The following is a 144,179-nucleotide window of genomic DNA, read 5'->3' as shown; positions in this document are numbered from 1 at the left end:
CTCAGTCCCACGTGTGAGTGAGCATCTTGGAGAGAATCCTGTGGCCCTATAAACTGTGGGATGACTACAGTCCTGGCCTGCAGCTGGAATCCAACCTAAGGGAAGACCTTGGCAAGATTGTGAAGCCAAGTCACTCCCAGATTCCAGATCCTTAGGAACTATGAAGAACAATAAAGGCTTGTTGGAATAAGTGGCTGATATTTCCAGTAATTTCTTTCATCCTGATAGATAAATAAAAGTCCCACATTAGGGAAATAGAATATGATCCAAAAATAATATATATTGTGACCCAGGAATAATACACTCAAATAAAATGTTATTCAAAAATAAAAATAAATATTTTCTTAGGTGAAAAATTTTAGGCGTGGCAAGATCCATTAACAAGACTGTTGAACTTGTTAAGGAAACCAGCCAATTAAGACATACACTAGTTTTTAAGGAGTGTTCATAAGGAGACTCGGTTACAAAAACTGACTCTTTTCAGTTGGAAAGAGAGCCCTAAGTTGCTATGCAAATTTTATTTATTTATTATTGGCTTTGTAAATTTTAATACAGAGAAAGAAAGAAGCATTAAAGGCCAGACAATGCATGAGTAATAATAATGTAAATAACAAAGTTAAGAATGCTGTAGGAGCGCTACGTCTCTACATTATTTTCTAGAAGGATTTTAATTTTTTTTCCAGCTAAGCTGTAAAGATCTCATTAGAAATTACACAAGAGAAGTTTTATTATTTACTGCTGATAGAAATTTGGACTGGTATAGCTAGTATGGAAACTAGCATGGAGGTGCCTCAAAAAAAAAAATCAGAATGTAGCAAACTTTCATATGACTCAGGTATCCTACTCTGGGCATAAATCCAAGGGACTCGCTGCCAGTATACTGATACAACTGACATCCGTGATAGATAGGAAATGGATTCAGTCTACTTGTACATCAAATGATAAATGAATGAAGACATGTGGCATATACAATGGAATCTTAAGAGTCATACATAAAAAATTAAATTGTGAGATTTGCAGGTAAATGAATATAACTAGAAATCATGTTAAGTGAAACAAAACAGATTAAGAAAGTGATACTACAACTGGGGAGATGACACTGTGCTATTTTTAATAATAGGAGCTAAAATTTTTTCACTTTAACTTAATACTTTCTTCTGTTCCATGCACACTTCTCTTAAGAAGCTCAGGGTTAGGGTAAACCTCGGGACTAAAGGGGCCACAACTTGGTGCTTCCTTGGATCCAGTCATTTGCTCCATAACGAATCCAGCTCATTCTTTCCAAATCATCCTGGGGAGAGTAAGAAACTTTTCCCATGACCAGTTTGATCTAGTTCACTTTTTCCTTTACATATGCATTTAATGTTTGCATAACAAGTGACCTTGAACAATTAGAGAGGGTGTTAAAAGCCCTAGGTTTGGGTTTTCTCTAAAAGGAAAATAGCAGTAAGTTCTGTGTAAAGTTAAAGAAAAAAAAACACGCATTATGTCTGCAGTGCCAATACAAAAGTGGAGGTCAGTGTAGGCCTGCTACACAACGGCTGCCTGTGTTATTCTAAAGCGCTGCATACACCTTACACATTCTCCATGAGTCCCTTGCAAATTGCTCTTGTCAGGAGTGCTGTAGACAGATTTATGGAGCTGCGGGTTATGATGGGTCTAAAGAGTGCTAAGGAAAATGACACAGCACAAAATGATGTGTGCTTTAGCAGAAGCCACTTCCTGTTGTTCATGCCCAACATGTGCCTCCTGAAGCTGTTATTTGGATTTGGCCCGGTCAACTTCCTTTTCAACCTTTACTATGATATTCACTTTGGAAAGAGGAGGACTGTCAGGATGTTTTTGGTAAATCACCCTCTGGAAATGTATTCGCAAGAAAGATCTGATTAATGAAGGCAAAGTTAGAATGGTTTAAAATTACACTGATAACCACATCATTATCTTGCGATGCTTTCCCTTTGGCATAGAAAAAAAAAAAAGGAAGCCAAAAGGATAAATAACTGGGTATCCTCATTGATGTTTAACACCTTGGACCACTCAGCCATGCTTCCGCCCTCACTGGTCTTCAGATCATTACTAACAAAGAGACTTAATTCATTGCAAGTGACATTATTTGTATCAAGTCATTGTCGCATCCTCACTCTGGCAAAAGCAGAATGTTGTTGCGATGGTTCCAATGAGAACAGTTGAAGGTCCTCATAAGCTCATCTACTTGATTGTGGATCCCAGTTAGTGGGACTGTTTGGGAAGGATTGGGAATTGTCAACTTATTGAAGAAGGTGTATCACTGGCTTTCAGGTTCAAAATAGTCATGCTAAGTCCAAGTCTCTCTCTCTCTCTCTCTCTCTCTCTCTCTCTCTCTCTCATCTCTTCCTCTCCTTCTCTCTCTTGCTCTCTCTCTCTTGCAGATCAGATGCAAACTCTTAGTTACTGCTCCAGTACTATGCCTGCCTGCTTCCACAGTCCTGGTCATTCTCTGGAATGAACATGGGGAAAAAAGAAAACTCTCAAAGCTTGTACCCTAGTCTCCATAGTAGCTCCATGGCACAGGTGCACTCATGCTTGTGCATGATACACACACACACACACACAAATAGATAAACAAACAAATAAATAACTTTTGACTGGTGACTCGGTCTTTTAATCACAACATTTGGGAAGCAGAGGCAGAGGCAGAGAGGGGCAGATCTCCAGAAGTTCAAGACCAGCATGTTCTTGTAGCAAGTCTCAGGCCAGCCAGGACTGTAGAGTAAGACTCTATTTCAAAAACTAAACAGTTACTTAAAAAAAAAATACATTAAAATAACTTAAATTCAGCACTTTCATCACTCAAGAATTCCCTGTATTCATGCTATGTGAGGGGAAGGGTTTGATCACCTGGCCTATATCTGATGTGGGCATTCCTGCCCACAGTCAAGGCAGGGCATTTTCTACTATTGGCAGCAGTGTGCCCTCGGGTCTTCACATTTGGTCACAGTACCTTTTTGTTTCCAGGAAATTGATCTTGAGAGCTATTCCCCAAAGTCTGATTGTTAGCCCCACGGTGAGAACAGGGGCATTTAAACTCACAGACCATTCTGTGCCAGTACACATTACAAAAACAAAGGTACCCCGTCTTTTACTATAGCTTTTGTTCTACGTGAAGCACAATGATGACTTCTTTTGTTCAGTTCTGTAAACAGAACTATGAGAAGTCACTGAATATAGCTCCAATTTTCAGTGCCTATATCCAGAGTAACTGTACAGAGATTGCTATTATTAGCGCTGTTGGCATCAATCTCTTTGAACTGTGAAGTAAGGATCAGTCAGAAGGGAACCACCAAGATTGCCTGCAAACCTATCAGCCCTGCGTGAAACCCAGGACTCACATGGTAGAGCTGATTCATGCAAGTTGTCTTCTGACCTCGACACAAGCACTGTGGGATAGAGGCACCCCCACACACAGAGACACACACACACAATAAATCAAATCTCAAAAACTGTTAATAAAATAAAATTTGAGGTAGATTTGTAAGTGCAGATTGTAGGAGGAGACTGCTTTTTTCACTTCCCAGCCACCCAGACCCAAATAATCACACAGAAACTTTATTAATTACAGTATTGCTTGGCCAATAACTTAGGCATATTTTTTTTTTATTATTCTGTGTATCGCCATGAGGCTGTGTCTTGCTCAGTAAGGTTCTGGCTTTGTCTGTCTCCTTCAGCAGCTATATGGTGTCTCCCTGAGTCCATTTTCTCTCTCTATCTCTGTTCTAATATCCTGCCTGGCTTTACTCTACTAAGCCAGTGGCCCAAACAGCTTTATTCATAAACCAAAAAAGCAACACATATACAGAAGGACATTCCCACATCAGGAGATATTTCCAGGTTAGCACTGTAGGGGTGTGACTCTCTTCTGGCTCTCCAGCCATTATTTCCTGAGTGCTGGGATTACAGCTATGACTCACCATGTTATTTTATAAAGTACTGTGGCTTGAACCCAGGGCAGCATTTTACCATCTAAGCTGTATCCCTGGCCCTATGCATTCTTTGGATTATTATTTTTTATTATTTTTGCAGTGTTGAGGATCAATGGCAAGCATTCTACCACTAAACTATAACACTAGCCACCCTCTGATTGTTAGTACTTTGTTTTTAATTCATTAATCCCTGTATTATGCTGCTATTAAATGAACTAACCAAATACGGTTTTTAAAACTGCCAACTAATTTTAGCAAAATTAGTTGCATCTCTGAATAGGTTAGTAAGTTCCCCTACTCCAAGCTCAGCAACATTTGCAATGTGAATGATGACTGGTTGTTGTGTTCTGGTGTGGATGGGGAGTGTTCCTCCCAAAGATTAATGTGTTGAAGATCTGGCTTACAGTTGGTGAAAAGTGATTGAATCATGTGGGTCTGACCTGATCAATGGATTACTACATTAATGGACCAAAATCTCTTGGCAGTTTTTGGAGATACTGAAAAACTTTTAGAGTGGGGTCTTACTGGCAAAGGTGAGTCTCGGGGTATATTATATTTTCTTGAGCTCTATATCTTTTCCTGGGTGCCTCACCACAGGTCTGTGGGAAAGGTTTTCATCCTGCCCGGTCCTGTAATAAACATGCAGAAACTATATTATTTGCAATACTGTTTGGCCAATAGCTTAAGCATATTTCTAGCTAGCTCTTATATCATTGGTTAGCACATATCTATTAATCTGTGTATTGCTACATGACTGTGGCTTACCAGCAAGATTCTGATGCATCTGTCCTGGGTGGCAGCTCCATGGCTTTTCTCTCACTCTGCCTTCTTTCTCCCAGAATTCAGTTTAGTTTTCCCTGCCTAGCTCTACTCTGCCCTATATCAGGTCAAGGAAGCTTATTTTTTTTATTAACCAATAAATACAATACATATATAGAAGAAACTCTCACACCATTTCTCCTTTCTGTTTAAATAAAAAGGAAGGTTTTAATTTTAACATAGTAAAATTACAAATAACAAAGTAGGTATCAAGCAAGAATTATAGTTACAATATTAATATCTACTTTATCTTTTATTATAACTAAGGAAAATTATAACTATCTATTTTTCAACTTTATCAAAGACTTCAGAAGGATATAATATTACCTAAGTAAATAGGAAGTACATTGTAAGTAACTTCCAAAACTCTAGAATTGACAGAGACATCTCACTGCCTGGACAGTCACCAAACTTTTTCTGTAACATTGGACCATTCATCTTTAGCCTACAGGCCCATAGTATCTGGGAGACTTTTCCATGAAGCAAAAAATTTCAAAGATAGTTCTGCCTTTATTGGCAGTTTGTCAGTCAGTTTCTTCTGTGTCTGGCAGTCTCTTTCATGAAGCAGAAACCCGAAAGGACTGTCTCACCTATTTTAGGCAACTTCAGCAGTCATTTTTCTTTGGATCCTGCATTTCCAGTTCATACAGCATGACATCAAACAGTTCAGGCATGAACAGTTTCTTGCCCGAATGGCTAATGCCATAAAAAGCCTCTTTGGTGCCCATTAGCCCCTTGAAGTAGATTGGTGCTGCCAGGAGAAGATGAGTCTCATTGTCATGTAAAGACCTAAGTTTTTAAAATATTTTAAATGCCATATTCTAAAGGTCTCTGAAAGATTTGAAGAATACCTATCTAACTGAAATATAGCTCTATATATCTAGAAAACCTAACTAAGCTTAACTATTATAGATGACTCTCTATTAACCTATATTTTTTAGTTATACATTATATTTTTAAATGAGCTGCACAAACACAATACCTTAATCAAGAGCAGAAATAGACATATAACAAAATTGACCTAAAATTTGTATCAATAGACCAAGATCCATACCAATGCAAAGTATTAATTTCTATATAATATCCCCTTTAAATGGAAACAAACATTTATAAACAGTCACTTAGGGAATTTGAGCATAGTTGTCTCCAAACTGCTTCCTGCTTTTTGTTAGGAAAAGTAATTTTTAGGTGTGTTCACAGCACCATTTCGAGGTGTGTTTCCATTAAACCTCATTAGCCTGGAAATAATCCACAGGTTCTCATCTTTTGTGGAAACAAAAGAAGAACCTCTTTTCCAAAATAACATATCCTTAAACCCAAATTCTGAAATCAAGATACCTTTCAAATATCCATGATGGTTTAGCTTAGCAGCCTGTACAATGAAATGTCTCTCTGTACTTAGCTCCTTCACAGTCAAAACCTTCAGAGAAAACACAACAATATACATAATACAGACCCTCTGTGTATATTCCATCTTTACATGACTTATTTTTATTTATTCCTTTTAATCTATGACTGTACTCTATCTCTTTAACGACTTCATTTTATTTTTAAATGATTTACTTCTTTTTATAACTCTCTATACTCTTTTTCTTCTCTTTCATAAGCCTACATACATTCATCTAACACTGTGACCCATTTAGAGATCTTTTTTTAAAATCTGAATCTATCTTTATTGTGTATCTGTAATTATTTTCTGACCAGAAGCACTCTTTTTTGTAAATGCTAAGCAGGCGTGGCTCAGGCCAACATGGCCCTGCCTGCTTGCTCCGCCCTGTCCAACATGGCAGAGGCATGTTTGCTGCCTCTGAGAGCCATGTACATTGGCCCATTTTTAGGCACACAGCGGGTCTATGTTGCCATTAAGCAAGTTGTAGCACTCTGCTCACAAACCCCTTTTAAATGCTCCATAGCTGGCCCTCCCGAAAGAGTTAGAGCTGTTTGTGCTAGTGGACCAGGAAACCACCCCACCTTTATTTTTAAGAAGCCTTGCAGTTTTTAACTGCACCTCCCTTGCGAACAGAGGCTATCTGAAAAAATACTGTTACCAAAAAGCTGTGTTTGGTGCCTGTTTTTGTGGATCTAGAAGCCTTTTTTTTTAAGGTCCACATTATTGAAGCCAGCCAACCATGGGCAAAGCCCCTGTCACTGTGAACCAGCCTAAATCTTTCAAATTGCTTTTTAGTACATGTTGTCACAAAGACAGAAAAGCTGATAATAAATCTCGCCTCTTCCCTATGTCTCAGATTCTCTGATTTATTAATAAAAAGAAAGGAGAATAAAGCCCATGGTGACTTAAAGCCATACAGAGGAGGACACACCAAACTAAATATACAAATCAGGTACTTTATCCAACAAATCCAGGAAGACTTAAAAAACTAACCAATTCATAGTAATTTCTCAAACCAGCAGTCTGCACTAAAAGCGTAAAAATGGAGGCAGGGAAACTGCTTTCTCCATATTACCTAAATGAACAGTTCACAAAACAAGTTTCCAGGGACAATGTAGCCATATTAACAATGGTAAAGGAACATCTATGGAACACTATGATTTCTATATATCTATATATCTCTCCACCAGCTCCTGGCATCTTAGACGCATGTAGACTGAACATTATATTGACATAGCCTAATTCATAGACATCAACTCTTATTTCTCCCTGTACTCCTCTTGTAGTAGATAATTAACCCTGGAATTGAAGTTATTAATCACAGAAACTGGACTCAGTTTAGTATAGTATCGTTTTTGATGTTTCTCACGGCCTTCTAGCTAAGGGCCACACATTATCACAACCCGGCCAATCACAAATGTTCTCTGATTATTGCCTTTTGCCATTTCTACAGTGGCTACCTCCCTGTACTGGAATACTGAGATCCCTGTAGTCAATGGTGTCTTGTAAAGGCTAATTTTGATTGTCAGCTTGATTGGATTAAGATCCTGGAGGATCAGGGAAGCACACTCCCGAGTATGTTTGTGATGGCAGCGCTGAATGGGTGACTGGATTCTCTGATGATGCTGAGTATGAAGGGATTATAGTGAAAGATAGGAGCTGTGAGTCTGTTGGAGGAAGTAGGCCACAGAGACCATGTTCTGATGACCCACTCTCCCTTTCTCTGTGTAGCTTTTGGTCCTGGAACTCATTCTGTAGACCAGGCTGGCCTCAAACTCACAGAGATCTGCCTATCTCTAACTCCCGAGTGCAGGGATTAAAGGCGTGCACCACCACCGCCTAGCTGATTCTATCTCCTTTTCATCAAAAAGTAAAGAACAACACACTCCACCACCCACTCCCACCACTCTGATGTTCCACCCAAGTGCAAAGCACGAGGCCATGGACTGAACCTTCTGAATACATGATCCAAAATAAATCTTTGAATCCCATGAATTCATGATCCAGGTCTTTGTTCACAATGAAAAGAATGTTGACTCAAATAAACCTCTTATGCTCCATCACTATTAAAAGGACCACTTGTCACCCTGGTAACCAAGAGTTCTTGGATAACTCTCTGAATTTCTCCTTTCTTTCCGATATCAAGGTATGCCAGGAATCCTAGGGCCCTGCTGTCTGCACTGCAGCCTAGCTCTTTTGTTTTTTTGTTTTTTTCTGGGGGAGGGGTGTCTTTTTTGTAATTTTGTTCTCATCCTGGAAGCTAGGGACTGAATCCAGGGACTTCTGCTTGCTAGGCAAGCACCACACTGCTGAGCTAAATGCCCAGCCCTTGCACTGCAGTCTAAAGCTCGTCCCAGTTCTCTTCCTTGCTCTCAGTTCACTCTTCCCTCTCTCTATTGTCCCTCACAAGCATTTCCCCCAAGAAAGTACTTTACCTATATTTTGAGTTAACATTACATTCTTTTCTATTTTTATTTTACTTTTTAATAAAATATATTTTAACTGGCACATAAAGACAGAAAATTATACATGGCCATGGGACAAAATGTAAACCTTTCATAGATGTATGCTGTGTATAACATTTCAAACATTAATGATTTATTTGTAGTGAAAACTTTCTAAATATCTGCTTCTGTCTTCTGGAAAAGTACAGTGGGTTATTGTTCTCTACAGTCACTTTATCCTGCAACAGGAAACCAGAACTTTGCCCTTTCTCACTGCAACTTAATAGCTACCCACTGATCAATACTGCTAACACACACACACACTCACTCACTCACTCCCTGGCCTCTGCTAACACACATCTACTCTCAACATCTAGGAGATCTCTCTCACACACACACACACACACTCCCTGGCTTTGGCTAACAACCTGCCTGTTCTCGAAATCTATGAGATCACACACAAATACACACACACTCCTTGGCCTCTGCTAACAACCCATTTGCTCTCAACATCTATGAGATCACACACACACACACACACACACACACACTCCATGGACTCTGCTAACAACCCATCTGCTCTCAACATCTATGAGATCACACACACACACACACACATACACACACTCACACACACACACACACACACAGAGTCCCTGGCTTCTGATAAACCAACCACCTATCTTCTCTCAACATCTATGAGATCCAGGTACCATCTATGAGTGAGATCATGATATATTTGTGCTTCTATGCCTGGCTTATCTCACCTAAAATAATGAATGATATCTAGATACATCCACACCGCCACAAATGAGAGATTTTCATTGATTTTCATAGTGGGATAAGATCCTGTTGTGTATATGTACCATATTTTCTTCATTTGTTTGTCGATGGATACTAGATTGTTTCCATGACATCAACTCCTTGAAAGATGTGAAATACCACACAGCCACACTATCTCTTGCCATTTCTGTGTACACATCTGTCCTCAAATGACTAAGGGCTAGTAGAGATAACAAATTTGCCACACACACACACACACACACGCACACACGCACACACGCACGTGCGCACACACACAATCTCTCTCTCTCTCTCTCTCTCACACACACACACACACACACACACACACACAATCTATATTCTAGGCCAAAGGCTAAAATACCAGGTCAGCTTTAAGGAGTTGGTGTTAGAACTTGTTGGAGAGGATCCACAAACACTGGCAACTTAGTAAGAACCAGTGTATAGAAAAATCTTCCTATTTATTCTTGTTTTTTTTTTCTTTGTCATAGTGTATTTTCTTGCTTAAGTGAATCATGAAGTAGGAATAATACCTATCATTTTCTAGTTCAGTGTTCTGAAATTCTCATACATTTCATGTCCAAAATTGTAACTTTGGCTCACTAATCCAAGTTTTTATTTCTTATTTTCCTATCTGGTAACTCAGGTACCATGTGAGAACCATATAGATCATATACTATACCATCAAAATTCTCCTTTGGTGCAGCAGGTCTGCTTCGGAAACAAAACCAGCATTCTTGCATCTTTAAGCCTTGTTTTTTGATAACTCCCCTGTCTCAAACTTGTAGAAGAGAAAGAGTCTATCTAGTTAGTGCTTCCTGCCCAGCCTGCCTGTGTATCTTTAAACTGAGCACTCTGTTAGTAAATCACTGAGTTCTCTACGTCACCATCTATATACAGAAGATATGCAGTTGATGCCTCTTCCATCACAAAGAAACCTATGCCAGTCATGTCATGTGCTGTCTGTGTTAATCCAGAAATCCAATTGGTAAACCAAAAAGTCTCCCGCTTCCTCAGGGTTCAGAGTGGTGACCTGTGTTTACTCATTTTATAATGTTATTTATTTTCAATGTCTTGGCAACATAGTAGCAATTATGGCTACAGTTTCAGTAGTTTCTTTTCCTAGAAACCCTTCTATTGCCCTCATCCATACAACCATGCTAGAAACTGAAAGCAGGAAGGAGGAAGTCTAGATGTCTAACAAGAATTAGGAGGACAAACAATTGTCAAATCATTTTGTATCTACTGAAGCTGAAATCATAGGATCATATTACCTACTTAACAAACAAAATGTAAAGTGAACTAGATTATCATGCTGTTCTTGTAGGAATATTAGGTGGTTTTACTATCATCAAATTGAAGTTCAAACTTCACCTAATTTAAGAACGACATTCTTGCCCCTAGGACTCTCCCCCTCCCTCCCTGCCTCCTTCCCTATTTTTTACAATGGTGTCTTGGTTATACTGTTAATGGAGAGAGGACTGGAAAATCACCCTTGTTTTAGATGAGACCCCTAAATTTGGGATTGCCACCCCTAGAACACCTTCCCAAAGGATGAAGTAGGACCAGGGGAAAAGATGAGAGAGCTTTTAAAAAACTGGAAGTAAAGAAAGGATCACACAGCAGGAAGAGTAGAGAAGCAGGTACCTCAAACATTTGCTAAGGTTCTTATTGACGTGGTGGTGAGCGCTACACTCTGCCCAGGATGTGAACCCCAGGCTTGAAAACCATGCTCCAGGCACCGTGGACCAGCCAAATAAGAAGTGACTGACCACATCCCATTGTAGATTTTTAGCCACAGCCATTTTACAAACTCCAGGTGGGTGCTTGAGATTGGAAACTGTTAACTGCATTTATTACCATGAGTTTTCTATTTAGTTTTTTTTTTTCTTTAGTTTTAGGCCAGGAAGGGTAACTGATTGCTCTTGCTGTAATCAGTTTACCCATTAGCTTTGGGGTCATTTTAGAACCTCCAAGCTGTTCCTTGTTTCACTTTACCCAAGCAATGAAAAGCAGTTTGAGGAGTACTTGCTATGACTCTGTGAAAATATGTCTCCTTCCCCAGTTCCTAACTCATGCTAGACCCTAACAACATTATCTGCCATCTTTGGCTTTCTCTGCTTCCTACAGCTGAGTCCTAGGAAGACTACTATCCTTGCTGCCATCCAGACCATGGTGGCTCCATATAACAATAAGATTCTGCCATTCACATCTCGTGGTCCTTTCTCCTAAGCCTGACCAAGCTGGTAACTTCCTAGCTGGCACCAACCACCCTATATTCATCTGACAATGCACTGAGATAAGGTATATATATATATATATATATATATATATATATATATATATATGGCCCTACTTCATATTTCAACTCTCTACCATCCATAGAACATTAGAGGTGGTGGTAGCTTAGAGAGAATTACATAACACATCCTTATAATTTAGCATTTTGTGCTCAGCACGGTTATGTAAAGATGTTCAGTTGCCTGTATTGGAGAGAAGAATGAACTGAATGATGAGTATTAAGTTCACCTGCCTTACAGTGGGTGCTTAAGTCTTTAACTGACCTTGTTTTATTCAAGGCCCTGACCTACTTTGGATAATTCATTGTTGTTTTCTGGGTGGTTTTGTTTGTCAGCCTTTCTTCTTTCTTGCTTCTGTGATCTCATTCTTCTTAAGATATTAATAGGAGCATTGGTTACTGTTAAAATGCCAGGCTCTGGAAACTGCATGCATGTAGTTTGACAGATGTTTTTTGCAGTTCTGTGGGCAAAACCTAATTATCCGTTTTGATTCAATATCTGAGTTTCTAAGAGAGTTGCCAATATTTGTCAATCTGACTTTTATCTTGTCCATTAAGCAATTTTACTGCATGGTAGAGCAGCTATACAAGAACAATTTCTGAACACCATCAACTATGTGTTGAGAGCAGTGTGAAATATCCCGGAGCTATTTGCCCAAGGTCCATTTCTGTCCTCAATCAAGCAAGTAAGAAAAGTGTACTATTATACTAAATAGTTTTTTTTTTTTTTTTTAAGATGTGGCTTACTGTGGTCTGGAAAATGCCTGTCACAGTAAGATTCCAGAATATGCCTGGAATGCACTGCCACTCACACGTCAGAATGTTTAATTTCTACTTGAATAAACACAAAAGTGCTGTATGCTTCAACCTCCTAAATATTTTTATTTAACGGAATTAACGTGTTAATTGTACTTTCTCCGTTTTTAAGAGTTTCTACTTTAACGTTGCCATTAGTTACTATTTCCACTTTCACCGCCCAAGACCTCCAGTCAAATCTGAAGTTTGATTCACCGACGCAACAGAATCTCTTCAGTGATACCCTAGACAATGCTTCCCCATTTCTAGGGAAATAGAAAAACTAGAAACCACAAAGGAGAAAAGCAACCAGTCTGATATGAGACAGTCACCGCCTCGCTAGTTCAGTCGGAAAAGCACGAGACCCTTAATCTCGGGGTAGATTACTACGTTGGGCACCAGGTAACGGAGGATGCCACTCTCGTCATGCTACAGTTTATTAAAAGCTACAGGCTCAGCTGCTACACTGCCACTGTCCCTGTCGCTGGCATCTCCTCATTCCCAAAGAGGAGTGGGAACTTCAGCTAAGCTGTGAGTGGTTGCTGCCAGTCCGTCCACCTTCCAAGAGACCATGTGCCTCCTCTCACTCAAATGTATCCAGTCACCTACCTCCAGAAAAGACCACACCTATGGGGCAAGCCTCCCCAATACCATTGGCTTATAGTATCAAATTCCCACAACAAACCATATTGGTTTTCTAAGCAATAATATTTACATAAAGGCTAGGCAGCCACTGAAGTGTCTTCTAGTGTTAAGAGATGTCTAAGTGTCTCTAATACTTTGTTTTAAATGGTTTTTTTTTTTTCTGAGGTGCTCCAGTTTGCCTTGAGCTTCCAAACACAAACCAACCTCCTGCTTCAGTGCCCTGGACAGCAATGGCCATATCCATGCACCAGTGCAGCTGGCTTCAAGGGCCTCTAAGTAAGCAATACTCAACTCACTGCTAAATATAGGAAGCACAGACAGGCAAGGTCACCTCTACAGAAAGTACACAGGGAAACAGGGTGGTGATTGCACAGGCCTTTAATCCCAGTACTCAGGAGGTAGAGACTGGCTACCTGTGAGTTCAAGGCCAGCCTCGTCTACAAGAGTTAGTTCCAGGATAGGCTCCAAAGCCACAGAGAAACAGTGTCTCGAAAAACAAAAACAAAAAACAAACAAACAAAAAACAAAAAAAAAAGAAAGAAAGAAAAGAAAAGACTGTATGGTAAGAGAGTTCCTTCTTCACCAGAAGCTTATGTGGTACCTAGTTCTTCAGAGATTGTTTTATGAATTGTTATTATTACTACCAACCCTAAATTAAACAAGCATTCTTATGAATGGCCATGGCAGCCAGAGAATCCCCTGGCTGTGTCCTAAGAAGAGCATTTTTTTTTTTGACTGACCCTAATAGGTTTTCTGTATCACGATAATACGTTCCTTCGCTGATAACTCAGTAAGTCAGATCAAGCCAAACTGAAAAAGTAAAAGAACAGGTTTATTTGAGCAAAGCAACTTCTGGGTGAGTCAGAGAATTCATGCCGTAAGTAAAGTAGAGAACTTACATAGCCTGTAGGTGAGGGCTGATGACATATCCACCACAAGCCCAAGTATGATTTAAAGCTGAGCACTTTAGGCAGGGACTTGGGCTGCTGGCAATTTTAGGGGAGGAGCCGCCCTCATGGCCAAGAATACAGAACTGAGCTTTTTGGAGCCAATTCTTTTGGAGATTGTCTGAGAGGGTGGTTTGGAAGGAGAGAAATGGGGCTTTCTGGATCATACAGGGTCCAAATGGAGGTTCCAGCCGAACAGACCCTAGTGCTCTGGTGCCTCTCTACTTCACCTCCTCTCTCATCTTTTTGCTGATTAGCATAACGCCTGGCTGACATCTTCCCGAACTCATGCTAAGGTCTCCAGAACTGCCTAGGGTGTGTGGTTCCTGTGCTTTCCCGACTTGCTCGTTCTCAGTCTTGCTGCTCACTCTTTTTTCACCGCCAAGGTCCTTTCCACCCCATCCCAGCAGCATCTGTTCACACCTCATCACTTTTCTCCTGAAATCCTTGTCCATTTCCCTTCGCCTTCGGAGCTGAAAATGGAGTCAGTTCTTTCTGAAACCCCAGGCAGTGCTAGTTCCACAGGACAAGATCTGCTCTGATGTTACTAAGAAGAGAAGAAAGAAGTGTATTTGCTACCAATTCTGCACTGGAGCAAGAAAAGTTGGCCTAGTTACTTCAAGTCCGCAGAGTAAATAAACGGTCTGATAAATGACACTTTATGATATTCTACCAGGAAAGATGGTAAAGCTAAGTAGAGTTTGTGGGCTTCCATGGGAAGGTAACCACATTTGCAGCATGGTTGTCATGGGATTTGTTGAGATTTACCACCAATACAAAATACAAACAAATTCCTCAAAGGCATGCAATCTAGGTTCCCAAACCTGGAGCTCCAGCCAGTCTGGCTCTCCTGGTATCTGCACTTGGATATCCCCCAGGCACTGAAAACCTAGCATTTGCACTCCATCAAACCGGCTCTTCTTGCTCCTCCCTTTCAGTTAACAGCACCTTTATCCACAAGTTGCCCAAACCTAGAAACCTGAGATAGCTCCCATTGTCCCCCCCCCCCCCCCCCCCGTTGTCTTCATTCAACTAGGCTCAAATTTTTCTAGCGCTTCCTCCGAAATAACCTCTCTAACCTCCATTCTCTGCCACAATCGCTCCAGCTTCTGCTGGGACCCTGGCAATAATTTCTTCATTGAGTTCTGTTCTTTGGCTCCTTCCCTCTCTCTTCAGGCTTCTTCCAGGCACTCTCTGAGATGATCTTTCCAAAACACAGACAAGATTATGATAGCCCCTGATCTAAAGGAAAGAAGCAGCAGCGCACACTGGGTGGTCCTTTCTACTAACCAGAAAAACTGACTTAAGAAGAAGAGGGGTTCTTGGCCATTCTGTATCTCTTGAGCAACCGGTATACCAAGGCTTTACAGACGACAACTGTCTGCAAGTCTCTTCGATGAGCCCCCCAGAGGGCAGACAGCTTTAATATATCTCTTAGGTGCCCCCAGGAAAAACTCCCGTGTGTCCCTTCTCCCTGGGAGACAGACCATGGATTCAATTGGTTTTCTGAGCCCCTCTCGGTTCATTACTTTACTAATTTGTCTCCGTTCATCTTGCTAGATTTTAAATGGTTTTAAATAAGTTGTTAAAGCATCTTATGTTTTTCTACTCAAATATATTAGAATAACAAGCTAGAATAATTATCATGTAGGTTATAGTTTTAAGTTGAAGTTCCAAGATTTAGACTCACATTTCCAAGAAATTCTGTGCTAAAATTCAAAATCGATTTTCTTAATCTTCTCTGTTTTGAGCCAACTAGACCCAAGCATTCAATTGACACAGTAGTAACAGAAATCAGACCTATTCCCTATACTCATGGGTCCGACAGTTGAGGGAGCTAGATATTAATCCATACTAAAGAATTAAATAATTTAGATATCCAGATATGAAGCTGTTTAACTGTTCAATGTGCTCTACAGGGAGTTCTCCAAACACTTCACACAAAGTTAAATCATCCCACTGAATCCTGGATTCTTTAGAACAACCTGCACTTCATTATCTACACTCTAGAAACTCTAATGGTGGAATCTGAATTAACCAGGATACTTGTCATTGTCCCTTTGAGAAGAAACAATGGATCCAAAATGTAAAAAGATGATGGCATCACTCGCACCCATAATGGTGGACAAGCTTGGAGACCTTTGAAGAGAAGGAAGATGTGCTTTTGGCTGCTGCAGAATTAAAGAAAGGGAACTTGCTGTGCACTCCATCTCTGACTCCTGAAATGCCTGGCCAGTACTTAGCGCCACCTCCATTTTCGTCCAGATAATGTAAAGAACAATGAGTCATAATTGTTGAGTTCTTTTAACTCCTTGGATGAAAGATGCTTTACTGTCTATAAACGTGAAGCATTGTTATTATCTATCAGACAGATGGCTGTCTCCAGCCAAAAAGAAACCAGTAAAACGTAGATGAGGGTGTGTATACTACTATCATATTTAAATTTATAGGCGGGTATAAATTAAATATGTTTAACGCTGAATAAGCAAAGAATCTTTGATCTGTTATGCTCAAAGCACTGGGCAAGCGTGAAATCATCGGGTCTCAAAATGCCCCAGGAATGTACGTGTCGCGCACTGGTCCCTCCACTGCAATTCTTTTCGTTCCTTTGTAAAGCTTGCTATCACGAAAATGAAAATGCTCACGTGGGCTGAGTAAGTGGCTAGTGATAGAGAACTGGCCTATCATGATATGATCATGACCAGCACTGGCCGTTTGTTTTCCTAATAGTCATCTTGATTCTGTGAGGTAAAATTTCAAGTTTTAAATTGCATTTAAAAGGCTAGAGATGTTTATAACTAGTTTTCTAACTATTTGTTAACCATTTTAATTGAAAAAAAATGTTTTTTATACAATATATTTTGATTATGGTTTCCCCTCCCTTCATTTCTTCCCAGATCCTCACCGCCTTCTGTTTTAGTTAGGGTTAATTGCTGTGATGAAACACCCTGACCAAAGGAATTTGGGAAGGAAAGGCTTTATTCAGCTTACACTTCCATATCACAAATCATCGTCAAAGGAATTCAGGACTGGAATTTAAACAGGACAGGAACCTGGAGGCCGGAGCTGATGCAGAGATCATGGAGGAGTGCTGCTTATTGTCGTGTTCCTCATGGCTTGCTCAGTGTACTTTCTTAAAGAACCCAACACCACCAGCCCAGGAATGACATTACCCACACTGCTATGGCCCCTCCCAAATCAATCACTAATTAAGAAAATGTCCTACAGTCTAGCCTACAACCCAATCATATAGAAGAGTTTTCTCAGTTGAAGATCTCTCCTCTCTGATGACTCCAGCTTGTGTCAAGGTGACATAAAACTAGCAAATATCCCTCCCTATTCATCCAACTTTATATTTTCTCTTTCAAAACAGACAAACACATCACACAAACAAAACACACATACATACAAAAAACTCTGAAGAAAATCCCATGAAAATGAAAATCAAAATAAGAAAAAAAACCCAATATGACAAAAAAGCCAAAACAAAACAAAGCAAAATGAAACAATAACTCTAAAAAATACTATTGAGATTGTTTTGTGCTGTCCATTTGTATTTCTTAAGGAGGGTCTGAGGTATAAGCACATTCATTGACGTTGTGTGTATGTGTGCACATGCACGTATGTTGTTTAATTTTTGAGCTTTCTATAGATTCTATTTGTTAATACCCTATTAGATAGTTAATCTTTATTGTCGACTTACTGGAATTTAGATTTAGCATGGAACCACACTTCAGGGCACACCTATGAGTGTTTCCATCCAATTTGGGTGAGCAGGAAAGGAAGACCCACCTTGAACCTCTTTCTTGGGCCACGCTGTGGGCTTGGGTCCCAGAGTGGATAGAAGGAGAGAGCGAGTTGAGCCCTAGCAGTCAACCCTCTCTGCTTCTTGACGATACAGTGTGGGCTGCTGTTTTGTGCTCCAAGCCTTGCCCCACTGTGGTGAACTGTGTCACTTCCTACTTGGGTCTGGGGAGGAAACCACATGACCCCATCCTTAGATGAGCACTATTGGTGGTTAATGCCTGCTGGGACAGGGATGGATGCCCCTGCTCCAGTGTATGGTCTCACGATCATGTGTTTGTAGGCAGCAGTACCTGACTGAGTGGGTTAAAAAAAAAAAGAGTATGAAGGTAGGAGGGGATGTCTTTAAGAAGAAGTAGAATGATGGACTTCAGGGCTGAAGTAAGGAAAGGGGCATTGTCTGTTTAGTAGGTACAGAATTTCAGTTTACCAAGTATTCAGATATTCCCATGGCACTGAATTGTATGCTTACAATAGTAAAATCTGTGTAGTACATATTTACCATCATTGAACAGAAAGGAAAATAAAACCACTTAAACCCTTTAAGTAATTCATACTAAGCACTCGGGAGGCAGAGGCAGGTGGAGCTCTGTGACTTCAAGGCTAGCCTGGTCTACAAGAGCTAGTTCCAGAAAAGGCTCCAAAGCTACACAGAGAAACCCTGTCTCAGGAAAAAAAAATCAGAGACCAATCATTCAATACCTGAAGTGAATATTTCAGACATAAATCATAACAGTAATTATCGTGGGGTCCTCCCTCAGACTTTGCTTTTCCCTCTATATCTTGGACTGGCCTGGGACTGACTTGCTGCTGTTGGAAATTCACCTGACTTAGTTTCCAGAGTGCTAATGTTTGTACAGAAGTGTGGCGCCATGCCTTCCTAGGTGATTTCAATACACTACTCTGCTTTATCTCTGAGCTGAAAAATATGAAATACCAGAAATTGGAGAAAGAGAACAATGGTATTAAATGCTGGAGATTTGAGGAAAGAAAAGTAAGCAATCAGAAGAAATAGATTCTTCCTGATTAAGGATATTTTAAAATTTTATCCATAAGTCCAGAGTTTTGGTTTCTATAAATCTTGTAGTTGTGCATCCATTTTTATTAGAAATCTAAAGAAATACTAAAATGGTTTATGTATAATTTATATAACACATACATATTTATATATGTGTGTTGCTTAGGGCATAAATAGGTAGCCTTTGTATGATATTTATGTATCAAGCCAATGTGCTGGTAATGTAAATACACTAGTGACTAACCTGTTAGGTTTTTCTTAAGACAAGCCTCTCTGCCGATGCAAATAATTCCAATCAGACCAAATTAAACCAAATTTTTTGGCCCATGTTTAAAGCAATGATCCCGTGTAGCCCTAGGAAAGCATGGAGAAGAAAAGAAAGAGAGAAGGGGAGACCATGCAAAACTCGAAGACCAGGTGTTCATTCCCTGGGGGGCAGTTTAAGTAGCCTGTGGGAATGGTCTTGACCTTCCCTGGGGAGGGGTTACCATTTGGTGGATTTTCTTGATCCTCCCTGGGAAGGGGTCACCGTTTGGCTGGCTTTCTCAGAGGTGGAGTTTGGACTAAGGCAACTCCCAGGGGAGGGGGCTTGAAATGGAGTTGGGATGAAGTCCCCAGGCAAACAATCCAGACTTTTTGTATAAAGGGGTGTTAGGGAACTGGGGTGATGCATTTAACCAAACACAACCTTGATTCCTAAGAGCAACATCAGCATTTTCCAGAAAACATGGGAGTCAGCAGTCATGTGTGACAGAAAGTATCTATTTAAGTCTGAAACAAAAGAGGTGGAAAATCATTAACTTCTGTGTAAGTTAATCCTGGTTGTACAATTTTCATCACCTGTGGGTGTGTGGACACATCATCACCACTGAGAAATCCATGCAAGGATAGATGGTTTATTAACCACAGAGTGGTTTATGTCTAATTGCTACCTTCTCTATGGGTCTCTATCATGTTTCTCCTGGCTTAGAGGCTATACAATACAGAGTTTCACTCAATGAAAGAGAAACCTATATAATGGTTGAGCATTATTTGCTTGTTTGGTTTGCGTATACCATACAAAGAGTAATTGCACATTCCAGAATTAATGAGATTGTTACACTACGGTTTCCAGGAGGCATTTTAAGCAGACAGGCAGAAAGGCATTTTAAGGTATCATTATCAGGTCTCAGTTACCTGCATAATCTTATTTAATACTTATGTGACAATGTAGTCACAATCCAGAGCCTAAGAGTGACTTCATAAAACTTTGTGAAGAACAATAATTCCCAAAGCAAGATAAACTGCTCCTTTCTTAATTCGAATTTTTAAAAAATGCCCTCAAAATTTGTATTCTGTACTATAAAGAAGCACACAATATTGATTTTGAAAAATCTATTTTGAGAGGAGGGCTTGGTTGAGACAGGGTCTCATGTAGTACAAGGGTGGCTTTGAACTTGGTATGTAGCTAAAGATGATTTTAAATTCTTGATTCTTCTGCCTCCACTTCCTATGTGCTGGGATTATACACCTGAACCTCCACATGGGTAAAATTTACATTTAAAAATTCTAGGGGCTGGCAAAATGGTTCAGCAGTTAAGAGCACTGGCTGTTTGTCCAATGGACCTAGTTCATTTCTCAGCACCCACATGGAGGCTCAAAACCATTAGTAACTCCAGTCTCAGGGGAGCAGACACTGGCTTCTGGTATCGGAGGATGCCAGGTTTATATGTGGTGCAGTATACATGCAGGCAAAACCACCATACATTCTCAAAGATATATCAAGGTGCAATGATTTGTCTGAATATGTAAATGATTTAACATTATATAGAAAAGGTTCTGTTTAAATGCTAGAGAACCTTCTATAGTCAGCTGATATCAATGTTAGAGATGAATAATGTGCCTTTCTTATGTTCTAAAAATATTCAGAGTAAGAGACATAACTAATAGATATGCAGATGCCCAACACAGTAGTTAAAACATGAGGACTATCAGAAAAAAGTGCCAGGAAAGAGTAAGTATCGCTTTGAATGAAATTCCAAGATCTACTCCAGTAAGAGAACAAAAGTGGCTTTAATTTCCACATGAGGAGATGGGCAAGACAACATTATAACAAAAATGTGCTTCTGTCTTAGTTAGGCTGAGAGTTGGTGTGATGGAACATAATGACCAAAGCAACTGGGGGAATAAAGGGCTTATTTTGCTTAAGCCTCCAAATCACTGTTCATCACTGAAGGAATAAAAGACCAGAACTCAAATGGGGCAGGAACCTGGAGGAAGGAGCTGATGAAGAGGCCACAGAGAAGTCTTGCTTACTGGCTTGCTCCCCATGACTTGCTCAGCCTGCTTTCTTATAGAACCCAGGGCCACTAGTCCAAGGATGGCACCACCCACAATGGCCTGGGTCAGCCCACATTAATCTCTGTCCTAAAAATGCCTCAGTGATGTGGGATTCTTCTCTGTATGCTATAAATACCACTGGTTAATAAAGAAACTGCTTTGGGCCTATTGCATTGCAGAATAGGGAAAGGTGGGAATTCCAAGCAGATAGATGTAGAGAGAGAGTAGGTAGAGTCAATGAGAAGCCATGTAGCTGCCACAGGAGACAGACACCAGATGCTGATGGAACCTTACCAGCTGGCCACAACCATGTGGCAATACACCGATTAATAGAAATAGTTTAAGATGTAAGAGCTTGCTAGAAATATGCTAGAGTTATTGGCCATGCAGTGTTGCAATTAATATATTTTAAGTGTGATTATTTTGGATCTGGGCTGCCAGGAAACGAATGAGTGGTATCTGCCAACACTACAGACTTACCTACAGCTCAGTCTTATGAAGGCATTGTCTCAGTTGGGGTTCCCTCCTTTCAGATGACTCTAGCCTGTATGAATTTAACATAAAATTAGCCAACATAGCTACCATAAAGGTCAATATGAAGAAAGGTTCCCACAGCTATGAAATGGATCCAAAGAACTTCAATATTACTCTTAGTGGCTTAATTTCATAAAATATAAGGTGTTGGTGAGTCGAAATTTTATATTCCAGTACTACATATCTGCAACTATATAGTAGAAGTCCTATTTCCTCAGTTAATAGGTGTTCTGTAGGTGTTATTCACACTGTCCCATCTCTACACTTAGACTCCTTTTAGGTAACTAGGATTCTTTTCAAATCAGGCAAAGTAAGAATTATTGTTGGCTTTGGAGAGACACAATTTTGGAACAACAATACTTTTCATGGGGAGATGGAACCCACAAATCTACTCACTCCAAATAGGGAATTGACAACAGATCAAAGTACAGAAGCCACCACAATCCCAGCACTCGGGAGGCAGAGGCAGGCGGATCTCTGTGAGTTCGAGACCAGCCTGGTCTACAGAGCTAGTTCCAGGACAGGCTCCAAAGCCGCAGAGAAACCCTGTCTCGAAAAACCAAAAAAAAAAAAAAAAAAAACAGAAGCCACCACAGTGCAGTTTGGTAAACCAAAGTGTATTATTAGGGTTACTTGTAGGAATATGGGTGAGGGGTTACTTACAGGAGCAGAAATGACTCAAAGACAACCACATCACTACGGCCTACCCCAGAGTGGGTGACAATTTACAAAGCTGGGAACCAGGAGCACACTGTTCAGTCTGCAGGCTGCTCAATGGGTTGGAGAGTATTCTTAAACCAGCTTGGGCTGGTTTCTGCTTCTTGCAGGCCAGGTCTAGCCTCAGAGTGTATAGCATTGCCCCTCTGAGAGTTTGCAGTTAAGCTTGGTTGAGCTTTCTTGGCAGCTTGGTGTAGTAGGAGCTGCGGGCCTCTTCCCACAGCCCGGCTCCTGGCTGCCTGGCTAGCTTATGCCTCAAAATAACAACACACAAATTGTATTCTTTTAAACACTGCTTGGCTCATTATATCTAGCCTCTTCTCGGCTAACTCTCGCACCTGGACTAGTCCATTTCTAATAATGTGGGTAGCATTCCAAGGTGCACTTACCAGGAAGATTCTAGCCTATGTCCATCCTGGGTGAGAGCTTCATCGCATCTGCCCGGGAGAGGGGAGCATGGCGTCTGAGCTCACTTCCTCTTCCTCCCAGCATTCTGTTCTGTCTACTCCGCCTACCTAATTTTCTGTCCTATCAGAGGCCAAGCAGTTTCTTTATTACTTAACCAATGAAACAGCAGATAGAAAGATGACCCTCCTCCATCAGCTTGGCCCATCAGAGAGACCTTTGGTAGCTCAGCTTTCTCTTCCTGCATACTCCGGCTGGGCGGGATTTAGTTATTCTGGTCAGTTTTAGAGATTTCCTCAGCTGTTCTCAGTTGTTTCCCCTCTTTAAATTCCTGCAGGATGAAAAGTTTTAATCTCAGAAGTCACTGTTACAGAACTCTCTCTCTCTCTTCCTCTCCTCTCTCTTTCCCTCCCTCTCTCCCTGTGAATACACTACATCTGGAACATAAATTACATTTGTATCTATGCAACCTCAGACTTTATTGAATAAGTTCGCAAGTTCCATCAGTTTTGTTGACCGCAATTTAGTACTGAATTCCCTTGCTACCTTGCTAGCCATTAGCAACCACAGGTTCTTTTAATCCAAAGTTAATTACTAACATTAACTGTGAGAGCACACATGGGTCTACACACACAGCGAGAGACACTCACACACACGCAGACACAGACATACACACACGCGCAGACACAGACATACACACACAGCGAGAGACACACTCACACACGCACAGACACAGACATACACACACATCAAATCACACCACACCTCTCCATTACATAACAATTACAAAAGGGTAAAAGAGGCCCAGAGTTCAGTAAGAACTACTGGAGGCAGAGGCAGAGAACTGCAGCAGGCTTGTCTGCAGCCCATTTTATGAAGGTGTTTTCTCAACTGAGGCTCCCTCCTCTTGGAAGACTCTAGAGTGTGTCAAGTTGACATAAAAGTAGCCAGCACAGCCACATTAAACAGCAGGACCATGGTGAGCTGAGACCAAGAGTTATGTGCTTGTCAGTTGCTTGGCACACATGCAGGCGGGTCAGTGAAATTGTCACCATCTTCATTTGTTGTCCTTGTTTTTACAGTGTCAAGCGAAAGTATTGCACCTTTAGTTGATCTTACATGTTTATTATGTTCTTAGGGCTTAGTTTTTTGCTTCATGATTTAATGAGCCGTCATGCCCAAATGTTTCCAGCTTTTCTCTGGGAACTTTGCAGGCAGCTTTGCAGGCAGCTTTGACTTGCATGCTTATGTTATTTGTCTGTCTGTGCCCCATTCTTAGTGTTAGACAGTGAAGTTGTCTACATGGAAAAACAAGACGTAAGATTTTTCAGCCTCTGTATTTGTACTCATAACAGAAGCAACTGCTTTGTAAAAGGTATCATCATGGGCAAGGCACAGCCCAAAAGTCAGTCTTTCACACGGCAGGGAGTTATGCTGCTGAGGGTACAACCTAAGTCACCTTCTCCCCTCCCTCCTTTTTGTGTTTTTGTTATTGTTTTGTTACTGTGTTTTGTTAAGTGAGAGCGCTGTAAAGAAGCCACCTAAGTGGCCACTCCATTAGGAGGGAATCTTTTATTGAAGAAGCAGACTGGACAAGGTCAGGACTAGGGCAGTGGGGGTGTGGAAAAGTCATGAGGGTTATAAGCTGGATGAGTAGCTAGGAGTGAGCCTGGGAACTGAAACAGCCTGGGAGTTTAGGGCAGAGGAGGAGGAGAGAAGGGCTAGAGTGGGCTTTGAGATTATAACAAGTAAGTGGGAATAGGGGCTGAAGGAGCCTGGAGGCCAGCATGGCCTTTGATATATTGATAGTCACCACAGGTATGTCTCTTAGAAAGCCATATATCTCTTCTGACAGAGGCATGAGTAATGACTGCTTTTAATGGACTGGAAGTCAGTTCACAAATTTCTGAGGAATGCTGACTTTTATCTATCTGCCAGAAACCCTTCTATAGTCAGCTTGAGCTGAGCCTAGACTCAATTTTGGATAAAGTGAGAGGGTCTGCCCATGAGAAGAAATGTGGTAGCCTTTTATCTTAGTTAGGGTTTTATTGCTGTGAAGAGACACCATGACCTTTGCAACTCTTATAATGGAAAACATTTCATTGGGGTGGCCTTACAGTTCATAGCTTATGAACTATATGGTTATGATCATAGTGGAAAGCATGGTGGCAGGCCAGTATGGTGTTAGTGAAGTAGCTGAGAGTTCTACATCTGGATCCACAGGCAGCAGGATGAGACAATGAGCCAAGTGGCCTGGCTTGAGTTTCTGAAAGCCTATGCCCTAGTGACATAATTTCTACTCCAACAAGGCCACATCTCCTAGAAGCACTGCTCCCTATAAGCCTGTAGGGGTCATTTTTGTTCAAACCACCACAGCTTTGGGCATGATTGTTGTTTGTTTTGTTTTTTGAGACAGGGTATTTCTGAGTAACCCTGTCTGAAGGGGTGCTTACTGGGTGTCCCAGGTCAGCTTTAAATTTGCAGCAATCTTCCTTGCTCTAACCTCTTGAATTTAGGATTATGGGGGTGAGCAAACCAATCCCTTAGCATTGGTACCAAGTTTTTAAAAAGTTATCCACATAATTTTTTCGATTTATTTATTTATCATATACACAGTGTTCTGCCAAAGGGGACACCAAATCTCATTACACATGGTTGTGAGTCACCATGTGGTTGCTGGGATTTGAACTCAGGATGTCTGAAAGAACAATGAGTGCTCTTTACCTCTGAGCCATTTTTCCAGCTCTTCTCCACATAATTTTAACAGGGAGTTGGCTTGAAATTCCCTGGAATGAACTGCTATTGGATAATTTTGGTCTTCCTGATAACTATTTGCTTTCCCTGTTAGATATATATAGAATGAATTTACACACACACACACACACACACACACACACACACACACAAAGGAGATTAATAGAATAACTTACAGGCTATGGTCTAGCTAGTCCAACAAAGACTACCAATAAAAGGTTTAAAAATCCAGTCGTTACTCAACTCTTGAGGTTGGATGTGTCAACTGGTCTTCAGTATTTGCTGGAATCCCTAAGAAGTAGGCTATCAAGCCAGTGAGGGGAAGCAGGCAAAGAGAGAACAAGTTTCTTTCTTCTGTGTCCTGTATTTAGGCTTCCAGCACAAGGTATGGCTCAGATCTTCCTCAAAAGATCTAGATTATAGGCATATGTTCCCTCTTCAAAGATCCGGATTAGAAGTGGGTCTTCTTTTTTGAACACTCAAATCTGTAAATATGGGGTGCCTCCATCAAATTCCTTCCATCAGAGCTCAGGGAATCCCAAAGAAGAGGAGGCAGAAAGAGTATAAGATCAGAGGGCGTGGATGACACCAGGATAAAAAGGCCCTTTAAATAAACCAAGCAAGGCTCATGTGAACTCACAGAGACTGAAACAGCATCAAGTCCTCTCTCTACAGTTTATAGATTTCAGTTTATCAGTATAGTTTTCAGGGTGTGAATGAGTGGGTCTCTGGTTCTTGTGCCTTCTCTTGGGTTCTTTCCCTTCTGTTGTTTTGTCTTCTCCAACTTCAATGCGATATTTTTTGTTTTATCTTATATTTTATTTTGTTTAAAAGAGTGTGTCTTCCTACTTCAAATTATTTAAGAAAAACATCCCTCATAGGTACGTCTAACCATTTGGGTTTTAGGTAATTCCCAATGTACTCAAGTTAACAACCAAGAATAGACATCACCAGTCCCCCTCCCCTTGTAAATTTAACACACAGTTCAATTATATCTCTTTATGTTATGCTTAATTTTCAAATGTAAACAATAACCATGTTACAATTGCACCTAACATGATATGACTTCACACATCTTTTTGGGTTTTTTTTGGCTTTCTCTGTAGCTTTGGAGCCTGTCCTGGAACTAATTCTTGTAGACCAGGCTGGCCTCAAACTCACAGAGATCCGCTGGCCTCTGCCTCCTGAGTGCTGGGATTAAAGGTGTATACCACCACCACCTGGCTGTATGCATTTTAAGTTTAGAAGCTGTGGCAATGTTCCTGAGAGACATTCTCTTAGCATCTCAAACATATCTGGTATCTCTTAGTTGACATCATTATTAAATGATAAATAAATCATGGAAAGAAAACACAAATATCTGTACAAACGCCTTCTGAGCAATATATGACAAAGCACCCATGTCAACTATAGTCCTTGCTTCTATCACTGGGTACCTTGACCTTGGCTGGTATTTATAACTAACTTCCTCTACTACCCATTCTTAACTTCCTCCATGGCACCTTTCCTGGAGGGGTGACCTATCCCTTCATTTCTGACAGAGGTTGTGCCCTTTGTCATCCTGCTTGGATTAGGTTGGTGTAGTTTTCCATTGACTTTAATCACGGGACATGGGAGCACCAAGAGACACCCTAAAGGATCTCCTACACTCCAGACAAATTCAGTTATACCTCTATTGTGGAAAAACAATCCAATTTCTCCTTGGTAATCTGGATCTATACCCCTCCTAACATTGTTATTTCTTTCTTAGCCTGTTGACTTAAGGGCATCAGAAGCCCAAAGTGACCTGGGAAGTCTGAACCTCAGTCCAGTGGAATGTTCAGAGGAAGTCTGAACTTGTAGTTTGATGGAATGTTTGCTGTGCTCCTGGCAGGGAACTCCCCACTCTGGAACCAAAAATTCTAGGCCATCTGAACTTAAGGTTATTGAAAGACAAAGCACAAATTTTTCTAGTGGGTCACTAGAGTGATAGTGAGTGGAACTATTCCATGTAATTATTATTATTGGAAAGGGAATGGGAAAAGGGGGAAGGGAGGAGGGAGACTGGCCTCTGGTGACGGGAGCAGCAGAAGAGAAGAGAGACGGTGTGTGTGTGGGGGGGTGTGACTAGCCAGCAACCTGGTGGCAGATGGACTATATCGGACCACTTCCTCTAAAGGCTTCCACATAGATTTCTCAACCATAACAGCCCTCATTCTATTGGTCAGGGAACCAATGTTGGAGTTCTGACTTCTAAGTATATTTATCCCACTTAAATATTCTGGGGCTGGGAGAACACCTGCAGGATGAGTTTGAGTACCTGCTGGACCTACTATGAGTAAGACCAGTCAAAACTCCATTAGTCACCTGCCCTTCCCAAACTGCTACTTTAATGGGAAGGCCACAGTGTTTTTGAGGGGAGGGGGGGATCTTTTGGTATCAGCATCAATTTAAAACCAGTATCCAATTGACCTCAGAAAGTCTGATTGTTTCCTTTCCCCCAGTGTACAGTTATTTTTGTAAAAGACCATATGTTCCTCTGGGGAAGGACTGTAGAAAGGCTAACAGTAAAACTTTTTAGTGTTTGGGGGAACCTGGCCATCCCTTCATTCAAGGGGTTTTGGGTCTGCAAACTAGCTCAAGACTGGAAATTGGCTCACTGGATTTTATTCCCTTTTGCTACAATCCATAATTTCCGTAGGCTTCTTACCTGTTCCGTGCCTGGAAACACCATGCTTAATAAGCCAGTTTCAAAGGTCCACGTGAGTCAGGCCACCATAAAATCCACTTTGCATGTGCTGATCATGACAGGTCAGGCCGTCTTGGACACTGCCTATGTATCCCATTACGCTACAATCACCTTGCCTTTGGACAGTCGGTGCTGCCAAAGGCACCTGCTTCTCGGGGGGCCTGCGTTTAACTCATCCAAATGAACAGCAGTGTCTTGACCCGGAGGTCTGGCACATGGAAAGGGGCAACACTAAAGCTACTAAATGTGCTGGCGTCTCTCTCATAGTTTTGCATCTTACAGGATGACTGAAAGGCCTATATTCTGAACCTTCCCATTGTGGAGGATCAGGCTTTACTCAGTTTACCTATTCTAGCATTGCAGTTTCCCTGAGCCTTAAAATCCCCTCTCACCACTCAGCCAAGGAGTACCAGGCATCTCCAACTCCTTTTCAGTAGGCCGGCTTTGGACAAACACTTCAGCCAACTGTTCAGACTTTTGACACCTTTGTTAACTGTGCAAGCTTCTGTATTAAACCGAGAATCCCCATGCAAGGGACCCATATCAATAAACTCAGCCTTATCCAGTTTTACGCTCCTTTTTACCATTATCTCACATCTTTAAAAATCCACTCCTAGAACATGAGCAAAGAAGTCGGGACCACGAGGGATGCACCCACCCACTGAGACAGTGGAGCTGATCTATTGAGAGCTCACCAAGACCGGCTGGACTGTGACTGAAAAAGCATGGGATAAAACTGGACTCTCTGAACATGGTGAACAATGAGGCCTGATGAGACGCAAAGGACAATGGCACGGGGGTTTGATCCTACGTAATGTGATGGCTTTGTGGGAGCCCAGCCAGTTTGGATGTTCACCTTCCTAGATATGGACAGAGGTGGGAGGTCCTAGGTCTTACCACAGGGCAGAAAACCCTGACTGCTCTTTGGACTGGAGAGGGAGGGGGAAAGGAGTGGGGGGAGGGGGAGAAGGGTGGGAGGAGGGGGAGAAGGGTGGGAGAAGGGGGAGAAGGGTGGGAGGAGGGGGAGGGAAATGGGAGGCTGGGAGGAGGTGGAAACTTGTTTTTTTTTTTTCTCCTTTTCTCAATAAAAAAAAAAATCCACTCCTACATATATTCCCCAGACTTCTGCTTGAATGAATTAGTAAACTCTTTGTGCTGTTTAGTTGGGTAGTGCATCACCTCCTCCTAGACTATACATTCCCCCCCCCCCCCCCCCCCCCCCGTAGTTGCTTCTTTAGACTGAAGTCTGGTGATGTTTCTATCTTAATCATTGTTCTATGACCAAGGTAACTCTTAGAAAAGAAAGCATTTAATTGGGGCCTTGCCTACAGTTTCAGAGGTTTAGTTTATTATCGTCACAGCAGGAAGCATGGCCACAGGAAGGTGTGATGCAGAAGTAGCTGGGAACTACATCCTGATCTATAAGGAGAGGGAGAGAGGAGGAAACAGGGATAGGAAAAGAGGGAGAGAGATAAAGAGGGATGGGGGAGGGAGGGATGGAGGGGAGAGAGAGAGAAAGAGAGAATATGAATATCTGGGATGGGATTTTTGAAACCTCAAAGCCAGCCCACCGGTGACAAACTTCCTCCAACAAGGTCATGCCTTCTCCAAGAGGCTTCAGCTCCAGTTCCTTCTAATCCTTTCAAATATTGCCACTCCCTGATGACTAAGCATTTAAATAAATATATGAGCCTATGGGGACCATTCTTTTTTTTTTTTTTTTTTTTTTTTGGATTTTTGAGACATGGTTTCTCCGTAGCTTTTGGTTCCTGTCCTGGAATTAGCTCCGTAGACCTGCTGGCCTCGAACTCACAGAGATCCGCCTGCCTCTGCCTCCCGAGTGCTGGAATTAAAGGCGTGCGCCACCACCGCCCGGCTTATGGGGACCATTCTTATTCAAACCTTCACACCTGCCTGCTTTTCTTTCTGGTTCAATAAACAATAAGCCATTTCCAATATTTCTTTATTAGTTGCTACTCGTTGAGCGCTTTTATGTGCTCTGTGGGGTGCCAAGCATTTTTCCATACATGATTTTGTCCTCTCTAGAAAATAACTTGTTCACCCAGACCCCCAGCTCTAGCCATTGAACTGGTTGCTTCTATTTTCTATCTCCAGATAGAAATTCCACATCTCTACAGTTAAAAAAAAATTATTTGGGAAGAGCAACCAAGAACAAGCAGCAAGGAAAGGCCTGAAGACAACAGCCTGGGAGAGCCACAGGGCAGGATTCCCCAAGAGCCACTCCCTTCACCCTACCTAAGGCTATTCCCTGCCAGTCCCACGTTTAAAGCTCGCTTGTCCTTGTGGGCTAATTTCGGGGCTTGGTTAGCTCATAAACGCAAGGAGGAGAAAAGCCCAAAATATTTGTTAAGCCTGGAGCCTCGTTTTATGGTTCGAATGTACACAGGAGCGGAAGAAAAGCCTCACCCTAGTCTTCTCCAGGAACCTATCCATTCAAAAAGAAGGCGACAGATTCGCGGAGCTGTCGGATCGCCCAAGGGCACACCACGGGTGGCAGGAGGCCAGCACCGAAGCCCACAAAGTCCCGCAGCTGTGGTCGGGTGGAGTGTAGGAGCCTAGCTCAGGGTCTAGGGAAAGCGAACAATTCTGGCCTGGAGCGGTCCCCGGGGGAGGGCGTGACAGACGGCAGTTTCAGCGGAGAGACTGGCAGGCTGGTTCCTAGTTGACAAAGCAGCGAGGGAAGAAGGCTTGCGGGAGCTGGAGGTGGATCCCAGTGCAAGCAGGTGCAGGGCGCAAGACTGCAGAAGCTGGACAATTCCCTGGAGGGGGACGCCCGCTGCGCCTAGTTTCCATGACAACGCCAGGGCGCCAACACTGTGGGTTCTTGCCAAGGGGCTCCGGACTGCTGCCGGAAGTGACGCGTTCACCTGCCGAGCTGGGGCGGGGCACAGAGGTGCCTTCGTTGCTGCCTCTGCTGGGAGCTAGTCGGGAGTGTACCAGGCTTTGGAAAACCAAGGTTCCCCAGCTAAGAGCGTTTACCTTCAAGCTGCGACCGGGCAGCCACCATGGCGCTCCTACTGTGCTTCGTGCTCCTGTACGGGGTTGCGGGTGAGTGGGGCATCCTTCTGTCCCCAATTCCTTGCGCTCGCAGCCCGCGGCCTCCCGGGAACAATGGGGCGTGGGGGGAGGGGGCGGCTCAATTTGGGGCGCTGCTGTGGTGGTGACGGGTGGGCACCCATGCACCAGGGTGATATGGCCCGGCCACGCGCACCAGCCTAGAGAATGCATCTGTACCAGGAGTCGCGCAGGGGGCGTGGGGCGGCAGCGGAGCGGGGACCGGATCGCACCGAAGCGGTGGTCGGGGCTCGTGGAGCGGCGTGCGGGGCGCGCCTCCAGGGCAGCTTACCCTGGGGGACCGCTTAGCTTTATCTGCCCTTGTCTCTTTCCCGCGTCTGCCTGGGTGTTGTGTTCGCCAGCATTCCCCGATTTCCAAGCTCCCGGCTGCGAGTGTTTAGGTATCGGGTAGTCCAGGCGGGGAGACTGAATTACAAACGCCATTATTGAGAGAAGACTGAGCCGTTCGGTGTCAGTCGTCCTGGCTACCTCTAGGAAAGGAGCACCCAAGCTGCGCTAGCCGGGTGGATTTGGATCTCCAAGAATAGGCTAGCTCGACCGAGCCACCCCTAGACTGGGTATTAGGGAGCCAGTGTTGGGGAGGAGTTACCAAGGGTTGGTAGTGAGTTGATTCATTTTTTTTAAAAACGACGTTCAGGTGGTGAGTTGTGCGGTGTTAGCAATCGCCTAGTATATCTTTCAGCGGCAGAACCTCTTTCCGGGAGAAGGAAAAAGGACATTTAAATAATGCCTGGATCCCAGGACGCACACACATTTTGACACTTACAAATTTATCTTTTCCTAAGAGTGTTTTAACTAGTTGATCTCCTTGACTATACTAAGCATTTGGCGGAATTTAAAAACCAAATGAGTCCTAAAAAGGATTCCCGTGTACAACTCTAGAAGGCACGCGCGCGCGCACACAGTGTAGTCGCCAAAGATGATTTTGGGGGAGGGTCCCGGGAGTTGGGAAGGAGGTTGGATCAGTGGCGGCTCTGTCTTGTTGGGATGACTCTCTGCTTCCTGTTGAAATGTTAATTCCATTGTTGGATGCCGCAGCTGTGAACATTGCTCATGGGATCAACATTCTATTAACCGGTCTAATCTGAGGCGATCGCTCCACCTCCCCTCTTTTTGATACAGATCTTTTAGTCTTTGGCTGAAGTTTGGAAAGTAAATCTTCTGGGAAACCTGAAGGGTCATTGAACCAGTCTACTGAGTGTATCCCACCTTTGTTTTGTAAAACAAACTCAAGTTGAGTACGTGAGGTTGTGTTCCCGGGAGGAAATATTGTTTAGACCACGTCCAAAGCAGAAAGTGTAGGAGACCAACCCCCCCCCCCCCCCCCCGCGCCACACACACCTTTTTTGTATTTATTTTTTGATGAAGGAATGAGTTTTTTTTTTTCTTTCTTCTGAAATACCCCATTGATAGCCACTCTTTCCATTAAAGCTATTGTAATATACTTAGCCGTTCATTTCACAGAGTGGGGGCTAGGGTATGGTGAACATATTAAAGGACAACTGTTTTCACTCCAGCTTTCCTTTTCTTTCTTTCTTTTTTTTTTTTTTTTTTTCGAGACAGGGTTTCTCAGAGGCTTTGAAACCTGTCCTGGAACTAGCTCTTGTAGACCAGGCTGGCTTTGAACTCAGAGATCCGCCTGCCTCTGCCTCCTGAGTGCTGGGATTAAGGTGTGCCCCACCACCGCCCAGCTCACTCCAGTTTTTCTGCTTTAGAATTCAGGAATTCCCCAGTCATCGTCCCCCCGCCCCCATACCATTCACCCAAACTCAAATCCCAGACACCTCAGAAACTAATTGATTTATGAGTCTAAGTATTGGCTCTTAGGTGTAGTAATGGTGAGAAGTCTAGTTCATTGCTAACACAATTGATTCATATTTGCAAAATAAGCTTTATTTATTGACATACTGCCATGCTGTAGACTTGCCTTTGCAAGTTTTAAAAAGTCATTTATTTTTATTGAATGTTTATTAGTGTTTTGCCTGTGTGTATGTCTGTGTGAGGGAATGGGAGTCAAGACAGGTGTGTGCTTCCATGTGGATGCTGGGAATTGAACCTAGGACCTCTAGAAGACCAAGCAATCAGTGATCTGAACCCCTGAGCCATCTCTCCAGCCCAGCCCTGGTCTTTGCAAATTTTGTGTTATGTCCTGGACGCTGATGGGACTCTACAGGTCTATTTACTGTCTATGTAGTCCAAAGTTATCTGATTAGGAGCAATAGTGGAGCTGGAGCTGTAGTACTAAGATTAAACCCTTGATTAAACAGTTATTAAGCATGCTGAGGATAACCTTGAACACTTGACCCTCCTGCCTTTTCCCAGTGCTTGGCTTAGGAACTCAGGGCTCCAAGCATTCTCCCGACTGAGCTACACACATTCCCAGCTGTAACTGCCACTTTTCTAATGGCTAGTGGTGTTTTTTAAGGGTTCAGGGCTTGTCTGGAACTCAACTGTGTAGACAGCAAATTTAGCAGCAGCCCTGCTTCAGCTACTACTTCCTACTTGCTGGATTTGCAGGAGCACACCCCCATACCTGACCTGTATATACATTCCTTTAATCCCTCAAGTGACCCTTGAGGGTACATATCACAACCATCTCTATTGTCTGAGTAGAGAAACTGAGGCATGGAGTAGGTGTGTAAATGCATGTGCCACAGTCATGGTTTTGCTGCTCATTCTCCTCCTGTCACCGAGAGATTACACCTTTAAAGCAGCCACTTTTCTCTTTGATTACCTCTAATTGATATCCTCAGTTCTAACGCTGGTCACCCTTCACTTATGAAGAACCTGGTGTTGGTTTGACCATGTGTCAAATATTGAAGGCTTTTATGACTAACCTTTTAATTTCATGGCCTTGGTTGAGTGCTTCTGAGTCACTGTGAGGAACCTAAGATTTTTCTGGGCTTAGGACACTGTTGGAAACTAATATGGCTGAATGTACCCCATGTACCGAACTAGTTTTGTTTTTAGAGTGTCTCATGTACCCCAGGCTGGCCTCTAACCAAGGATGGGCTTTGAACTCCCAGTTCTTCTTCCTCTACTTCCCAAGTAGTGAGATTACAGATGTGAACCCTGAACCTAGCCAGCACCAGAATTTTTCTTTTAAAAAACCATCTGGGTGTAATGGCACGCTCCTTTAATCCCAGCAATCTGGAGGCAGAGGCAAGTAAATCTCTGTGAGTTCAAGGACAACGCAGGATGTGTGGAGAGACAACATAAAACAATCAAAAAAAAAAAAACCCACTGAAACCCCAAACAGCTAATTCTTTGAGGGTTTCATTCATGTATATCATGCATTTTGACCTTATCAACCTCCCATTTGCTCTTCGATTCTTCCCTAATGACCCTCTTTCCCCCTGCCATGTTGTCCTCCCAACTTCATGTCCTTTTACAGTCCAGTGAGTCCATTCAGTGCTGTCCCTATGTCTGTGGATGTGGAGCCGTCCACTGGAGCAGGTCCACGTGTGCAGGGCTGTAGGACCGTGCACTGGAGCACGGACCGCTTACGGAAGTTCAACGCCGCAGGTGAGACTTCATGAGCTCCTGTCTGTGATGGAAACTTGACTGGTTTGGTCTTAGTGTCAGCAGTTCCGAAAGTTTGTTCCCTAACAGGGTGCTGCTGCTTTTCGCTCTACCAGGGAGTAAAGCTTAAAACACCCCAATTGCCGGTCACCTGCCAGCCGTTTGATGGTGGCTATGCCACAGTCCGAAGGACACCCCAGGTGCTTCGTGTGTGCAGAACCAATGTACTGAGGAAGGGGTTGGGAAGGTGGAGGCCAAAGGATGCATTATTTTCAGTGGATCAGAGGAGTCCGTTTAGGAGATGTATTTGAACGTGTTGTCCTTAGTTAATAACATAGTCTTGAAAATTGCTGAGTAGATTTTAACTGTTACCACAAAAAATAGGTATGAGGTAATTGTCTATTATGTGGCTAGATGCAGTCATTCCAGAGCACACTGGTGTGCTCCTCCCTTCCATGCTCCTTCCTCCCGCCTCTGCTCCCTCCTCCCATGCATCTCTGGCTCTCTCTCACTATGTCATTGTACTGTTTTGTAGCCAGGCTGTCTGGGCAGTCATCCTTTTGCCTCAACTTCCTGAAAGCTGGAATTATGGGATTCTAGGCGTGAGCCTCCACACCACCATGCCAGCGTTCTGCTCTAAGCTCTGTGATGTGTTTACCATGAGCTTCTCTTTTGAAATCCCCGACACCTAGTTTTGGTTTTCCAACCAGCCGTCTTGTCCCTTACTGCTCTCTGTGTTAGCTTTTCCATGGTTTGGCATAGCCCTTTTTACGCTCTGTCCTAAGCCTGAGTGACCTCATATCTACAACTGCTTGACACGCCATGAAGATAATTTCCAGCTCAACTCACTTTGGATTCTGAACTATTTCCCTTTTCTTTTCTTCCCTCTTTTTCTACCTCTTGTTTCTTTTTCTGGGCCTGCTGTCATCTTGATTTTTTTTTTTCATTCTTTTCAAGTCTCTTTCCGTTGCTAGGGCAGGTTAGCCTGAAATGTACTATGTAGCCCAGGCTGGCTTTGAACTCATGACAATGTTTCTGTCTCGGCCCCACCAACTGCTGGGATTATAGTAGACATAAGCTGCCACATCTGCTTGAGTTACCATTCGACTGTCTGACAGTCAAGTTTTCACTTGCATACTTTAGATTTTTCCAAGTCCCTAAGTAAACTTTTCCATTTATTAGAAGATGAAAGGGTCTATTCAGTCAAGTATTTGTGGCTTATATGCTCTGTGCTAGGTGCCTCTACAATCACGTATGGTACAAATTGTAAAACCTATTAACGAAGATGTGTGGGATTTGCAATGAAGGATATGTGATGTGTCGGGGGGTTGAGAAGTTCAGTGGTTGTAAAATATATTAACAAAAACTGTTGAAACCTTTATTGTACATGAGTCATAAGATGGCCTAGGGTGGGGGCCGAGGTCTTTTTCTTTTTTAAGTGTTAACAAGTGCCCTATGATGTCACTGCTGACCATGTTTAGTGGACAGAGACGTAAAGGCTGTTTTGAGAGCTTGGCAGAAAATTATAGGTTGGTCAAGTCAGTCTTGCACACCCATGGTCCTGAGAGGCTGGCTGGTGGCGTTGTGAAAGTTCTCGAGTGGTAACAATGCAGTCACTCTGGAGGCAGGTAGAACTGCCCACTTTAGCTGGACTCCAGCCTTGATCTGCGCATGAATGGCCCCTGTAGACATGCTGTGCAGCGATGTTGGTCTTCCCCTTGGGTCTGGGAAGCTTCTTTGGGAGACGTGGTGAAGCCTTCTGTTCTTTTGTACCAAAGGGAGAACTTGGAGAGAAGCAGTGCAATTTCTGACTTGATTTTTGTGGTGATATCACAGTCTATGGGCAGAATAAAGAAAAGTGGGAGGTGTGTGTGTGTGTGTGTGTGTGTGTGTTTGACACAGAGTATCTCTCCGTAAGAACCTTGGCTGCATTGGAACTTGCTTTGTAGCCCACACTGGCCTTGAACTCAGAGATCCACCTGCCTCTGCTTCCCAAGCTCTGGGATTAAAGGTGTGGACCACCATTTGTTTTTTTTTTTTTTTAAAAGACTTCATTGTTTTTACTTTATGTGTATAAGTATTTTATGTAAATTATGTATGTGTACTTACTCCATACCTGATGTCTGGAGTGGCCAAAAGAGGGTTCCAGGTTTTTTGGAACTATGTAGCATTGAACAGAACCCAGGTACTCCACAAGAAGCCAGTGCTCTTACCTGCGAAGCCATCTCTTTAGCCCTTGACTAGGATCTTAGGATGGGAAGTAAAAAAAACAAAAAACAAATCCCCCAAGAAACCAGTAGGGAGATCTTTTAAAATCTAATCCCAGGAGAGGCAATGATCAGCAATCCTGAATTGAGGATCACTGCTGAAAAATGCCAACTACGAATACAAAGATGACAAAGGAGGTGGCAGAAACATCAGCAGCGCAAGCACAGGGTGAGATCATGGAAGCATCAAGGCGTGATAAGGGCTGCTGGAGAGCTGGACGGTGCAGTTGCTCTAGAGACCGATGGAGAAATGAGGTTGGTCCTACTGCCAGCAAGCGGTTGTGAAACTGGGGTCAATGGATTCCACAAGGACAGTTTCTGTATTGGTGATACAAAAGCTGTATTTTTAATAGGTTGCGTGGGTGTCCAGTTAGTGGGGACTAGAAACTGGACTTTGCACGTTGCCTTTTTAGCCCTAATTACAAAACAAGAAACCAGCAGTTCTTGCTTTTTCTTTTGTTTTTGTTTTTTGAGACAGGGTTTCTCTGTAGCTTTTGGTTCCTGTCCTGGAACTAGCTCTGTAGACTAGACTGGCCTCGAACTCACAGAGATCCGCCCGCCTCTGCCTCCCGAGTGCTGGGATTAAAGGCGTGCGCCACCACCTCCTGGCCAGATCTTTCTTTTTCTCATTTCAGATCAAAAATCTCAAAATCCTCGTTATTTGAATATTGTTTCTCCCGCAGATGAACTCCCGAACCCTTTGGATGCTCAGGGATGACACTCTCCTATCTCATCTCTTACTTCTGGACCTCATCAGTGCTGAACTTTCTCCTCTGTGTGCTTTCAACCCCGTATTTCCAGAACCGTCATGACTGCCGTCTTTTCCTGTCTTAGCCAGACTTTGTGAAGCAGCTGCCTGCATTTGCTGACTCAATTCTCCCCTTTCATGTCACGTCCTTCCTTCCCATGCTTCTGTGAAGCTGCGGTGGTTGTCCACACCGAAGTTACCGCTGTGGCTGCGTCACGCCTTACCTCTTCAACCTTGTGGCAGAAATAGCTTTGTTGGGGCTGGAGAGATGGCTCAGTAGTTAAGAGCAGTGGCTGCTCTTCTAGAGGACCCAGATTCAATTTCCAGCACTTACATGGTGGCTCAAAAATCATCTGTAACTCTAGTTTCTGGAGATCTAATACCCTTTTCTAGCCTCTGTGGGCACTGCATACTCGTGATGCCTACACAGGCAAAACAGTCATACACAGAAAATTAAAAATAAGAAACCAAACCCTGTTAAACAGTCTCTCCCCTCCCGGGCTCGTGCTTATTTTCCTCCCTGCTAATCAATCTGGGTCCTGTCTTGCTAGTCTTGATGTGCTGTGCTCAGTTCCCCACTTGTACTGTAAGCACAGATTTCCCAGGTTTCCTGGCTTTGGTTACCATTTCATTGCTCGCAGCCACTGGTCTATTTCTAGTTTCTCACAGCCTTCGCCCATCCCGTCATGCCACCCCCCTCTCTCCACTTAGACTTCACACTTCACTGAGCCTGTTCCTTCTGACATTATCTCAGGCAGAAGTGTGGCATTTGACTCTACTCTCTCATCCATTCTCATCCTGTTCTAAGATGTGTGTCCCTCCAGCACCGAGCTGCTTGGGTCATAATATCATAGCATCTTCACAGCAGGCCTTGCTCAGGTGTACCTCCTCCTGTGTTCCAGGCCTGTCCCTTTAACACCAGACACACCTTATTATGACTGGGTTTCTCACCAGCCTGATGCTTTCTTGAGATAAAGACTGTATTTGCCCTCTCCAGCTTACACTCCTTGGATGCGTGCCAAAAGGTCCTCAAAGCACTTGGGAATGACCTTGAATGGCAAGAGCATTTGAAGGTCAGAGGGGGTTGATGGAAGAGGTGAGCAAGGCCTGGCCGTGTCTTCCCACCTGGGCAGCTCTGTGTAGCTTTGCCTGGTTGCTCAGGAATGGGCAGCCCGTTTCCACTCCAGCCCAAGCTCGAGTGTTCTGTTTCCAGTCTGTTCTTTCCTTCTCATGGTTGCCACACTTCCCGAGTCTACACACGAGACATCAGCGGGTGAAAACGGATCCTTTTGTGAGAAAATAAAGGAAATATCTAAGCTGGGGATTTTGACTGTGTCTGTTCAGTGGTCAACAAGTCGTGGATGTGAACTCTGAAATAATTGGAGTAAACCAGGAAGCAAGTAGCAGCTAACCGGAATGACCTTAGAACCTTGGCTTCCTGGCTTTCACCTAACTTATGCTGCTTAGGAAAAGAAACCCAATAGTCTTAAACAGCAGGTCTCAACCTGTGGGTCTCAACCCATTGGGTTTGTGTATCAGATAGCCTGCATATCAGATATTACATTATTGTACATAGCAGTAGCAAAACTACAGTTATGAAGTAGCAATGAAAATAATTTACTGGTTGGGGGTCAGCACATCATGAGGAACTGAAGGGTCACAGTGTGAGGAAGCTTGAGAACCAGTGCTCTAAAATTATTGTTAGATTGGTTTTCATATTTAGGTTTTCTTGTTGAAGCTGGAGAGAGAGCACAGTCAGTAAAAGTGCATGGCATGCAAGCATGAAGACCTGAGTTCAGTCCCCAGAACTCATAAAAAGCCAGACGTAGGCACCGAGGAGGCAAGGACAGGGGTGTCTGCAGCTCCTTGACTGGTCAAGCATGACTGTGAGCTCCCAGGCCAAGAGACTGTCTCCAAAAAGTCAAAGTGGATGGTGTGTGATGTATGACACCTGAGACTGTCCTTTGCCCTACACACACACACACACACACACACACACACACACACACACACACACAGACACACACGTATAAAAGATGTTTTCTTTTTCCTTATTCATAGTGTCTTGTTAGGCCTCACCTCTCCAAAATGATGGGATTACGGAAATCTTCCATAGTGGCTCTGGGGTTAGATCATTTCCTAGACACTAGACAATAAAAAAATAAGTTTTCAAACTCTCCTTTGTTTTCAACTGAATTTCCAAGTTGGGCTGAAGGTATAGATGGAGGAATGGGAGGAGTGTAGGTGACCCCCTTGGCATGGTGATAGGATTTCTTCTGAAAACTGGAACCAGCTGCTCTTACTTTTCTGCAGATTTACTTTTCCCAGCCCATTTCTGACTCTTGGCTAATGCAGGACAAAGTAGTTAAACAGGTTCTCTTAGTAGTAACAACAGGGATGATGAAGGTGGAGAAGGTAAACTATTGATGAGGCCAAGGAGGTAACATTGTATCTCCGATGCTCTGGAACCTTTCTCCTTTCCTTGTCTCACCCATCTTGATTTGGACTAAGGGGTTGGCTGGTTCAGAGCTTTGTCCTTAACCATCTCACCTGGAGTCAGCAGTGTTTACCGTTGATTGTAATGGACAGGGTGCATGGAGAAGACTGCTTCCTGCTCTTGAAAGAAGGAAAACCACGGCGGTCTGGTATTACCGGTGTTTGTTCTTTAGTATTTGAGAAAAGGGCCTGGCACAGTTAAATGAACTAACACATTCATACTGAGGAAATACAGATGTCTTTGGAAACAAGTCCATTTCCGTGACATGAAAGATGTTTAGACTGAAAGAAGGAAGGAGACTCGTGGATACTGCTGGACCTTCTGAAGCCACAGGTCTGCTTTCCCGGAAGCTTTCCAGGTTTCTTAAAGAACAAATAGAGGCTTTGACTCCAGAAGCAGTGAGCCTAATGCCATGAGTCATGTTTGCTAAGTCCTTAGAGTGATGATGTCACCAGTGCCTTCAGACTCACCAGTAAACAATGTTTTGAACTTGAAAACTGGGAAAATTCCCATGTTTTCAAGTAGTTGGATATAAACTTTCACCTTGTTTTGTACTGGAATAGTGTTGTAAGAACTGTAATTATTCCTTACTTGTTCATTGTAAATTTGACCACTTCAGACCAGTCTAGAGCCAGGCATGATGGTGCATGCCTTTAATCCCAGCACTCTGAGGCAGAAGCAGGTGAATCTCTGAGGCCAGCCTGTTCTACAGAGCAAGTTCCAGGGCAGCCAGGGCTGTTACACAGAGAAATTGTGTCTCCAAAAAAAAGCAGAAAGCAAGCAAGCAAACAAACAAAAAAAGAAAACAACCTAGAATGGGTTGAGTCCAGGGTAGAAAAGTGAATATACCCTGTTGTTTGTTTGTTTGTTTTTTTGACGTGTCTTTGTATAAACCATGCTGGAGTTGATCTCCCTGCAGCCAGCCAATCACAGTCTCTGGAAACCTGTGACTGCAGTATTGGGCCACCACTCAGGGTTCCTTGTTTTTGAAATTTTATTTGAATCTGTCCTCTTAATAGCCTTGAGATAAGAAGGACATCCATCATTCAAAATTGAGGAATCAAAGCTTGCATCCACTTGATTGTGGCCATGACGTCAAACGGTGCTGTACACTGAAAGTGTCAATGCTGCCTGCATTTGCCATTAGAAATTCTCTTCCAGCCATATCTAGAAAGGAAAGATGGAGTTAACTGAATAACTTTTAGCCTGGTTTATATAAAACACATTTCCATATATGATCAAATTAAACATATTGAGATAGTGAATATTTCTTTTCCAAGTAGTCCTTGAAATTTGGTTAGTGTTTCCATTTATAGCTCATTATAGCGCATTTCAGCTTGCATTAGACACTTGTCCAGTAGCTGGCAGTGACCGTAGTGGCCAGCATAGATCTAGAATGCGAATCAATACTGCTATAGCCAGTCCTAGAACGAATGCTTACTCAGAAAATGCACCAAAGCAGTGTGTCAGTAAAGCTAAGGGAGTGTGCCTTTTGTATTACTCTTGTCAGTGTGTCGGGAAAGCTAAGGGAGTGTGCCTTTGTATTACTCTTCTCAGGTTTTACCTTTCAAGTAATTATGCGTGTCACACAGTATTTTCTGTTGGCAGTGAGCTAAATCAAGTCTCTCGTTTCTTATTTAGTTTCTCTTAATTATCAGAGCAATTGTTACATGGACACAATGATGTCAGCTCCCCTTACTTGATAATTATGAATATTGTGCATTTTACATGGTAGACAGAAAAACATATATACACAAATGTATATCTTAAACTTGCCCATAGGGAAATATATGCATTTTGTGGAGGGTACCAAATAACCAGGTTACTGCGACCCTAGTGGTGGATGAGGAGTTTGAATTCACTTTGGGACATTGGGAAGGCATTTATACCATGATTAAAGCAGCCAGTTTAGACATGCATATCACAGGATGTAAGTGACCTTTTCTGTACCAATTTAGGAGTTGTTTTTTTTTTTTATATAAGGTGAAACACTATTTACTGATTTTGGTATGTCCATTTGTTACGTTTCTCATTTCATTCCAGTGTTTTCTTACTGCTTTTGCCAAGTAGTTCCTTTCCAGGCTTACGTTCATGAAAAGGGAAGAGAAGGCAGCTGAGGTTTTTATAAGGAAGCTAGGAGATTTCCTAAAATGGAGTGATACATCGCATTTCATGAAGGCCATGAAAATATTCACCATGGCAACCATTCTTGCTTTTACCCATAATGCAAGATAACCTATTTGCATTTGTTTGTTGGACACATGTAAAATTAGCAGCTGTGTAGTGGAGTCCGTGGGGAAGACAATTACTGCTTAGATAGGACAGAGCTGGAGTCACTGGTCAGAGTTGAAATGTGAATGCAGCCTTTCAAGAGGGGGTCTTTGTGAGGGGCTGGGGAAAAGGGGTCTCAATCTAGGTCAGCCCTACTTATAGCTGCGTGCTCCTCGCCTGCCTTCCCGTGGTTATTTACATGCTCCTTAGTCCTGGCTTTTTCTATATTAGATGTTTGTCACAGGCAATCGCAATTCCTGTGGAAGTTTGAAGGAAATAATGCGTAGTTTTTGCTGAGGAGCTGCAGTGTCCCTCCGGATAGAAATGAGAAGGCCCTGTTCTGGGGAGGAATCAGACATTTTCTTCTTTAATTTCTCGCACCCCAGTGGAAACTAAACCAGAACTCTACTGTGTATTTCCAGTCTTCCAGGTGTCTTACCCCGTGTTTCCAACAAGATTTTATTTCTCTGAGGTTTTCATGCTTAAATCCAGGTGTAGTGCATGTCCTTTTTTTTTTTTTTTCTGACTTACAAGCAGGTTCGAAATGCTTCATTTCATTTACTTGGACAGGATCACAAGTCTACTGTCTACTGTTCCTGTCCTCTTCTTGAAGGCCATGTTCCTCAAAATAGCAGTAGCTTCTGTTCTTGCTTGGGTCCCCTCGTCATTCCAGTCAGATGTATCCTAGTCCACATCCATGGAGCTGTGCTGGAGTTGACCCAGGCAGCCAGCGATCATCAGAACTAGAACAAACCTTTTATTGCCGTGTTTAGTTCCGACTGTTTGGAACACCCTGCTACTAAGTGCTAATAGACAAAAGACCCAGAGCGGTCTACATCCTAACAGGAGGGGTGGGTTTGATGTGTTTATTCATTATATATTGTGCTGGCTTGTCTTACGTCAACGTGACACACAAACTAGCGTATCGGAAAGGAGGGAGCCTCAGTTTGTGGGAATGCCTCCATAAGATCCAGTTGTAAGGCATTTCCCTATTTAGTGATTGATGGGGGAGGGCTCAGCGCATTGTGGGTGGGGCCATCCCTGAGCTGGTGGTCCAGTGTTGTGCAAGAAGGCAGACTGAGAAAGCCAAAAGAAGCCAGCCAGTAAGTATTGTTCTTCCACAGCCTCTGCTCAGGTCCTGCCCTGACTTCTTTCAGTGATGCACAGGGCTGTGGAAACGTAAGCCAAATAAACCCTTTCCTCCACAACTTGCTGTTCAGTCACGGTGTTTCATTGCAGCAATAGAAACCCTGACTAAGACACATTCTCTAGGCATGCACCACTGTGTCCAGTTTATGGCACCTGAAGCTTCCTGCACGCTCGCCATGCGGCACCCTGTTAAGTAAGCTATGGTCCCCGCCTGAGATGGGCTTTTATGATGACAATGACCTGCCTATTGTCCTCTATTTATTGAAGAGAGAACTCTGGCCTACTGGACTCTGTCCTTAAACTATGTGCCTGAGAGTTTGGAAGCATTGGGTACCCAGAGGTAAGCTGCTTGAGAAATACGCTGGGAATAGAACTCTGCGCCTTTGGAAGAACAGTACGTGTGCTGTTGGTTGCTTTTATTCTCCAATCTTTGGGTGGCTTGCCACCCAGTTCCCAAATAAATCACACAGAGGTTTATTCTTACTTATGAATGCCTGGCCTTAACTTGTTTCTACCTAGCTTTTCTTAACTTAAATTATCCTGTCCTATCTTTTGCCTCTGGGCTTCTATATTTCTCTATTCTACATACCTTTCTTGACTTGGTACTCCATGGCTTGCTGTGTAGCTGGGTGGCTGGCCCCTGATGTCCTCCTCTCCTCCTTTTCTCATTCCTCTATCTTCCCTTTCTAGATTTCTCCTTCTATTTATTCTGTCTACGTGCCAGCCCTGCCTGTTTCACTTTCCTGCCTAGCTATTGGCCGTTCAGCTCTTTATTAGACCAATCAGGTGTTTTAGACAGGCAAACTAACACAGCTTCACAGAGTTAAACAAATGCAACATAAAAGAATGCCACACATCTTTGCATCATTAAACAAATGTTCCACAGCATAAACAAATGTAACACATCTTCAACTAACAGTCTACGACAGTATGTGTTCTTAACCACTGAGCCAGCTCTCCTGACCCTGACATACGTGCATTATTCTATTTGATCCTACTACAGTAACGAATGCATTTTTACATTTTTTTTAAGTTTATTTTATTTTATACACATTGGTGTTTTTGTCTTCATGTATGTCTGTGTGAGGGTGTTGGATCCCATAGAACTGGAGTCACAGACAGTTGTGAGCTGCTTTGTGGGTGCTGGGAATCGAACCCTGGTTCTCTGGAAGAGCAGTCAGTGCTCTTAACCACTGATCCATCTATCTCTCCAGCCTTTTTTTTAATTATTACAATTTATTTGTTTTCCAGCACAGGGTCTCACTGCATAGCCCAGGTTGGCCTTGAACTCACAAATATAGAGTAGACTAGTTTCAGACACTTGGTGATCCTCCTGCCTCAGCTTCCTGAGTGCTGGTTCTAGGGATATACCACTGTACTTAGACAGCATTATTACTGTTTATTTTCATCTTCAATGTGAAAACATTTAGTCACCATGAGGCTATAAATTGCTTACAGATAATTTTATAAGCAAACTTTGAATTTGAACTCAGATCTGACCTTACATCCCTCGCTGTTCATTGAATAACTTACTTCTATAATTCAGGCTGTGAATGTTTTCCACCACACTTATTGAGGGGTAGATTCTGAGCTGCTAAGTTGTTGACGTGCTGATGGGCGCAGGGGGAGGAGATGATGTAGGCAAAAGCATCTTTTTGCTTGGTTGATGGACTACACTTAGAGAACATTTCATTCTGAAACAGATAATTTAGTTCAACACCTTTAATTTATGCCTGAGGCCCAGAGAGTCAACTTGTCCAAAGTGACACAAACAGCTCGCTCTCTCTCCCTCTCTCTCTCTGCTCTCTCTGTCTCTGTCTCTTTGTTGCTCGTGTGTGTGTGTGTGTGTGTGTGTGTGTGTGTGTGAGTTGTAACAGATGACTAGTCTGGTATTTATTTCTCTACTAAAAAGAACCCACCCAGTCTCTGAACCAAGTGCCTAAGAGAAGGTCTACTTGGAAGTTTAGTGTAGAGGCTGGGGAGCTGGCTCAGCCCTCAGAAACGGGTACTGCGCAGACTCAAGTTCAGGTCTCAGTATCCATGTTTTGTGGCTCATGACTACCTATAATTCAGGCTCCAGGACATGTGCTGCCCTCTACTGGACTGTGTGGGCACTGCATTCAGGTACACAAACCCACAGCCACTCACACGATTAAAAACAAAGTATGGGCTAAAAAAGAAGCTAGTGTAGAAGAGACTTTGTGCATGTTTCAGCCTCTCCCCATCTCACAGATCTAGAGGTTCTGATGGTGGACCCTGCCCTGTCTAGGATTGGGGATTCGTGCAGGACGATTGTGACTGAGAAGCCCTGGCCTGTCCCCACCTTCATATGGGATTACTATGGCTGAGTTGTAGGCAGCTTGTTTCATTTGTATTTTGCTCCATTACAAGTTAAGCTACCTCTCAATGTCTCTGATTCTGTGCAAAGTAGGGATACTGTTAATATCTCTGTCGTGGCGTTTTTAATCTCTAGATAGTGGTTCTCAACCTTCTAACGCTGCGGCCTTTTAATAATATAGTTCCTCATGTTGTGCTGACCCCCAGCCATACAATTATTTTCACTGCTACTTTGTAACTGTAATTTTGCTACTGTTACGAATCGTAATGTAAATAGCTGACTTGCACATGGTCTTAGGTGACCCCTGTGAAAGGGTTGTTTGACTCCCAGGTTGAGAACCCCAGCTCTAGAGCACTTTGAAAAGTGAGAGGCATTTAGTGAGTACTCTTCCTGTTTATTAAGATGATGGCTTCAAGCTGGGTGTTGTACACAGCTCTGTTCGTAACACCCACAGTCTAAGGTAGAAGGATCTCAAGTTTGAGGTCAGCTAAACCATGAGACCCTGTCTCAAAAAGTTACCTTTCCCTGGTGGTTTCCATCCCACTGCGTTTCCTGGGTATATGGTGTTCGATTCTTCTCATTGTGGGGTGTCGACTCTTGCCATTTATAAAATACTAAAGTATCCATGTGCTAGTTTTTGCTGTTGCTAATTTATCTATTAGCATTCTTATCTTGGCAGATAGAAGTGATAATTGAACAACTAAAATATAGCAGCCCCCACCCTTGTGAGATTTCCCCACAACATATAAAGGACTAATTGAAGTAATTAATTAAGACATTTAACCACTCCCCTGCCTATCTACCACACCTCCCTCCCTCCCTCCTCCTCTTCTTCCTCACGCAGGTCAGGTCTCAGTGTGACCTGAAATTTCCAGTCTGGCCCAGGCTGACCTCAAACTCAGTCTCAGCTTCTGAAGTGCCAGGATTACCCATGTATGCCACTACACTCAGCCCAGCCCACCCTCTCCTCGTCCCGCCCCGCCCCACCCCCTCTCTGGTTGAAAAACCAGGACAGTCAGGTGACTTTCTAAAGCATGACTAATCCCAGAGGAACTTCCTGGCAAGAAGGTTGGCACAGGTTGGTGAAACAGGAAGGAATCGAATGCAAGAGCATAGATAACCAATTCCTTTTGGCACAGACCTGACTTTTCTGTGATGTGGTCACCAATAGCAAGTCTGCAGTGTTGGTGATTAAGCTACAAAATTCTGCTTGTCCTTATCTGTTGACTGAGGTTTCTGTCCCACCCGGTTCCACAATCATTCAGTCCCAAAGAAATATGGCCTATTAGCTCAGGCTTCTTATTAACTCTTTTTTTAAATTGATACTTATTGTGCTCTACATTTTTCTCTGCTCCCCTCCCTGCCTCTCCCACCCCCCTTCAATCCTCTCCCAAGGTCCCCATGCTACCAATTTACTCAGGAGATCTTGTCTTTTTCTACTTTCTACTTCCCATGTAGACTACATCTATGTAATTCTCTCTTAGTGTCCTTTCTTATTAACTCTTATAACTTATATTAGCCCATAATTCTTGTCTGTGTTAGCCATGTGGCTTGGTACATTTTTCAGCGAGGCAGTCACATCTTGCTTCCTCTGTGCCTGGGTGGGAACTGCAGACTGTATCTTTCCTCTTCCCAAAATTCTCCCACTCTCATTGTCCCACCTCTACCTCCTGTGTGGTCGCCCGCCTATACTTCTGCCTGACTACTGGCCAATCAGCAATTTTATTAATAAAACAGCATTTTATTAAGAAACAAATCTTTACAGGGTAAAACCATTGTCCCCACAGCACTTATCAATCACTTTAATGTGTGCTTTGCTAGTTTGTTTAATTTACTTCTTGAAATTGAGCCAGAGAGTCGCTGTCTTCTTTTTGTCTTTGTGGACTAGAGTGAAGTCTTGAGGATGCCCTCTCTATAAAGCAGTTTTGGGCGATGGCTGGCTGCACATAAGCGTCTTGTGTAACAGTTGCCACACACAGATCCCGGCTTTGAGGAAGTGAAGGGAAAATGCTGGAATTATCAGCCTGAAGATCAGCCATCTTCTAGAAAAGGGACTGCTGCTCTCCTGAGGGCTACCTCGGGAGTATCACAGTGAAGCGCAGATTGCCCGACATTGCGCAAACAGGCTCCAGGCCCCAGCAGGTTTCTGATTTTAAGGGAGTTAAGACTATGTTGACTGTAGAGGGAGGAGAAAGGAGGACATAAAGCTGCATTTTGAGTCCCCTGCACTATAAGGCATTCTGTGCCAAGGTGGCTAGGTGAGTCAGTCAGCTTCAGAGTTCCGGGAGGTAAGAATATTGTAAGAATATTATTGTATTATCTGGCATGGGAGACGTTTGTATGTAACTATGTAACTTCCCCCAAAGAACAAGGAAAGGGATATGTGTGTTAACAAGGTGACTTTAATTAAAAAAAAAGTAAAACAATTCTTGATTGTTACAAAAGTTGACTAAAAAGTAGTATTTTCAGTGCGCTGTCACGTGCCCTCCGCAGCTGTAAAAATGCATGCATTTCTCTCGGGGCCTCGGCACTCGCAGCTGTCTGGTTTATTTTGGCACATGCGCATTCTACAGGGCTGCTCCCATCGGCTTCACTCTCTTCTTCAGGTATCTCCTCTCCCATCTTTCCAGGGCCTCTGAGACTCAGGCTCTGGCAGGAGTGACAACTCTTCAGGTCTTTTCTGTGGCAGGCTCCTTGGTCTGGTCTCCTTTATCAGCCCCATCAGCCTTTTCTTTTAGCAAGGAGGCTATGGGGAGGAGCCCTGCAGGGGAAGGCAGTCTGAGTTTCTCCCCGATTGATTTGGCTACTGTTTCTTTTCTTTTACTGTGTTTTTAACTGGATGATTGAAGTTGTGACTTAACTCAGCAAGATTACTATGTCCTCTCCTTAACATGGCCACCATGTCGAACGTGTTTTCAGCACTCCAATGGCTGAGGCAGACAGATCTTTGTGTGTTTGAGGCCAGTCTTGTCTATAGGCAAGTTTCAGGACAGCCAGGGCCATTACACAAAGAAACCTTGTCTTGGAAAGACAAAAAAACAAACCCAAAACCCAGCAACCTTCAGGCCATGTGTTGACTTTTCTCCCAAAGAAGACTACTGAGAGAATTCTTGGTATCAGTTGGTATTAAAGCCGTTCTAAAACCCCTTCCCAAGAAATTAAATAAACATGGGGGATATTTGAAAGTTAAAAAACATTTTTTTTTAATTAAACATAGTTTTGGTTTTTCGAGATCTCCCTGAGTTCATGACCAGCATGGACTACAAAGGGAACTGTGAAAAGTCCAGAAAAGGGCTGGGAATGTAGACTCAGAAGAACATTAATCTAGCTTGTGCAAAGTCCTGGGTTCAATCCCCAGCAAAGCATAAATGGGGCGTGATGGTGCATACCTGTAGTCCCAGTTCTTAGGAGGTGGAGGCAGGACGTTCTGAAACGTAAGAACATCAGTCACTCTAGGCTGTGTGGGTGAATTCACGATGAGCCTAGGCTGTCTGAGACTAAAAACAGCAACTAGAACCCAGATGTTTTGCTCTTGTTTTACAATTTTGGAGTGAGGACCTGCACTAGGGACCCTGCAATGGGGACCTAGCAGTGGGGACCTGCAGTGAGGATCCTACAGTGGGAACTTGCAGTGAGGACCCGCAATGGGGACCCTGCCTGTGCGCTTTTTCCCCATTTTCTTTTTTTCCTTAGGAAACCAGGAAGACAAACAACTTCTCTTCATCTGATCTAGAATAACTCATAAAAGTTTTCTCAGCACCTTCTTTCATATTAAATAGTTGGATGTAAAGTAAATACATGTTATTTTCTTTCCAGATTTGCTAACATTTCCTTTAAATAGCAAATGTCCTGTCTGTGTGTGAGCATATGACCAGACTCGCCTGCCTGTAGTTCATTTATCTATGTCCTCATGGTTTTCCCAAGTCCACAGCCCTTTGCTTTTCTAGAATGATCTCATGGTCCTCACTTTCATCACCTTGTTTTCCAATAGCCACCCTTTCTTTCACCTGCCTCTTTTCAAAATCTCCCTCTCCACTTTCCTCAGCAGCTTTATTTACTTGGTATTTCCTGAGATGGCCGAGCGAGATCAGGGACACATCCTCCAGCGATGTGGCTCCAAGGTTCTCGTAAGTCACTGAAAATATGTGCTTCAGGGAAGGACTGACAATTACCTGCAGTGAAGGAACTGGGTAAGAGCAGGAGAAAGCAGTGGACACCCACTGCCTGTGGGGACCAGGGATGCTTCAGGGAGGAGGTGAGAGGTTAGATGTACTCTTGGTTCTGAGAGGGAAAGATGGGAAACTGAACCAACATGGTGTTCCTGCACCTCAGTCTACCTGCTGTGTCTTCCGGGTTATTTCTTCTAGGGACAACAGACCTTTGAGCTTCACTGTGTATCCTTTCTGGGGACCCTGGACCAAGGAGTTTCACTGTGAATTCCTTCTGGTGACCCTGGACCAGGGAGTTTCACTGTGTATTCTTCTGAGACCCCTGGACCAGGGAGTTTCACTAATGCTTTCCATCTTTAGTAGAGAACAAACCTCGTTCTCTCCCCCATCCAGTTGCACTTCTTTGTCCCCTCAGTTTGAAATGTGCCATCTTTTTCCTCTGTGGTGGTCCCTCTGTTTCCCTTCTCTAATTCAAGCATACTTTGTACCAGTGAGCTCTCCTCCCCTCAGTACCTCAAAATTGTGATCTGTTTACCTCTAGGCATTCTAAATTGCTTTCTTTCTTGATTGATTCGACTGCAAAATAGGTTATGTGGTTGCTGATTTCAACTGGTAACCCCTCTCAGTACCCAGATGACAAAGATCTTACTTGCCATTGCTTGAATTCTACAGAACTTGATCTTTCAAATCTCTGAGTATGCCATCAGTGGTCAGACTTGAAATGGCGAGTATAGGCAAAAGCAAAACACACATTTCCTTCTGTCCCTTCAGTGACAGTACAAGAAGTCAATGGCATTCATTCAGCAAAGGCTTGCTGACTTCTGTCTGAGCACTTGGAGATTTGCTATGCTAAAAGACCTGCGAGGGGTGGTCATGATTCTCGTGGCCCTGGCTTTAAAAGTCAAAAGTGTTCCATGGATCCTTCTGAGGCACTCCGTGCTCCCACAACAGGATACCAGAGAGGATGGATGCCTTAAGTAAAGACATTTGTTTGCTCTCACATCCGCAGGCTAAGGAAGCCAGGGCCAGGTTGGCAGCCATCTTGGTTTATGGTGAGGAGCCTCCCTCTGACTTGTAGGCAGACACCTTCTTGTCTGTGTCTGCACAAGGTGAATTCATGGCGACTCCTCCTCCAGTGCTCAGCTCAGATCTTTACTTTACAGGCTGTAGCTCCAAGTCACAGGTCAGAACTTTTGCACTTGAATTGTGGGAGTTTTCAATAGCCTAGTTCCCCACGTCTTTATTAGTGTGTTGTTTTTATTCATGTGAGCTTAAGGCCATGTACTTTCTGAATGATCTGATTTGACTAAATTATTAGGTAAATAAACTGGTACCTAGAGGGCAGTATTTAGCTATACTTTTATTAATGTGAGTGAGATTCAGTTTTACCACCTCCAACAATTTGGCTAGGTTTCCTTTATTGTTGGAGGAGACTGGTTCCACCTGGTGTACCCTTTGTAGATCTCTGTCTTGTGTAGATGATCTTGGGTTTATTGCCCAACTTTCTTGCTTGTTTTTGCACAACAAGATTGCTTTCAGATGTTTTCTTGCTTCATAGTACTTCAGGGAATAACTTCTTGGGTGAAGAATGTCCGTGAACATGGAAGTCTTCACTATAGGGGTTTTGCCATAATTCCCAAAAGTGCACAAACCCATTTTCAAGTCTTCTGTTGTTTCTAAGATAGGATGTACTACTTAACTTTCACTTTCTCAGTTTCTAATGTTTTGTTAGTCCTGGCTTTTTTTAAAACTCTTTTTTTGTTTGTTTGTTTCTTGTGGAGCTGGGAATAAACATAAAGCCTTGTGCATGGTGGGCAAGTGATTGCTCTACCGCTGAGCCACAGTTCCAGGTCTTGGTGTTTGAGACTGAATCTCTGTAGCTCAAACTTAGCTTGAACTTGCTATGAAGCCGAGGCTAGCCTTAAACGCTTTGAACTTGCAGATGCTGGGATTATATGTGCGAACCATCATGTACAACAGTGTTCTTTAAACACTACCAGTGTTATCTGTGGAATACAGTATCACATTGCTTTAATTTATATTTCTATAGTTTAATTACAAATGTACATTTTAAAATAGGTTATATCTTTAGAACTGTTTGAAATATACAGCAAAATTGAACACAGCAAAATTGAATATGCACAAAAAATTCCCTTATACCTTGACTTATTTCTTTTAACATAACTTTTTTTTACTGGTTCTTTGGGAATCTCACAAAATGCACCCCAATTCCACTCATTTTCCAGTTCTTCCGTGTGTGCCCTAAACCCTTTGTAGCCTCCCCAACAAAAGAAAATCCCTTAGGCAGGGATATGCATATGTTAGACCCCCACCCCAAGTCCCCCCTCCCCCCCATCTGCTGCAACAAGGTTCTTCTGTAACAGCCCTGACTGTGCTGGAACTCACTTTGTAGATCAGGCTGTCCTCAAACTCACAGAGATCTGTCTTTGCTGGCATTAAAGGCTTGTGCCACCATCTCCTGCCTACATATGTCTTGACTTATATACAGACTTGATGGACCTGAGACGTATTTCTATCATCCCAGAGCTACAGTCCTGTTTATTGTACAGCTCTGAACAAAGTCACAATGATGTGGTGTCTCTACCATTGCAACATTGGGTATCGGAAGAGGTTGGAGGCTCCAAGAAACCTCTGCCCTGCCCCTCCTTTCTCTTCTCTAATCATCTTTTTAACTGGGTTAAATTATTCCTTTTGTAGAAAGTCATATGGTTGTAATCAAACAGACTATCCATCACCTTTTCCATTGACTTTTTTGTTTTGGTTTGCAAGATGCGGTCTCACTATGTAGCCTTGGTGACCTGGAACTTATATGTATGCCAGGGTAGCCTCAAACTGACAGAGCCCCCCCGCCCCAAATACTGGATTTTAAGGTAAGCACCCTATGTTGGGCCTTGCAAATACAGTTTAAAGGTGTTTCTACCATCTTGGTTAACTTATACACTTTTAACTTGGTGTGCGTTATCTCCAGCGCAGCTCTGTTTGAATCAGGAGGCACACTCTTTCCATGCTGGTCTAGGGAAAGTGATTTGATAATTTGGTTAAGGTGGTGCATCACTAGGATCTTCCATTATAAAGTCACCATTTTCCCTCTGTAATTTATGTTACCTGAAATTTTGTGACACCCCATAAGATCCTCTGTTTCTCACTTGATCGTCTTGTTTGAAGCTTTTTCTTCTGTGGTTTTGTGAAGTGATAGTTTGCAACTTCAAGTGTTTAGAGTAAATACTTTTCCCCCCCAATCATAGCTTCTCCCCCTTTTCTTTTTTTTTAAAATATTTATTTATTTATTATGTATACAACATTCTGCCTCGATGTATGACCGCACGCTAGAACAGGGCGCCAGATCTCAGTACAGATGGTTGTGAGCCACCATGTGGTTGCTGGGAATTGAACTCAGGACCTCTGGAAGAGCACCCAGTGCTCTTAACCTCTGAGCCATCTCTCCAGCCCTCCCCCTTTTCTTAAACAATGAAAAAAGCCCCACTTTTCTCTAAGGCCTTCCTTCTCAAAGTAATCTAAAACTCTCATCTTTACTTCTCCTTTAAAAGAGAAAAAGAAAAACCATTAAACTTCCTCAGCATTTTATACCTTTGCATGATTGAAAGGCAAAGCTCACTGCTGGTCACCCACATTGACCAGTTAAAGCACCCAGACAAGGCATGCCATTCGTCCAGAGCTCTGTCTCCCCTCAGAACAATAGCTTCTTCCATTTCCCTACTCATGCCATTCTTGGTAGAATCTGATCTCCTAAGGGGGCTTAGTAGGAGGTGACATCAAGGGCCAGAAAATACTCTTTGATGTCACATGACTTTGATGTTCAGTTAGACTGGGCAGCAGAGAGTCTTCAGAGACCCAGATTTAGAAATCGGAGAGAAGAAAAGCAAGCAGGAGGCTGAAAGATGCCATTCCAATTAGTGTCCCTGTAGGATGGGCGGTGCTCTGTTTGTTTATATGCTCCGGTTCTGAGCGCTCATAACTGACCTCTGCAAGGACTTGGGGCTTGGATTTTTGTTCCATTTATCTCTCTAAACCTTGCAAATGAATTTAAATAAAATCATAAGATTTGATATTTGATTTAGTTTTTAAACTCTGAACCTGCGAGTACTTTGCGAGTTAATTTATTGCTTAGCTTACTCAAGTATTAGCAATTTACAGAGTCACTCCATGAGACCAAGAAGCATGTCTGTCTTTTGTTTTATACAGTTTTGACTGTTTCATACTTTAGCACTTGGAAAAAGGATGCCTCTTCAGAGAGAGCTCTCAGCGTTGCTAGGAAACCCAAGATTCCTTTGTGAGGACCTTGAGATTTCACTTCATTTTTAGCACAACACAGTGAGGAGCAAACCCATTTCAAAAAGGAAATAGTGAAAGTCATTTCTGGAACTGCTTAAAATATCTTAAACAGAATCGCATCTCCTTGCGTCTGGGGGGCCCACGTGCAGGTGCACTAACACGTGCGGGCGCACTAACACGTGCAGATGCACACTTAGTGCACATATAACATGATCTGCAGTCTACAGCCTGAGCACATGGTCCACCAGCAAAGGGAAAATCAAGACAGACCACTTGTAATGTAGGAATCATATTTCCCTGACATTTCTAAACTTGATCAGAATATAACTCAATCTCAAATTCTTTTCTGCAAATTATAAGGTGCTATTTTAAGAGACAAAGGTACTTGAGAGTTCCCGACCCCTAATGAAGCCAATCATGATATAGTAAATCAGGATTTCTACCTTAAAGGGTCCTATACAGGATAGCATTGGCAACAAAAGTGGTGACTGAGCAAATGCGATGGAAGTGGGTGCTGACTGAGCATAGATTTCTAAAAGAAAACAGACACCCAAGTCAGTGTGTGCTCAAGGCACAGGTGATCCGTATAGACAGGGGAAGTACCATAAATGTTCTTAGAAGGAAGGACAGGCAACTCACTGGAGGGTGGAGAGGTAGTAGAATAAATGTATTTTTGAAAATGAGGCAGGCATAGGGCTGAATTTATTAGACATTATAAAAAGTGTCCCAGAGTTCCAATAGTTCTTCAGCGGGAACTCTAGAGGTGCCAGACATCAGTGTCAAAAGCCATATTTTAATACAATAAATATGTATGCTGAAACAGACTGATGGCTAGCATACTTTCAGGACAATGGTAAGCCATTGCTTGGTGTCAGTCAGTAGGTTTAGATGGTGGATCATCAACTTTTGCTGTGTGAAACACCAACCCCACCTTTAGATATTTAACACAGACATTGTGTATCCACGGTCCCTCGGGTGTTGGTTGGGATAGGCTTGCTTGAGAAAGGAGGCTGTGGGCTCACTTAGGACGCTGCAGAAGCTGGTCTAGACAGGGGTTGCAGGTGGGGTGATGGGGTCGCATCTTGGGGAGTAATGGCTGCTGGTCACCCACCTCAGTTATTTCTCATGTGGATCATTTTGTGCAATGGTAAGAGTTCTCAAGAAGGGGAGAATGGATTTAGCAAGGAATCTGGAGGCCTCGCCCTGGATTTTACCTGGCACATTCTTGTTACTCTTCACTGGTCTGATTTCAGAGAGGAATGCAGAGGTTCTGCACCCATTCTTTATTCAGTTTGAGGAATGTCCTTAGATATTGTTACAAGCTTAGGAAAGGAACTTTTAGTTTTTATTCTTTGGGCTTCAACTCTACCAACCTAATATTATTTCTGATAGCACATTAATTCTCACCTAATAGAAAAGATAATACCATACGTGATTGGAGAAACATCATGGAATAGTTGCTGTGCAGAGTGAGGGCTTGGGATTGATTGACTTCTAATTTTGCTCAGTGTATTAATCATAGGTGCAAGATGAAGAGAGGGGGAAGGAGAGCAGAGAGTATGGAGGTGGGGAGAGTCAGGCCCTGGGTACCATTCATAATCTCATCCAACACCGAACATCCGGGTTGGGAAGTTCAGGAGTTCAAGGGGTAAAGCTGCTTCTTAACCCAAAATGGTGAAGCTAAGTGTCCTGAGCAATGGAGATGGTTGAGTTAATGTTTAGGAAATCCATTAGGGGGTGGAGGCTCCTGTAAAATACTCGCACTGGGGACACTGAGGTAAGAGAATTGTCTAGAGTTCAAAGTGAGTTCCAGGCCAGGTTGGCTTAAGGAGTGAGACTCTGTTTCAGAATAACAAAAGAAAACAAAAGCTGGTCACAGAGAAACCAGTAGATGTGACAAGTTATGGGGAAACTTTTGTGTTGTAAATGATCTTAAAAGACTTGTATCGGATGATTCATTTATTGTAGTAATATGAGTGGCGGGGCTGCGTCCCCACCACCCCGGCTGCCTGCTAGCTTATGCCTCCAAATAATTACACGGACACTGTATTCTTTTAAACACTGCTTGGCCCATTAACTCTAGCCTTTACAGGCTAATTCTCATATCCCGATCAACCCATCTCTAATAATCTGTGTAGCATCAGTCTTACCGGGAAAGATTCTAGCCTATGTCCATCCTGGGTCTGACCTTCATGCATCTGCCTCAGAGAGCAGAGCTATCGCGTCTGCCTGGGAGAGGGGAGCATGGCGTTTCTGAGCTCACTTCCTCTTCCTCCCAGCATTCTGTTCTGTTTACTCCACCCACCTATGTTCTAACCTATAAGGGCCAAGCAGTTTCTTTATTTAATTAACCAATGACCTTCCTCCATCAATTTATGATTGAATTTGTGCTACAAATCAAGCTAACAGCCAGACTCTTCATACCTTTGTTATTGATCTGAGCACCAACTTTAGCTTTTCGTTTCTTTTGTTTGTTCAAGACAGGGTTTCTCTGTGTATCCATTCTGACTGTGCTGGAACTCATTCTGTAGACCAGGCTGGCCTCAAGCTTACAGAGATCCACCTGCCTCTGCCTCCTAGGTGCTGGGATTAAAGGCGTACTCTACCATGGCTAGACTGGCTTGCTTGTTTGATTGTGCTCTCTCTCTTTTTATCTCTCTCTTTCTTTTTATGGTGCTGGGGATTGAACCCACAGAGCCTTTTAATTGCTAGGCCAGTGCTCTACCATGGTGGTGGTGTATTCTCTCTGCCTGTTGTTTTGACAAAGGGTCTTGCTGTGCCTTTGAGTGGATACTCAAACTCTGTGCTCCTATTGGCTTCCCTCATGCTGGGTTTCAGGAATGTGCTACCACATTTGATGGCAAATCATTTTTTTTTTTCTGTTTCTGTTTCTCAGCCAGGGTCTTTCTGTGTATCTCAAACTAGCCTCTCACTTTTGATCCTCCTACTTCTGCCTCCCTAGTACTGCATTTAATGATGTGTACCACATGCTCAGTGCTACAAACAACAACAACAACAACAACAACAACAATTCAGCATAGGGCTTTGCATGTGCTAGGTAGCCGAGCTGCATCGTCAACTCTAGAAAACTAGTTTTACAGTTGGGCTTGGCGGTGTACTTTTATAATAGCAATACTTGGCCTATCGAGACAGGGCTATGAGATCAAAGCTTCTGTGCACAAGCAATGCAAACTCATTTTCTTTGCCTCTGGAAGTTTACAGTGCTCTTAAAAGTTCTTGTATGGGAACAATTGCCGTGCGTCTCAGACACCATGAGTGGCTTCAGCAGCGAGGAGCACCCTGTGCCCTTCACTCTTTTGAGTACCGCCATCTTCCTAAAAAATGAGAAAGACAGTATTTTCTCCATTTCATGATAATCCGATTTATGCAGGAAAGGATGTATTCCACGTTGTGGTTGAGGTTCCACACTAGTTAAATGCTAACATGGAGATTGCTACAAAGGACCCCTTAGTCCAATTAAGCAAGACATGAAGAAAAGAAAGCTCCACCATGTTTCCAGTCTGTTCCCTTACAAAGGATACATCTGGAACTATGGTGCCATCCCTCTGACATGGGAAGACCCAGGGTACAGTGACAAACACTGGCTGTTGTAGTGACAATGACCCAATTGATGTTTGTGAAATTGGAAGCTAGGTGTGTACAAGAGGTGAGATCATCAAGGTGAAAGTTCTGGGCATATTGGCTATGATCGATGAAGGCGAAACCAACTGGAAAGTCATCGCCATTAACGTGGACGATCCAGATGTGGCCAATTATAATGATATTTCTGATGTCAAAATATTTCTGAAACCTGGTGACTTAGAAGCCACTGATGGCTGGTTTAGAAGGTATAAAGTTCCTGATGGAAAACCAGAAAATGAGTTTGGGTTCAATGCAGAATTTAAAGATAAGAATTTTGCAATTGACATTATTAAAGTCACTCATGATTATTGGAAAGCATCAGTGACTAAGAAAACAGACGGGAAAGGAATCAGTTGCGTGACCACCACCGTGTCGGAGAGCCCTATCAAGTGTGATCCCGATGCTGCCAAAGCCATTGTGGATGCTTTTGCCACCACCATGTGAATCTGCCTACCCACTACCGACAGATGTGGATAAACGGTTCCATCACCAGAAAAACTCAAGAGATGCCTGGAATCCAAGTGATCCTGCGGCATCCTGTTCACCTGGAAGCATTAGATGCAAAAGTGTAGTAATGTTTCAAGGTTTTAAATTTCTGCAACTTACCTAATGAAGCAGATTCTGCTGTGGCCAGTCCAATATGTACAGAAGGTTAGCCATCCAGACACTTCACATCTCAACCAAGACAGCTTTTACACACGTTAACTTTCAAAGCCGTTGTCATGGAAGCACCACATACTGGATGTATATGTTTATTGTGTAAGGAAATAAAGTTATTTTGCTGAAAAAAAAGTTATTGAATGGATGTCTTAGTATCAGTGGTCTTAGTATCAATGGGCTCATCACATACCCTAAATTCTGTTGCTTTGAGCCCAAACCCCATCTCACTGTGCTCCCATGAATGCCACAGGGTCATGCGCCAGGGCAATTGCAGAAGCTTTGACCCACGTATGTGTTTCTTTCTGCAGATGTCACCAGAGGTTTGAGTATCACTACTCCTGAACAGAGTATCGACAAAGCTAAAGGGGAAACTGCTTATCTACCCTGCAAGTTTACACTTGGTCCTAATGACCACGGACCCCTGGACATCGAATGGCTGATATCCCCATCTGATAACCAGAAGGTGGATCAAGTGGTGAGTTGGATCTGTGCTGATCACTGCCACTGCTCATGTCAGTGGGGATGTTGGGTGTGTCTTCACATAGCCTGGCGGGGGAGGGGGAGAAAGCACCCAGCTAGCTGCTCAGGTGTGGTAGGAGTGAGGGACACAGTCATGCTGTGTGTTGACACAGCCAGCAGATACTGTGAATGCAATGGATGAAGTAATGAAAAGTTACTTCCGGGACCCACGGAAGCTCCTGAAGGTCTGGATATGCACATGAGGGGCCAGAGCAGAGGATACAGGGAACCAGGGGCAGGCAGGCAGGGAGCACACACAGTGTCAGGGACTATGAGTAAATCCATTTTGTTAAAGAAGATATATGATACAATATACTGTAAGGAAGATGTACAGTGTTATCACTAGAGCCTGTTTTCCATATTCCCTCAAATTAAATGCCCTGTACAGTGAATTACTTGGCAAGGGAATGAAATCTTTGTTTATTTGTTTTACCTTTTATGTACTTGTGGTCTGTGCACATGTGAATGCCATATGCGAGCCAGTGGGGGTTAGAGGCAGCTTTTGGAGGCCGATTCTTTCCTTCCACCATGTGGACCCCAGGGGTGGAAGTCAGGTTCTCATTCTTGGTGATAGGTTCCTTTCCCAAGAGCCCTTTGCCTGGCACACAGAATGATCAGAAGGGGTGAGGGTGGGGGCCGACAACATAAAACCCTATAACATACTTGCTTACATGCTTAGTTCAGGCCGGAGGTTAAAAAGTAAGTTCAGGATTTCATGGGGGTTTAGTGATCCAAGTCTTTGTAAGAGCTGTGCACGGTAGTGCCCACCCGCCATCCCCACTCAGGAGGCGGTGGCAGAAGGCAGCCTGTACCACATAACGTGACCCTTTCAAAAGACTGTTCAAATAAGAGGGAAGGGGTTATCTCACAACTGAAATTCTTCCATTTAGTGATTGAATTAGTACAGTCCAGAATTGAGTATTTTTGGTAAGTCCAGAAATTTGTGAAGGAGATAAAGAAGCCAGGCGGTGGTGGCGCACACCTTTAATCCCAGCACTCGGGATTGCAGAGGCAGGCAGATCTCTGTGAGTTCGAGGCCAACTTGGTCTACAAGAGCTAGTTCCAGGACAGGAACCAAAAGCTACGGAGAAACCCTGTCTCGAAAATTCAAAAAAAAAAAAAAAAAAAAGAAGAAAGAGAAGAAGAAGCTCCTGTAGTTGTTAGCAACAAGGGCTACGAATTGGCCTCTCCTGATGCAGTGACCAGAATCATCTGTTTCCTATGCAAAAAGAACCCCAGCAACAAGAGTTGTCTCCTTTCCTTTCATCTTCCCTGATACTCTGTGGCCCTCGCCGCTCTCACTCACCCCTCCACCCTTTCTCTCTGTGAAGATGTCTGCCCTCTGAACACACATTTCTAATGAAGGCCCAGTCCTCCTTCCCTAGTCCTGCTCGGGATTCTGAATCTGGGGTTAACCCAGGAGAGCATGAATCTTCAGTCCTGAGTTACAGGAGAAGGTGAGGTCTGTGAGGAGGTGCCTATAGACACCAGCAGGCACAGTGTGCCCACGCTTGATTCATGGAAGGAGGGTCCCAAATCTCTCTAGCTAATGACAGAGCACAAAATTGTGAAATGGGCATGACACGGCGGGGCACTTGGTCTGGAGCGGGCATTTCTGGGTTTGAAACCTGGCCTCAGATTTAGTGCGTAGTAAGAGCGGATGAAGAGGAAGATAGCAGGTAAAGAGAGATCTCTAAAGAGGGTGCTTCACAGAATTCTAGCTAGGCTATGTTAGCTGAATTCCTGTTGGATTCGAGTTAGCTTGGCAGGTAGTACCTAAGGAGCTGGAGTTGGAAGGCCGGGCTGGAGAAATGTCTAGTCTTGTCCCTATGTGACGCTTTACTGTGTACCACACCCTGGGCAGTGTTGGTGTGCTTTCTTATAAGATTTTTACAGTCATTTGAACACCATGGAATGCACCTGCACAGACATAAGACGGCTATGAAGTAGTCTGACGGCCCTGCTGTTGTATATACACCCTCCGGGGTTGACAGAACCCTCTGTACGCAGCACGGGACTATACATATGTATTTAAGCCTTAAGATGACTCTAGGATGCACATGGTTGTGCTTATGAAAGCTAGGAAACAGGCTTGGAGAGGCGAAGGACACGCCCAGTGTCCTCCAGCTAGCAGCTGGAATTTGAGCACAGACATCTGCAGGTTGCACACCTGCGCTTTTGTTATCCTTTGTGTTGTCCTTCCTGTCTCTTCCCATGTTCCGTAAACCCGGTTCCTCGTGTGTCCGGTAGGGACACATGTCCTAGCCACCTCTTAGAATGTAATGACATGCTGCATACTTAAGTATTTCATGAGCTTGGAAGGAATACAGAAACATTGGTTACATTCAGTGCCCAGTGAAAACAGGTCCGGCTCATAGCTTAGCTGGGTGACATAAATTTATGTGACAAGAGCCGGTACAGTCTTAGTATAGATGTTACAAGGGGACAATCCCAGCATCCTTGTCACACTGCAAGAAATCAGTGAAGACATGTAAAGTTGCCTGGTAAATGCTAGCTGTCCCATTTTTTAATCCAGTCTTCACAAGAAAGCACTAAGTTGGTGTATGTCACTCACCGTGGGGACACATCTTACCTGTCTGGTGCTTCTTAAGACACCAATGAGATGTGCATGTCAAAATGTGCTTTGGAAGGAGAGTTGTTTGAACTCTATAGCTTTTCATAACATGAGTGAAAAGTTTAATAGACAGGAAGCTGGAGTGTCTTGTTTGTGAACGCATGAACGTTGATTGGTATTGACGAGTGGGGGTGGCAGGATTAAGGAGCAAGGTAACGGCTAGTGCGCTTAGGCCCCGTGCTGGCTCCTTCAGCTGCTCTGTGCACTCATTTACTCAGCAAACTGGTCTTGACTATGACCTGGTGATGGGCAGTTGACACGCACACAGAAGTGTTTCTGTGGGCTCAGGTTGGTTTGGGGTGGATATGCTAGAAGAGGCAAATACAGAAAAACTCAGCAAAATGATATCCTTGGGAGACATTTTTCAGCTGTACGGTACAAAATTAACGTCCCAGGCAAGAAGTTTGTGTCGATTATGGTTGTGTTTGCGGGTGGGGTTTTTGTTTGTTTCTGGCTAGTGTAGGGCACAGTATGCAATCCTGTTCCACGTTGGTTTACCTGTTTGAAGTGGAGCACGAGCCACAGCTCAGTCCCATTTGATCTCTTGGCTTTCTTATCTTGTGTATTAGATAGCTGGCGTTTCAGAATACAACAGTTTTCTGGTTTTGCCTTTTTGCATTAACGTTGGGAGAAAGCAAGATATTCTTGTGTGTCATTTCCCCATCCTGCTCAGATAAGAAAGTCACCTGTAGAGGTCCCGACTGTGGCCCTCCTGTTTGAGTCTGGGTCCACTCTTTGCCCTTGAGTCTCAGAACAGGAAGAGGGGATCTTACTGGGAAATGCGGACAGTTATGAAATGAGGTAGCTTTGGCCTTTTGTTATGTCTTTGTTTGATTTTGCTTTTGTCTTAGATTATTTTGTATTCTGGAGACAAGATTTATGATAACTACTATCCGGATCTGAAGGGACGAGTGCACTTCACGAGTAACGACGTCACGTCTGGTGATGCGTCTATAAATGTAACCAATCTGCAGTTGTCCGATATTGGCACGTATCAGTGCAAAGTGAAGAAAGCTCCTGGGGTTGCAAATAAGAAAGTTCTGCTGACTGTCCTTGGTAAGTTACCATTCCTTGTGTCGATGGGGGCCACATGGGTCCAGGGAAAGTGGCGACAGCCTGTAGTATCAGCATTTGCGGAAGACAAAACTGGTTTCATGACAACATGATGTCCCCAGGCAGCGAAAAGTAGAGTTAGTCCTTATATTTCTCTGAATGGAGAAAGGAAGAGGATTGCGTACTTGTGAAGTGATTGAGTGAAAGGGTTGTAGGTAATGGAAGAAGAACTCGGCTATGGTTTGAGTGTGTTGCGACCAAAACTCATTGAGGCTTAGGAAGTGGTAGATATTTTAGATAATTATGTTTAAGGAGCCTCCATTCTTGTGAAGGGATTGATGTAGTTCCAATGATACTACGTCAATTACCGTGAAATCAATTTATTTTGGTTGATTAGCTTCTAAGGATAAATGAGATTTCTATGATTGATTACTGAGAGTATTTATTTATATTTTTAAAGATTTGTTTTATTTTGAATTATGTGTACGTGGGTCTCTGTGTGTACCAGTGCCTATACAGGCGAGAGGCATCAGATGTCCATGGAGTTGGAGTCCAATGCAGTTAGGAACTATCAGATGTGGGTGCTGCGAATTGAACTCGGGTGGTCTGCAAGAGCTTTAATAAGTACTGAGCCATCCATCCAGCCCCAAATCCCTGGAGTGTTTCAATGGGAGGAGATAGACTGTGCTAGAAAGAATTGGGATAAGGACTGAGGCATTATTTTCCTCCTTGCTGTCACTGTTTCTGTCAGCGTAGGGGATCAGTTGCTGGGATGCCTCGTTACTCTCTTTGATTAGCCACTTCTTAGTAAGTGTCAGCTTCGTAGTAAGCTGTCAAAGACTGCAGAGGCTGTTCATTCACCTTGAGAATCCAAAACGGTGTGTGCAGTTGATCTCTTCATTTTGGGAGGCTCTGAAAGGCTGTAACTCACATATATCTCTAAAACTTCCTTGTGGTAGGCTGTATATGCAGTGCGCTGGTTTCCTTGAAGTACAACACTGCAGTCAGCTGTTTTACGGTAGTAATTTTCCTGCCTTGGGACTCAAAGTCTTAGGTTCAGGGAGATCCACTTTTTGTAGGAAATGCTGATGGCGAGAATTACTTAAGATAGTCTTGGGGATACATTAAATCAGAGATTTAACTCTTGTCAAACTCTATGACTTGGCTTTAGTTTAGGGTAGGATCAGTACGTGTTCCTAGTCAAGGCCTCTGTTACAGCATGCCTGTGTGAGCAGTCAGGGACTGGGAGCTGTGATAGCATCCTAATGGCAACTGCTGAGGTTGTCTTAATTGCTGGCCTCCTTAGCACTTAAGGGGTCCTGATCGTAAAGATACACCGTCTTAAAATGGCTCTAGTTAAAAGTATTTTCTGTGTGAAAGTGAGACTGAATACGGTTCCAGAGAAGGGAAGGGGGTATCGTTGAGATGCTATGTTTATATCATGTAAGCATGGGCTGACCTTTATGTTTGTAAATGGCTATGCTGGTAATGGTTCCTTTAGAGCAGAACTCTGCACTCTTTCTCATATTCTGATGCAGATGACAGGTGACTCTGTGTATCCCTTCTTCCAGCACTACCCTGGAAATACTGGGTTCAGATACATTGTAGAGCATTTCATACTGGTGTGCGTATTACTCACAGTGGGATTGATGGCTGGCTATCAAAATTTGGGACAGGGTACATTGGGAAGCAATAGGATTTGCGTAGCTATTCTCAGAGTAACTGTGGACAGGCGTGCTTTTTGTGGGGGGGAACAGCCGTGATGGCAGTGTGGCTAAGCACACTGATGAGAGCAGCAGGAATGGCCTGTAGGTTAGTGTGTGTGTGTGTGTGTGTGAGTGTTCCAGTACCCACTTTTATTCATAATGGTAAACGAGGAAATGCCATGTAAGTCCGGAAGCATGAGATTGGTTTAGACTGGGGGTCAATCACCAGCCCTGGTACTTATCAGCCTGGCAAGCCAGATGGTAAAGCAACCACAGACTTCATAGCAAACATGGTGTTTCTTATGGTCTTAGAACAAAATGAAAAGAATGCCTTACTGTCTGGCTAGCACTGCTCCCAGACTGATCCTGCACCATCCCCTCACTAGGCCCCCCCCCCTGACAGTTCCCACTCCGTGTTTAGTCCCCTCACCCCTGCTCTCTCCTCAGAAATAGCTGCCCAAGAGCCCATGTCTGTTTTTCTAAGAATACCCCCAAATTCTTTCCAGGTTTTCGCTTCTTATGTAGTCTTGTTATGTAGTACTTCCCCTGGCGGTTCGTTCTGATTTTGCAGACTCCACGCTTGCTCCTGTCTGTCCCCAGACTCCAGGTTTCCTCGGTGGCTGACTGGGCAGCCACACTCAGGATGTGCTGATGCAGTGGCATAGTAATCATATCTCCCAAAGATGATTTCTCATACACACAGCATTGTTTACTCATAAAAAACGTAATGGAATGAAAGACTACACAGTACGTACCATTCTTGACTACAGTCATGGTTCCAGAAGGAGAGATTATGCTACAGGATAGAAATCTGACCCGTCAGCCAGCTGGCTGCAGCCATGACTACTGCTCAGTAGGTCTACAGTCAGCCTTTTGTATCCCTGGGTTTCATACCTCACGCTGAACCGACCATGGATCAAAAAATATTTGGAAACATTTACGTACATGGAGTATACAGACTTTTAATGATTTTTTTTTATCCAGTCATAAGCACTGTAACAACTAAGGATCATTTATATTGTAGTAAGTATTACAAACAATGTCTAGGTAATTTGAAGTCTTAAGCCATAGTAGGTTAAGTGAAAAACTATGTCATTTTATGTAAAATAGTTGGAAATCCTCATATTTGTATACTTTTAGGGTTCTGAAATCAGTTGCCTACTAGAGTACGAAACAGTGCAATGTAAACACATTTGTTAAATCCGTTTTACTAACATATCAATTTTACTTCATAAATGCCATGCCTCAATGGGCTGCAGAATGGTGCAATACCAGGATATTAGGCCAGAGTTGGGGTAAGCTGCAGGTAATGAGATTAGATGTTGCTCTAAACCTTTGCTCTGAGGTCGGAAAGATAACCTCCAATTTACTTTTTGTGACTCTGCTGTCTGAATGGATTTGAATTCATGTAAATACCTAAATTCAATGGTCTGTGCTGCATTAAAGTGGATTGTCCCAGTTATCAGCGTTGTTACTAAGTGTCGATTGTCCAGTAATGACACCTAGAGAGATATGACTTGGCACGTACTCACAGATGGCTGCATTTCAAGGACAGAGACTAGGTAAGGAATGGAGGGTAGCTTCCGGGAGCATCATCACCCAGCCTCACCCCCTGCTTTTTTGACGTGTGCCTATGGAATGGCCGTGCACAGAGCTGAGCTGCATTTGAGATGTCGCCAAACTTTACGCAATGGCTGCTTGCCTGAGCTCGTGACTGTCTGTGTTTGATAAAACTGCATAAACTAGTGTTGACAACATGTCATTCTTTGTTCCCTTGTCCATTCCAAGCCCAGCAGTGGCTGATAAAGGAAGCAGTGGCTATGCACCGTACTTTGTGCTTAAGTAATCTGTTAGAAAAACCAATCCCATTTTCTTAGATAAAGCTGTAATTTGTTTCCTTCTTGTTCAGTTAAGCCTTCCGGTACGAGATGTTTTGTGGATGGATCAGAAGAGATTGGAAATGACTTCAAACTAAAATGTGAACCAAAAGAAGGTTCACTTCCATTGCGGTATGAATGGCAGAAATTGTCAGACACCCAGAGAATGCCTACTCCATGGTTAGCAGGTACTGCTTCCGACGCAGAATGATACCTTTGGGCCGCTGATTTGGATTTAAACCTAGTAGTGTTTGTATGTATATATTACATTTTAAATTCCCTGGTGTGTGTAGAATGGTCCAAATCACCATGAAAGGTATTTAGTATTTTATAATCATAACCAAGTGTCCTCGAAGAAGAAATATTAGGATATTTACTAATCTAATATTTACTGTGGCAGATCGTTTTGGGTTTTTTTTTGTTTTTGTTTCCATGTTGAGAAATGTTCAAGGCCAAAATTCAGTAGAAAAGCATCAGAGTGGGGTCATCATGGTTCTGCCCAGCTTCTTACTCTGTTACAGTAACTTACCTATAGGTTTAAACCAAGAAACATATGGGAAGTGATATGAGCTAAAAAGTCTCAACTTGGCTAAATGTAATCATATCCGATAATATAATATAACTGCTATAGAGTGGACCAAGCACTTTGCTTTAGCCGAGGCTGCGGCTAAGGGATCGTGGTAACTGTAAGCTTGCTTGTAGGGCCGGCAACCCGACTGCATGAATCTGAACATGGGCCTCTGCCTCTGGCAGCCTGTTTGCAGCAACATTGTCTGTCTCTTAACTGCTTTGTCAAACTTCCGTAAGGTTTATTAGCTTTTTTAAATACTGAGAGTAATTCAGCCTGTAAAAACTGATTTGCTTCCCTGCCTCTTCTTCCATAGAAATGACTTCACCCGTTATATCTGTGAAAAATGCCAGTTCTGAGTATTCTGGAACATACAGTTGCACAGTCCAGAATAGAGTGGGCTCTGATCAGTGTATGCTGCGTCTGGACGTGGTCCCTCGTAAGTGGCTTTTTTTCATCTGTTTTGCTTCTGGTAGAATCTCATAGCCTCATTTAGCTTAGTCAGCAAGGGTGTATTACAGGCAAGGATGCTCATCTTGATTAGAGCACTGTGGGTTTTTACTGACTCTTTTAGTGTGTGCAGAAGACAAGACACTACACTTTATCAATAAGACCATCATTTTAGTAGCTAAAAGTCATCAAATCAGCTTTGGCACACTATTTAGCCATTAAAGTACAAGAAGCTTGTAACATTTTTCATGTGTCAATCAAGATGACTTTGACTCAAATTACATCAGTTTTTAAATTTTGGTGATACAACATTCAAAAAATGTTTTTACACATTTTTCTTGCTAGACAAAAGCCTTGCTGATCTGCCTTCTAAAAGTTAATACATGCAATGAAATGAACCTATGTATATATGCCATATTTTCAGTACTAAGCCATGTGTTGTGGGTTTTCTTCTTCCTACTAATTCTGTTGAAATCATATTCTAGCTTCAAATAGAGCTGGAACGATCGCGGGAGCCATCATTGGCACGCTGCTGGCTCTCGTGTTCATTGGGGCCATCCTCTTTTGCTGTCATAGAAAACGCAGAGAAGAGAAGTACGAAAAGGAAGTCCATCATGATATCAGGTAAAGAAGTGAAAGTAGACTTGACAGGTATACAACAGTTACGTTTGTAAATCAGTTCTGGAAGCACTCGAATGAGCATGAAAACTGGTTACCAACTTTGATTCCTCCCTTCAGATCCTTTCCAAGCATCCATGTTCAAGTGCATCCACCTGACCACCGTTCAGATCTTCTTCTCCTATTTTGAGAAGCTCACAAAATGGTTGTCTCGAGAATGCCTGACCTTTCATGTGAGGGGACTTGATATTCACAAGTTTGTGAAACCAGTAATGCAGTGCCGTTGTTCTTCTTGAGACAGTCTCACCAAGATGCCCAAGCTGACCTTGAACTCATAACCCTTGTGCTCCAGTCACCTAATGGTGGAGTCACAGGTGCACACATAGCTTATTTTCTCAAATATTCTAAATTGGTAGGTTTGTACTAGAATTATACTTTAAGAAAAAATACATATGACTTAAATAGATTAGCAACCCAGAAATTGCTGTTGGGTCTGGAGTGCAAAGATTGGAGCACTCATTTTTTAAAGATGCGCCCAAAGTGTTTGGAGTTTATCATGTCAGTGCTTGATGAAAATTCTTAGGTAGGAATTCTCAGGTTTTGAAAACAGAAATATGTCATTTCTAGCTCAAGTCTTAGAGAACTTTTACAGCAGAAAGGGATTCTTTCCTTCCTCTGGGGATAGAAATCTATTCTATCTGTCAGTGCTTTATTTACTGTTAATGGAATGGCTAACTAGATGATCACTGATGCTAGTATATGAAACTGAGATTTCTTCCTCATTAGATATTACCCAAACCATATGCATTTATACAAAACCCATAGTTCATTAACTGACTTTTGTCCTTTGACCAAGACAATATATTGGGACAGGCACACAATTAATGTCAGGCCTTGCTTTGTTCATTTTTTTTCTTTTCTTTTCCTTTTTTTTTTTTTGTATTTATGTACTTACCCTTAATGTGTAGCTTATATAATTGTAGGTTTTTAGAAACTAGCTTTATAGCATGTGTTGGACTTTGTTTTGCAGGGAAGATGTGCCACCTCCAAAGAGTCGGACATCCACTGCCAGGAGCTACATTGGCAGCAACCACTCCTCCTTGGGATCCATGTCTCCTTCCAACATAGAAGGGTATTCCAAGACTCAGTATAACCAAGTCCCCAGTGAAGACTTTGAACGTGCTCCTCAGAGCCCAACTCTGGCACCTGCTAAGGTAGCTGCCCCTAATCTAAGTCGAATGGGGGCGGTTCCTGTGATGATTCCAGCACAAAGCAAGGATGGGTCTATAGTATAGAACTCGGCGTCTCTCTCTTCTGTTTCCCATGGGTCGTTTCTTCTCTTTATATATCAAAACTTATTCTAGTCTAAATTTTGTTAACAGCAGCCCCAATACACACACACACACACACACACACACACACACACACACACACGAAGTTAATAAGAAAGTATAAGAAACACGTTCCACATATTTTCTTTAATTATAGCGTAACAGTAAAGACTTAATAGCAATGGCATTTATCATCTGGAAAAGATGAGATTTCTTAAGCTGATTTCAATGGCATCTGGATAAATAATGCTTAAGAAAGATATGGCACTTTGGATATGATGTCATAGGTGAAGAAATTTGTGAATTTACATACTTGCCAAATTGATACTTGAATCACCTAAAGATGGTATTTTGTAGTCTTATTTAGTTATGAACAATAGGATCCCCTACATTTCAGAAACATCCATGGAAAAATGTCAACATTTGAATTTCTTTTATAATCTTTTTGAGAATTTTAAGTGTATTTGGGATATCTCTCTAAGAGTAGGAGACACTACAGTGTTTTATAAATGACTAGTTTCATTTCTGAGTCATTCGTAAACACGAAATGATTCCTTTCTTTCCTTTTTGTGTTTTGTTTTGACATAGGGTCTTAGTATGTAGCCTAGGCTGGCCTCAAATCATGATCCTTCTGCTTCAGCTTCCTGAATGCTGGGATTACAAGTCTGTATTACTATCCTGGCTGTAGAACAGTTTCTTAAGTATTTTTAACTGATAGACTGCAGAGGCAACAGGAAGTAGTAACTTTTTATGTGCTATAGAAAAGAAGCACATTTGAGATTCGGCAGAAGCATTTGCTTCTACCACATACAGAGATGAAACCCTGAGTATGTCCGGTGCCTCGGGTCCTGTGGACGTCTGCAAAACTGACCAGACAGATTGACAATACAGGATTTTTCAGTCCACGACTGAACACTGGCCTTCCACTTTAGGTGATGTTTTACAATTAAAAAACGAAAGAAAAGACAACAAAAAAAATGTTAATTTATCATCTGGCAGTTATAGATGAGAATTCTCTAATTACCAATTTTTAAATTTGTATTTTTGTTTTGTGGCAGACTGTACTGCATATTTTATGTTGTAGAGACATGTAATGTAGGCTTACTATCTGGAGTACAGTTCTGGGAGGTTATTTTTCTCCAAGACTCAGTGAACAAATATACTTGAGGCAAGTTAAGTGTCTTCCACCAGCCCTGAATTCCAAACTTGGGCAATGTGTTTGCTGTCCTGTGGCCAAACCTGCCTATTCTCACAAATCAAGTTTTGAGTCTTAATTTTGTGAAAGTGACTTACTCTTAAAAGAAAGTTTAAAAGGAGTAAAGGGAATACTCCTATCTGCCAAATGTATTAAATATAGTTTTTGTAGAGAAAAGTGAATTTATTGTATTTCCCTTAAGATTGTGAGGGAGTGTGTGTAGAGTATAATGAGCCAGCAGTTTCTTTATAGTAGATATAGTCTGTAATATAAGATTTCATTAACTCTAAAACCTTTCCCCCAGGGAATCGTTTTCTGGTAATCTCTTCAGGTGCTGCGCTGGTAAATGCTACATTAAAAATTAATGTTGCATGCATTTACAATTAGGCAGAGTATTGTGTATACCTTTTAATGGTGAGTTTAAGCTGAATGTCCATGTAATGGATTAGTGTACAGTTTTACATATTTGGAAGCATTTTGTAAAGTAGGTTCTAACCTCACATGAAATTACTTTTTATATTTGTGTCGTTTCATCTGTGCCTTTTTGGGTAATTTAGTTTCGACTATGACTTCCTGGTGCCTATGAGCTGGCTATCACCTACCTGGAAGGTGCTAGAGGTGAAGGTACTATTTCCAAAAGCACATCACTGTGACCCTCTTTCCGCCTTTACAGTCTCAGCCTTGCCTCTTCTCCTCTGCTCTGTTTTTGATGTCACTTAAGTGATACCATTGTTTATATAAAGATTAAAAAAAAATCACATACCCAGTACTCTTTTGATTGCTTCTGATTTATAACAATAGCCACGTTTGGCTGTCAGATATTTGGCATTTTTATAAGATTTAACAAGAATAAATTGGAATGTAAATTCTAATGATTTTTACATAATAGAGATTATGCTAGGTAGAAATTACTATAGAAAATAGATGTGTGTAATCTTTTCCTTTCCTTATACTTTGTATTTATTTAAAGATTTAAAGGCAAAGAAAACCTAGAGTATCTGAGTATTTCAGTCCAGATCTGTAGCAACTAAAATTTGAAAGACAAGCTTATTTGAAAAACAAAACAATAAAAAACTGAAGGGAAAAAAAAAGAGGCCAATAAGATATAGAATCAGTGATACAGTTAAATTTTAGGCTTTGGTGTGCAGTTATTCTCATTGTAAGTTTCAGTTAGTTTCCCAAACAATTCTCACTGATGATTTTAACTGAACCAGGGAGCAAGTATCTCAACTTAATACTTGTGATCAAGAGTTCAACATCTTAATTAATGCGTTCAAACTAGAGCACCAGCAAGTCAGTGCCAGCACTGTCTTCACAGCAGGCCTTTTTTGATTCCACTTTAGACGTCAGAGACTCAGCACCGTATTTTAATGTTACATGGGGCAATCTGTACAGAAATGACACTGGATTACAGTCTGTGCTTGGAACACAGAAATTTGAGTATTGTTATTGGTAATCTTTCTGCTATTTTCCTGTTTGAAAGCCTTCCCTGCTGCTCACAAGTCTTGATTTCCCTGACCAGTTCCATAGACAAGCATTTCCTTCAGTTTGAGTTATCTGCCAAGAATTAGAATAATAAATAACACAGACTTGAGTGTGTTTAGGGGGAAAGATCCATATTGACTATGGAAATGCCTGTGATTGTACGTGTATCTTTGATCCCAGAACTCTAGAGGTGCAGGAAGATCTTGGATTTGAGGCCAGTAGCCAGTTGAAAGCAAGCCTGAGCTACACTGAAAGACCTATAACACCCAGGGCTTGAACTCAGTGATAGAGTGCTTTGCCTCCAATGGCAAAGACTGAGGTTTGAATCTGAATTCTTTTAAGGGATTTCAGATTGAGCCCTGGGAATTTAGAATTTAAGTGAAGAGGCAAGTAAACTTCTGATTAGAAAGAACTGAATGCATGGAGTTGGCTATTCTTTAATGTGTGACTTATTAAATACCTACTGTCTGTACACAGCATGTAAATTTGAAGCTATGTGAATGTTCATAGGTTTTCGTTTTCTTCTGAGTTCTGTTTCAACAGTGAGTGTTTAGAGTGCACTGAGCTGCCTTAGTTTATGTGGTGAATGCTTTAAATGTGTCACTTGCAGAGTAGTGTGTAGAAAAATGCTGGCACAATTTTAAGTGGTTTGTGAAATTATATATATTATATGTGTACATATCTTTATAACATCCTTGTGTTTGGTAGTATAAATGTTCTGGGCAAGTTTTAGTATTTCAAATGCCTCTGGATATTCCAGCAATAAAGGCAACATGTTCTGCAGTAGAATTTGTTCTCTGTCTACTTTGACTCTAAAATAATACATATTTGAGCAAGACTCCTTTTGAAAATAGTACAGAAAGGGAATAATAATACATAAATTTGTGAGTTGTGGTTATTTCTCTTTTTGGAAGACCCAAGCATTTACCTTCTGGAATTTGATGCTAAGCTCTAAGATCAAGCTTACAAAATATATGCCAGAGTTTGTAGTTTAGAATACAGACACCATCAGCTGGCCTTGGTATTAGACACCAAAGGCTTTGCCAAACATGAGCTCTCTGGTTTCTGCTCATTTGTTTAATGACACCTGTGTTAAGAGGACCACAATTCACCGATTGTCTTATTTTTGTCCCTAATTGTGAATTTTGGCAATAAATACAATTGTACTAAGAATACAATTTGACACCCCACATTTGCAAAGTACAGTATGGGTAGTGTCATTTTTGGATTTTGTCTTACAAAAATTTCTGGCTTACATACCCAAAGTTTGTAAAAACAATTTTGTTTAAAAACAGCAACTTGCTCTTAGTTTTGTGACCTTGTGTACTTTTGAAATAAAATCAAGAAAGTAGTCCTCTGCCTTGTGGTGTGGCTTTATTTTGCTTTTACAGACATCTACTAAAGCTTCAGTATGCTTTCCTGTATCCCCATATCCCTTGAACAAGAACAAAGGCTTATCATCATAGATTAAACACACATATAAGCCATTCTAGTTTATGTGTTTGCTAGTATACAAAATGAAGTTTCTCGAATCCCATAATTTTGGAAATAATCCCATGTTTTTCAGATGAATGAAAAGTGTGTATAAATACATTTGACACAGACATGTTTTGGTCTCTCCGCTGCATTAAAGGATTGTTTTATATTGGGCTTTTTATAAAGAAACTGCTAAGTTCTGGAGGCTGGGAAACCCACGCCATAGCCTGAGGAAAGTATGGAGGGCTTGTTCTATCATGTCTTCCCAAGATGGAATAGAAGTTCATTCATGCCTTTTCACAAGGACATTTACTCCAATCAAGAGGGTGGAGCCCTCATGACTTTCACTTTCCAAACTTACTTTTCTATCACATTAGCCACTGATAGTTCAACGTAAGAATTTCAGGAGAGCATACACATTCAAGTCACAGGAACAAGCCTTATGGTTTAAAGCTACATTTTATAGGCTTGAAATGTTGATTTCAAGAAAAGGGGGCTGCTGAAGTTTCTGTAAGTATGTCAAGGAGTAATTTGGACATTGACTAAGTTTTGTCAGCCTTAACATTGTCAACATTTTGGGCAGGATAGTTACATGTAGGCAACTGTCCTGTGCACTGTGGAATGGTAGTGGCTCCTACTCAGTACATGTCAGTAGTGCCCTCCTCCAGCCCAGTTGTTACAATGGAATGTCTTTAAACATTGCTCTTGTCCCTGCACTGCCCAGGGTAGAAGTCTGATGAGGTCAACTTGAGTGGTTTACACTAAATGTGCAGTTTTCTTCTGGGGCTAACATGGCAAGCACAGGATATAAGGAAGTCATGTTTGAATTCTGATTACTGCTTGCTTCACTTAACTGCAGGTTTCATGGAGCATAAGATGGTGATAGTCACCTACTTCATGAGATGTCAGGTTTTAAAGAGAACTGACACAATTGAGAATTTTTGCATTTACTTTGATATCTGAGATGCTGGCCATGATATACAGAATTTCAAGTCTGAATTTCAAAGTCCACATACAATAAAATGCCAAGTGAAACTACAGTGCATAATTGAATGTCTTTAATTTATTACCATACTGACTTAATGACTCTAAAGATCATATGATATTCCTGGCTAATTGAGTCAAAGCGAAACTGAATAAACACTGAAATAAATACTCAAAGTTACTTATTACTAAAGAAAAAAATGGTTTAGTGTATGTCTAATGCGTAACTGAATATAATTCCAAAATGCAGTAGTGGCAAGAGTCAAAAGATCAGGTCAGGCCTGGAAAGCAAGCTCAGGTTTAGTTAGCTTTGTTGGTGTTTCTGAAGTAGAAGTGAAGTCACACTTCACTCTTCAGTGTTGATAAGCATTTGTACAGAAAGGAAAGGTGCTGCCTTACGAGAACAGCAAAGAAGTGCTTTCCTTGGTTGATTTAAAGAGCTAATAAAGGCTTGAGAAATAAATGCTAGCCAAGGTAGCGTGTAGGCTGATTTTGATATCCTAAGACTTCTTTTGGTATAAAAATCTAGGGAGGCCTGCTAAGATACCCAGAACACTACTCCTTAAACTTTAGTTTTTAGAATACACTAGAGCACTATGTCAGTGGCCTTCAAGTCGATGATTGATCTTCTGGAATAGTTATGAGTGAGTTCTCTTCGTGTAATTGTATTTGTTTGCTAGGGCTTTCTTCCATAACTACCACAACTGGTAAGGCTTAAGTAGCAGACTTCATGCCTCAGAGTTTTGAAGACCAGAGGGCCAGTGAAGGTGGTAGCAGGGACAGCCCCCTCTGGGAGCTAGGAGATAGATGGTTCCAGGCATCAATACTTGGCTTGTCCATGGGTCTTCTCCCAATTCTCTTCACATTGTCTTTCTTCTGGAATTCCTGTCTCTGTCCATATTTCCTTTTTATTGTTTGTTTTTCAAGACAGGGTTTCTCTGAGTAGCCCTGGCTGTCCTGGAACTCACTCTGTAGACCAGGCTGGAATTTCTACCTTCAGCAGCTTTATAAAAACAGCACAAACTAGGTGAAGTATGAATTGCTTTGCCCTTGAAAAGAAAATGTGGTTAGGTGGCATACTGGGTTAGTTGTTACACACTATTCCAAGATGAATTTTGGCCCCTGGCACTGTTCTTTTAATGTTAAAGTAGGGCACTTTCCCTATCACATAGTCCCAGAACTGTCAAAACAGCAAGAACATTTCCAGGAAGCATTGGGAGGACAAAGGAATCAAAACCAGCAACTGCAAAGCTGAGAATCTTCTAACACACACCAGGATTTACATATGAAGACTAGAGCAATTCACAGAAACAACATAACACAAATCTAAATTAAAGTTAACCAAGCAGAGATGAGGTCTTGCCCTGACGACCAAGATGCTTGCTCTCTGTCATGATCACAGCAAAGTAAGCATGTACTGTGTGTTAACAAGACTTCAAAGTGTTTGAGTTTGATTGAAATTTCTTATGTTATGGGCAAGCAATATGCCATAGTTAAGTGAAAGTAAGATAGCAAGTCAAAATTTACAAAAAAAAAAAAAATAAAAAGGGAATGCCAACAGACTTTAAAATGTTAAAAGAATGTAACTATGATAGTTGCAGGAATGACACCCAACTTTAAGAGATAGTTTTGGGGTGGTAGTTTATGACATTTTCTGCAGCACACATTACTACTTCTGTAAATCACACACTTTAGCACTCAAGCAGCACCTCAAGTTCATCAGTACATCTAAGCCACCAGTGATTTGTTCACACCGAAAGGGTGAAACGGACTCCACCACCCTTAAAACACCAGGGACTGCCTGTTTTAGATACATTTCCTTTATAGCTAAAGACGATGGCTTATGAGCCCTGAGCACTACTGTGTTCATGAAATCTCAGGTGTCTCATGGAATTCTTTTGGCTTCTTTGATGCCATGTTGAAGAATCCTACAGCGAGCCCTTGAGCAGAAATGCTATTCATACCGTTATCACCTCCCACAGAATGGACTTCAACTGCCTGCACTTAATTGTGCTACAAAAGGATCCATTATGATCACAAACTAGTTTGCTAATTCAATTTTGCTGTAGATGCACAGTCAGCCTTCTGTCTTATCTTGACTGTATGATACCACAAAGCTGGTCTTCTAAGGGAGGGTGCTGTACTGTCTCATCCTGTACTCATGTGGATACTGTTGTGTAAACCCAGATGGCTCTTGATATTTTCACATTTGGAAGTTAGAAGTAGTGCTCTCATAATGGCAAAGCAGGGGACATGTTTGGGAAGAAAAGTTTGATAAAAGTTGGGATTTTATAGGTAGTTGTTTTTAAGTTGGATAAAGGTAAATTAAATCTGTATCAGAAATGTTACTATATTATGTTATCTGGTTCATCACTGTATACATATAAAAAAGGCAAGACCCAGAAAGGTTTTGCTTTTACAAGGCCTCATAAAACAAAGGCTGTCTCTTGACTCTTGTCCAGTATTTTCTAGAAACCTTGGCTTCTTGGCATTGAAGGACACTGACAAGATCTGACGAGTTAGTGTGGGGCTCTCCGTTTCTCTCTTGAAACAACAGCCAGAAAGGCCAGTTTTGTCACTGCCCCCTTCTGGTAGAGGTTTGAAGCACTGTTAGCAATAGGTATTCTAGTGTCTTATCTTGATATCACAGTGGTCCCAAGTTCAGGGGGTGCCTGACAAGAGCAAATGCTGTTTGGGACGAACTGTTCGCTATTCTTGCTGTGATCCCATATTTTAAGTAAGTCGTATACATGGGCTGTATTAAATATGGAGAGATAATAGAAAAAATAAAAATCTGACTCTGGGGCCAGGAATGTATATATTTCAAGGGCAGAGCACTTCCTCAGTATGCACAAAACTATGCTAGGTAAATCTTGTACCTCTGAGCAACATTCCCCAAACAAAAAAGTTCTGTGTAGCCCCTAACTTGAACTTTCTTTTCCCTTCTGTATACTGATACATTCAGCAAAATTATATTTAATTTCAGTGTTTTCCTGGACTGTGAAGTAGGTACCACATTCCCTACAATGCTAGGCAGTGCAAGCTGAAGCTCCCAGTCAGCTACATGGTCACAAACTGATACTGGATGATGTACTACTATGTTGCTAAGCCATGACTGACATATTAGATGCATTAACAATTTATAATAGTTCCAACTTATGACAAACTTATCAGGATGTAGCAATTATAAAAACATCTGTACATAAAAAATTTTAATAATCAAAAGTACACTGATATTCAAACATTTAAGGAATGTGTTTTAAAGTTAAATCTTTTTGTTTGCCATTCTTGACTGCCAGGGAAGAGGGTGTATGCTAAACCTGAAAAGCAAATCCTTTGCTACGTCCTGTATTTTAATATTAATACCTGTCAGTATATCAAGTACTACAAATGCTATGATTAAAGTTGTTTACCAAAGAATTATTTTGCTTATCAAAATTTAAAATAATGTAACAAACTTGTGTTTGTTTTTGTCTAGATTAACTTTCTGTTGTTTTTGAGACAGGGTCTCACTGTAATCCAGGCTGGCTTCAAATCCAGTCTCCTGGTCTCCGAGCCTAGTCGTGTGCCACTTGGTCAGCATCTCTCTGCTTCTTAGGCACATGCAGCAGACAGAATCAGCAGGCTATATTATCATGCAAGCCTGAAGCAGGTTTCACTTGCTAACATTTCAGGTGATAGAACTAAAAAGCTGAAAAAACAACAACAACAGTTTGAGAAAGGCCTTCCTTTGTAGTCCAGTTGGCAAGGAACCCACTACATAGCCCTGGCATTTAAAGAACTCCCCTCCCCCAGCCCAAGCTGGAGCTCAAACCCAGGGCCTCACACATGCTAGGCCAAGCACGTCTGACAGTCCCCCAGGTCACTGTACTTTTACTCCTGTGGAAGATGCACTTAGCTGTTCTCTATAATATGGAAAAACCATGTTTGTCCTTTCATGCACAACCCACATTTGGCTGTTTGGTTGAACTTTACTGCTTTACTTACAATACAGTGAAAGCTGGCAGTCAGGAGATGAATCTGTGTTTCTGGACTATCGAGGGGATACTCCCTATCACCACCAGCACTGTAAAGGGACATGCTGAGACACTTGGTGCCAAAGTTCTAAGACATCTGCAGCTTAACATCTAACGACAAAGCCTCATTAAACCAATTGAGGAACATACATAATGGCAGTTTGAAAATGAAAACTAAAACATGTATAGAAGGAAAAATGGCCCCCTCTACCCTCTACAATTTCAGCAGTGGTTATACCAAAGGGATGAAGAGGTTTCTTCCTTTTGTACATATATTTTATTGAACAGATACTACTTCTGTTAACATAAAAACAACTAATAAATGTTTATTCTACACAACCATGGAAACTTAAAAATTGCTATTATTATAGGAAGGGTTGCTTCAGACTGTAACCACTAACTTTTCATATCAAGGGGACATTACTTGGAATCCAAACTTAAGCTTCGACAGTAAAAAGAATATCTGATGCCCTCTTGTGGCCAACTTTTATAGGTGTTTTATTTTTCATTGAAATCTGGGCTAACAGATCTATCAGAACATACCTCATTGTTTCCTTAAAAAAAAAATCACATAGTATTAACAATTTAAGAATGCATAAACTTGTCACCCATCTCTTAAAATCATGTGTCCTAGAGTTTCAATGTCCGAGTTTAAAGTTCCATAGCTACTGTACCCGGAGAGTATAAATACTCAGCTTTCTCTTCTGTATAAGGTGGACAGTATAAGAAAACACACAGGTTTATCATGAGATGGAAATCACTTACAGTACGTAATTCCCAATAGGTTACGTAAAATATTTTGTTGCTTATGTGCATACACATGAACTACCATAGTAATGATATTGATTCCCAGGTTGCTACAACTTTTTTTTTTTTGAGGTAAGAGCCTAGCCTATAAGGCTATATATATATATATATATATATATATATATATATATATATATATTACTATAAATGTAGTCTGGCCTTGAACTTGCAGTCTTCCTGTCTCTGCCACCCAAGTGCTGAGACTTCATAGATATACCTCCCTGGAGAGCTAATAAAGAGGGACTATTAGTCCTATTTCCTATACTCACTTTCCCCCTTTCAGGTACCTCATAAACATACCAGGTATTAATACTCACCAGGCAGGTACCAGTGTCTTACATTAGTCATTTCATAATAAACAAGTTCTAAGCCAGGCCTGCTGGCTCATGCCTATCATCCCAGCACTCTGGGGTAGAGACAAGGAATTGGGAGTTCAGTCATTCTCAGCTATATGGCAAGTTTGACGACTGGACTGTCTGAGACACTCAGACCCTGTACCAAGAAGCAAGCAGAGAGTCCTCTAAGGCGCACTCCATGCTCATCACCTTTTGAAAGTATTTTCACCAGGCCTCTCCTAGTACTGTGGACGTGTCTTCTCTTCAGTAGACTCGGGTCATTCTTTCACTGGCTTCATGCTGCTGCTCAGCATGGATGGATTACAGTCCTTCACTATTGCATATTTCAACAGAGCATTTGTATAGAGACTCTTTCTACAAGTATTTCCATAGGCTAGCTCATCTTGCATTCATTAATAATAAATCCAGTGAACTTAAAGCACTTTAAAAAATTATATTTTCTCCCTCCAGTTAAAGAGTTATGGAATCACAGCTTCCAGTTTAGTGTTCTGTGGGATTTCTGAGTGTTTGAAAGAGTGGCCTCTGATGCTTGTGCCTTCTTTCGGACTCTTTCCTTCTGTCCGTCTATCTTGTCCAACTCCAATGTATTAGTTTTTGTTTTATCATAATGTCATATTATACTATCTCTTAAAAATAAAATTAGCCTGCTGGTGGTTGTACACGCTTTTAATCCCAGCACTGGGGAGGCAGAGGCAGGTGGATCTCTGTGAGTTTGAGGCCAGCCTAGTCTACAGAACTAGTGCCAGGACTAGGACAGGTTCCAAACCTCCAGAGAAACTCTGCCCCCCCCAAAAAAACAAAAATAAATGAATAAGCAAGCAAGCTAGTTTAAAAAAAATGGAGAAGTAATGCTCACCAGAAAAATCCAAAGAAATAAGACGCAGTGTAGAAAAATAAAATCGTCTGCATTTAACCCTTTTCTCCTTCCTCTGAATACACCATCCATTCAGACAATGCACACTCCACTGCAGGCGGGACATTTTCATGTTCCCACCTCCAACACTTTGTCATTATAACCCTTTCCTATACCCACACAGCACTTTCCATGTTACCTTGAATAGATGTTTTACATTTTATTTAGTTGCTCATTTACTATGGCTGCTTTTTTTGTTGTTGTTACCCAAAAATATATTACAGTAGACATTTTACATAGTAGATATAGCCCCCCCCATTTAAATACTAAATTTCTCTGAGTATAGCTGCTAGGTGAAACCATGGGGTTCAGAAGTGTACTTGCCTTACAAAAGGTTAGATTCCTCTAAACCTCTACTTATCCACAAGTCCTCACTCAAAAACAAGAGTCATTACCTTTAAAATTATATTTTTAACTGATATATCACAAAGATGTGTGTATTTTTAGGGTACTATGGGATATTCCAATAAACAGATACATTTATGTTTACACAATAATTGGGATTACTAATCCTGCATGTCTAAATAAATCTTTCAACCCTGATTACTAGTGAAGCGGATACATAGTGGTCTCAGTACTACAGAAGTGGTACATGAGATCGCTAACAGCAGATGCTTTTCAACATTACATCTCACTGAATTATGATCTCTACTGATGTGTGTAAATCAGAACAGTGTTTAAGTCCTATGAAATTTGTAAGTTCTCAATGATTATTTGTAACCCTTATGGCAGTTCTTTCTGTAGCTATTCCATTTAGAGGGTAGAAACAATTAAGATTTTTGAATAAATTGTTTTATGCAATAAACATCAAATGACACTAATAAGAGTGACATTATTTGCTATAAGTCCCCATGCTTATGATGACTATTAAATGTTTCTGTTTTGGTGTACATTGAAGATGGCCTTCTGCTATACACAGGTAGCAATTTCTGCAATGTTTAGAGTATACACATTTTACATGGGAACATCCATTTTAACGCTTCACTAACCAGAGTCTAATTCCAGAGAATATACGGGAAAATGTTTGTGAAAGTAATGGTAACATTGTAGTCCTGACTAAGTTACCCAAAAATTGATAATTAAGAGAAAAGCAGACGTGCTCATCTTGGGCATTGCTCCTGTTCTCTCTCTCATGTGTGATCTTTCTCCTGGGCCAGTAGCTTTCCCGTCCTCTAGGCCACACTGCTGCTGAAGTTTGATTTACAGCTGAAACAAAACTGCTGTCAAATTTTTAGTGCCCTTTCTCAGCTATAACTGGACAGTTTGTAACAAAGAACTAGTGGTTAATATAGAAATTCTAATGTCTTGTATTGATCATAATCTCTGCCTAGATTTCTCTGTCCAATCTTGGTCTGACACCTGCCCCCCGTTCCCGATAGACCTTACACAGGAAACAAAATAGTGTTGCGGCACCACGGGGCACAGGCATTTAATCCTATCTGTTTTAAAAAGGCACAAGTTACTTAGCTTGTTGTCATCTTGGACATCTTTCACTTCTTTCAGAGTCCTTATTTAACTGAAATAAAAATGGCACAAATCATGAGATGACTATGAGGAATAAACAAATTATCACACAACTGACGGATTAGAAGTTAACAGGAATGCTTTACTTCAGATTAAAATCATAATGCACTCATCCAGGCAGTGGTGGCATGTGCCTTTAATCCCAGCAGAGGCAGAGTTAGAAGGATCTCAGAGTTCGAGGCCAGCCTGGTCTAAAATTGAGCTCTCGGACAGTCAAGGTTAGAGAAAACCTGTCCTGAAAAACAAACAAACAAAAAAGGGGCTGTAGTTTAGATATAGTTAAAAATATACAACATAAGTAAGCACTTCATTAATGATATTGTAGAACTCACCAAAGAACATTTTTTCCCCAAACATCCATGTCCAACTTTAACCTCTAAAAAGTTAGAGCTTTGCTGTTATACCTACAAATACAAAATGGGAAATTAAACAAATTATCATTTTTCATTCACCAGCCACTCCTGCTTTGAAGCCTCTCATCAGGTTTTTAAGCTGAACTTACGCTGTTGCTGTCATTCTTCATTTAGATCAGTCCTGTAAGGGAAACATTAACTTGGTCTTAATTTCCATTACGGAGTATCCCATGCCTACCGGAACTTAAGAGCCAACCGCTGAGTGGTAATTTGTTTTCAATAGTTAAGAGACTGGAAAAGCTTTACTGCTGAAAGCTTTACTTGATATGAACTTAAACTCTAAAACAAGCTAGAATAAGAATAAATGTCAAAGTCTTATATAGAAAATTATCTAAAATGCCTATAAATTAAAACTTAGCTTTCCACAGGGCTAGAGAGCCGGCTTAGTGGTTAATAGCACTGGCTCTTGCAGAGAGCCCACATTTGGTTTCCAGAGCACACACAGGATGGTTAAGAACCATCTGTAACTCCAGGGCCAGAGGACCTGATGCCCTCTTTTGGCTTCCCCAGGCATGAGACGTACAGGCACAGACATTCTTGCAGACAAAAGACCCACTTATGTAAAATTAAAAAAAATCAATGTAAACATTAGCTTTCCCCAAGCATCATCATTAGGTTAGGCTGGCAGGGCTGATTAAGGATTCACTTCTACGACGTTTAAGGATTTCTGTGTATGCACATGCATGTACAAGTGCCGCAGTATTCATGTGGAGTCAGATGAGAACTTGCTGGAGTTGACTCTCCTAACGTCATTTGGGTCAGCTGGCTTGGTGGCAAGTGCCTTTACCCACTGAGCCATCTTGCTGGCTGTAAACATATTTTGCAGTAATAATGTGCAGAGTTCAATTTGTTGAGTGCTAAAATTGATGCTTCTCTTCCTGAGCGCCTATCAAATTTCCCAACAAGTTTATATGCCTGTAATATAAGCAAACTAGTAGAACAAATGCTGTCTTCCCCTAAAAAAGTATTCCAAACTTTCCAACCTTGTAACTGCCCATAAATCTGTCACTATTTCCATTAAATCCAGCAATGATCTTAATAGTTAAGCTTATTTTTCAGTAGGGCATGGAGACAGTCCTAAAGTCCTAGCACTAGGGTGCTGAGGTGGGTCATTTGAGATCAGCAATTGGGGGAGAGAAGCCAGGCAAACAGAGCAAGACTCCCCCATGTCAAAATACGTTATTACCTCATTTTAAAACTAATCTTCCTTGTGATGCCAATTGCCAGTAGGAAACATTTGGAGTAAAGTTGATATTGTGCATTAGAAATATGCCAAAATTAAGGCTTAAAAAGTCAGAACACATTGAGATTAAAACTAGAAATCTCTGCAGATTAAAATATGGTTCAGAATGAAGTTGCAAACAAAGTAAACTGCAAAATAAAAAAAAGACTTCATGGGCTGGAGAGATAGCTCAGTGGTTAAGAGCACTGTCTGCTCTTCCGAAACTCCTGAGTTCAATTCCTGGCAACCACACGGTGGCTCACAACCATCTGTATGAGATAAGGTACCCTCTTCTGGCCTGCATGCAGACATTCAGACAAGAACACTGTATATATAATAAATCGTATAAGACTTCATATTTCACACCACTGAGCTTTAACTCCACTCTCCCTACTTTCTGTACTTAAATAGTAAATTCAAAAACCTGAAAAAAGAGCTAGGCTTGGTGGCAAACACCTTTAATCCCAACACCCAGGAAGCAGAAGCAGGTGGTTCTGTAAATTCAATGCCAGCCTATTCTACACAGCGGTGAGTTCCAAGACATCTGGAGCTAAAGAGAGACCTTATCTCACAAAACCCATACAAATGAAACAAAGAAACCTGACAATAGGGATGCTTGGAAAAGTCAAAGCCTTTTAATCAGTTATCAGTAAGTTGTGGTCACTCTTGGTTAAGTTGAATAATTTCAGAGTAAAGACTTGAAGGTTAGAGCGATGGGGAAGTATTGCTGATCTTAGTTTTCCTTTAGAATACCCAACTCATAGATGGTTTTCTTTTTCCTTTGTAGCTCACTTACACGACCGATGGGATTACAGTGGTATAAGTACGAAGGACTACTGAAGAATCTGAAGTACTATAATCTTTTACATTAGAACTCTAGTAAAGACTAATGCTTTTTGGAAAAAGGACAGCATACACCCCCCCCCCCCTTATTTTTAGTTTTTGAGACAGGGTTTCATCTCGCCCAGGCTGGCATCAAATCTGATGTCTAGCTAAATAAGCCCGGATGGACATCCTGCTATTTTTGCCTCAGCCTCTCAAGAAATGGGATTACAGGTGCTTGCCACGGTACCTAGTTTACAAGGTAGATTAAGAATAGCCACAAGAACATTTATGCTTTCTCTAATGGTATAAGGCACATAAGTCAGATGTCCTAGAAACTACAGGCCAAAATCCTGGTGACAAAATTCCCACATATATTGATTATGATAATTCAAAGTTATTTTGTTGTATTTTATATTTTCAACTAGTTACTGCCAGTAAATAATTTTTTTACATGTATATTTTGATATGTGTGTTTTGGGGAACATGTTCAATAAAAAGTTGTTTTTTTAAAGAAACATTTTAGATTATTTTTCTTATGTACAGAACAAAACCACACATTGTCATGCCTCAGACTACTTTTTATTTGCAACTACATGATTTCACGCAATTTTTCTAAATAATGACATAAAATAGATTTCCTTGTGTATAAATAACTTACTCTCCATAAAGTCAATGCTCAAAGGTGCTAGAACACATCGCCCACTCCTACAGTGTTTCTGTATCCAACAGAGTCAATGCACAATATATAAATACTTAAGTCCAATGTTAAAAACTCAGGCACTTGACTAACTTTAATAAAGTTTCTCAAACTATTTCAATATATCTAAAGTGCATATATATATATACTTTTTTAAGAAAGATTATTCTCAATAACTTTTCTATAAAAATAAGTTTGATGGTTTGGCCCATCTAACTTCACTACAAGTAGGAACTTTTAGTATATATAGTAAGGTCTATTCTTCCTTTCTATCAACATGACAAACAAAATCAAAAGGAGCTAGTGAGGCGCTAACATGTGAGGATTAATCCAGTGATTTCGGTCACAATGCATTCCAGGAGGAGGTACCCATGTCACTGGAATTGGACGGTATGGTTTATTCTTCCTTCCTGGATTTGGATAACCAAATGGAACAGGAGGAGGATAGTGACTCTGATGGCCATTCCCTCGGTACATTCCTGGCTTTTTTCTGGGCAATGGATGCCACACTGGAAGAGGTGGGAATATCAGTTCTGAAATCTGTAGGAAAGAGAAAGCATTAAGTAAATTCAAAGGAAAAAAAAGATACACGTTTTCAGTAAAGACTAAGTTTCAGGCCGCTCACTAAACACAAACTACCAATCACCCTAGAAGATGGTCTCAGGGACATCCTTTGGTTATGTTTAAATATGTGAAGAAAGAAAAACCCTCACCTCATTAATAGGTCACATGTATTTTCTGAATGAAGAAAAAAATAAATAAATTAAAAATCTTCAAGCATCAAAGATGCAAATGCAGAATGAATGGTAACTTCTAAGAAGAACACAGGAGGTTGGAGGTTAGTTAGTTAAGCAAGGAGTCACTCAAGGAACTTAGGAACATAAATTTCATGCTCCAGCTCAAAGTCTACTAAAAAGATAATGGAATCTTAGAAACAGAGACCAAGTATTTCGACATAACTTTCCAGACCATTCTGCTGTAGCCTGTGCAGTACTTGGGCTCAAAGATCTTAGAGTATACTATAAGGCAGGTAGGGTTCACATGGCTTAAATTCTCATTAGTGGTTTTCAACTATTTTGCTTAGAACATACAGACTATGAATTTCAGATTCTCTGATTCTAACAATTAAAATCCTGTAGAGCATTTACTTCATTCAGATGGTGCAAATGACATGGACCAATTTTGTAGATATTTTGAAAAGAAATTCTATGTTTGTACTTCTGAGCGCATCTATACACACCTGAAGTTTTTTACATTTGCCTTCAAAGATATATACAAAGATATATACTTTGGTTTTTCTTACAAATATTTAGAATGAGTAGCCCTTTTCATGTACTTTCTAGTCATTTAAACAATTTTTGCTCATATTGAGAATTCTGCCTATTTCCTCATTAGGTCGTTTGTCTTTTACTGCTGTTACTACTGCTGTTTTTACTGCAATGCTGAGGATGGAACCTCGGGCCTTGTGCATGAGGCAACCGCTGTGGTACTGAGCTGTATCTCCAGTTCTCCTTTATAGCTTTTATTTTGAGAAAGGGTCTCACTTGCCCCAGCTGGCTGTGAATCTGTGATCCTCCTACTCTTCCACCAGGCCTACTAATTTTTTGGAGCGGTTTAAGGTATATTCTGAAAACAAGTCCTTAATACATATGTTTACGTAATAAGAATATACTTTCTGTGATCCAATCATTCATTTTCTAATGTTTTCTTTTGCTTACTAAAAATATTTAGTTTTGATAAACATTAACTCTTTTTAAATGCTTTTTGTGATACTTGGAAAACATTTAAAGAGAATTCTCCATATTTCTTCATATATAAAACATCAAAATTGAGCTTTCTTATATGTAGAGAGCTATAATCATCTCAAATCCATTTGTTGGTATATGGCTATTAGGCAACACTTAGTCCTATTTTGGCCTTTTCCCTTCTTGTTTTAGAATTGTTGAAGACTTTTCCCCTTTAATTGCCCTGGCATTCTGGTTTGAGAGAGGTGAGTGGGGTAAATATATAAAACTGAGCTTATTACGGAATTTCTATTTTGTTCCAATGATGTATTATGTATTCTTAAACTACTAACAATCTTGATGCATAGAACAGTTTTGTATTCATGTTAGCCCTCAAATTTTATTTTCTTAAAAATCTAGAATCAATGTGTTAATGACTTTTGGAATTTTGATTGAATTGAGTCTATAGATCAATTTGGAGAAAGATTGAGAGCTGACTTTAGGAGTAATTTCCAGAAACTCTAAAGAACAAAAACCCTTTCCTGCCAGGATCTATGAATGTCTTTATTAGATAATCCCCCTTTAGAAAAGAAACTAGAAAGTGAATCAACAAATTACAGAAGGTATATTTTCATTACATTTATGTGTTAAGGACTTGTTTTTAGAATATACCTTAAAACACTACCGAAAAACCCATTAATATCAGTGTCAAGAAAAATAGGAAGGTTAATGCAGAATTGTATCTAAGCTTCTTCTACACTAGGGCTTAAAACAGTAGCCTGCCTGCCTTTCTGTGAAACGTTTTGTTGATTAGAATTCCAAAGACAAATATTTCCAAATAAGTATGTAGGATATCCTAACTAATTTCCACACCTTTCTATTATTCTAACATTCTTTTGTGTTAGGGAAAAATAAATGTCAATTGGTTTTAAACCTTACAAAGAATTCAAGGCAGTCAGTTTCTTTTGGGACTTACAGTCAGTCTTGCTTGACTGAGTAAAAACAAAATCACCACATTTGGATGATTTCCAGGAAATTCAATAAAGGTAGTTTGTAATATATAATGCAACATACTAACAGAAAAATGACCTCAATATTTATGGCATAGATTTGAAAAATGATCCGAAAGGCAACCACAATCAAACAAAAGCAAAGGAAAGATAACAAAACAAAAAGCAAGTGTGGTGGTGAACACCCTCACAAAGCACAGGAGAGGAGTGAGGGAAGAATGGACTATCATGCTATTTTATACTGTTAAGTTTACTGTTTGTATTTGCAAGTTTCCTTTCTTATAGTTTTAATTATTTTTTGGTTTTTCGAGACAGGATTTCTCTGTGTAACAGTCCTGGCTGTCCTGGAACTCGCTCTGTAGACCAGGCTCACCTCGAACTCAGACTTGCTTGCCTCTGCCTTCTGAGTACTGGAATTGAAGGCGTGCACCACATGCCACCACCACCAGGCAGTAAGTTATTTTCTAAAAAGAGTTTTACTGAATGTGGTGGCACATGCCTTTAATCCTAGCACCCAACAGGCAGTGAGGCAGGTGGATCTCTTTGAGTCTAAGACCTATGTGGCCTACGTAGTTGGTACATTATGTAGCCCACTTGGGGCTAATAGAATGAAACCTACCCTCAAAAGAAAAGTTTTATAAAAAAGAAGCATGTGATAATCTTTTTTATCTTTCCTGTCAATTCAAGAAAGGATAACTAAACAACCAAGAGAAGGAAAAATTAATTACATTTCAATCAGAAAATATTCATCATATCATTATATGAACTTGAAAGTTTAATTTTTCATACTCAAAGATTCTTAATTATTAGGTACAAGTTTTTGTATCATTCTAACACTGATCTAACCATAAACCTGGCACATTAAAGTACATCTAATTTAGACTAATATATGAAGGCATATTTTAAAATATACTAAAAATATGGGCTGCAGAGACGGCTCAGCCGTTAAGAGCACTGGCTGCTCTTCGAGAGGTCCTGAGTTCAATTCTCATGGTGGCTCACAAGCATTCTAATAGGGCCCAATGCCCTCTTCTGACATGCAGATATACGTGCAGCACTCACATGTTTGTATATGAAACACATTAAAATAAATAAATTATAAAGTACATGTAGAAAGAGCAAAGCTCCTCAAAATATTTCTATAAATGTCTGACTAAAAATATTTCTCCTTTTATTAAAGAATATTGCTAGTCAAATTTCTAGGAAGTAATAAAATGCTTTTTAATATACAAATATAAATAAAGTAAATGAATCTATGGTGCAAACACATTTACTATACAATGCTTCCATGGTAAGACCAACAAGGCCAACTTTCTTTTCGTTTTTACATAAAAAACTAACCAAAATAAAATTCAGTAAAATTTCTCTTTAATAATGTAAAAGAAGAATAGGAAAATTATAAAAGTTATTGATTTTTTTCTTTAAATGCCAATCTGCATCTCTGAGAAGCATCTTCCATTAGTGTGTGTGAAAGAGTAGAGCTGATTCAGATATTCAACAGAATCCCTGGGAAGCATAAGCATGGCTAGCTGCAGTACCTGGCAAGCCCATCAATGCCCTACAATCTACCATCTAGTAACACAAAGTATTCCGTGGTTACCTGGTACACCGGGCTTGGTGTTGCAGTCAATGAACTTGGTTTCACTTCCACTTCTTTGCTTGTTTCTTCATCGGAAGAAGATGATCCTGAGTGATAATCAGAGGTCACCTTATCAAGAGCCCTGCTAACTTTCTTGGAAATCTCATCCTTGTTTTCATCCTCATTTTCAAAGCTGGCAACGATGAATGCATTGTTTTTCTCTCCATACCTAGTTATACACAAAAAAAAAAACTTACAAATCACATGAAAAGCAAGAAATGGTTGTAAAAACAATTAAACAGGTCTGGTCATGCCATTATTTCATGGCAATAAAGGAACTATTCCAGAACTGGACTGTGCACATTAATATCCAAAGCACAAGTAGGCTGTAATTTTCTAGCTAGTCTATTGAAGTTTTAATAAAAGTGGCTATTTTCTTCTCTACTGACATCAAACAAAAACTGAAACATCACAAGGGATCTATCTTTTTATTATGTTCTGTATGTACCTCACAGATCACAGAACTACATCAGGCAACAGAGAAGAGGTTGTTCGTTCATAGCACAGTCATGGAGCAGTGAGGATCTGCCCACTCTAATGGAAAGGGTAGTTGTATCGTAGAGGCAGGAAAATCTGAATTTGATGCCAGCCTGGTCTACATAGTGAGTATCAGGGCAGCCAGGGCACTAGAAAGACCTTGCCTTAGAAATGGTGTGGGAGGGAGGGAGGGACGGAGAGAGGGAGGGAAGGAGGGAGGGGAAGACGGAGAAAGGGAGGTATGGGCTGAAGAGATGGCAGTTAAGAACACCTGCTACTCTTCCAGAAGACCTGGGTTCAATTCCCAGCACCCATATAGAGGCTCACAACTACCAGAAACTCCAGTTCCAAGGTTCCATTGCCCTATACTGGTTTTCTCAGGCACCAGGCATACACACAGTGCATAGATATACATTTGGGCAATGTATCTATCTTGTATGATATATATATATATATATATATATATATATATATATATATATATATAGTATTAGGGATGTTTAGGTCTTTATGGAAAGAAACTGAAAGAAATAACACAAGCAATTAAGAGAGTTCAAATAATGGGGTTTATGGCCGTTATACACAAAGATCTGTACATATCAATGACCCTAAAGCTTGTAACATCTGATAAGGAATAATATCCCAGAGTGCTAGGATTAAAGTTATGCACCACCACTGCCCAGCTTGGAGTAAATTTGATAAGGTTACTGCTAATACAGCTTTAAGTGGCTGGCAGTATTGACACAAAATAAAAGCATTTAAAACGATTAGGAGGGATTGGCTGTCTATTCCAGTGACACTGATGGTTCATTTCATGTAAATTTGGGTCTTTAGCAGGATTTCATTGGGTAAAGTCTTCAAAGTATAACACCCAAGCAACACTTCATTCTTCACCCACAGTCTAAAAATATTGACTGTCCCTGGTCAAAACTTAACATGGCTTAGACAAAACAAAACAATGTCCTTCCTTCCTTCTTTCTTTCTTATGCATACAATGTTCTGTGGGCATGTACATGCCAGAAGAGGGCAGCAGATCTCATCATAGATGGTCATGAGCCACCATGTGGTTGCTTGGAATTGAACTCAGGGCCTCTGGAAGAGCAGTCAGTGTTCGTAATCTCATAGCCACTCTCCAGCCCAAAAGAAGACAATTTTGAAGATCCCTACTTTAATGAACCTGTACCTCACCACAGTTTCCCAAGGCAATACCCTTATATCAAGTAGTTATGTGGAGTTTTCCTGATAAAATTTAGAAGAGCATCCATGCGGTTCTTTTTAGTATTACTACTTATCTTCATTTTCATCTTCATTACAGATAAGGTTAAAAGCTGTGCCCATGTCTATAGCATATATCTGGATTCATATCAAAAAAGAAACTTCACTATAAAATAGAGGCCAAGAGAATTGCACCTTCAAAACAAAGAGAAACTCCCACAACACCACTATAGAAAAATTGTGGGCGCTCATGCTACTGGCCTAACCTGCTTCTCCTTCCTGGAGAAAAACAGCTTCCCAATCTTGTCACCTCATTACCCTCAGTCCACCCTTCACACAGCAGCCCAAGTGTCACCCACGAGGTAGTTGGCTACCTAACACTGTATTTGGCAGGAATTTCTAGTAGGGCACAAATAATAGTTTGTTGTAATTTGCTTACTATTTCTTCTCAGTTCTGAAAACTCCATAGGTGCCTAGTTAACGTAATGTTTGTATTAATAGGTTGAAGACAACACCTAACGCCCCCCCCCCCCCTTTTTTTTTGGTTTGTCGAGACAGGGTTTCTCTGTGGTTTTGGAGCCTGTCCTGGAACTAGCTCTTGTAGACCAGGCTGGTCTCGAACTCACAGAGATCTGCCTGCCTCTGCCTCTCAAGTGCTGGGATTAAAGGCGTGCGCCACCACCGCCCGGCTTACCTAACGCCCTTTTACAGTTGCTTGAGATGACAGAATTTCTATTATGAAAATAAAAATCTTTAAAATGTTACTAAGTTATCTGGAAACAGAAACAAGAGGCAGAGATAAAGACTGACTAAAGGTCACTGTCCTATATCATCCCTTGAGCTTCCCCTAACTTGAAAGGGCTATGCCACATGAATGAAACACAGTGACAGGAGCAGATGCCTACGTTCTACACACCACCCTTGGTGTACATTAAAATGCTTGGCAAAGTTCTAGGAAACCCGTTTCTGAGTTCTTCATGGTATAAAATAGATTCACCACCCACCTTCATAGCCTAATTTCATAAACATCTTCTGAGAAAGCCAAACTGCCAGCTCCTGGCTGTAAAGAGTTATAGGTGGGACACACAGGAACAAGTTTGGTAAAACTGGTTCAGCTTCTAAACATGAAGACTCACCGACAGCACACCTCACATGGATCCACCCAGAGTGTAAGTTCTTTTGGCAAGCCTAGGTCACTGTACAAAATGCAGCTGTTCTCACAGGCTTTCAGGACATCGGGATCAACTCTCTGAAACTTATTGACACGAATACATCTATAACAAAATAGAATTAGATTGATAGTTAGGATTGAATCTCAATCATAAATCCCAATATATATGAAAGTAAGTAATAACAAAATACTCTGATGGAGAACCTTGGAGATTCTCAAGTCTGAACTTTCAGGCAAGAGAGGCAACACAAAGGCTGCCTAGAAGTACCTGGGTGAGCCCAGAGCAATCACCAGTTTAAGTTAGCAGAGACCACTAAACAGCACATGGATATCAAATAAATAGAGAACAAAATGGTTACTTAGAACTCTTAATTTTTTTTGGGGGGGGGGGGCGTGCGCGCATGTGTGTGGCATGTCTTATGTGTCCCAAACTTGCTATGAAAACTGATTATGTTACTAGAACTTGAGATATTCTCACTTCTACCTCTCAAGTGCTGGAATTAGAGATGGAAACCCACACACCTGTTTACAGCAATACTGGGGATCAAACCCTAAACTTCATGTTAAGTAAGTACTCAACCAATTGAGCTATATCCCCAGCCCTGACATTACAAAGTTTTGTAGAGTAAGCTGATAAAATCTGTAACTAATAACTAATAAAAGACTCCATCCAGTGCAAACTGGAAATTTTTGTGACAAGCTTTATTGCCACAAACTTGTTTTTACATCCCAGGTAATAAGGTTAACTCTTAAGGGAGACAGCTTTTACTTCAACTACAATTGTTTCAAAAATAATTATTCAAGGACAGTAGAAGCATGAATATCACATACTTACTAACATGTGACTCTAAAACATTTTTTTGCTTTACTTGATGTAAATAACATCTTCCTTTTATCTAAGTTGCCAAAATAAGTTAGTAAAGATAGTAAATTAATAAAGCTCATTGCATTTTAACCTAAGAAAAGCCATGTTCACAATGGAATGCAGACACAGAGCCAGCAGCAATAGGCAGCACCCTTACTCACCGCCTAACTTGTTGCCTCCTTGTACATTTTTTTTTTTTTTTTTTGGTTTTTCGAGACAGGGTTTCTCTGTGGCTTTGGAACCTGTCCTGGAACTAGCTCTTGTAGACCAGGCTGGTCTCAAACTCACAGAGATCCGCCTGTCTCTGCCTCCCAAGTGCTGGGATTAAAGGCGTGTGCCACCACCGCCCAGCTCTCCTTGTACATTTTTATAAAAATAAAATATTTGTAGAAGACTGTTCGGCAATATAATACCTGTAAAAATATTCATATTCTGAACATTATTAGTTCTCAGAATCTAATCTGGAAACATAAAATCAGAAATCCAGATAAATATGGATAAGTACAGAGTCTCTTATATATTGTAACTGCCAAAAAAATTTAAGCATTAAGTAAATAATATTATTTTATTTTTTAAAAGATTTATTTATTATGTGTACAGTATTCTGTCTACATGCATGCCTGCATACCAGAAGAGGGTGCTAGGTCTCATTACAGATGGTTATGAGCCGCCATGTGTTCGCTGGGAATTGAACTCAGGACCTCTGGAAGAGCAGTCAGTGCTCTTCACAAGTGAGTCATCTCTCTGGCTCCGTATTATATTATTTTCATGCAACTTTTATAATCTTGCATTTGAAGACTAGTTAATAAAAGTAATCCCAGTATGTAGGCTAAAAAAAGCATTAAAATATGTAATATACCTAAATTTGCTAAAACAAACTTTATATCTGATTTTAAAGCTTAGCATCTAAATCACCCTGGTGATTCTAACGTTATACAGGATTATTTAAGACCCATACACCAAGTCCAAAAGCATCTGAGACTGTGGAGCTCTTCATGTTTACATATCATAGTCACGAAGGTGATTTAGATGCTAAGCTTTATATTACCAAACAATCTTCTACAAATATTTCATTTTTATAAAAATGTACAAAAACGTTTTTAACTTATATTTTTCCTTTTCCATCTATCATGAAGTCTAATAGTGTTTTACTTATATGGAAGCTTCAAAATGATTCAATGATATTTCTGATCACATTGTCAATTTAGTCTTATATGATCTTTTCCTCAAGTTTTCAGAATTAATGGAAGTGAAATGGCACACTCTCTAACCTTACTGTATTTACTTGGTAGTGCTTCTATTTTTCAGCAGCTTGGCACTTCCAAAAGCATCCATTTAACATCAGTAAGACATGTACACAAAGCAACTCTAATTCACAAAACCTGTTCACTATGAAAAACCAAGATGCGTAGGGAAAAAAGGAATAAAATGAGAAGTTAAAAAATTATTTGAGCCTAAATTAAAGGCTACATGTCTACTTATATTCATATTATTGATCAACTTACTAGGAAACTTTTGAGTAAATATTAAGAAAAAATACAGAAACTACCTGGGCTTATTCATGTCACCACACTATTAAACCTCAATTGGCTTTAAGCAAATAAAAAAATAACAATAAAATTGTATTTTTCCACTTCAGTCTTAGATTTCTCAAGTAGTTCTATAATCTTTTTGTTTTTTGTTTTTTTTTCAAGACAGGGTTTTTCTGTGTAGCTTTGGAGCCAAGCTGGCCTTGAACTCGGAGACCCACCTGCCTCTGCCTCCTGGATTAAAGGAGTGTGCCTGGCAGCTCTATACTTTTAACTGTTAACCAAGAAGACCTTTCATATAAAAACTCATTACATACTGGTCTGTGGGACAAACAGCAGGGACAACAAATGTGCACAAATGAAAGAATTTCTGTAACTGTCACAAGTTAACCGTGTTTCACTTTAAATTCTGATACCATGTTCACAATGTAGACCCTTTATTGTCCGATAGCTAGTTTCAGGAAGTTACTTCTCAGTAGATACATCTGTGCCAAAGTGAGCATGCCAGGGCATGTTCTTCTTGTACAGCTTAAGGAAAAGTCTGCTCTTCTAGCTGTGTGTGTAACTGACGATCAGAATACAAGTCAGTTGCAAGTAGGCACTCTCTTCCTTCTTAGTGCCAAGACTGCGGTGTACACACAGTAATGGAAATCCGGCAGCATTCAAAACCATTTCAAATCCCCAAGTCAGTATTTACCACTTGACGTACATAGATGAGTTACCTTCAACTGGCTTATACCACAAAGGAGATGTACAATATAAAAGATCATCACTATAAAAGCCAAGGACACGTTATACTAATTATCTTTTCGTTTGTTTTTAAGACAGGGTCTTTTAATATAGCCCTAGCTGTCCTGTAACTAGGTAAAACAGACTAGCCTTGAAATCACAGAAATCCATCAGCCTCTGTCTTTGGAGCGCTAAGATTAGAGGCGTGTGCCACTATGTCTGGCTCTATCTGATTCTTATTTTATCTTCTTTTTTGGGGAGGGTTTTCGAGACAAGATTTCTCTTTGTGGCTGACCTGGAATTCACTCTGTAGACCAGGTTGGCCTTGAACTCAGAGATCTGCCTACCTCTGCCTCCTGAGAGTGCTGGGATTAAAGGTGTGCACCACCTTGCCTTCTTAAAAGAACAGGCAGGATACACTTTATCTTTAGATACAGAGCAACTAATTTCCCTCAACTCTTAATTATGACTTTCATTTAGGAGAGATTAGGAATTCTAGATTTGTGGAAAACTCTGACTACCCACGGTAATAACAAATGTACTGCCTAGCAGGAGCCAGACTAGGCAAAAGAAACTGACTGATGAATCTAGAGCTCTGGCTTCAAGACTAAACAATAGCACCCATCAGCAAATACTTGTACTTTAAAATGAACAGGAAAATACCATGTGACACCCCAGAGTTTCCTATTTTGCAGATAAAATCATGATAGGCATGTCTAAACCTTCAGTCCTCTGGCCTGGTAGCCATTACACAAATTGATCTACACGCAGTCCAATTCAATCATCCAATCTAATTCTTTACCTGTAGGCCTGTCCTTTTGATGGTTTTTCTGGGTACCAGTGGTTTTTATATTTTTCTTGAAGTATTTGAGTCAGTTTCTCAGCAAATCTCTCAACGGCTTCTTTTTTCAACTTATCATGTTTTCGAACCAGCCTTGTGAAGAAGAAGACAACAGCAGCAATTTCGTTCTTCATTTTTCCCTGTAAAGATAAAAGTTTTCTTAAAAACAAAACAAAAATCTAAACAACAGTGTCAACAAAAAACTCCACACACACAAACTAGAAAATAAAGTTCTGCACTATATGCCCCTTAGAGCTTTCCCTTCGTGTCCAGTAATTACCACTAATGTTGTTTAGTCCTCAGAGACCTTAGAAAATACGAATGGGATTACTACTTAGTTTTAAGTAGTAGTTCAGTAATGAACACACCACATTGCTTCTGAAGACTAAAATAGAACCAGGTAACACCCCAAAAGAATCGCTGTAATAAATACCACACAGCTTTTACCAAGTAAGTCAAATCCTAACTCGAAACAGAAGAGTCCATTTTCAAAGCTAGCACTCAGGGCTGGAGAGAGAGCTCAACAGTTAAGATCACTTGCTACTCTTGCAGCAGACTTGCATGGTGGTTAATTGTAGCATGACTAATAAAAACTCAGAGACAGACTTTGGGGTTCAACTTCAGAAAAGCAAAATAGCCAGCCTCTGGTTCTTACCTCTACCTCAGTCCAAAATGGCGATCCTGCCTCCAGGAGTCTCAGAATGAGACTGACTGAGAGCTGTCTCCTCCCGTCTTACGTTCCTCTCTAGTGCTGGGATTAAAGGTGTGCACCACGACTAACTAGTGTGGTTACCAGGACTTAAGGTGTGTGTTTATCACTGCCTGGTTTGTAAGCCTGACTAGGGTTGCTGTTTTACTCTCTGATCTTCAGGTAAGCTTTATTTATTAAAACACAAACAAAATATCACTACAGTTAATAACTATCTGTAACTCCAAAACCAGCGGGCTCTTCTAACCTTTGAGGGTACCAGGCAGACACATGGTGGCCATACATACATGCAGACAAAATACCCATAAACACAAAGAGAAAAAAAAAATCTTAAAAATCTAGTACTATAGCCCCATTTTGGAGAAGTTTGTGTAGTTCTCCCAAAAGATTAAAAAACTATGACAGTTCCAGTAATTCTACTAGTTATAAGCCCAAGACAACAAAAACATTAAAACTCTGACTATGCTAAGAGCACTCCACTGTTTATTTAAAATGCATAAGTTGTATATGTGAATTATACTTCAATAAAGCTGCTAATGCATTGAAAGTTTTTCTGCACTGAGTGTTGTGTAAATATTCTTTCAGGAATAGATATATCTTCCTAAAAAGCTAAGACAAAATAGTGAGTATTAAAACACATTCAACAGAACATAAACTCAGGATAACTCAAAAAATTAAATAATCAGTTACATTTTGGAACTGCATCAAAGACTCTTAAAATAGAAGATCTGATTTGTCATTGATTAATCCACCAAGGCTGTTATGGTTGTTTTGAATATACATATGTTTTGAGATGAGCTCATTCACTTGGCTTATGAAAGTAACTTGGAGATATTTAGATGTAGCATTTACTAAGTAACATCATCTTTCTGGGTGCCAACGACAAGCCCTTCTGTATTCTACCAGTGAACTGGCTTAACAACAGACTGTTCTAAAAAACTCAAGAATGACAAAAGCCCAGAGTCACCTGGTTCTTTTAGCTTTCTTAAACTGTTCTTCTTCAAGTTTTTCTTTTTCTTCTTCTTCTTCTTTTTTTTTTTGTTGTTGTTGCTGTTTGTTTTGGTTTTTTGAGATAGGGTTTCTCAAACAGCCCTAGCTGTCCCAGAACTAGCTCTTGTAGATAGACAAGGCTGGCCTTGAACTCACAGACGTCCGTCGGCCTCTGCATCCCCGAGTGCTGAGATTAAGTTTCTTGTCAAATGTGAATCTTTTACTGTGTGCAAATGCTAAACTAAAATGGGACCTCACTGAGAGTCAAATTCTATACAGTTATCTGAGACATGTCCTGACAGCCATTGTCTCTCTCATCTTTCATGGGAAGGTAAGATACTCAAACCTCTTGGACTCTCAGAATGCCAAATTCACCTACTGCCCACTGCCATCACCAACTGGTTCACAAGGCAGTGTGTGAACACACAGATCTTCAATCTACAACAGCTGTAAGCCTCCCTTCTGGAAAATGTGAGGCATTCCCCACTTTATGAAGCTTCATTTATACCTCCCACTTCAGAACACCCATGAGGGAACTGAAAACGGACTGGACTGGAATACACGATTGGGGTAAGAGAGTTGCTGATTTTAGTACATTAGCTCCACTCCCAACGAAACCAAAGACTCACAGTAAAGAAATGGACTGATCCTTAGACCGTTCTCATTCATCAAGGCGGCCACTATGTGCTACATAAGAGTTTGGGGATTTGCTTTTGTTTGCTCAATTTCGTATCAAAAAAATAAAGGAAGGAAAGAACCACTTAGTGGTTGCTTTTGGTTTGTAACAGAAAATGAGTCATACGGACTTATTTTTCTGTTTGAAGGAACGATGACTGGAACAGCTGAAAAATTCACCCCCTTTTATCAGTGTTCCAGGAGTGAAGCCGGGAGGAGGGGCGAGCCACCACAGGAGGGACCCATTAGACCTAAGGCGCCTAGTGCCACCCACACTCCCCCTCAAAGCTCCCATTTTAAACACCGCTTGGTGACGTCATCCCGGGCCGTCGTCACCGCGGCGGCTGCTCCTTAAGTTCTACTTTGTTCCACAAGCCCGGCCTTCTAGGAGTTTGTAACTTTGTATCCCCCCCCCCCCGCCCCTCCCCGGTAACGAACAGAGCCACTCGCAATTTCTAGAAACAAGTCTTTCTCCAGGTGGACGCTGCCAAGGTGGAGGGGGCGGCAAGCGTGGTCGGGGCGAGGCGCCCTGACCGCCCGGCGGTCGTGGCCAGCGAGATCCAGATGCGGCCGGAGCGGGGCGGAGGGTCCGGCAGCCTGGCTCGGGCGGGGCGCCCCCCACGCACCCCTGAGGGGCCGGCCTGGGCCGCGTCCAACCTGTGCAAGCCGGTTGGCCCCTGCCCGCCACCCGCTCTCCCGCCCGCCCGCCCGCCCGACGCCCGCTGTCGCCTGCCCGGAGGCCGTAGGCGACGTGGCACGCGCCCGAGGAGGCGTCGCCTCCCCTCCAGGACCCGCTGCCGCTCCGCTTCCGACGTGGCGGCGGCCGCGTCCCAGCTTCCCTCGCCGATGCCTTGGGCGGGGGGGGCCCACCGCGTCCCCTCACTCCAGGCCCGCTCTCCAATTCCGCCACCGCGTCCCCGCCGCGGCCCGCTCTCCTTACCGCCGCCACTCCGGGGGCTGCACCCACGCCGGCTGCGACCTCCTTCCGTGGCCCGGGGAGCCGAGCGCGAGCGCGAGGACTCTGGTCCGCCTAGTGCGGCTGCTGATGCTCCTCTTGCTGCTCCTGCTGCTGCGTCGTCGGACCGCCGCCGAGCGCGCGCCGGGCAGACTGGCGGGCGACGGAGCGCGCGGACCAGCGAGCCAGCGAGCGAGCAGGCGAGCGCGGTCCCGACGCGGCGCGCGGGGGGCTCGAGGCCCGGAAAAAGGGAGGGGCGGTGGCTGGGAGAGGCCGGGCGCTGCGCCGAACCAATGCGCGCGCCCCGGGGGCGGGGCCTCGCCGGGACCCGCCCCGCCCCCCAGCCCGCGTGTGTGTGCGCGCGCGGCTGGCTCCTGCCTCGGGGCGCGCTCCGAGCCTGGGTTCCGACGGCCGCGCTGGCACGAGGTGGCGGCGCCTCCGGCACGAGTCCCGGGTTCCTTACCTCCCGTGAAGAGGCCGGCGGGCTATGTCCTCCCTGCTCTTCAGCCACTCCTCCTCACGCGAGTCTCCGCTGCCCCGGTACCACCTGCCTCCCTGCTGCCTGAGGGCAGGTTCAGTCCAGATCTCCACGTTGCTTCGTTGCTTCGAGCGGTCACCTCGGGGAGCTTGGCACCAACTCTCCTCCTCCTCCATCCGGCTGTGAAATCACTGGCTGCTCCCTCCCCACCCTGCTGTACGTGAGATTGTGTGGGTGAGATAGCTCTTACCTGGGCACTTTTCTGGCAGAGTCGGTGTCTCCATCCAAGCATGGCAGCCTCCTGTGGAGTATTTGTGAAGCAATCCTTGAGTGGCCAGGTTTCCCATTTCTGAGGCACTTTAACTCAAGGACTTCCCAGGAATAAAACTAAACCTTGACTAAACACATATGAAAGGGGCACATTTCATTCCATCTCTTAGGCTGAGCTGGCAACAAGGTTTCAGTGTTGTGAATGAAGTTGATAAGTCAAACAGGCCAGAAAAACACGGGGCACTCTTTAACGGAAGACTAAAAAAATGCAGATTAAGAACTATGGTGGCTGCAGCCTTTAATCACAGCACTTGGGAGGCAGAGGCAGGGGGATCTCTGAGTTTGAGGCCAGCCTGGTCTGTGTTATGCCCAAATCTGCGAAGTCCCCCAAAAGCCAACAAGGAGACCAAGTCCCATATGTAAAAGCAAAGAGCCTTTATTTTATGCAAGTTTGCAAACTCGGTCTCCGCATGTCCAACATATTAGAATAAACGGAGAGCCTCGAGCTCAGTTACAGTAGGGTTTTTATAGTAGTAAAGGTGGGGGTGAGGGGTCTCTGAGGTTCAGGACTCCTGATTGGATGACATTTGTCTGGGGTGGCCTGGGGTGTGTGTGCTGGCAGGTGATCCTATCTACAGCAGTTGGAATGTTAGGCATTTCCTTTGGATGGTCTGTTCTTGGATGGTGCTCAGGCAATCTTAGTTTATGATTCTTCCTGCAACCAGGTATTGCTTCAGGGTAACCTACTGAGACTCAGGCCTCTTATTAAATCTATCAATGGCTGAGTCCAACACTCCCAGGTGATGATGGTTGGAAGTAAAGAACTTCCTTTGGGTGATCTGTCCATATTTAGTTTATCATGGCTGGCTCCTACAGTCTACAAGAGCTAGTTTCAGGACAGGCTGCAAAGTTACAGAGAAACCCTGTCTAAAAAGAACAGAGAGAGAGAGAGAGAGAGAGAGAGAGAGAGAGAGAGAGGGAAAGGGAGAGGGGGGGGGAGGGAGAGAGTGAAAACTAATTGTTAAAGCTTTCCCCAGATTTCTTGTTGTTTACTAGGGGCTGGCAACATGTGTTAGCCTTTTTCTATGAATATTTAAACTTTTTCATTACTCATGTTGATGATTATTGTAAGCCTCTGTCTCTGGCCTCCATCTTTGGAGGCTCCGTCCCTGTGCTGCCTAGTCTTGCGGCCGCGGAGGAGGGTCAAGACAAGCCCGCCAAAATCTTGACCACAACTTCAGTCTATTTAAACTGCTTCCCTGGAAAGTTTCCTGGGGTCTTTTCCTTTCCCCTGGTGGTCGCATTAGCGGCCTCCCAGTTCCCTCTTGGGACCACCCGAGAGCTCAGGAATCTCATTAAACCTAGATTTTTTTTTTTTTTTTTTTTTTTTTGGTTTTTCGAGACAGGGTTTCTCTGTGGTTTTGGAGCCTGTCCTGGAACTAGCTCTTGTAGACCAGGCTGGTCTCGAACTCACAGAGATCCGCCTGCCTCTGCCTCCCGAGTGCTGGGATTAAAGACGTGCACCACCACCGCCCGGCCAACCTAGATATTTTTTAATTTGGCTTGTTGTGATTTGGCTTGATTGGGATTTTTGCATCTGCAGAGCGCTCACGTTAGGAAAAATTCCTAACAATTATAGCCTGGTACAACTCAAAAAATAACTTTTGCCAGTAATATACACTGCTCAAACCATTGTAAAAGTAGTGTACTATACTTTTTATTTAATGAGAGGCATCTACAATAGAGTTCCACTATTGTAGAACTAGGGCTGTTTCTCAACTGAAAGATGGTGCTGTATGTAGTAAGTATTCTTTGGGCCATTCCAGGAGATGGCATAAGAGTTTTCATTTAAAACTGATAATAACATAGAGGTTATTTTACTGATATGGGCCTTTAACTCTATGTTTTCATAAAATAGGTAGTTACAAACATTTTTTTTTTTTTTTGGTTTTTCGAGACAGAGTTTCTCTGTGGTTTTGGAGCCTGTCCTGGAACTAGCTCTTGTAGACCAGGCTGGTCTCGAATTCACAGAGATCCACCTGCCTCTGCCTCCCAAGTGCTGGGATTAAAGGCGTGCGCCACCACCGCCCGGCTAGTTACAAACATTTTTAATTGTCAAGAAATTTCTAAATCCTGTTATTAATGTTGTATGTAATCTTTTTTCTTTCCCTCTCTTTTTCTTTTTTGGTTTTTTGAGACTGTAACAGCCCGGTCTGTCATGAATGTCAGTTTATAGACCAGTATGGCCTCAAACTCACAGAGATCTGCCTGCCTTTGCCTCTGAGTGCTGGGATTAAAGGCATGTGCTACCATGCCTGGCTAGGATCCATATATAATCTTTATTAATTTGTGGTCCACGTGGTTCAGACAGAAGTACCATATTTAAAACGAAACAAAGGGCCAAAACCTGAACCCTCACATGTTCAGTATTCCTAAACACATCTGTAACACTTCTGTTTTCTGTCATTCACTTTTCTCCTACTCTATAGCTCCATCTGTGCTCTTCTCTGTAGCCTCTCCTGGAACTAGCTCTAGTAGACCAGGCTGACCTTGAACTCACAGAGTTCTGGCTGCTCTGCCTCCTAAGTGCTGAGATTAAAGGCACGCCACCGGTGCCCAGCCCTCTGTTCTTTTCAAGACTTGCCAAAGGAGGCTGTCAAGATGGCTCAGTGGTTAAGAGAACATGCTTTGGGAGACTGGGATTCAATTCTCATCACCCACATGGCTGCTAACAACCATCCGTAACTCTAGTTCCAGGTGACTCCATGTCCTCTCCAGATTGCCTCAGGCACCAGGCACATACATGGTGCATAACATACATACAGGCCCAACAATCAGATACATAAAACTTGCCTTGCTTTTTTTGTTTTTAAAGCCCTGTCTGTGTACTTCAGAAAAATTTTCAGTTCTAGTTCCTAAAATCAACAAATAATAAAAAGAGGTGTGGAGAGATGGCTCACTTATTAAGAGCATGTGCTGTTGTTTCAGAGCATCCAAGTTTGATTCTGAGCACCCACATTTGGACCAGGAGCTCCAGCTCCAGGGGACCAGACACCTCTGTTGTCTGATGGCAGATGCACTCATATGCATATGTATAAACTCATCCATATATATAATAGTTTTAAAGATAAAATGGTTCCGGTCAAATGAGACCATTCTCTGCAGAAAGTATGTAAAGGGAGTTGCTCTGGAGTGGATATTTGTGCTGCCACCACCAACTGTTGTTTAGAATAACTCAGCCATGTCAGGATGGTATTTGGGAGATGAGGGCTTCTGAATGTGACTGGATTATGAGCATAGCCTTCCTTAGGAATCGTGTGTATGTGTCCTATTAGAAGAGACAGTGGAGAGACTATCACTCTTTCTTCTTTGCTAGATGATACACGCACAAGACAGACAACAAGCCAGGAAGTGAATCCTCACCAGGTCCAAGGATCTTGATGTCCCACCTTCTAGAATTGTAAGAAAATAATTTCTATTATTTAATCAGCTCAGCCTTTTGTTTATGTTATAGCAGCATAAACTAAGAAGGAAGCATGGCTGATGGAAACAATTCTGTATTAATGTTTCTTTCATAGCTGCCACATGATGGTCATGAAAATGGTTCTTAGTTCCTACTATATATGCTCCAGTATAAGTGATTTCTTTTTGAAAGTGAACCACCCTGATAGAGCTGAGACTAAATAATCACGTACACCCTCCGATATGTATGTAAGTTCTGAAAATTGTATGTGGTTTCTGAATAAGAAATTGCACGTAAACAAATTTGTGGATAATTTTAAAATCCTGTTTTCACTAAATAACGGTGCTGTTTTAACTTCTGTTTAAACAAAACAACTTTGTTTCTTTGAGCTCAGGAAGTTCTGCATTGATCAGAGCAGTCTGGAGAGATGGTCCAGAGGTTAAGAGCATGGAACTGCTCCTCCACAGAACTTGGATTCAATTCGTAACACACTTGTGGCAGCTCACAAACTCCCGTTCTAGGACTTCAGATGTCCTTTTCTGGTCCCCAGGAGCATTGCACACACATAGTGCAACATACCCATACTACACATAAAATGGAGATACATCTGTTTCAGGTGCATTCTTTCCAATCTGCATGTTTAATTTGAATCTGAATACACATCCATCACTTTTATATTGAAAACCGAGTTCTGTTGTATTATGTAGCAGCAGTATAGCCCTAGGGGACCATTAGAGATCAAATAATGTGATCTAAGAATTTTTAAGTCTAAGGATAATATGTTTGTGGCAGCCAGGGTTGCATCACTGTGATGAAATCCCTGGGAAGATGAACTTCCAAGGAGAGAAACTTTATTTTGGATTGCAGTTTTGGTGCTGCTTCTCCAAGATCAGGTGACTCCACTACTCTAGCCCCAATAGGTGTGCTAAGTAGCACTGCCCCAAGCTTGTGATACAGCAAACTGCTCACCTCAGGTCCTGGAAGCAAAAGAAGAAGCCAGGGTTCCACAATCACAGTTAGGGGCATGCCTGCAATTGAAAAGAAAATATTTTGATGAGACATCTCAGTTACTTTATTGATAAATTTAAGAGTGTGTAAACTGGGTAAGCATATTGCCTAGGTGGGCCAGGTACACTGGGCCCAGTCAGAGCTTCATACTGGATGTGTCTAATGTCCCCTCTTCAACAGGAGAGGAGGTCCGTTTGCGGTTAGCTTCCTTAGTTACCACTCACCTATTTTCCAGTGCATCAAAGAAATTGAGCTTTATTAGTGCCTATGTGTACACATCTGTACACACACACACACACACACACACACACACACACACACACAGAGAGAGAGAGAGAGAGAGAGAGAGAGAGAGAGAGAGAGAGAGAGAGATTTAAGAATTGGTGTGTACTGTTATGGGAGATAGAAAATTCAAAATCTATTGGGCCAACAGTCTAGAAATTTATCAATAATTGAAATCATTACATGAGCCCTAATCTTGTATCTAGGATTTCTATGCTAAGGTCTTAAGACAAAATTTCTTATTTGAGAAACTTCAGTTTTTAGTTTTGGGGCCTTCAACTGATTGGGGCACCGATCTCCCATTGAGGTTAACTTCCTTTACTTAAGGCAACTGATTTGGAATATTAATTATGTGTTGTAGGAGGCCGCTTGTTTGTGTCTCGGCCGCCTGACAGCTCAGACCTGAAATAATCACACAGAAATTATATTATTTAAAAACATTGTTTGTCCCATTAGTTCTAGCTTCTTATTGGCTCTTACATATTAATCTAACCCATTTCTAGTAATCTGTGTATCGCCACGTGGCTGTGGCTTACAAGGTAAAGTTCACAGCGTCTGTCTCTGGAGGGGCTACACAGCTTCTCCCTGACTTCAGCATTGAGTTTAATTTTCCCTGCCTAGCTCTGTTCTACCCTATCAGGCCAAGCAAGCCAGTTTCTTTATTAACCAATGATATTCACAGCATACAGAGGGGATCCAACATTAATCATGTTTACAAAGTATCCTTCAGTCTGACTCCTAGACTAGTGTTTGGGCAAACTGAGTGCTGTATCAGCAAACTGATGCAGAAAGCCAGCTACCAAAACAATTGTTAACTAATAATGTTTCCTCAAAGACATGCTGATAAGTAAGATTAAAAATGTTAATTTTTTTTTTTTTTGGTTTTTTGAGACAGGGTAAAAATGTTAATTTTTTTTATTGAGCCACATAAAGCATGCATTCATTAGGAAAACAAACCCTTAGGCTGGGGAGATAGCTCATCTGTAAAGTTCTCTGTTCACTTGGTACACCCAAGTTCTATATCCAGAAACTAGGCTAAAAAAAAAAATTCTATGTGTGCTAATACAATTGTAATCCCAATGCTAGAGAGGCAGAGAGAGACAGGCAGCTTTCTCAGGCTCACTGGCCTTCCAGCCTCCCCTACTGCCCAGTTTCAAGACAATGAAAGACCCTGTTTCAAAAAACAAGGTGGATGGTACCTGAGCTTGACAGCCCAAATTATCCTCTGGTCTCCACAGACAAATGCGTACATTTATGCCTCTCCCCACTGAACAGTCACACACATACACAACGAAAGCAAACACCTTCAGTTATTTAAATGTGGTCTTTTTAGGCAGTTTTGTAGACGTGAGGGTCGGTAGGTATATCAGTCACTTGTCTGTTGCGGTGAGAAGACACCATGACCAAGGCGACTTACAGATGGAGGAGTTTCTCTGGCTTATGGTTCCCGAGGGATAGGAGTCAACATGGCAGCAGGAACAGAAAGGGGAGGACTCACGTCTGGACCATGCTGGAAGGAGAGAGAGTGAACTGGGAGTAGGGTGAGGACAGGAGCTCCCCAAGCATGACCTGCTAATATACTTTCTCCAGAAAGTTCACGCCTCCCAAGCCTCCTCAAACTGTGTCATCAGCTGGGAACCAAGGGTTTTAGGGCCCGAGCATGTGATGGGAGGGGAGCGAGGCAGTGTGTGTCATTTAAACAGTCATATCAGAAGCAGAGAAAGGAAGATCGGTGTCTGATTCTAGAAACCATCTTCTCTAGAACGGAATATTTGGTTGCAGCACTGGGGACAGTACAGCAGATAAGAACAAAGTTGAACTAGTATATGGGTGACTATCTCTTCACAGGTAGAAACATGCTAGTATGGTTTCATTGTGTCCCCTCCAAAGTTCAGTGTTACCAGAGAGATAGTATTGAGAGGCTCCTGAGAAGGCTTGCTTTCTAAATGAGAGTATTAGTGCTAATACAAAGCATGGATCCTACCTTAAAGCGAATATTTATTCTTTAGCTAAATATGAGTGGCCCTGCTCCAAGAACACAGATTCAAATCTGTGATGGCTTGAATGAAAATTGCCCCCATAGGCTCATATATTTGAATGCATAGTCTCCACTTAGTGGAACTGTTTGGGAAGGGTTAGGAGATGTGGCCTTGTTGGAGAAAGTGTGTCGCTGCAGGCGGGCTTTGAGGTTTCAGAAGCCCATGTCAAGGTCCAGGCTCTTTCTGTCTGCTGCCTATGGATCAGGATGTAAAGGTCTTAGCTACTGCTCCAATGCTATGCCTGTGTGTTTCCTGCCGTGATGACCATGAACTAATTCCTCTAAAAGTGTAAGCAAGTGCTTTCTTTTTATAAGAGTGGTATTGGTCATGGTGTCTCTTCCTTCATAGCGACAGAACAGTATTATTTTTTTTAAAAATATTTATTTATTTATTTATTCATTATATATACAATATTCCATCTGTGTGTATGTCTACAGGCCAGAAGAGGGCACCAGACCCCATTACAGATGGTTGTGAACCACTATGTGGTTGCTGGGAATTGAACTCAGGACCTTTGGAAGAGCAGTCAATGCTCTTAACCACTGAGCCATCTCTCCAGCCCCCCCAGAACAGTATTATTTTATAACACACGATAACATTGTCCCAACTAACATGCTTCCATGCAGAAACAAGTTCATGAGTTTTTATAGTTAAAGAACAGAAAGTCATAAATCAATACATTTTTCCAAATACATTATTGGAAACATTGTAGGTGAGTTACATCAAAGTGAGAACTCTCAACTATAGGTCTCCAGTGCTATTCTTAGCTTTTGGATTGGTGAACACTAGTCATCCATTAATGTAATACATTTTCAAAAGGTTCAGCATTTAGGTCAGAGGCAAAGGTGGACAGTGAAGGACTATTAAGGGCCTGAAGATAGCCCAAGATAGTTTGGCTCTGGATCTGCTTTCTGCAATCAGTCAATCAGCCTTGTGGAGACGTTACCATGGGCGTGACCCTCCCCCTGCAGCTTCAGATCACAGCAGATACCCTTATACAATGACTTAGTGGAGTTTGTCTCCTTTACCCTTTTGTCTTCCACAGGGTTAGAGCATGTCCCATATTGGATGCAGAGGAGCCCTCACCAGACAGCTCTTCTTGCCTTGATCTTGAGAAAACTAAATTTCAATTTTTAAATAAGTTACTAGTCTCTGAGATTTTGCCAAAGCAGCACAGAAATATGCAAACAGTCCACATTTTACAGGTTGAGTTATTAACTAAGGGCCAGATGAAGAAGTAAAGGCCGTAATGGTGGTGTGGTAGAAAGGCATATCAAAGTGCCTGGATGGGAGTTTTGCAGATGTGTGAGAACACTTTGCCAGCCTTCCTCAGTACCAGCAGGTAGCCAGGAGCAGTCATAAACATAAGGAAATTGCTTCCCAGGCAGAGTCACGCCTTTAAAGCAGGCAACATCAGTTCCACCACAGAGATGGCTAGAATTAATGAAATTCACACAGCAAGTCCTGACACTTGATGGCCTAATTAGAATGATTATGGGTAGGCTTTACAAAGGTGCTTTGTCAGCAGATGAGCCAATGAGATGTTCCCATAACGAGCATGTTCTCACCCCTCCCCATCCAGCAGGAGCTTAAAGTAAGCACTAAAGTTAGCACATTAATAATTGTTTGTGATGTGGTTAGCAAAAGTATTTTCTAATGGTGTGCTTATAGGAGTGCTTTCAGAGGTAACTGCAGCAGGACAGTGTTTTAAGTTGGAGTGTTTCTACTCACTGCGGTGAATGTGTGGACTTATGTCTAGGGGGAATGGGAAGAGAATGTATAGCAGAGATCTGTTGTCAGTGTTTTATGCTACCCTAAAGTGCTCACAGGCTTGTTTTCCAGAGGCGAAGGTACTAAGCTAGCTGTGACACAGAGTGCAAGGAAGGAGATAGTAGGACTCAGGGCCAAGCTGGTCATTTCTTTTGTTTTGTTTTTGTTTTTAACTGTACACATATAAAAACCTAATTCTTACAACTCTAAGGAACTGAAATGAATAATAATATTTCCTATCAGATGGTCAACATAAATGTTGCATTGAAAGTGTACAATTCTGAGATGTTAGAAAGTCCTAGAGTGGCAGCAGTTGGGGGGAATACAATTTACTAAATCTTTAATGTAGCTTTGGATTTTATGTGCTTTTTCAACTGTGTAAGCTTTGTTTTTTGTTTGTTTGTTTCTTTGTTCAATTTTTTTAAACTTTATTTTTTTTTAATGTGAATTGGTGTGAAGTCATCAGATCCCCTGGAACTGGGGTTACAGACAGTTGTATACTGCACGTGGGTGCTGGGAATTGAACCCAGGTCCTCCAGAGGCACAGGCAGTGTCCTCAACCTCTGAGCCATCTCCCCAGCCCCTGTTTGTTTCTTTGAGACAATGTTTCTCTGTATCTTTGGTGCCTGACCTGCAACTAGCTCTTGTAGTCCAGGCTAGCCTCAAACTAAGAGATTCACATGTCTCTGCCTCCCAAGTGCTGGAATTAAAGGTGTGAGACACCATTGCCTGGCTCTGAATTGTGTAACCTTAATTACAGGACCCATAAATAAGTAAGGCTTTGTTTAATTTTATTATTATTAAGAAATTAATTCAATAAACACATAAATAATTTAAAATATATTGGGGGGGCAGTGAGATGGCTCAATGGGTAAAGATACATGCATGCTGTTAAGTCTGATGATCTGTATTCGGTCCGTTGAATTGACATGGCAAAGGAGAGAGCCAACATCTGACATCCACATATGGATTTTGGGCTGTGTATGCATACACACACACATGAACAAATAATAAATATAATAATAATAATAATACTCTGTTTTGTTGACACTAAGCATGATAACTTGCATTAGTAAACTCAGCAATTAGAAGGCAGGAGGGTTATAAATCTGAGGCCAATGTCAGGGCTACATAGCAAGATATACCCCCCCCCCACATACACACTTGTAGTCACATGAAGCGTTCATGAAGAGTCAGTCTGGAAGGGCCAGTTTTCGCCAAACTGCTCACCTCATTACTTGGAGAGAACTCCACTCCAAACAGCTCCAGTTCCAGGTAACCCTCTGACATCCAGACTGCATATCTAGCAGCTGAATGCATATGCTTCTCCTTGTGGCTGCCTGATAGGCATTTCATACGTAGCACATTCCAAGTTGAACCTGTGTCTCCTTCTGTCCCCAGCTTGCATCAATCTTGCTCCCATGCTTTCTTTGTTACCTCAGTGTAAGTCTTCTACCCATGGCTCAGGCCCAAGGACGTGGTGCCAATAGTGATTCCTCTCTTTCTACAACACTCCACAAGCCGCCCATCTTGTATCTCTTACCTCACCATTTGCTTTTCAACCTTGGGCCCACTTAAATGGGGATTTAATATGCCTCAACTTTCTGCTCCCAACAACCGTTGGCTCCACCTTTTCCTCCAATAGCAGACAAAAGCTTTATAGTGGCCCAAAAGCCCCATGAGCTTCCTCCTCATTTGTTCTTGCACCGTACCCCAGGCCCCTTCTTCTCTTTCCGGGCCTCCCACCATGCCCCTCTCTCATTTTAGTCTAGTGTTATGATCTATATGACTTTGCTACGGCTGTCATAACAAATGATCACAGATTGTCTCCGACTGCACAGCTTAAAACAACATCCATCTATTGTCAGGCTGTTCTGGGCTGGAAGTTGGAGTTGCCTTGGGTATTTCTCTGGGTGTCAGCAAAATTCTGAATCTGAAATTTATTTGTACAACTAAGGTCCCCATATCCTTGCTCACTGCTTCACAGAGCCTGTTCTTACATCCTAGAGGAGTCTCCTAAGGCTTTCCTGGTGGTCCCATGTTTCCAAGTCAGCAACAATGATATCCTCCTCCTACTTATCATCTCTGATTACCTTTTGTGTTGAATAATTCTTATCATCTCTGATTACCTTTTGTGCTGAATAATTCTTATCATCTCTGATTACCTTTTGTGCTGAATAATTCTTATCATCTCTGATTACCTTTTGTGCTGAATAATTCTTGCTGCAGTCAGAGAATGTTTTCTGTTTGTAAGGGCTCATGTGACTCGATTACGTCCATCTGGATAATCCGGGATTATCTCTTGTCTTGAGGTTTGAAACAATATTCTATCTCCAAGGTTCTTTGGCCTTGTAATCCAACAAATTCATATACTCCAAGAAGTAGTGTCTTGCTGAGGTATGAGTTCATTGTGTCCCTTAAGGCATGTGTTGAAATGTAATCTCCATTATAAGGAATTAAAAAGGTGGGATGGGCCGGGCGGTGGTGGCGCACGCCTTTAATCCCAGCACTCGGGAGGCAGAGGCAGGCGGATCTCTGTGAGTTCGAGGCCAGCCTGGTCTACAAGAGCTAGTTCCAGGACAGGAACCAAAAGCTACGGAGAAACCCTGTCTCGAAAAAAAAAAAAAAAAAAAAAAAAGGTGGGATGGATGTGTTAGCCCTACCTCTAATCCCAGCTATCATTTGGGAAGATCTTTGTGACTTCAAGGCCAGCCAGCAACATAGCAAGTTCCAAGTCAGATGGGGCCACAGAGTGAGACCCTGTATCAAACAAACAAACAAAAGTGTAAAAATATAATTCATCTCTGGTATTTGGAAATCAGGCCTTTGGGTAGAGATTAGGAATAGGTATATCCACTAGAATGGGGTCCCTTGATTGAATGCTGGCTGTTTTGTAGGAAGAGAGAGTGGCCAGGGGTCACTCACACACTTATGTGTACTCTTTGTTTCTTGTCCGGTGATGGCATGCATTCCTCAGAACTGCATCAAGCAAGCTGCCATCATCTGTGGCACCTTGACTTTTCAGAACTGCAAGCTAAACAAAGTTGTTTCCTTATGAAGTAATACAGTCTCAGGTATTTTTGTTTCAGTCATTAAAAAAAATAATAATACACTCATGAATGTATTTGGGGAGTTAGGCTTCTGCTATGAGAGGCCGTCCCTTAGCTATCTATTTCAGATGCATATGCTCAGGGTCCTACAACCTGAAATAGTCTTCCCTCGGATAATTACACAGCCACTTCCATCATACCGCCATGTCTCTGCTCAATTATCGTCATGTGCTGCTCTCTCTTGTCTTTGAAGGACACATCCTCCAGTTACCCCTTACTCACTTTCAATTCTTCTTTCTTTTACTGCGTTTTGTCTTCTTACCTGTGTCTCATGAGAGTAGAGACTGTAATTTATGCACTGTGGATCCCCACTACCTACAGCAGTCCCTGATAACTGGTAAAAAGTGCAATAAGTATTTGTTGACTGAATGAGAATTACCGATAATGAAAAAGAAAGCTCCAGGGACCACAATTGCTAATTATTTCTGACAAAAATGAGGCAACTAACTCAGGATTGACTTCAGAGAGTCACTTGAAAGAGATCTTATTCACAAGAATATCATTAGTTTGTGTGTGAGATGCCTATTAAAGGCATGACTAGCAAATTTCTAGGTATCTCCTGGTTCGTAACAAACAAGCAAGCTGTCTGTCAATGCTGTCCTTGGTGTGCTTATAGTAACTTAAGGCTCTTAGCACAAAAGCCATAAAGGTCTTAGTCCAATGTGCTAAAATCTTGGATGAACTAAAGGTCAAGTCTGCAGTAGGCCTCAGAATCCAACTTTTTACTTTTTTCAAAGTCAAGAAATGTTTGCCAGTTCTTGATACTTTATAAAATGTCTCTCTAGAGATTAGAGCAGTGTGCCCCGAGCCTGCAAATGGCTAGAGCTGGAGAACAGCTGCTCAAATGGCTCCGCTTTCTCTTTCACTCCATTCCTTGGGATATTGGCTCTGTCGTTCCCTGCTTCATCTTTCCTAGGAGTAAAGAATGAGAGGAACGAGGACCTGCAGGTTTGCTTGTGTCTGTGTCTGAACTTGCTTCAGCAACTGCTTGTGGCCAGCCAGCTCTGTCTGACATTTTGCCTCTAGTTGCTATTATCATAGGTCTCAGTCATTGTCTTTTGTGCCTGTCACTGGCCCACCAAACAGCACTGTGTCTTGTATTCTTTGCATGTTCAGCATTTTCTCCTTTCCTTCCTATGATTTTTAATAATATGAGCTGTATGTTTTACCTGCCTCTTATGACGCATTTGCTAGTTTTGATCTTTGTCAACACAAGTATTACTATTCCTTAGAGCAAAACATATAGTTTAAAAAAATAAATTTGAAGTCTATATAAGTACAGAAAAATATGCTGTAATAGATGGAGCAGTTATTTTCATCCTAGAGAGTGGTTGATGGACCGCCTGAACCAGAACCATGGGCCAGGGAGGGAGTTAACCTGTGATAATATAGGCTACTAATTATTGAATCAGAATTGAATGGGATGGAAGTTTGGAAATTATATGTTTTTGCAGCAAATATCTCAGATTACATTTTTCCAAGTCTGAGAACTTTATTTTTTGGAACATATATAGAAGTCCAAGTTTAAGAAACTATTATAGGGTCAGCACGATAGCTCAAAAGGTAGAGCTGCCCGCTGCCCAGCCTGACCACCCGAATTAGATCCTGGGAACCTGCATGGTAGAAATGAGAGCCAGATGTTTATTGCTCAGAAGAAGTACTCAAGTTCTCAGTAGTCCTCATTGTCCGCTATGTTCAGAGAGTCCGTTTTTATCCCAGGCTTTTCCAGACCCAGGCCAGCTGGTCTTGGTGAGTTCCTGATAGAACATCCCCATTGTCTCAGTGTATGGGTGCACCCCTCGCGGTCCTGAGTTCCTTGCTCGTGCTCTCTCTCCTTCTGCTCCTGATTTGGACCTTGAGGTTTATGTCTGGTGCTCCAATGTGGGTCTCTGTCTCTGTCTCCTTTCATCGCCTGATGAAGGTTAATATTCAGGAGGATGCCTATATGTTTTTCTTTGGGTTCTCCTTATTTAGCTTCTCTGCACGCACTGGCTTTGTGGGAGCCTAGGCAGTTTGGTTGCTCAACTTACTAGACCTGGATGGAGGTGGGGGTTCCTTGGACTTCCCACAGGACAGGGAACCCTGATTGCTTTTGCGGGCTGAGGAGGGGGGGGGACTTAACTGAGGGAGGAGGAGGGAAAGGGGAGGCAGGGGCGGGGAAGAGACAGAAATCTTTAATAAATAAATAAATTAAAAAAATACAATTGTGCAAAGCCACACAGGAAAAAAAAGTACTCAAGACCTGTTTGTTGTATTAATAATGAAAGTCATTCCAGAAAGTGAATATCCTTTCCTTTAACTGAAATTAATGTGTCTTTCTCCATTATCAAGTGGACAAGGAAATTGAGTTTCAAGGATGTCAATTGACAAAATTGCCCTTGTGACAAACCACAGTGGTTTAGGAGACCTCTAGAATCCAGGTCTGCAACTTTATTCTTTAGTGTTTGAGATAATTGACCTTGATGAGAGGGAGGTGGAAATGCTCTGAAATGTAGGCAAATTTGGTTCTGTGTCAGTTATATATTGACCCACGTAGTAGGAAGGTTGGAGCATTTGAGAGATTGATCAAAGATGAGCCTGAGAAATATATGGCGATCATATTGTGAGTATCTCAAATAGGGGTTTATAATTTAAACAGAAAAGTAAAGGTGTGGATGCTGAATAGTAGGAAGGTTGGAGCATTTGAGAGATTGATCAAAGATGAGCCTGAGAAATATATGGCGATCATATTGTGAGTATCTCAAATAGGGGTTTATAATTTAAACAGAAAAGTAAAGGTGTGGATGCTGAATAGTTACTAAAACCTTTGGGGCAACTGAAAGGCACATAGTAGGAACATGAGCTTGCAACTGCTCCAGGGCAGCCCAAGTGAGAGCAATGACAGATAAGAGACACAAAAGGACCAGCAGGCTCCATGGTCTGTGAAGACGAAAGTAAGACCCAGACTGATGGAAGGGTGTGTGGGTGTGTGAACAAATTCAAAGTTCAGATCAACGAAATACATAACATGCTTAGTTCTAGCCTAGCTGCATGGATTCCTCTTCCTTTTAGATCTCTGTAACTTTCTGGTTGCATTATTTTTAAAAGTAAATAATTCACTTTTTCTCACATCAGTGCATAATTTGACTTTTCTAAACTATCTCTTTAGTTTTCTTCCTGTCTTAATAAACAAAAAATACTAAATCAAATTTAGAACAGGAGATTATATGAAAACTGTTTCTAAATACCAATTTATTTGCCATACCTTGAAAAAGAAGTATCTGCTTTTGGTTAGACCTTACGCCCAAGTTCTGGATTCTTAGGATTGTGCGATTTTGTGTCAGGGTTATGTAGAGACCCAGAGTGGTAAGATATGTAAAAACATGTACAAATCACTCGTTTCAAAAACTTAGCTTGTTTGGCTCGGGTAGCTGCAGGATGAACCAGGAAATTGAGTTCCAGGGCAGCCACTGGGAAAGATCTTGTTTGTTTCCAAAGGCTTGGCATCCAGGAGAACCCATAGTGCTCCTCTGTCCTGTTGTATTGAGAAGAGCTGATGTCTTATTTTAGAGACAGTCAGAAAGGAAGGAAGGATTCTTTCTCAATAAGAAGAAGGTCAGTACTCTTTTCTTTTTCAGGCTTCAGCTGACTAGATGAACGATACCCACATCTTTGAGCATTATAACCTATAGATTCAAATATTAAGCCCATCCAAACCACCCTTACAGGAACACTGATAAAAGCATTTGACTAGCTATCTGAGGGGCCAGTCAAGTGTATCCATACATTGAGTCATCACAGTTTCTGTCCTCAACGGGTTTATAATTTACTAGAGTAAACAGAAAAGTAAAATAGTAACACATAGTTCTGATGATGTTAAGCCCAGCTCCTGAGATCAGGAGATATGTGTTGAGACATTAGAGATACTATCCAGGACAAGTGAGAGAGTTGGGACAAGTTCCCAGAACTGCTAGCAATACTTAAAGATTTGAGAAGGCAGAACACTGTTACATGGAAACAGGAGCAGGAGACAGCAACTTAGTTATAGTGAACTTACACTTGCCTGTTGACTAGAGGGTGGCCTCATCAGAAGAACAGTTTGGAACAGAAGGACAGTCTACAAAGGGAAGTCACTATTGCCTCTGGACTGGTTGGTCCTGTAAGTGGTTTGGAATGGCAGCTACAGCATCACATTAGCACTTGAGTTAAAGTTTCAACATACACTCATGATTTCAAACCAAATTTATTTATTTTTAAAATAGAGAACTTGTTGTTCCAAACCCTTCTTTTTCATTTATCCCAGCCCTTTCTCATTAAATTTAAAATATCTTAGGTTTTTTCTCATCCATGCCCAAATAGAGTTATTTAAAAATGTTATGAAAACAGAAATGGCAGAGTGATTAAGTCAACCTGTGGAGAAGGGTGAAGCCAATATAGTCACAAGCAAAGCAGTATTTTTAGTAAAGCACTGGGATGTGCCATTTTCTTTATGGATATTAGGTCTCTTGCCATTGTGAGACTTTTCAGAGTCTCTCTACATTCTTCTGCGTGGGAGGTAAATGAGTATTTGAAGGTAGAAGTTGCTACAGTGAAAAGTGAGAGTCTAGGGAGAAATCAAGACTGCCTAAAATATGTTGGACTGATTTTTCCATAATTTTTATCTTAAATAATTACTTTTTATTTTACATACCTACCCCAGTTTTTCCTCCCTCTCCTTCCACCCTCACCTCCCCCTTCCCTGATGGGAGAGAGTCTTCTGTTTTGTGTTAATTTTATTGGTTAAATAAAGAGACTGCCCTGGCCCTTTAATAGGACAGAAAATTAGGTTAGACGGGGTAAACAGAACAGAAGGCTGGGAAAAAGAAGCTGAGTCAGAGTCGCCATGATTCTCCCACTCCAGACAGACGCAGGTTAAGATCTTCCCTGGTAAGCCACCTCGTGGGCTACACAGATTATTAGAAATGGGTTAGATCAATATGTAAGAGCTAGCCAATAAGAGGCTGGAACTAATGGGCCAAGCAGTGTTTAAATGAATACAGTTTCCGTGTAATTATTTCGGGTAAAGCTAGCCGGGTGGCGGGACACAGACCCGCTGCTCCTATTACTACACTTCCCATCCCCCATCCATTCCTCATTGGGTAGTGCCTACCTCGGGGAGTCAACAAGGTTTGGGATACCAACTTGAAGCAGGACCAAGCCCCCTCACCAACCCCCTCCCACTCCCGTATCAAGGCTGAGCAAGGTATCCCACTATAGGGAATGGGCTCCAAAAACTCGTGACTTTCAGCCCCTCTGCCCCTGCAACAGATCAAGTCACATAATTGTCAACCACATTTAGAAGGTCTAGTTCGGTCCCATGCAGGTTCCCCAGCTGCCATTCTGTGAGCTCCCACTAGCTGGGGTCAGCTGTCTCGGTGGTTTTCCCCATCATGCTCTTGACTCCCCTTGTTCACAGGATTTTATTTGAAAACTCCAGGAGCTCAGCCAGTGTTTGGCTGTGGATCACTGCATCTGCTTCCATCAGTTACTGGAGGTAGGTTCTATGATGACAATTAGGGTAGTCGTTACTCTGATTAAAGGGGCAGGCCCTTTTAGACACCCTCGTCAGTATGGCTAGGAGTCTTAGCTGGGGTCATCCTGTGGATTCCTGAGAATTTTTCTAACACAGGTTTTTCTCTAATCCCATAATGGCTCCCTCTATCAAGATATCTCTTTCACTGTTCTCCCTCTCCATTCCTCCCCCAACTCAGGCTTCTTGAGCCCTCATGTTCCCATCCCTCACCCCCTCCCAGTTTACCTAGGATTTCTTAACTATTTCCCTTCCTGGTGCTCTCAATGTGTGTCCCTCTTAGGGTTCCCTTTTTACCTAGCTTCTCTGGAGTTGTGAATTGTAGCTTGGTTATCCTTTGCTTTACATCTATTATTCACTTCTGAGTGAATACATACTGTGTTTTTCTTTCTGGGCCTGGGTTACCTCACTCAGGATGGTTTTTTATCTAGTTCCATCCATTTACCTGCAAATTTCAAGATGTCATTGTTTTTTGTTTTTTTTTTTTTAACATTGAATAATACTCCGTTGTGCAAATGTACCATTTATTCTTTCTCCGTTCTTTGGTTGAGGGGCATCTAGGTTGTTTTCAGGTTCTGAATATTAACAAATCATGCTGCTGTGAACAGAGCTGAGCAAGTGTTCTTGTGGTATGACTGTGCATCGTTTGAGCATATGCCCAAGAGTGGTATTGCCAGGTCTTGAGATAGATTGATCTTAGACTGATTCTTAATGGAAAATACATTCAAATGCAAATTTCTAAGATTCAGGATTTACCAGGAGTCCTAGGAACAAAACTGTTTGTGATTACTTAATTTTTTTTGTTTCATTTTGTATATGAGTATTTTGGCTGAATATAGGTAAGTATACCATGTATTTGTCTGGTGCCCACAGAAGTCCAAAGAGGATATCAGGTTCTCTGGAACTGGAGTTACAGATGGTTATAAACCATTTGGATGATGGGAACTGAACCTGGATCCTCTTCAATAGCAACAAGTGGTCTTAACACCTGAATCATCTCTTTACCCTGTTTTTTAATTCTTAAATTTGAAAATTATGTGCAATGAAAAAAATGGCACAAATAGAGAGCACATACATGCTTTACCTCTGAGTCTCTTTTCCTTTCTTTGCTGTATACTGGAGGCAAATATGCGACGTTCTTGCATGTCACTCACATACTGAGACATCCTTTCTAGATCAGTGCTACTTTGTGCAAAAGACAAAGGAAGGGCAGGATGTGAGATGCAGGATCTAGAGCAAGGGAATGAAGGAACGGGGGTGAAGGGGGTCTTAAGTACATCCCTGTCTACCTGAAACCCAAGCAAAGACATGAATGGAATGTGTGTAAACGGTGATACGATGACAGGGAAATATCCACACATGGAGGTGGTACATGATGATCAGAGGATTTCAATGGGCCCACTGAAGAACACTGGTCTAGGGTCTCAGAACTTGGGACAGAGTTTGTGTGGGCGTGGTGACCTTCCCATTCTTCCTTACCGTGATATGAATTTAATATTTTCTGGTTTGTAGAATCTTGGGGAAGGACAGTGAAGGCAATCTTGTGCCTTTTGGCAGATCTGGTCTTCGATTAGAGAGAGAATTTTACAAAAGCCCTCTCTGTGTCAGAGGAGAGGGAAGCTTGACTCTAAGACAGCTAATTTAAGGCCTTTCATTCCTCCTGATTTGAAGTTTGCAGCTTGTTAAAGTGTCACGCTTTGAGATGGAATTTTTTTTTCAACCTTCACAGGCATTCCAAGTGTCAAAACTCTGACATGCTTGTAGAAAAGTCAGTCTAAAATGACTAGGAAAATTGAATATCAAGAGCAAAATGTTTTACCCACTAACTAGTGAACACTGGTTCATTAGCATTGGAGGTTCCTTAGTCTGAACATATAACTTATAGATTCATCTTTAGAAAAGGTTAGTGTTAGGTCTCAAAGAAACCCAGGGCAAATCTCACTCAGTACCTGTGGCTCCCAGCACTTCTTACCCTGCCCCATTCCTAAACCTCTTCAACCCAGGGGCTAGCTTCCCTTCCTCCGGCCTCTCCTTCCTATAGAACTCAGCCATTCGGTGATGTACTTTCTTCTTTCCCATGCACTCCCATGACTTTAAGCTGGCTCTGCTCCTAGATCTCACTTGATCTTCCTGCCATCTCTCCTCTCTCCCTCCTGCGACCTTTCCTCTCAGTCTGCTGGACATATTCAGTCTGGACTCTTCCAGATGTTTCTCGCTTCTCTCTTCCTCATATCTACAATAAACATCCTCCTCAATCATACTTAGGAGCGGTCAGATCCTCATTTTCATTCAGACAGATGATGAGTTCAGTGTAGAATCATGCCACGCCCAATGGTGGTAAACACTTTAGTCCACCATAGTTTTGTAATTTGTTGCTTCAGAGTGTTAGACCACAAAATAAAAAAGTTGAACTGAAAATGTCTAGCTCTCCCCAATCCTTTTTCCCTGAAGCTTTTTATGTCCTTTTGTTTTTTGTGGCTCAGGGCATGAGTTCATTTTAAGCCAAATATTTCAAAGTGTCAAATAAAAGTTCAGCCAGGCCACTGGTTGTTTTTACCTAAGTATAGGATAGCACTCACAGACACCAAGTCTAAAATCCGTTTTTATGAAACAGTTTTATGAATTCTAAACATATTAAAATATTTTCAGGACTCATTTGTAAATTTCTTGTACAGTAGTGATCAGTGCAGAATCCAGTAGCACCTCAAATATATCAACTATTTATTCCACCAAAACCTTCTGAAGTTGCCACGGCAGAATTAATGATTTTCACTTTCTTTTCTCTTTATGTCATTTTTAATTCGCACAATACCAGTTATTACTCTGTCTGTCCTTCCACATCCTTGGCATCTAAGAGCTGCTGGAAGTTGTGGATGTTTACTCCTCCTGCTCAGCAACCTTAAGTGTGGTACAATAGTTACACTCACCCCCTTAAGTGTGGTACACTAGTTACACTCACCCCTTAAGTGTGGTACACTAGTTACACTGCCCCCTTAAGTGTGGTACAGTAGTTACACTGCCCCCTTATGTGTGGTGCACTAGTTACACTCACCCCTTAAGTGTGGTACACTAGTTACACTGCCCCCTTAAGTGTGGTACACTTGTTACACTGCCCCCTTAAGTGTGGTACACTAGTTACACTTGCCCCCTTAAGTGTGGTACACTAGTTACACTCACCCCTTAAGTGTGGTACACTAGTTACACTTGCTCCCTTAAGTGTGGTACACTAGTTACACTCACCCCTTAAGTGTGGTACACTAGTTACACTGCCCCCTTAAGTGTGGTACACTAGTTACACTTGCCCCCTTAAGTGTGGTACACTAGTTACACTCACCCCTTAAGTGTGGTACACTAGTTACACTTGCTCCCTTAAGTGTGGTACACTAGTTACACTCACCCCTTAAGTGTGGTACACTAGTTACACTGCCCCCTTAAGTGTGGTACAGTAGTTACACTGCCCCCTTAAGTGTGGTACAGTAGTTACACCTGCTCCCAGGGCAGTGAAGAAGATGGGACATTTCACACTGATTAAAAATGCCTGCCTTCTATAGGCTTCAGCAGAGCCAAAGAGGGGCTGTGAGGGTTTTGACTTCATGATTCCCTCATCTACTTCTGGTTTGAGTGCTACAAATGGAAAGATTCAGAGTACATTTGAGGTCAACAAAATTCACACCCTTCTTCGGGAGTATGAAGGCATTTATTTACAGTCTAGTGAAGACTGGGACTGGATTATATATGTGAAAAGCAAAGACTAAATGCTCAAGGGAGAACTTCAGAAAATACAGTGTGGGTTATCGTTCTCTTTGGAAAGATCACGAAGGGGAAAAGCTATTAAAAGAGCAGATAAGGATAACACTCAGAGTAACAGAGTTGCATATTGGTATGGCGGTTCTACTAAATTCATTAGACCACGCTGGTCAGATTTTCCCAAAGGCAGCCTTTAAGATACACAAAGCAAGCTGGAAATTCTGGCAGTCTTTAGAGTCTAGCTTGTATTCAGTACTGAGGAGAACAGGGTGGTGCATGCTTGGAGTCCCAAGGTTTGGAAGTGGAGGCTGTAGCTCAAGTATATAGCAAATTTGAAGCCAGCCTGGGATGTGATACCTTGTCCTAAAAAAAAAAAAAGATAAAACAACAATAACAGAAAGACTAAGGGGGGTGAATTTATGTCAAAGTATGTGTCTGTGGGTTCTGAAGGATTTGCAGATGGGAATTCAGATTTTGCTCAACATATAGGCTAGAGAGTTTCAAGGAGTATGTGGTTTTAACTTTTTAAAAAGTATGTTTCTTAGGGTTTTTATTGCATGAAAAGACACCATGACCACAGCAACTCTTATAAAGAAAACACTTAATTGAGGTGGCTCTCTTACAGTTTCACAGGTTCTTCAATTTTCATCCACAGCAGGGAGCATGGCGGTGTGCAGGTAGACGTGATACTGGAAGGGTAGTCCTATATCTCGCAGGCAACAGGAAGTTGACTGAGACACTGGGCAGTAACCTGAGTATAGGAAACCTCAAAGCCTACTCCCACAGTGACACACTTTCTCCCCACAGGGCCATATCCACTCCAACAAAGCCACACTTCCTAGTAGTGCCACTCCTTATGAGAGAGATTCAGTTACATTCGACCTACCACAGTATGCTAAGGTAATTTTGTAGCAAGTATTTTACTTGATAACTCCACCAACTTCATGAGGCATACACCTTAAAATGGCTTCTTGTGGCCAGGCAGTAATGGTGCAGTCCTTTATTCTTAGCACTCAGGAGGCAGAGGCAGGTGGATCTCTGTGAGTTTAAGGCCAGCCTGGTCTATAGCCTGTCTTCCAGGACAGGCTCCAAAGCTACACAATGTAACCCTGTCTCAAAACAACAACATCAACAACAGGCTTCAGGTAGACTAAGTGGTAAAGATTAGAATAACAAAAAAAGAAAGTATCTTAAGGTCATGAACATGGGAGCTTGCTCTTCAGAGCAGACCTGAGACTTGCCTTGGGTAAATAGGATAACAGAAGCTTTACAAAACAAAGCTGTTTTCAAAGACTGCAAGATGGTTCATGTTGCTTACATTCTGGGTTTTGGATTATGCACTGAGAGACATCCTAAACAGGACTCTCTTTTGTGTTACACTCATTATAAACTAAGTACATAATGAGACTTGTAAAGGTAAGGAAAGGAGCTGTTGCAGTTGTTGTTAGAGGAAGGGGATTGGAATTTGAACTGTCACTTCTTTATAGATTATAGACCATTTTCCACTTATAAAAACTTTCATTATCCTAAAGTTCTCTGAAAATCAGCAGAAATAATAATGCAGGTGTTCCATGTATATGAGCTAACAAAAATTGTGTTTAGGAGACAGATGAAAAAAACAGGAGACTTCATAATGGTAGAGACTGTTAAATTCCGTTTCTACGATTCCATGATGGTGAAAAAAAAAAGCATTTTAGAACACCAGTTGCTCAGACACAGAAACAATAGTCTTATGGTATTGTTCTCTAATATACATACATTGGATTTTATAGACACAAAGGCATGGAACTGATTAAAGTTCAAAGTGTGGGTATACTGACATAGTAATAAACAGAATCTGTAGCGGATATTTTGAAACAGGACTGATGAGATATAGATGTCTCAGCAATTGAAGCTCTTGCCCTGCAGCTAAGGAACTAGCATTTGGATACCTAAAACCCACATGAAATATTGTTCAGGTGTGGAGGCTTGCCTGTACTTCTAGTCTTGCGAGGCAGAATGCTCTGGATTTCCTTTAGAGAATGTTCTTTAAGAAGAGGAAAGTGGAACATGATAGAAGAAGTTTACCAGCATCAGCTGCAGGCATTCAGGTGCATCTGCACGCATAATGCATCTCCAGTGTGAACATGCACACACACATGCACCCACCAGTGTGAACAAACACACACACATGCACCCATCAGTGTAAACATGCACACACACACATGCACCCACCAGTGTGAACATGCATCCACAAATGCACCCACCAGTGTGAACAAACACACACACATGCACCCACCAGTGTAAACATGCACACACACATGCACCCACCAGTGTGAACATGCACACACACATGCACCCACCAGTGTGAACATGCACACACACACATGCACCCACCAGTGTGAACATGCACACACACACATGCACCCACCAGTGTGAACATGCACACACACACGCACCCACCAGTGTGAACATGCACACACACACGCACCCACCAGTGTGAACATGCACACACACACGCACCCACCAGTGTGAACATGCACACACACACGCACCCACCAGTGTGAACATGCGCACACACACGCGCCCACCAGTGTGAACATGCGCACACACACGCACCCACCAATGTGAACATGCACCCACACATGCACCCACCAGTGTGAACAAACACACACACATGCACCCACCAGTGTAAACATGCACACACACACATGCACCCACCAGTGTGAACATGCACCCACAAATGCACCCACCAGTGTGAACAAACACACACACACATGCACTCACCAATGTGAACATGCACACACATGCACCCACCAATGTGAACATGCACACACACACGCATCTACCATTGTAAATATCCACACACACATGCACCCACCAATCTGAATATTCACACAGTGCACGCACATGCATAAGAAGAAATAAAAAACAAACCTTAAAACAGTCATCCAGCCATCTTATTTTGAAAATGCCAATGCTAAAATATAGAGGGGTGAAGTCACTTGTTCAACCTGCCTGGTTTTTATCAGATCCGGTACTGCAGTTTCCATCAGCAGATTCTCAGTGCAAGCTATTTTCTGGAGCTTCTACTCGCTCCCCCCCCCCCCCCCCATATATCATTACTTGCAAGTGTTCATTGCAAGAACCTCTATTAATAGGCATTAAGTTAATTATTCTTTATGCTATTAAAACACAATTATAGCTATCAAATATTTGCAAGATACATTCAAAAATAGGATACTTCCCTTGAATTTATCAATAAAATTGCTAATTACCACTATATTAATTTACTTATTAGAAATTGTATTTTTCCTGCCCATCATGTATATTGCTAGTAATCTCATTTGACCACATTTCATTCTCACTTAGGCTCTAATAGGTTTTCTGTCCCCTGCACCCATTATAAGTTTCTCTGCTGACTCTGTAAGCAAGATCAAGCTGAATTGAAAAAGTATAACAACAGGTACATTGAGAGCAAAGCAGCTCCTGGGTGGATTCACTGGTCTCAGAGGTCGAGGTCAGAGAAGTTGTGCCCAAACTTATGTAAGGTGGTTTTAAAAATTGTAGGTGAAAGGTGGTGATGTATCCGCCACAAGCTGGGTTTATGCCCAAGTATGGTCAAAGCTGATGTTTTAGCAGAGGTTGGGCAGCTGGCAGCATCAGGGAAGGAAGCTGCAATAGTTGCTAGCTTTTGGTGCCTTTGCTTTGTTGGGAGACTCTGTGTGCAGGTGGGGTTTGGAGAAAGAGAAAGAGAAAAACAGAAATGGAGCTTCCTGGACTGTGCAGGGGTGAGCTGCGGGCTCCAAGGGACAGTCTCCAAAGGGAAGTCACTCAGTCATTTCTCAAGTTCGCTTATAATTTACTTGAAAAGTATTCCAAAAGCAGAAGATTTTCAGTACAAGGTTTATTTTAATAGTATATTATTTTAATAAATATATTCATTTCATTCTCTAAAACTATTGCTAGAAATTACTTTCTAGGAAGAAACTTTATACAAATACACAATCACACACACATTGTAGAATATTATTTTAATTGGGCAAAGATGTGTTACATTTGTTTATTCTATGAACTATATTTTAACTGTAAAAGTGTGTTGCTTTTGTTTATGCTGCATTGTTTAATGATGTAAAGATTGTGTTTACTTATGTAAAGATGTTGCATCTGTTTCACCTTGCCTGCCTAAGGCACATGATTGGTTTAATAAAAAGCAGAAGATAAGAACTAGAAAGAAAAGAACTTAAGCTAAGCGGAGTGCTCAAAACAAATAATACGTCTCTGTGTCGTGATTTAAGAGCTGGTTGGTGCCTCTCTCATACCCCCAAAATGAAAAAACAGGGTACACACACATACACCCCCTCTGTCTTTGTTCACTTATTTCCTTTAATAGTTTTCTTTATTTTAAATCTTTATCACATTTTCAAATCAGGTTGTCATTTCTGTAAAGTAGCCTGCTGGTTTTTTTGTTTTGTTTTGTTTTTAGATAAAATTGGAAAGAAATGGCATCTTAACAACATGTAATCTTTAAACATGGGAAGATTTTTTTATGTGTTTTTGTTAAAATTTCTGAGCAATATTTTGTAGTTCTCAGTGTTACCTGTCTTTTGTATTGTATTTCATATTTTTGATGCCAATGTAAATCTTAGTTTTTCTTTTCAATTTCCTATTATTTATTGCTAACATTTAAATTATACTCTGTGTGTGTATGTGTGTGTGTGTGTGTGCGTGCGTGTGTGTGTGTGTGTGTGTTGGTAGCCCATGAGCTCTTTTATATTAACTTAATAGACTAGTACTTAACTAAACTCACTTTTAGTGCTAATACCATAGTTGTAAATCTTTAGTATTTTAACATGGATAATCATGCCTTCTATGCATAAAGAGACACGACTTCTTTTCCAATCCATTTGCTAATAATTTCTTTTTCTTCTCATAATGTTAGAACTTCCTTGAAATGTTGATTAGAGATAGTTAACATGGATATCTGGGGAGAATAATTTTGTGTCAAATTTAATTGGGACACAAAGTACCTAGATTAAACATTACTTGTGGGTGTATTTGTTTATGGATGAGATTAGCATGTGAATCAACGGACTTAGTACAGTAGATTGGTCTTTTGAATGTGGGAGGGCATCTAATCTGTTGAGGGCTCAAATAGAACAAAGAGCAAAGGAAGGAAGAGTTCACCTCCCATTCCTCCTTTTTGTTCTGCCTGACTGCTTGAGCTGGAACATCTTATCTCTTCTCTTGTGCTGGAATTTGCAAAATTAGTTCAGTTGGTTCTCAGCCTTTAGACTCAGTCTTCAGACTCAGATTTTTACTTTCTTGGTTCTTCAGTTTGCAAATGATGGGATTTTTCAGCTTTTATAATCCCATGAGCCAAATCTTTGCTATGAATGTATGTATGTGTATGTATATATGTATTTATATCATACCTGTTTCACTGGAGAATTGTTATTGGTATGCAAGAACTGGGTTGAATTCAGCCTTTCAGCGTTTACTATCTATAGCAGATTTTCATATATGTTTCATCTTAGGCTGAGGTAGCTTAAGTGTCTTTATTTCTCTGAGGTAATAGGCAGGCTGCAAAAGTAGTTGTCAGATTGGTGTGATTATAGATAATTATATATCTGTTAGATTCTTAAATTTAATAAATTGTTGTTTTTACACTTTTTCCTTGTATGTGTGTACATACACAAGCATACATATGCATGCTTACCCCAAGGAGCAAGTGCGCGCAGGAATCTGTATGTCAGAATTCCTCTGTAAGGGTCAAATAACAACTTGGGAGTGTTGGTTTTCACACTGTGTGAGTCACAGGAATTGAATTTATCAGGCTTGGCAGCAAACACTTTTATCCACTGAGCCATCTCACTAGTCCAGTTCTTCTATTTTGGTGTACATTATAGTGACATTTTTTCTATCAGTTATAATAACCGAGTCAATTAGAATAGAAATAGAAATTGAATAGGAATCTCAACTACACTGCCTCAAAGCTAAAGGCTTATTTGCTCCTGTACCTGAAAGTAAGCCGTAGAGACTGAGCTGATGCCATTAGAATCAATTTGTCTTTCCCAGACTCTATTCTGTTTTTGCCTAGTATTGTTCTTTGATTGTGTGTTGGTTAGTTTTATGTAAGCTTGGCATAAGCTAGAATTATTTTGAACAAGGAAACCTCAGTGGAGAATATGTCCCCACCAGATTAGCCTGTGGGCAAGCCAGTGGTGCATTTTCTTGACTTATGATTGATGTGGAAGGGCCCTGTTCACTGTGGGTGGTCCATCTCTGGGCTTATAGTCTTGCTTGCTATAAGGAAGCAGGTTGAACAAGTCAGTAAATAGCATTCCTATATGGCCTCCAGGTTATATCCTTGGGCTCCTGCCCTGACTTCCTTTGATGATGGACTGTTACCTGGAAGTGTAAGCAAAATAAACTCTTTCCTCCCCAAGTTGCTTTTGGTCATGGGTTTATCACCACAACAGAAAGCTGACTATGATAGATAACTTCTGCTTTTGTGATGGCAACAGTAGCTTTATTCTTTATATAGCCTTATCTATAAGGCCCCCAGAAAAGAGTATCTACTTTTGACTTGGAAGTCTAAAAAAATCTTGCTGATTTTCTTTGACCTAAGTTGGAGTCAGCTTGTAGATCCTGAAGTAAGTTGCTATGACCTTGGAAGGGTGACAGCTTACGACTATGTCCAGTGTGCCACAAGTAGTGAGGCTAGGACCCGGGCCAACTAAACCATAATGGTGTGAGTGACTGGCAAGGATACTACTTCCCTAAAGAGAACTAGAGATATGATTTCCAAAGCCAGAGGGAATGGATTATGAGTACCCAGAATCGGTAGTTGTCTTTAGTATTAACATTTATTCAGCTCAAGATGTGAATAAAATACTTAACGTTTCCTTACTCATTTCTTCTCAAAATAGCTTCATAACACAAGGAAGGGCCATAGCAATTCTCACTTAGAAATGTAAAATTGAGGTGCAGAGGTGTCATGAAGCCACAAAATCATTCAGCTAGGTTGTTTGAGGATCCAGTCAATCAAAACTTCTGCCTAATAGTATCCTCATTAAGTCACTATCAAATAATAAGTATTCTGACTTTGGTCAAGAAATAAAATATCAGGCAGTGTGATAAGGCAAGAGAAATGTACCTTGTAAATATACTTAAAGGGAACACATGATTGTAGGTCTATCATTTCCTACTTTTAGATAGATTTTTTTTTTTACTTTTTAGTAGGCTATTTTTAGAGAACTTTTGGGTGCATAGAAAAAAATGATCAGAAAATACACAGCTCTCATATGTTCCCATCATACTCAATCTTCCTCTTGACATCCTATCCCCGGATATTATTTTTATTACAAGTAAAGATGCTGCATTGATGCATCATCATCACTGGATGTTTATAGCTTACAGGAGAGTTCGTTCCTTGTATTGTGTGTTGTTTGGCTTTTAGCAAATGTTTGATGACATGATCTACTTCAAAGCTTCATACAGAATAACTTTCTCCCCTGAAATCTGCCATCTGCCTATTAGATCTTATTCCCTAGCACCTGATAACCACTGAGATTTCTATCATGGCCATGCTTATGGCTGTGCTTTTTAAATCATGGATTCAGAAAACAAATAATGTAGCAAGTGCTAATACTGTCCTTGAATTTGGAGGAAAAAAAAAGCATGTATAGACTTGGTTCTCTAAACCAGCTATAAAGAGATATAAAACCTGGTGGAATACCCATGTCCTTAGCTGATGACATACTTGAAGGGACAGTTATTTGTTTAACAGCTACCATTCCTAAATGTTTATTGACTGATTTTTATCATCCCCCCTCTGTAAAGGCTGTGCTAGCTATGTCACGCTAATTAGTGAATCACTCCTAATGTTGCTCAGGCTCTTAGCGGATGGTCAATGATTGTAATCCCTGCTAACGCTCTAGGGAGAACAAGATCAGAAAGAGATGTCTCAGCTCCTACACAGATTACTGTCGTCTAACATCAGTGACAGTTATGTATAATCTAGGAAAGCAGGGCTAAGTGCCAAAGAAGGATATCTTTAATTTCTACCACACCGATTTAAAAAACTAGACTTATTTAGGGCTGGAGACATGGCTCAGTGGTCGCATGTTTGCTTTGCATGTATGCGTCTCTGCATTCAATTTCTATCACAAGAAAGAAAGGTAGAGAGGAGGAATGGAGCAAGGAAGGCAGCAAAGTAAGTTTGTAGTGCATAGTGAAATATGCCAAAGCATGTCACCACGCCTGGTGAGTGAGCTTGATCCCTGGGATATGTATAGTAGGAGAGGACTGTTTCTACAGGTTGTTTTCTGATCTACACACACACACACACACACACACACACACACACCATGATGCCACACACACACACACACACCATGATGCATACACACACACACATACATTTCAGCACAAGTGCACACATGTACATGTTTACACAGGCACACACTATACTAAATAAATAAATGTAATAAATAATAAAGACAAATAATTCCAGGATAGTGACGCAGAGAATCAAGCCACATTACAAGATACCATGTGACTTCACAGGTTCCATACTCATGAAGGCAGATCTTTATGTTCATGCTTGCAAGATGGTTGCAGACCCATCCATGTGTGGCTAGTATTAGTAAGATGGGTGAGTGAAGCAGGTTCCTGCTAGCCAAACCAACCTTCCTTCCTTTCTTTCTTCTTTGATATTTTGTTGTTATATGTTTTTTTTTAAACAAAATAGCTTTCCTGGAAGCCCTGACTAATAAATATACATCTATATTTTATTAGCCAGAAACAATTCATATGCCAACTGCTAGCTGCAGCCTATCTGAGGAATATATTTTGTAACAGTTTTGCTGTTGCAAAGAAAGCTGGGCACTGAAAGGCAAAGGAGAGAGTTCATTGTGCTAGCAATTAGCAGGCTAGCATTTACTGTTTCATTTATCTAATGCTATGCAGTGAGGCACCCCAAGTGTAGGGGGACTTAAAAGAATGTGACAACATTTAATTTGCTTATAAGTCTGCATTAAGGCAGAGATCAGCAGTCTCCTTTGTTATGGCTAGAGAGGTTCAGGGTAAAGGCTAGGGTCATTTAAAGTCTTACTTAAATATGGAGTGGTGGGGACTGTGGACCACCAGACCCTGAATTTCTTGTAAACAACTTGTTTTCTCTGCTCTGAGCAGCCTGCAGCTGCTCTGAGCACAAGATTCTGATGGCAGAGGAGTGGATTCTAATGGGTCTGCAGCTGAAAGATCCCAAGAACTGGAGCGTGGCCAGAGCCCTATATAAGCTGCTCCTGAGCACAATAAAATGGGCATTCTTGGCATCCTTCTATCAAGGATGACCCATGTCCCCATGTCTCTGTCTGTCTGTGTGCAAGTGTTTTGAAGTCTCCAGCTTAGTTGCCTGATTCGTGTACGGACCTGTAGTGGCACAGGAGCTACACATGGATGCCCATAGTGAGATCGGGAATGGTGTGTGTGTGTGGGGGGGTATTCTTGGCATTCTTGTTGCTAGGATGTCCCCATGGCCACATCTGTTTGTGTCTGTGTGTTTTTAAGTCTTAAGCCTAGTTCCAGTGGCGCGTAGTGAGTAGAGTGTGGGATGGAACCCGTGAAGTTTTACAATGGAGGGGTTCATTTTGTCTAGTAACCAGAGTCTCTGCTGGGACAGTGGCTGGAAAGCCTCCTGTGGCTCCTCACTGTAGCTGCTTGGCTTCCTCACAAGACATTGGAAGAATCTGGGAATCCTCATGTTATCACCAGTGCTATAGTCACCATCCCTGTGCAGTTCACAGACTTACATCCCAGTAACCTATAAGAGAATGTAATGTCTTATTGGGAGAAGAGCCTGTGGGCCGCCTCGTCTTGGATTTGGCATGTTTGGGAGATGATTTACTTGCCCGCTTAAGTGCTGATGTGGGAACATAGTTATTTCATTTATAGAAGCATCAGTGTCCCTTCTGCTTTTCATTTTCTTTCTTCTCATCATTCTTTTTATTATTCCTTTTTGGAACAGGGTCACTGTGTAGTTCAGTTGTGTCATGCTCAAGATCTGTCTGCCATAGCTTCCAAAGTGCTGGGCTATCTTCTTTAAAAAGGAAAAAAAAGAACCACATTGGTCACTTGTTTAAAATCCTTCAGTCCTCCCATTATAGTTCAAATACATTGGGGCTTTTTGATTCATGGTTAGTACAAGACCTGGTATCTCTGGTTTTGCCTCCTTCTTTTCTACCTTTCCTTTGCTGTGAAAGCTATGCAAGCATGGCAGATTCCTTTGGTCTTCCTGTTCTTTATGCATACTTGTCCCCTTTCTAGGACACTGTTTCTTCAGTGTATTGAACAGGCTGGACCCTGATCACTCTTCACTTCTCTGAGGGCCTTTAAATAGCTGATCACCTAGCATGTGATACTGCACCATGATTTTTCCTTATTTCTTGTTTATTTCTTGCTGTGAAATGATAATCCACAGCTTCAGAACCCTCTCCAGTTTCATCCCTGTTATAAATCTGCTGCTTGCATGGTGTTTCATCATAAGCTAAGGAGTTAGCAACGGTTATGGTTTCCATTTAACTGATAGGGACTGAAGCCCAAGATGCATGGATGGCATAAGTCAGACACTTAGATTCCGGAAGCAATACTTTTATTTACCATGTTGTAAACAATCTGACAAGAGAGAAAGGATGCATTAATTAAGTTTGTCATAGTTGTTGAGGAAAGAACTTCATAAATGCCAGGACGTCCATTGAATTTGAATGATAGATGTAATCTTTTTGAATGGTGATAATGGGAGGAAGACATTGTAGGTGGTGAGAACAGTGAATAAAATGAGCGTTGGGAAAGCACTGGTACATTCTGGTGATGATGAGTAATGTAGAATAGGATGTGGGGGAGTTAGAACTGGAAAGGCAGGTTGCATCATTCAGTAGGTAATTAGAAGATAACTTTTGTTTTGTTAAGAGGAGACAATTTGTGCTTTACGAAAATAAAGCTGTACAAGATAAGTGCCAGGCGCTAGCTGTTGTGGAATAGAATATGTGTTTTACCTATGTAGAGATGTGCTGCATTTGTTTGTGTTGCAGAATAATTGTTTAACTACATAAAGATGTGTTGCATTTTTTTGCACTGCATTTGCTCAACTATGTACAGATGCGTCACTTTTCTTTACGTTGCAATTGTTTAACTATGTAAAGCCATGTTGTTGTTTTATCTTTCCTGCCTAAGGCACCTGATGGATTTAGTAAAAAGCGGAATGGCCGATAGCTAGGCAGAGGAGGGATAGATGGGGCTGGTGGGCAGAGAGAAAAGGGAGCCAGTCGGCTGGGAGGCAGCTAGCTGGGGGGCCAGTCAGCCAGACACAGAGGAAGCAGGGAAGCAGGATAGACAGTACAGAGATGTGGTAAACAAGTCTCAGGGCCGTGGTGTGGGCAGTACTTCCGTATATGTGTTGCTGTTATTGGTTGACGAATAAAGAAACTGTTTTGGCCTATGATAGGGCAGAATAGAGCTAGGTGGCGGGTGGGGTGGGGGAGACTAAACTAAATGCTGGGAGAAGCCATGTTGTCACCAGGAACAGATGCCTCCATTGCAGCCCACTGAAACTTTGCCATTGGCCACGACCTTGTGGTGATGCACAGCTTAATGGAGATGGGTTCGTTTGGATATCAGAGCTAGCAATACGCTTAAGCTGTTGGCCAAACAGTATTGCAAATAGTATAGTTTCTGTATGATCATTTCGAGTCTGGGCAGCTGGGAACGAGGAACAGCCTCCCCCAACTACAGGACAGCACGCAGATTAATAGAAAAAAGTTAGCTAGAAACAAGCCAAAGCTTTGACCAGGCAATTATAACTAATAATGAGTCTCTGTATCATTATTTGGGGTCTGGCCGTCCAAGAAAGCCTGCTACAGTTAGTTATTAGTATCGATCACATCATTTAAATGAGGACATGAATAATTCTACCCTCATAGTTTCTGTAAGGGTTGAACAATGTGATACATATGCAGGTGGCCTGTAAAACTGAGCTCTCGACAAAGATGATGGGTTTCAAAGCAGGTATTTTGCATGGTTCTGTGTTAGGGATGTTGTAGAAGGAAGCGGGTGACAGCAGAGCCTGAGACAGTGAGATATCTCAGTTCTAGGGGACAAGGCTCTGTTCTCCCTCATGGGCAGATTCTAGCTTCAGGTTTCTATTTGTTTTGTGTGCTTAACTTGAAGACAAATGGAAGCCAAGAAACTAGAAAGGGGCCTTTGGTAACAGGAGCATAGTAAGGGGAAGACAACAGTAGATTAGAGGTGAAATGAAAGCAGAGAGTTGAAATTTGGGGAGCATCAAAGCTTAAGTAGGAAGGGGTTCAGGAGTATGGGGGAAATGGGAGGTGAGAGAGAAGTCACCTACAAGAAGGAGACATGAAACACTGTATGGAAGCCTACAGTCTCACAGCCCAGTTAAACACTGTAGGGTCAGTAGAATGTATGTGAAATGAAAGACGGGCGGGAGTGCTAGAGGTGGAAGGAGTAACCTGGGATGGGGATGGTGGAAAGGAAGGGTGGGAGGCGGGAACTGAGGACCTGGGGCAGACCAGAGTAAGGATATTACGTAAGGAGCGGCCATGGAATAGCAACAGTGCTATGATCTCAGAGCTTGTAAGAAACAGAATCCCAGCACTCGGGAGGCAGAGGCAGGCGGATCCCTGTGAGTTCGAGGCCAGCCTGGTCCATAAGAGCTAGTTTCAGAACAGAGTCTAAAGCTATAGAGAAACCCTGTCTCGAAAAACCAAAATAAATAAATAAATAAATGGATGAATGAATGAATAAATAAACAAATAAATAAATAAGAAACACAGAATCTTAGACTAACCCAGTGAGGATGTGCAGTTTTGTAACATGGTCGGTAATTCTCCATGTACTTAGCTCGAGAAGCAGGACTTAAAGGCCTGATTTTGGCCATTTTCTCTAATGCTTTTAAACTCTAATTTTACCCCATATCTTGGTTTTGGATGATCTCATCCAAATCTTCAAATAAGCATTCTAAGGGGAAAAAAAACCTGTTTGTTTGACCATGGAATCTTTGTACGTGTCTCCATTTTAAATAAGCCTTTGATCATCTATGGTATTTTAATGGGGCAATGTATCTGTACTAGTTACTTTTCTGTAACTTGATTAAAAACAATATAACCAAGAGCCGTTTACAGAAAAAAATGATTTGTTTTCGCTTATTGTTCTAGGGGGAGATAGGTATGGTAGCAGGTGGCAGAAGAAGGAAAGTGAGAGATCACTTTTTAGGTAAATGCAGGAAGCAGGGCAAGGTCACAAACCCGGAAGCCCACTCCTAGTGATGTAGTTCCTCCCCAACAGCCGGAGACCAAGTATTCAAATGGGGGATATTTCTCACTCCTTTACATCCAGAGGAAACTCGATTTCCTCTGAAACTCTCCTTTCTTCTCCATCTCAGTGAAAAATCTGCAGCAACCTGAATTAAAATTGTTGCTGTTACTGTTTTTTTTCCTCTGAAATTGACCTTCCCATGATAAAGCAAGCATATGATCTTTATTGTTTCTATCTTTAAATGTCCTCAGTATTTCTGTTACTTAACAAACAACATCGGACTGGTAGTTAGATTAAGCAGATGATTGATAGAAATGCACACACACACACACACACACATACACACACACACACTTTCAGGTAATTCCCCTGGAACTATGAGTTATACATATCATATATAACTACATGTTTTATATGTATATATATACATATATATAACAATATGGTACAATATGATTTCATATAAACTATATGTCATATATTCTGTGATTTATCATATAAACTCTCTTATATACATATACATTTTTATGTTTGTATGTATCTCTGTCTATATATATATATATATCAAGACCACATTTACTAACTTAATTGTTCTAAAATGGGAACAAAGAATAATTTTCTAATATTCTTCCAACTTCCTCAGTAAACACAATACAATCACAGTTGATTGATTGAGGTAAACTGCTTTACCTCAATATTTTTCTTGGAATGGAGTTAAAGGAGCATGAATTCAGTTAATGGAGATTGTCTGAAGTAGGTCATGTGAACAGTAGAGGCAGGAGGGAGGTCTGCCAGCTCTCAATCACCTGCTCATTTTCTGTGTCATGTTGTTTGACAGTGATACTGTCTACTCTCCTGGCTTTCCTAGGTGGTTAATTCAACATCAAGAAGAAAAGATACCCAAATATGACCAGCATGACCTTCTTATGCTCATCTTCCAACACCTGTGTTAGGTCTCAAACCCAGGACAAGTCTCACTCTGTGTCTGTGACTCCTTCCAGCCCTCCTCAGCTTGTCCTTTACCCTAAACTGCTCCCTCCCAGGGTCCAGGCTTCTGCTTCCCTTCCCCTAGATGGATCCCCATATAACTCAGCCCTTTTGACTGGTCTCCTGACCTGGGCTGTTTCTCTTTGTCCATTGTGACTCTCTTGCTCTTCCTCCCTCTCTCCTCTCATGCTCTGGTTTAATTTTTACAGCCATGTTCAGCCTGGACTCTTCACTGTTCCTTTGTGTTCTATGATACCACATCTAATACACTACCCTGTCCCAGTGAATTTGGTAATTTCCATAAATCATGAAGGACTAAGACACATGGTTTCTCATCAAAAAGAACATTCAATGATACATGTCTTTACTGTGTGTCTCCTTGTTCCCAATTTTCCCTCTCTGGATGCAACTCATTATCACCAGACTTTACATATCCATCCAGAGATATACTATGCACATAAAAGCATATGACTATACACGAGTATGTATGCATATTTATATTAACATTTTTGTTATTGTTATTGTTTGAAATAAACAATAGGACGTTCTATACACTTCTAAAACCTTTTATTTATTTTGCTTAACAAAATATTTAAAAGAAGTTGTCAGTACATGCAAAGTTTCCCTTTCAAAAGAAATTACTGCATAGTATTTCATATGTTGTTCAGTAATTTATAGAATCTATCTACTGCTAAACATTTTAAGCTCATTTCTTATCTTCTACTATCTCAAACATGGCTGCCACAAATAACACTTTACCAATGTTATCTTTTATATTGCAAGTATTTGTGACATCATTTTCTAGTAGTGAGAATGGGAGTAATTGCTTGATTTTTAAAATTTTGGTAGATTAATCAAGTGGTGGTGGTGGATGCCTTTAATTCCAGCATTTGAGAGCCAGAGGCAGGCAGATCCCTCTGGGAATTCAAGGCCAGCCTGGTCTACAAATTGAGTTCCAGGACAGTTAGGATTGTTACATAGAGAAACCTATCACAAAAGAACTAAAAAAAAAAAAAAAAAAAAGGTAGATAATGAAAAACTTTTCTCCACAGGCTGGGTGCTAATTTACACATTCACTAGCAATATATGGAAGATCCATTTTCTGAGTCTGACAAAATGCTGCATTCCTGGACTGGCAGAATCCCACTTTTTGGCCAGTTGAGTTAGGAGAATTGAGAGCCCTAGGCTAGCCTGTGACATATAGCAAGATCCTATCTAAAAATAAACAAAAAAAACTGAATAACTGGGGGGGTGGGGTCCTGGAGAGTTGGCTCAACAGTTAAGAACACTCGTTGATCTTGCAGGGGACCAGAGTTGAATTCCAATATCCCCATGGCAGCTCTCCTAAATAATCTGATGCTCTTTTCCGAACTCCATGCATACCAGGCACACACCTGATGTGCATACATAAAAAACAATTATACACATAAAATGATAAGATGAATAAATGCAAAAAATTTGAATAAATTTCCTAAAAAGCCAGTTTCCTATTATCCTTCTGCACAACTACACACACACACACACACACACACACACACACACACACCGTTATCAATCCAAAAATGAAAATATATTTCATTTAACTTTTAATTTGTTGGTATGTTGCTGTGGATGAGATTGGGCATCTTTTAACATGCTTCACGTCACCTGTCCTGTGAACGAGGGCCATCTCTTTGGCCTGTCTTCTTAATCTCCTCTGCCTCTTTCCCAATAAGAAAGTCTTATATAGTAAAGAAAATTTGTCTCTATTGAAATAGGTGATAATAGTTTCTTCCTGTTTTATTAGAGTTTATCAAACTTTTGATTTTGCATGTCCTTTCCTGTGAACAATGGCCATCTCTTTGCCCGTCTTCTTATTTTCCTTTGTCTATTTCCCAATAAGAAATCCTTAAATAGTAAAGAAAATTTATCTCTACTGAAATAAGTGATAATATTTTCTTCCTTGATTATTGGAGTTTGTCAGTCTTTGGATTTTGCTACCAGTATTTTAGGTCATATTTTTTACTTTCCTTATTTTGAGATAACTTTTTAAAAATGTTCGTTTCTTCAAGTAGTTCCATTATTTTTTACACATTTATTTTTGTATTTACATCTTTGGTCCATTTGGAATCCTGGTCTCCTAATGCATGCTACCATGTTGGATCACGTCAGTTTCCATATCCACTGTGACTTTGATCATCTACGTTCAGACAACCACTTTGGTACTTCCCTTTCATAACCACATCCCAGAAGTCCTCATCCGTGAACTTTCTCCATTTCCGCGAGCACATGCGCCCATTCTCATTTGCGTATCTCAACTTCATATTTTCTAGTCTATTGCTTTCTTAGTTCTACTACCAGTTCATAAAATTTTGTTAATGACCTCTGTCCTTCAGTGCTGCCCTTTTGTCTCCTATTGATTTTTCCTGGGCAGAATCACATGACTTTCATTGACCCTACAGATTTTTTTTTTCTGCCTCTGTGAACCCTGGACACCTCTTATGCTCTGACCTTATTATGTTTACAGTCTCATGCAATCCTACTCCTAGCCACTGATTTACCACTTTAACACTTTGCTGACATCACCTTCTGCTCTGTGTCCTCTCTACCCTTCTCCCACCCCATGCATCCTTACCGTCTGCCTTCAATGCTAGACAAATTCTTGAGCTCTACCACTGCTAGATAAAAGAAAACAGCTTTAAGGTTTATGAAATGGGTTGTGCTGTCAATGTGATTTGACAATTTATTGTGTATTGGTTTTGGATGCCAGAAGTAGAGTTGGTATCTATGAGCTGCAGTCAAAATGTCAGCATGGCTATGCTTCTTCTAGAGCAGTGGTAGATTGATAAAGATAAGTGTGTGTGTGTGTGTGTGTGTGTGTGTGTGTGTGTGTAGTTGTGCAGAAGGTTAATAGGAAACTGAAATAAATAGAAAATTTATTCAATTCCTTTACATTTATTTATTTTATCATTTAATGTGTATAATTGTTTTGTGTGTATGCACACCAGGTAAGTACCCGGTACATATAGAGGTCAGAAAAGGGCTGACTAATGAATTTCAAAAGATTAGTATAAAGTTCAAGTGTGTTTGAACAAAAATGGCTGGGAACTGTCCTCAGGAAGAGTAAATGGTAACTCTCAGGGTTGGGATAACTAACAGGAAGTAGATGCCATTTCAGTGAGTTGCAAGGGAAAGAATCAAAAAAGCTACATTCCAGTTGAGATAAGCAACAGAAGTAGTATTGGCATAGGTGATAACTTACCTAGCTATGACAGTTATGACAAAGTCCATTCCAATCTATAGGAACTGTGAAGTCTTTCAAACTAATAGTTGTAACAAGAGCCATTTGCCCTGGTTTTTATGTTACTGTCCTTGACTAGGTACTGTATATTACAGTTAATGTACGATTAATTAATTGTGACTCATTTGGAAAGATGACTAAAATTCATATACACAGTGCCTGACTGTGCGTTTTAGAAATTTTAATGAAATGGAATTAATTGAATAGTGATTGATTGAATATAGTGTTCTGTAGAAGGACTTGCAGTCTGACTTCCTATAGTTCTAATACTGCTATCCTTGGGTACTGCTTTGCATGTTGACCTGTCACAGAACATATCCTTTTTTTTTTTTGTATAGTCAACTAGTCAGTCATAACCACAGCTCCATAAAACTAATTTACATATTTACATCCCTTCTAAAATGGAAGAATTTAAAATGCTCTAAGGGCTGAACAGTAAAATCTTAGTTCAACTCATGAATTCTTTTAAATATAGAAAACATTTAGTGTTGAACATGATAGAAAAAAAATCAAGACAGAATAAGGTAAAAAATAGACCATAATTGCTCCTGAAGCAGGGGCAACTATTGATTTTTTTTCTCCATTATCTCATCAAGGAGAAAATGAAGGGAAAAAAATATGAGTTCAAAGGGCCTGGTACTCAGGTAGCAGGCAGGAACTTCAAGTGAAAATTTCTGGCTGATTAAAAGCATTGAAAGGAAACAGTTTATATTGGTGCAGGAATTGTTCTTTTCTGTTTGAATTCATTCTCCGTAGTTTTCACCTCTTCTGAAGGTTCATTCCGTGCTGTTTCTAAGAAGTACTTCTTTAATGGGAAGGATTTATATTAAGTTGATTCAGGGGAGCAGACAATTGTGGAGCCTTTTTAATGGACAACAAAAGACTGTCCAGTAATTAAATAGACTTCTTTCTCCCTTGTACTGTTCCATGGATTTAAAAACACTTTGCTGAGCATGTAAAATCAATTTCCATTACTGGACTTGACCTTTGCAGTTTTATAAGCATGTTTTTCCCCCTGGGTTTGGAATGCAGTTCAAAGGTAATGGTACTGGACTAGAGGTTGCAGCAGGTCCTTTTAATAAAAACTCTGTTACAACAAAAACCTCATTTTTCACAACACTTTCAATTGTTTCATGACTATAACTTTATACTTATCTATCTCCTCTTCCATTCTTATGCTTTTAGTGCACATGTATGCTTATATTGAAGTATATAAATATTAATATTTATAACTAATGTTATAATTATATATTCAGGGAAGCTATGTGATGTCTATGTATACAATGTAGAATGGTTAGCTAATTAGCATATCCCTTCACGTTCTTGGCATTTTTTGTAGTGATGTATTTAAAGTTTATCAAGTATTTTGAAATGTGGAATACATTATTCTTTGTCATTCATTGTATTTACCTCACTATGCCATAGATTTCAAAGTTTATTCCTCCTAATTATACTTTATACACTTTGATGAACTTTCTCCCCTTCCCCCAAATCCTTAAGTGCTCTCTTTTCCCCCCTGCTCTGTAGCTCAGATCTCTGCTTTGTTTGCTCTGCTAAACACTGTTTTTCCCCTTCCCCTTCCAAGAAAGTAGCCAAGCCATTGTGTTCTTTTGCCCCAGGGGCTTTGGGTTGCTAAATAGAAAGCAGATGTTGCCATAGAACAGCCTTTTTCTATTTTTGTTTTATTTTGTTTTGAGAGATGAAAATCTTTGTGGTGATTCTTTCATATCAACCAGAGAACGGAGGAGAAGATGAGGTCTTTGGCAGATGCTGAGACGTGAGAGCAGACATGACTACAAGAAAGGAGAGGTTTTGGGAGTTTCTAAAGAGGGCAGTGAAGGGCCTCTCACTTGGTGATAGACTGCTGCAGGCTCTTGGAAAACAGGGAATCTAGTGGCTATGGTGTGGAGGTCTTCTGTGACAAAGGGTCCACAACTCTTTCCTAAGATAATCAGAAGCGCCACTCTCTTCAGGTTTCAGTTTTCGTGGGAGGAAAACGTCTGTGTCTTCCTGCAATGTCAGAATAACAATACATTGACACAAGGGGTTTCAGTGGTAGTGATTTGCCAGATATTCTTGCTTTCTTTGATTGCCCTGGTCAAGGGGAGCCTAATTATTTTATTCCTATCTTAACAATTAATTTTCAGGCCTCATACTACTTCTGTGTAGTAATTTGATCTTTACACACACACGCACACACACATGTATATATATTTACAGTATATATTGGTTATAGAATGATTACAGAAGGTTAAAGAGGCTACGGCAGAGTTGAGGTTTCAGAAGTCTGAGCAGCTGGAAAACTGATAGAAATGCAAACAGAGACAGTATTAGTGACACGACCAATGAGCTGCAGAAGCTGGAGAAGGCACTTTGACCCCTGCTTGCTGGCTGTGGAGTCAGGATGCAGGGGCTGAGTTAAGCTGCTAGAGTCAGAGAAAGCAAAAGGCGGGACTGGGTCCAGATGTACGAATAAGAGAATGGGTGAACGGCAGATCTACACTGGTGAATAGGATGTATGAATAGGTGAACGGCAGATCTACACTGGTGAATAGGATGTATGAATAGGTGAACGGCAGATCTACACTGGTGAATAGGATGTATGAATAGGTGAACGGCAGATCTACACTGGGGAATAGGATGTATGAATAGGTGAACGGCAGATCTACACTGGGGAATAGGATGTATGAATAGGTGAACGGCAGATCTACACTGGTGAATAGGATGTATGAATAGGTGAACAGGTGAACAGCAGATCTGCACTGGTGAATAGGATGTATGAATAGGTGAACGGCAGATCTACACTGGGGAATAGGATGTATGAATAGGTGAACAGCAGATCTACACTGGTGAATAGGATGTATGAATAGGTGAACGGCAGATCTACACTGGTGAATAGGATGTATGAATAGGTGAACAGCAGATCTGCACTGGGGAATAGGATGTATGCATAGGTGAACAGCAGATCTGCACTGGGGAATAGGATGTATGAATAGGTGAACAGCAGATCTACACTGGTGAATAGGATGTATGAATAGGTGAACGGCAGATCTGCCCTGGTGAATAGGATGTATGAATAGATGAACGGCAGATCTGCACTGGTGAATAGGATGTATGAATAGGTGAACGGCAGATCTACACTGGTGAATAGGATGTATGAATAGGTGAACAGCAGATCTACACTGGGGAATAGGATGTATGAATAGGTGAACGGCAGATCTACACTGGTGAATAGGATGTATGAATAGGTGAACGGCAGATCTACACTGGTGAATAGGATGTATGAATAGGTGAACGGCAGATCTACACTGGTGAATAGGATGTATGAATAGGTGAACGGCAGATCTGCACTGGTGAATAGGATGTATGAATAGGTGAACGGCAGATCTACACTGGTGAATAGGATGTATGAATAGGTGAACGGCAGATCTGCACTGGTGAATAGGATGTATGAATAGGTGAACGGCAGATCTACACTGGTGAATAGGAGGAAGGGCAGACAGTAGTTGAGTAGGCCTTGTCAGTAGCAGGGAATGACCTGAGATTAAGGCCTGGGACACTCAGGAGTTCTCTGCTTTTGGGTTTATTAGTGCATATGCCTGGGTCAGATGACAGTTCAGTGGGTGCTAACACCATTGCTGTGCTAGTTGTCCATCTTTTAAAGGGGTCCAGGTGAAGGGATTCACCCTTTCATTTGTATGTTTGATAAGTTGTTGGGCCTAGTTTCCATGATATGATTTTAATATGCCAATGTGCTTCTAAAGTCTCAATTCACTCTGATAAATTTACAGACAAGTATCCTTTCTATTTCCAGGCATAAATTATCAGTTTGTGCTGTGGGTGTGGTGCTGGACATGTGGCACTGTGCACTTAGCCAGGGGCTGAGTCATCCTCCATCCTCAGAATGTAGTCAGAATCTACTTGTGTAGTTGGTCAGGACAAGGTACAGTCAGGGAGACCACTGTTTTATGTCAAAAGGAGTAGCTTAGGACAGGGACCAGCCTGATCTCAACACCAATATGGATACCAATGGGGATGGGTTTCGTTTTGCAGAGTTTGGAAAATTAAAATACGTGTACTATACCATAGATACATATCCAGGATTTCAATGGGCAACTGCTTTAAGTTCTGATAAGACTGATTCTATAATTACACATTTATTAGATGTTATTTCTCCCAAATTAAGACTAACAATGCTCCAGCATATGCCTCTGGTAAATTGAAAGTTTTTTTTTTTTTGCGTATTACAATATAAAGCATATTACAGGTATAGCACACAATCCTACAAGACAAGCAGTTATATGAAGATCTGATTGCACTTTAAAAGATATGCTTAATAAACATAAAGGGAGTAATAAAGACTCCAAGAAATAGATTGTACAATGATTTATATATTTTAAAATTTTCAAATGCTAATGAAAAAGGAACAATAACTATGAGAGACATTGAAAAATGCTGCTGAATTAAATCATCCTGTATATTTTAAAGATTGGAAACCAGGATATGTGTTATATTGGTGAAGAGGTTTTGTGTTTGTTTTCACAGGAGGAGAAAAACCATGAATACCGTTAAGATGATAAAGGTTAGATTCTAACAGGAAACACATCTTGATTATGAGAAGTGATGT

The 144,179-nt window shown here is 41.5% G+C and overlaps 2 protein-coding genes and 1 pseudogene across 3 annotated transcripts; 2 read left to right on the top strand and 1 right to left on the bottom strand.

Moving 5' to 3' along the window:
* The first annotated feature begins 31,287 nt into the window (after positions 1-31,287).
* Cxadr (CXADR Ig-like cell adhesion molecule) lies at positions 31,288-85,533 on the top strand. Of its 2 annotated transcripts, XM_041678439.1 has the most exons (8): positions 31,288-31,447; positions 59,360-59,526; positions 63,057-63,261; positions 66,874-67,029; positions 67,726-67,848; positions 68,345-68,483; positions 69,508-69,691; positions 84,987-85,533. In XM_041678439.1, exons 1-8 carry the CDS (start codon positions 31,405-31,407, stop codon positions 85,020-85,022), a joined length of 1,053 nt encoding a protein of 350 aa, XP_041534373.1. In that variant the 5' UTR covers positions 31,288-31,404; the 3' UTR covers positions 85,023-85,533. The 2 variants fall into 2 exon arrangements, with proteins under 2 accessions (XP_041534373.1, XP_041534372.1); XM_041678438.1 differs by lacking the exon at positions 84,987-85,533 and having other exon boundaries at positions 69,508-73,842.
* On the top strand, positions 58,022-59,001 carry LOC121465288 (annotated as a pseudogene).
* Positions 85,534-85,584: 51 nt separating the features above from the next.
* Positions 85,585-100,394, bottom strand: Btg3 (BTG anti-proliferation factor 3). The gene is made up of 5 exons (XM_041678440.1): positions 100,236-100,394; positions 96,883-97,061; positions 92,923-93,060; positions 90,056-90,263; positions 85,585-86,261 (listed from the first exon to the last, which is right to left on the bottom strand). Exons 2-5 carry the CDS (start codon positions 97,053-97,055, stop codon positions 86,022-86,024), a joined length of 759 nt encoding a protein of 252 aa, XP_041534374.1. The 5' UTR covers positions 97,056-97,061; positions 100,236-100,394; the 3' UTR covers positions 85,585-86,021.
* Positions 100,395-144,179: the final 43,785 nt, after the last annotated feature.

This window comes from Microtus oregoni, unplaced genomic scaffold (genome assembly GCF_018167655.1).
Source record: "Microtus oregoni isolate MIOR12 unplaced genomic scaffold, Mior012 000030F_ref0000283, whole genome shotgun sequence".
NCBI lineage: Eukaryota > Metazoa > Chordata > Mammalia > Rodentia > Cricetidae > Microtus > Microtus oregoni.
This window is presented reverse-complemented; position numbering and strand designations above follow the sequence as displayed.

Excerpts from the sequence above, each read along its gene's own strand:
- Btg3 (XM_041678440.1), bottom strand. The coding sequence starts at position 97,055 with ATGAAGAACGAAATTGCTGCTGTTGTCTTCTTCTTCACAAGGCTGGTT. Across the intron at positions 90,264-92,922 it reads CCATGTGAGGTGTGCTGTCG|GTATGGAGAGAAAAACAATG; the intron begins GTGAGTCTTCAT and ends GTGTATAACTAG. Across the intron at positions 86,262-90,055 it reads CACCAAGCCCGGTGTACCAG|ATTTCAGAACTGATATTCCC; the intron begins GTAACCACGGAA and ends TCTTTCCTACAG.
- Cxadr (XM_041678438.1), top strand. The coding sequence starts at position 31,405 with ATGGCGCTCCTACTGTGCTTCGTGCTCCTGTACGGGGTTGCGG. Across the intron at positions 59,527-63,056 it reads ACCAGAAGGTGGATCAAGTG|ATTATTTTGTATTCTGGAGA; the intron begins GTGAGTTGGATC and ends CTTTTGTCTTAG. Across the intron at positions 67,030-67,725 it reads GCCTACTCCATGGTTAGCAG|AAATGACTTCACCCGTTATA; the intron begins GTACTGCTTCCG and ends CTTCTTCCATAG.